This window comes from Bacillus rossius, chromosome 1 (genome assembly GCF_032445375.1).
Source record: "Bacillus rossius redtenbacheri isolate Brsri chromosome 1, Brsri_v3, whole genome shotgun sequence".
Taxonomy (NCBI): Eukaryota; Metazoa; Arthropoda; class Insecta; order Phasmatodea; family Bacillidae; genus Bacillus; species Bacillus rossius.
This window is the reverse complement of record NC_086330.1, coordinates 378498240-378642418: the sequence shown is the minus strand read 5'-3', so window position 1 is coordinate 378642418 and position 144179 is coordinate 378498240. Positions and strand designations below refer to the sequence as shown.

The window sequence follows — 144179 nt, the reverse complement described above, 5'->3', positions numbered from 1 at the left end:
TAATACATGGGAAAGATCACACTCGAACTTGCTGTCCAAAAGTTTCGCTGGCAGCAAAAATCCGAACTTGTCCGATATTTCTTGAATTTGCTGGAATCGAGTCGTCATTTCTTGAATGATCTTGTCGAATGATGCGGTAATCTCTCGACGGATTTCCTGTTCGTGAGACAAAGCTGCATCTTCAGAAGATTCATCGCCATGCATGCGTTTTTTCCTGCGAATTCTTCTCGTTTTCAGTTCGATTCCGAGTTTTTCGCAGAGAGTCTTAGCAAAGTCAATTGCTTCTTGCACGAAACGGTCTCTACTTTCCACTAAGAGGGTTTTCAAAGCGCAGAGTTTTTGAGCACACTTATCCACACTTAGTCCTCGTTGCTGCAGGTAAATCTGTGCGTCATCTACTTCAGGTAGCACTGCAGCCCAAAAGCCAAGAAAAGTTAGGAAGTTAAATGACTGCATGGCTGTCAGGAGAAGACTGGCTCCCGATCTTGTTTCGGAAGTTTGAGATGAATCTGTTAATTGTTCCAGTACCTCAAGAACTACCTCAAACTTATTTTTAAGCATCTTGACAGCTACATGTCTAGCGCTCCAGCGCGTTTCAGTGACTCGTTTTAATGCATGACCTGTGACGGCAACCAAAGCGTTCCATCGAACAGTTGATGCGGAAAAGAAGGCAAACAGCTTCTCCAGAGTTCCAAAAAATGTCACGGAATCCACTGATTCAGAAGCAGCGTGTACCCCAGCCAAGTTTAGTGAGTGGTTTGTGCATGCAACGAATATAGCTTTCGGATTCGGTGCTTTAATCCGGGCTTGAACTCCATTGTGGATCCCTGACATTGTGGCAGCATTGTCATAAGCCTGTCCTCTCAGATTCTGTATGTCCAGTCCGTCTAATGTTATCTTCGCGATTATATCGTTGCTGAGATCTTCTGCATTTTTTCCTTTTGGTTCGAAGAAGTCAATGAAAGATTCTACCACGGCGACTTTTTCTCCTTCGATATGTACGTATCGCAGAACTTGGCTCATTTGGTCATTGTGGGAGATGACTGGTGTGCTGTCGAAGATTACGCAATAATATTTAGCTTCTTGAATACGACGGATGATGGTGGATCGAACTTGCTGTCCCAGTAAGTTTATAAATTCATTCTGTGTTTCTGGAGATAGATACGAAACTGAGACTCTTGCTCCCAGCTTTATCTTTGTCAGGTGTTCCATTAGAAGAGGGTCGTATTTAGCTAGGAGGTGCACTAACTCCAGAAAGTTCCCGCGATTGCCACTATCATCTCCTCGAATGTCTTCTGGATGTCCTCTGAAGGCCAGATTCTGTTTGGCTAAGAACTGGATAATATTCAGCAACCTGTACAGTACATCCCTCCACTTCTTCTCCTCACTTTCGAAAACTTCTTGTTTCTGATCGATGGTTGCTTTACAGTTCAGGCGAACTTCCAACTCCTTCCATTTCAAGAAGCTCTGTTCATGGCCCAGGCTATTTTCATGGTCTCCTATTCTTGGATTTAGCTTCCACCATTTGTTGAATCCTTCTTCAGATGCGAAGTTAGAGCCGGAATTGCCAAACAGCTTGCAAGAAAAACAATACAAGGATTGCTTCAAAGGCGAGTACACCATCCATGTTCGGAGAACCTTTTCGCCGTTAGATAATGGTTTGTAGAACCACTCTTTGGTTAGTTTTCGGGTACCGCCTTTCGTTGAAGTCCCTGAGCGAACAACATCGGCAAATTTGGAATCGATGTGCTGTACTGAGTCAGATCCGCGACATACTAGAAGCGTTCTTACTTCGTCGGTCATAGGAGAAGGCCAGCAACCTACATCGTCGAGATTCACATCTTTGATTTCAATTATGTCTTCTTTGGCAACATTCACTTTTTCTGCAGGCTTATGACTAGATGCTTGAGGTACTTTTAATGAGTCGACTTCGTCTTGACCCTGCTCTGTGGTGGGACCAGAACTACTTCCAACTGCGACGGCAGGTACGTCTTCTTCTTGTACCTGTAAAATAAGTTATGTATTCCCATGAATATTGGCCGGAGGACACGTTCGAATTTCAAATAAGTATTTTATCTATCACAAAACAAAAGTGGTTTTGGTGACGGCGTGGTTTGCCGGGCTTATAGGAAAATTTACAAACAAAATTGATTTTGTATGGCAGCTACCTTTTTTAGAGTTTCCCGGTAAAAACTGACTGAGTAAGCCATGTTATAGATGTTATTAAAAGATAAAATGACGAGAAATTTGAGGAAAATCGTTGGCGCCATTTTTGAGCTAAATGAAAAATTATGTTTTCTTTGTATGACAAGTACCATAAATAATCAAGATATCCAAAAACAAAAAAAAATATTCCTAGACTACTATTAGATTTACAAAACATCCCCTATTGAAGTTTTAAATTCAAGTAGCAGGACAAAATTCAGTCGTAAACTTAAAAAGATGTACCTTAACGCAATGTAATTTATGTTAATATACTCCATACTTTTTAAACAATAATCAATGTTCAAACAGCTATTAGAGCAATTTTAAGTGTATTATAAAATAAGATTTAATGTACGAGTGTGACTCCGTACTCGCAGACAAACCTAGGTGAATAGGTTTTGCGAGACTAATGTAAGAAATATTGTAACTTTTGTAAACAATAAATAAATAATAATAATAATTAATAATAATAATAATAAAAATAATAATAATAATAATATAGGAGTTTTACTGTGTCCCGGTTTGCGGAAGTTGTTTGGTTTGCCCTGGGTTAAGGTCAAACTTTACAGTACAATGCGTAGTACTAAATTCAATGAGTGCGAAAGAGAGCCATCGACACGGGCCGACGCGTGAAACAAAAGATTTTGTATGAGTAATTAACATAATAAGGAGTGCCGCTCAACTCGGCTCGCGCGCGCCGGGCGGCGCGGCGTGATGCGATGTTGCCGTTCGTATGTAAACAAACAAACGTTATAAAGAGCTCTGTCAGTGATTTCGCAGTTTTTCTTTTAAATAAATATTAAAAAATAGTTGGTGCGCAAAATTTTAGATAAAAATGGAACATTATAGTGTGTCTGACACATGTAATGGATGAATCATAGATCAGATCTCAACCCGCTTCACCGGCGACCCACCCCCGCGGGTTGCCGCCCGGGGCGGGCCGCCCCCTCCGCCCCACCCACGCTACGCCACTGCTATTTAACTTCTTCCAATCTGTGTTATTCTGTTAAGGATAGGACGATGATAGGAAAAGTAGGAACCAAATGGGAGTTTTTCAAGTTTAAAGTGCCTCGAAAAAGTCAAATGGTGGTTCCAATCGAGTGGAAGAGAGATAGATGCGGCGCAAGCGTACAATGAGCGTAACGGGACAATGAGTCATCCTTTTTCGTGCGTGCAACCGGCGTTCATCGATTTATTAGACGTTGACACGTCAAAAAAAAACTTTACGATTACCCGCCTGTATATACGAATTTGTACTAAAGGTTTTGACCATGCCAAACGGAACACTTACATAATCCTGAATGCTCAAGTCGAGATTTGAACGCAGGGAGATCGAGTAATCGATACTGGTATAACCGCTTACACGTTCATCGATGTTACCGTGTTTTCAAGGCTGAAGTTCAAATATTTAACACCAGACTTCGCAACAGTCGCGGCAATTATTTGTTTGATAAAGACAGATAAAAAAGACTAGAACGATGTTTATGAATTGTTTTGGGGGTGTTTTGAATTTATTTGCATAAAATGCATTATTTATTTGGGGATAGAAAACTAGGGTGTGTTAAAAGCGATTTGAATTTTGGCTGTTCAGCTGAAAAACAAGAATGTTTGCAAGTGACATTCCAGGAATTCCTTCGGAAGCAGAATGCAAAAATGCTGTACTGGTGCTATTTATCAAAAAAAGCTGTACCAGCGATTTGCTTAGTCGTGTAGTCTATAAATATGTCGGCATTGTTCTTGTTAAACCAGTTGGAGTTTTCAGGACAGACTAGTTGTCAAAAAAGTGCTGAAGATGGTGGCTAGACCTGACACTTCTGTGAAATGACTGTGAACATTATGGCTAATTTTGAATTCCTACCACTATGCGATGTTCTTTTTAATATTATATCCTTAGCGTCTTATTTTTGCGATATAGTTTTTGACCTCGTCATGGGGTATGCGTTGTTCGAAAGAGGGCGTCACGTGTGGTTCGCGGTGTCCTTAACCTTTGTTTCTGCTTCGTTGGTCGTCAGTCAAGTAATTTCGTTCAAGTGGTATTTAAGTTCTTGCGAGCTGAGGCGGCGGTTGAAGGAGAAATCGTGCGCCGACAGCGAAGCAGCCAACCAGGACGCTTCTATCAGGAGGAGGCTCGTCACCCGCTGGTTAGTGGCGGTGTTGCATTTCTTTCAGTGCGGTATTCTCTGGAGGTACTTCAAACTGTTCATTCCCGTGGACTTGCGTTACGTGAAACACGAAGTTCGAGACCTGTGCATGCTGCGACTTTTCCATGCGTTCTGCGAGGCCGCCCCCATGCTGCTCATCCAGTTGTACCTGCTGTGGCAAGAATCCTCCCCCAAGGAGTTCAGCGACCTGAACATCGTGTCCACGGTGCTGTCGCTGTTCAGCGTCTGCTGGGCGCTGGCCTCGTTCAGCAAGAACGTGAGGCTGCAGAACGTCCACCGCCTGGTCCTCACGTGGCTCGGGGTCATATCGCAGTTCGTCTGGCGCCTGGGGACCGTGTCGTCCAGGGTCACCGCCCTCACGGTGTACGCCACGCTCTACGGACACTGGGTGTTCCTCGTCATCGGCCTGCATTGGATCTCCATGTTCCTCTGGCTCATCTCCCCGAAAAATGTCTTCCACGGAGAACGCATTTCGCGGCAGCGCAAAGCTGCCTTCTCCGCGTTGATAGCGATTATTTACATCTTCTCTTACATCAACTTGCAGGTTAGGCCTGGTTTCATGCGACCTGATTTCACCTCAATCAGTGGCGGATCCAGAGGTTCACCTCGAAGGAGGCACTCTAGGATTTCAGAGTAGCCAGAGAAAAAATGTCGTCTTAAAATTACTAAATTTGAATTTAATCTACTCACACTACACATAACATCCAACCACCAGATTTTATGATTCTACAAGAAATTCATTAATTATATTAAAATATTTTATTGGTTTCAGAAACAATCATATTTGTCGGCAATATTAATGTAGCAGACATCTGGTTTTTCAGGGGGGGGGGGGGGGGGGCACTTGCCCCTGGTGTCTCCCTTTGGATCCGCCACTGACCTCAATAAACTTGCGTGTTATCTGTTGCACATCTGTTATTTGATTACAGGAGCTGAATCCTCGACAGAAGATGGCCACGTTCTATGTGGTCATGTTTCTGGAGAACGCACTCCTGGTGGTGGCGTGGTTGGTTGGAGTGTGGGATCAGGCTCCGTGGTACCGCGACACCGTGCCGTTCTTCGTCCTGTTCTCCTTCGCAATAGGAATCTCATTCATGATGCTGTATTATAGATGTTTCCATGTCAGGAGGTACGTTTGTAGTAAATTTACTATTGCGTAGTAATGTGAAAAGTCTTTAACGTGACATTTCTATGGTTCGGCAAGCCATCACCTATTGCGCTGCTTGCATTCAGATTTTTTCGGGTGGTTTCTTGCTAATGGCCTTCACTGCCAGGTCTCGATATTGCATTGCCGGCATTTCCCATTTTGTAGCGCTTTACTTTTCCACACTTGGTATTCACGTTGAAATTATATTAATGTTCTATAATCCGGAAAAAAATTGTTAATATCGTGTCCTGAATGTGCAAGGTTTAAAGGCTTTTCACTGTACGTACGTTTTAGGATAAGATAAATAACATCCATTTCTTTGCTAAGTTAAAATACTGAATAGGTCTTCTTTCTATTAACATATTATATTCCTAAATTATTGAAACGGTTATCAAAATTATGAGTTGGAAATAAGTTACAACATAACTTTTTTATGTTTCACAGTAAAACATTTTCTCCCTAGAAAAAAATTGGAGCTAATTATTGGTTCCTGAATTTACCTGGTTGGTCTCCACTATCGGCAAAGATTTTTTTACAAATTTTTTTTGCCTCCAACCAACACTATCTGGTTTGATTCCGGATGAGTTGGAACCTGAATTTTTTGGATGGGGTGCTCCTGTTTGCCCAACCATTCTTCCAACAGTGGCCCATTATTGCATCGTAAACTTTTGTGGTCTCTGACGACATCGATGTTGACTAGACGTTAAACTCAAATGTACTCATTCCTACATACAAGGTTTATTTTATAACTGTGCCAAGTAGAATTAATGGATAGTAAGTAGCTAGAAATTTCTTTTGATATAATAGTAAATAGGCCTTAAGATAAAGTAAAACATTTGTACCTATCATTAAATTTAGGTGTAAACGTTTGTGATACATACTGCAAATAAATAGTGCTGTAAATTAACTTTAAAAACTGTCATCACAAATATTATTTTTTTAGTTTTGGAATTTAGCGACTATTTTGGAATTTCCTTCACTCCACGATTAGGCCAACTGAGTTTTTTTTGTCATCTAGTAGTTGAAAGATCATAGAAAGATTTTTTTTTATTATTGCGCGAATCCTGCTTTTTGCAACCCATTCAACTTGTTGCATTTTTCATTCGCTCTTTCATGTTGTAATCCGTGTGTATGTGGTCAGGTTCTGTCAGGATGACAGTGTCCCAGAATTTGGGAGCTGACGCAGAAATGGGAAATAATTTTTTCTTGCCGAGACGGACGCATGCGATTGGTTAATGCACTAACATCTATAGGGGGTGTTCTGGGCTCGAATCCCACGTAAGGTATGGATGTGTGTAGCGGTATTAATCGTAAGATGAGGTTTAGCTTTTAAGCTGCCACCTGTTAGCTCAGAGACGTGCAAGCAGGGATATCAAGGTTTAGTCTCTTCAGTGCTGGAGTTTTATGGTCAGTTTGATATATTTATGAAATATCCAAAATTGTATTATTGTAGAATAGTTGTGTGTAAACACAGAAAATGAAATTCTAGTGAGTGGCTGTTTCACAATTAGTTAAGTAAAAAAATTTTAATTGTGACTTATCATTGTTAATAGTCTTTTCCTGACTTTTTAAACTCGTAGCTAGGGAAAAGATGATGGCGATAAAACTAAAATAATACTGAAAAGCATGCTGGCACACCATTTAACCCTGAATTTGCATGTTAATACAACATGAAGCTTCGAAATACTGCAGAAATCATGGAATTAATGAGCATTTTAATCAAATTTAGTTTAAATAACAAAAATATAAACTTTTAATATACTTCAGTGTAATGAATTCATATATTCAGCATGAGTGTATACCAAAATGTACAGAACAAATGAATAAGGAAAAAATTAATTTTACATTGTTTGTTCTTGCATCTCTGGTAACTCATGTTTATCTTACTGACACATGTACATTATCAATAACACAAAATGTTTGTAGATTTGTAATTTTTCCAAGTAATTCTGTCCTAGACATGCATATTACAAAATATTACTTTGATGAAGAAAGTATTAAACGAAAAAATTAGTGTTATATTTATTAAATAATATTATCTTTTAAGAATCAAGTAAATTTATGAAAAGAAACAATAGAAATCTCCAGTTATAAAAACAAAATTGGCCCAAATATAATAGCAGAAAATCTTTCCCGTACCAATAGCATGTGAGAGAACCATACCCGGAAAAAATATGAACATGAAAATAGTAAAAAAAGTACTTCATGTATATGTATTGAAACACCAGTAAAAAAAGTTCAGTGCCTCTACGTGGAGAGTGAGGCAGAGCAGAAATGCAGACTAATAACATTTCTAAATGTTCGCAGGCTTTCACGGCCATTGTCTAAAGTAGCTCGGCTTCTGAGTTGTAGCCGCGTCCTTGGCGGATAATTCGCCAGACGTTCCGGTCGACGTTGCAGTTCGCCATCACGAGGGAGCAGTTACCTACTCGAAGCAAGAACCTTGTAGTCTCTGCATCTTTTCATGAAGACCAGAGAACTAAGAAGTTTTGACTTCTTCTGTCTCATCTCAGCTAGTCAGATCTCTTGGCTAAGGTAGCAGTTTCCTCCCCATAGAGGTTCGTTAATAATGTTCGCAGGCTTTCGCGGCCGTTGTCCGAAGTAGCAGCTCGGCTTCTGGGTTGTAGCCGCGTCCTTGGGCGGATAACACACCGACATGACCAGGGAGCAGACACCTGCTGAGTAATGACGTTCCTGTCTGTCGCAGGCTGCGCTACGAGGCGGGCGGCCGCCCGAGCGCCAGCTGCGACTCGACTCAGCGCCTCGCCGGCTCGGATGTGTTGCTCGGGAAGGACGAGCAGTCCAACGGCAGCTCCAAGGTCGAGCAGGTTCGCACCGACCTCCTCCGTCCCGCCGGCTCGGCCTTGCGCGCGGTTGTGTTTTTAATTGGTTGTTCTGTGTGTGCGTAAGAGTCTTCTCTGCTCCTGACTAACGCGACCGTGCAGCTGAAAAATTTGAGTAATTTTTTTTATCGTCTTTTATCATTTTTGTCTTTCGATGTCTGTACTGAAAATTTTAGTAATTTTTTATAGTCTTTTATAATTTTTTTCTTTTGATGTCTGTACTGAAAATTTTAGTAATTTTTTATCGTCTTTTATAATTTTTCTCTTTCGATGTCTGTACTGAAAATTTGAGTATTTTTTTATCGTCTTTTATCTATTTTTTTCTTTTGATGCCTGTACTGAAAATTTTAGTAATTTTTTATCGTCTTTTATAATTTTTCTATTTCGATGTCTGTACTGAAAAGTTGAGTAATTTTTTATCGTCTTTTATAATTTTTTTTCTTTTGATGTCTGTACTGAAAATTTTAGTAATTTTTTTATCGTCTTTTATAATTTTTCTCTTTCGATGTCTGTACTGAAAAGTTGAGTAATTTTTTATCGTCTTTCATCTATTTTTCTCTTTCGATGTCTGTACTAATGTTGGTATTTCTTTGCTGAAGATACAAAATCTTGAATATGGTAGATTTTCCAAGAGGTTAAATAAACTACACCTTAAAACTAAATCTTAAGAAAGAATATTTTCCGTATTAGTTATCTTAAAAGTTAAAACTATTAGTAGTTGTTGAAATGTGTGTGTACTGCAGCTGGTGTAGGAAATTTCAGCTGGTATTTGCCCGCTAAGAAATTTAAGCATGACTTTTATCTGCACTGGCAATTAAATTTTTAAGTTAACCTCTTTAAGTTCAGTAGCGTTGTAAGAAAAATTCAGCACTTTTTTTTTTGTTTTTAACCATTCTTATAAGAGTACGATAAATTACAATATTGGCCTGTCGAAAATTTTTGCTGGTTTAACGGATTCTTAAAGTTAACTTCGGTCTCTGCTGTTATTAAAAAAAAAAAAAATCAGTCATGCCGTTCCTGTTTGTCTTAGTTTATATTGCTTGTGAATCATGAAAACTGGGAAATGGTGATTTGAAAGTACATATGAAAAAAAAACTTGCATGGTATAGAAGTGTAAAATTTTGGATTTTAGGTTGTTTTAAGTTATCGGTGCGTAAATGTTGTATCGGAATGTAATACAACATTAATTGTTAGGAAACGCAGCAGAACGGGAAAGTGATCTCGAACGGCTGCCAGAAGTACGGCAACGGCTACATGCCGTACCACCACGGCGGGATCCCCGGGGTGTTCAACTGCCGCTTCAGCAACCCCGCGGCGGCCGCCACCACCACGGGGCGCAAGAAGAAGAAGCCGACCACCTTCGTCCCTCCGCCGGTGGTGTCGATGCCCTCCGTGGGTGCCCCTGCGGTGGGGCAGGAGCCGGCCTCCCCCGTCCCCTTCTGGAGCCGGCCCCTGCCGCACAACCACCAGGTGACGCTCCCGCTGGAACATCTCACAATACAACTGCTTGTTAATACCAAGTACAGTGTCAGATAAATAATTGTTCGTCTGTAAAGTCGGTTTACGGACGATAGTTTAACGTGACGACGTCATAACAAAACATTGATGAAATGATTGCATGTTTTTATGAATAAAATTGAATCATTTTTATTGAATTATCACTATTTTGTATGGATACAAAGAAGGAGTGAAATGAAATCTACAATTTAATTGATAAATTTACCTTTATTTGCACTCATTAATCCAAATATGTTTATTACTTTAACGAAGAGATTATTTTAACTATAACTTTTATACGTGTTTGCTACAGTAAGTCCTCTATTTACGTCGTACCGATTTACGTCGTTTCGGATTAACGTCGCTAATGTTTGAGTACTCATGTTTCAATTTAAGTTGTCACCGATTCACAATAACGTCGTTTACAATGACCGTACATCTTTATTTTAACAAAAACACCGTGTATAATTCGTTTATAATTCTTTGTTTCCTTCGTTAATTATGTAATTTATGCTATGTAGCGTAAGCTACACGTTCACCGCCTTATCTTATCATACATCATGAGGGACGCTTCCTGCTCTCCGCTGCTCTCCGCGCGGTGATGCAATACTACCAGCCCGCCCGCTCGGCCACCCACGTATCTCGCACGTAGAAGTGTTATCTACTTCCCGCAACAACACAGCATTTTCTCCTACCCCTTTTCGTCCAACTCCTTGGCACTTCAGTAGAGGTGTAAAAGTAACTAAAAAAAGTGTACCCGTATGTATTCGTTACTATAACAATTAGTACTCGTTACTTTCGTATCGTTACTTCTGATAACGCATAACATGCTATGTTATGTAACAGCAACGAATCGAGTCGTATTTCGTACGCGTACAGTATGACGTCGCGTAAATAATAATAAATTGAATATAAACAATTAAAAGTATTTTATAATTAACAGCTTTTGTTAACCAAGAAACAATAAAATCTCATTAGAGCAGCTTTATTATAATATCTCTTTTAAGATAAGAACAAAAAACGTGAAAATACCTGATAATAAAAAACAAAAACATACCGTACATATTTATAATTTGTAAAAATTACTTTCTTACGTTGTTTCTGTTCCAATCTCAAACTTTGTCTACACACACAATACCTTTAATAAACAGTAAAAAACTTGGACGACGAATTTCCAAATTATACTTTTCTTAATAAACAAACATCGTTCTTTGTAACGAATAAGCGCGCGCTTGCGTAAAACATACGAAAAATGCGAGTAACGAAATGCATTCGTGTGTAACGTTTCGTTACTCGTTACTAGATGCCGCACCCGTTACTCAGTAACGAATACATACGGTTTGCTACAGCTCTACACTTCAGTCGCTATGATATCATTGAGTTGGCCGGAGTTTTAAACGTGCCGTTGTTAACTTTATCGTGATTAAATGCGTTTGTAGTAGGCCTACAGTATCAGCTCACTGCAATTTATGATTTTTTCTTCATAAGATGTCTTCCAAACGACTATATATCTGTTTTTATATTTCAATCAATAAAGGTAATAAAGCAGCTGGTTAAATAACCATTCTATAAAGCTGAGAAGTACTAGTTGAACTTGTTTCCCACGCTGTCGGTTGTAATTTGCTGATAAAATTGCCCGTTGTCACGTCTGTATGCCAGCGCTTCCGGCCGACCTTGGGCCGTGGTCGGCCGGTGGCATGAAACATGGCTCATTTTGCGTCGTTTCTATTTACGTCGCGGTTTTCAGGAACGTAACCCCGACGTAAACCGAGGACTTACTGTATTTAAATTCTTCCAATCTGTGTTATTCTGTTAAGGATAGGATGACTAAAGGAAAAGTAGGAAACGAATGGGAGTGTTTCAAGTTTAATGTGCCTTGAAAATGTCATATTGATGGTTGTTCCAATCGAGTGGAAGAGAGATACATAGATGCGTCTCAATCGCACAATGAGTGTAACGGGACAATGTACGTAACGGGACACTTTTTCGTGCGTGCAGCCGGCCTTCATCGTTTTATTAGACGTCACGTCAAAAAATATTTTCTTTTTTTGTATACAATTCTCATACTGCAAAAACAACATTCATGGATGTCAGTAAAATAATTTTAAGTTGAAGAGGCATAGCGCATAGGTATTAAATGAAATAAAAATTGTTCCATAAAAAAAGTAAACAGATATTACAACCAATTTCAATTACGAAAGCCGGATAGTGAGAATGTTTTTTTTTTGTCTGGGAAACATGGAAAATTTAGTCCTGACATTCTATAACGACTATAACATTGCATTTGAATTACATTAAAGATGGGCTGGAATGCGCCTTATCGAGTTGTAATCTGGTTAGGTGGAGTAATTTCATGCCCCAAAAGTGTGTGTCACGCAGCTGTCAACTGTTTGCTACAGTGGACATGGAGTGAGGTGTCATGATGGCTATTGATCATAAATCATTATTGAAATTTTCCAGTGTTTAATATTGTCAGAAAATTTATTTATTAATAATTGAAAAGAAATTTTTTTTTCCCATTGAGAAATTCTCTGCAGATAAAAAAAGCACACAGTTACTTACTTCTATTTTAAAACTGGAGAAAATTTGGTATTACCATTTAAGGTTGAACTTATTTCACAAAGTTAAAACTGATTTTGCACATGGACACAGTAGTACAAGTAGTCTGCCCCGGTGGACAGTCCGTGGCCAGCCAGACGAACAGGACATGACCACATGAGTACTAGCAACCCGCCCCGGCTTCACACGGGTGCAATGCTGATACTAAATATACTAATTATTATATAAATATAAATATTGACAAAAAACAAAAGATAATCAACAAATATCAACAACAAAAGATACAGTATTTACTCGCACAATGTCCGCAGTAATTTGGCTACATTTTTGACCAAAAAAATGGGGTGCGGACATTATGAGGTGAAGTCCGAAAAACATTTTTTTTCCTCAAAATTTTACATGTTTTGTGCAGAGTAAAAAAATTGTTCTCTCATAATTAGTTTACTAGTACCCTGATTTTACGTATGCTCACGGTTTCGCGAATTGCATTAGTAAAATCGCTGCTTCGTAAATTGGCACCCTTCCCTCGGCCCAGTTGAAAAATATTAACGGCGGCACACTACTTCGCAGAGCGCTGGTGACTGGCGACCCTCCGCAGCGGACGTGAGAAATGTGACAGGTGTCGAGATAATTGGATGCCGGCGATTAGTGGAAGACGCCACTCTTTTTTTTTTCTTCTCTCACTCGCGTGTGCGCTCTTACGTTCAGAAGCCGCAGCCAGACTACACAAAATAAACGCTTTGCGTGAAAATATATTTCTTTAATCTTTCATTGAGATGGCCACTAACGGCACGGGGCAGATGTCTAATGTCTGCATTAGCCAGCGCCAGCGAGCCTCCCTCCCTGTCCCTTGCTCACTATGTGTATAAAAAAAGTTACCGGCAGACGTCTGTGCATGCGAGTTCCCTCCTGCCCTGCTTGACTGAAGCGGGGGAAGGAGTGCAGAGCTTGGAAAAGGCTGAGCAGGAATTTTTATCAAAAACAAAGCAGAGCCTTGTCTTCCTGACATGTAAGACTTTATGTATGTCCATTCTGTTACAGCTGACGTTTTCTTTACGTTGCGTATCATATCTTACATGAAAACAAAATTAAAGCCTCTCAGCAAACGCAATGTTGGATAAACATGTTGCAGCTGCTTTGTCTGCGCGTCTGCGCGTGGGACGTGTACTGGCTTGTGTGGACAGTTTCACCACGCTACAAACCCTCTCAGCGACCACTCCGGAGAAATGAACAACTCAAGGTCAAAGCATGGTTGACAGCGTCGGTAAATTTCCATCCCGTTACTGTGCATTTCAGGGGTGGCCAAGTTTGCTTTGTCTGGTGCGGACTTTATGCAGATTTTAAAAAATTCCATTTCAAGTATTTAAAAAGAAAAGTGCGGACATTATGCGATAAAATGCGGTAGCTATTCTACTAATTTTTTTTTTTGAACTTAAATACCTTACCTTAAACTACGATTTTCGATAATTAAATAAAAAAATATTTCACTTACTATTTGTTCGACTAAATACAAAATATAATCAACAATTATCAACAAAATGATCTATCTCATAGGGTTCAGCCAGCGTTTGCAATGTAAGCTCAAAAAAAAATGTTTTTATTTACGACATCACATTAGAAACCTCTAAAATTATCAGTGTTTCTCTACTGTATTATGCATATAAACCATCCTCTTGAATCACTCTTATCTATTTAAAAAAAAAAAAACGCATCAAAATCCGTTGCGTAGTTTTAAAGATCCAAGCACACATAGGGACAGACAGACAGCGGGAAGCGACTTTGGTTTATACTATGTAGTGATGGTTTCAAGTTCCTACGGGCGGGAGGGGTGATGACGCTGATGAATCCTTGTTTCCTTCAGCTTTCGTCGTGTCGCGAACTCGAGTGGTGTGAAGTGGGTATGAGCGAGTGTTTTTGCGCTGAGGAGGGTGGACTAGGTTTTTGTGGGTCCTGGATGATTGGAGTGTGCGACAGTGGAGCCCTCCAGATTATAGTTTTAAGTTCCTTCGGGCGGGAGCGGTATGTTAATGATGAATTCTCGGTTCCTTCAGATTTCGTGGTGTCGCGAACTCGAATGGCGTGAAGTGGGTATGAGCAAGTGTTTTTGCGCTGAGGAGGGTGGACTAAGTCTCGGTGTGTCCCTGCAGGGCGGCTCCAGCGAGAACGACGCCAGCAGCGCGGGCTCGCGCGTCAACATCCAGCAGAAGCTGCAGGAGAAGAAGCGCCAGCAGCTGGCGGAGCTGCGGGTCATCGAGGAGGAGATCAAGCAGGGCAAGATCCCGCGGCAGGGGGCGGGCGGCGAGGACGGCGGGTCCCTGCCGCGCCAGCCCATCCCTCGTGCCAAGCGCCACGGCCCGGCGGGCTGGCCCCCCTCCCCGCCGCCCTCGCTGCCCCCGCCCTACTCCTACCACCACCTGGTGCCCCCGCCGAGGGCCAAGCACCGGCCGGACGCCCCGGAGATCCTGCTGGCCCCGCGCTACCTGGAGGGGGACGCCCTGTACTACGGCTGGGAGCACGAACTGTCGGACCACTTGGACAGGTAGCCCGTCGATCCTCCCGTGTGCCTGCTGACTGCCATTCTGATACACACGCTCCTCCCATTGGTGCCTGCTGACTGCCATTCTGATACACACACTCCGACCATTGGTGCCTGCTGACTGCCATTCTGATACACACACTCCGACCATTGGTGTCTGCTTACTGCCATTCTGATACACACACTCCGACCATTGGTGCCTGCTGACTGCCATTCTGATACACACACTCCGCCCATTGGTGCCTGCTTACTGCCATTCTGATACACACACTCCGACCATTGGTGCCTGCTGACTGCCATTCTGATACACACACTCCGACCATTGGTGCCTGCTTACTGCCATTCTGATACACACACTCCGACCATTGGTGCCTGCTGACTGCCATTCTGATACACACACTCCGCCCATTGGTGCCTGCTGACTGCCATTCTGATACACACACTCCGACCATTGGTGCCTGCTGACTGCCATTCTGATACACACACTCCGCCCATTGGTGCCTGCTGACTGCCATTCTGATACACACACTCCTCCCATTGGTGCCTGCTGACTGCCATTCTGATACACACACTCCGCCCATTGGTGCCTGCTGACTGCCATTCTGATACACACACTCCGACCATTGGTGCCTGCTTACTGCCATTCTGATACACACGCTCCTCCCATTGGTGCCTGCTGACTGCCATTCTGATACACACACTCCTCCCATTGGTGCCTGCTGACTGCCATTCTGATACACACACTCCGCCCATTGGTGCCTGCTGACTGCCATTCTGATACACACGCTCCGACCATTGGTGCCTGCTGACTGCCATTCTGATACACACGCTCCTCCCATTGGTGCCTGCTTACTGCCATTCTGATACACACACTCCGACCATTGGTGCCTGCTTACTGCCATTCTGATACACACACTCCGCCCATTGGTGCCTGCTGACTGCCATTCTGATACACACACTCCGCCCATTGGTGCCTGCTGACTGCCATTCTGATACACACGCTCCGACCATTGGTGCCTGCTGACTGCCATTCTGATACACACGCTCCTCCCATTGGTGCCTGCTTACTGCCATTCTGATACACACACTCCGACCATTGGTGCCTGCTTACTGCCATTCTGATACACACACTCCGCCCATTGGTGCCTGCTGACTGCCATTCTGATACACACACTCCGCCCATTGGTGCCTGCTGACTGCCATTCTGATACACACACACCGCCCATTGGTGCCTGCTGACTGCCATTCTGATACACACGCTCCGACCATTGGTGCCTGCTTACTGCCATTCCGATACACACGCTCCGACCATTGGTGCCTGCTGACTGCCATTCCGATACACACGCTCCGCCCATTGGTGCCTGCTGACTGCCATTCCGATACACACGCTCCGACCATTGGTGCCTGCTGACTACCATTCTGATACACACGCTCCGCCCATTGGTGCCTGCTGACTGCCATTCCGATACACACGCTCCGACCATTGGTGCCTGCTTACTGCCATTCTGATACACACGCTCCGCCCATTGGTGCCTGCTGACTGCCATTCTGATACACACGCTCCGACCATTGGTGCCTGCTGACTGCCATTCTGATACACACGCTCCGCCCATTGGTGCCTGCTGACTGCCATTCCGATACACACGCTCCGCCCATTGGTGCCTGCTGACTGCCATTCCGATACACACACTCCGCCCATTGGTGCCTGCTGACTGCCATTCTGATACACACGCACACACGCTCCACCCATTGGTGCCTGCTGACTGCCATTCCGATACACACGCTCCGCCCATTGGTGCCTGCTGACTGCCATTCCGATACACACGCTCCGCCCATTGGTGCCTGCTGACTGCCATTCCGATACACACGCTTCGACCATTGGTGCCTGCTTACTGCCATTCTGATACACACACTCCGACCATTGGTGCCTGCTTACTGCCATTCTGATACACACGCTCCTCCCATTGGTGCCTGCTGACTGCCATTCTGATACACACACTCCTCCCATTGGTGCCTGCTGACTGCCATTCTGATACACACACTCCGCCCATTGGTGCCTGCTGACTGCCATTCTGATACACACACTCCGACCATTGGTGCCTGCTTACTGCCATTCTGATACACACGCTCCTCCCATTGGTGCCTGCTGACTGCCATTCTGATACACACGCTCCTCCCATTGGTGCCTGCTGACTGCCATTCTGATACACACGCTCCTCCCATTGGTGCCTGCTGACTGCCATTCTGATATACATACTCCGACCATTGGTGCCTGCTGACTGCCATTCATATACACACACTCCTCCCATTGGTGCCTGCTGACTGCCATTCTGATACACACGCTCCGACCATTGGTGCCTGCTGACTGCCATTCTGATACACACGCTCCTCCCATTGGTGCCTGCTTACTGCCATTCTGATACACACACTCCGACCATTGGTGCCTGCTTACTGCCATTCTGATACACACACTCCGCCCATTGGTGCCTGCTGACTGCCATTCTGATACACACACTCCGCCCATTGGTGCCTGCTGACTGCCATTCTGATACACACGCTCCGACCATTGGTGCCTGCTGACTGCCATTCTGATACACACGCTCCTCCCATTGGTGCCTGCTTACTGCCATTCTGATACACACACTCCGACCATTGGTGCCTGCTTACTGCCATTCTGATACACACACTCCGCCCATTGGTGCCTGCTGACTGCCATTCTGATACACACACTCCGCTCATTGGTGCCTGCTGACTGCCATTCTGATACACACACTCCGCCCATTGGTGCCTGCTGACTGCCATTCTGATACACACGCTCCGACCATTGGTGCCTGCTTACTGCCATTCCGATACACACGCTCCGACCATTGGTGCCTGCTGACTGCCATTCCGATACACACGCTCCGCCCATTGGTGCCTGCTGACTGCCATTCCGATACACACGCTCCGACCATTGGTGCCTGCTGACTACCATTCCGATACACACGCTCCGCCCATTGGTGCCTGCTGACTGCCATTCCGATACACACGCTCCGACCATTGGTGCCTGCTTACTGCCATTCTGATACACACACTCCGCCCATTGGTGCCTGCTGACTGCCATTCTGATACACACGCTCCGCCCATTGGTGCCTGCTGACTGCCATTCTGATACACACGCTCCGACCATTGGTGCCTGCTGACTGCCATTCTGATACACACGCTCCGCCCATTGGTGCCTGCTGACTGCCATTCCGATACACACGCTCCGCCCATTGGTGCCTGCTGACTGCCATTCTGATACACACACTCCGCCCATTGGTGCCTGCTGACTGCCATTCTGATACACACGCACACACGCTCCACCCATTGGTGCCTGCTGACTGCCATTCCGATACACACGCTCCGCCCATTGGTGCCTGCTGACTGCCATTCCGATACACACACTCCGCCCATTGGTGCCTGCTGACTGCCATTCCGATACACACGCTCCGCCCATTGGTGCCTGCTGACTGCCATTCCGATACACACGCTCCGCCCATTGGTGCCTGCTGACTGCCATTCCGATACACACGCTCCGACCATTGGTGCCTGCTGACTGCCATTCTGATACACACGCTCCGACCATTGGTGCCTGCTGACTGCCATTCTGATACACACGCTCCTCCCATTGGTGCCTGCTTACTGCCATTCTGATACACACACTCCGACCATTGGTGCCTGCTTACTGCCATTCTGATACACACACTCCGCCCATTGGTGCCTGCTGACTGCCATTCTGATACACACACTCCGCCCATTGGTGCCTGCTGACTGCCATTCTGATACACACACTCCGCCCATTGGTGCCTGCTGACTGCCATTCCGATACACACTCTCCGCCCATTGGTGCCTGCTGACTGCCATTCTGATACACACGCTCCGACCATTGGTGCCTGCTGACTGCCATTCCGATACACACGCTCCGCCCATTGGTGCCTGCTGACTGCCATTCTGATACACACGCTCCGACCATTGGTGCCTGCTTACTGCCATTCTGATACACCTACTCCGCCCATTGGTGCCTGCTGACTGCCATTCTGATACACACACTCCGCCCATTGGTGCCTGCTGACTGCCATTCTGATACACACGCTCCGACCATTGGTGCCTGCTGACTGCCATTCTGATACACACACTCCGCCCATTGGTGCCTGCTGACTGCCATTTCGATAAACACGCTCCGCCCATTGGTGCCTGCTGACTGCCATTCTGATACACACGCTCCGACCATTGGTGTCTGCTGACTGCCATTCTGATACACACGCTCCGACCATTGAAATTAGTTTACAGTTTAAATATACGTCTAAACACATTTGAAGTACATTTCAATGAATTTGGAATAAAATTATAAAATTAAAAAACCTAAAATTAAATTTTAAAAATTCATGTATGTTCATTGTTTACATTTAAAAAAAAAAAGTTAAACAATCTTCAAAAGGCACCAACGAAGGGGGAATTTGAAGAATTAGGTGGAGTTGTTAGTGTATGATTTTTAGATTTTTACCCACTTAAAACATACCCTCTCTTTTTTAACCCTCGCCATGAGCAGAGGGCGGCCATACTGGGAACCGCTCCCGCATCACTTCAGTCTGGCCCCCTGGTGCGCGCATTTAGCGCTCAGCTGTTGTTGGCTCTTGACAGCTCTTCGCGTTTCTTCGTCTTGATGATTGTTTCGGCCAGGTCAGATATCGCACACCATTGCTGTTTCGGAGTCGAGCATGGATGCGACGATTGTCTCTGGTTCGGGTGGATGGTCGAATGCTTCCCACGCTTCCTGTCTCTCCTCGGCCCGACGCTTGCCCCTAATGAATGTGTTGCATAATAAGAGCTTGCTAAGTAGGTGCTAGGTAATAACATTTCTGAGTAACAAAACAATAATGTTATTAATATAGGAGATAATGTCTCAGTACTAATTAGAATTTTGAAAAAGCGTAAACTTAACATTTTTCTATTATTAGAAAGTTTATTTTACCTGTTTATGCAATTCCCGAATCTGTTGTTTACCAAATGTGTGTGTGTCTGCCATGAATTTGCCTCCAGCACATCCTAATAGGTGCGAGGTAAACTAGCTCTGAGATGCTGCTGACCTGCGGGATGGCATAAAATAAATGTTGGCTGAATACACAGCTGTCATCCGAGATAAATATGCAATGAAGGACGTAAATAGCTATTAAGGGCAAAATATTGTCTGTTGATTCATCACATTATTAATTAAATTATGTAATTGTATTAAATGCTACACAAGTACCATTGGCATTGTGCGTGCACAGAAATAAAAATTCACGTAAAAGAAAACAGTGATACTTCAAATCATGCCGTAATTTATTTTCGTCGTTACTTTGAGGGGCGGGTGTACATTGATGTCAGCAACGTGGCTGCTAAGAGAAAGACACACCTTACAAGTCAAGGAAATGGGAATAAATAGACCATTAATGACTCGAGTCATCATTGTCATCATTTACTTCCAGCCTTGCGGCAAAATCAGCAAAGTAAAATGTCTCCACCTTCCTCTGTCCCTCTATCATTTCTCCTCCTTCACTCTGTTCCATTCTTCTCTTCTCTCCTGCACTCCTTTAACAATCTGCTCTTCCCACCTCCTTTATCTTCCTTGAGTCTGTCATTACATTCACAATTTCATCTATCCTCCCGGTAAGAGTACCAATATTCAGTATCCCTTAACGTTGCCGAGGTCGTTTTCCTGTTTTATCTATATGGCCTTTCACTGTATTTACTCGAGAAATAATTTTTATTTCTGTTGCCGGTTTACTAGACCTGTCGTGTCCTACACCAGGCTACTGGGGCTGCCACCTGAAGGCCTGAAGTGATTTCAGTAAACATTGAAGTAGCTTGGCTTTTGGGTTGTAGCCGCGTCCTTGGCGCATAATTCACTGACGTTTCAGTCGCCATCATCAGGGAGCAGTTACCTACTGTCGACCGAAACATCAGTGAATTATTCGCCAAGGACGCGGCTACAACCCAGAAGCCAAGCCACTTCAGACAATGGCCGTGAAAGCCTGCAAACATTATTCAGTCTTCATTGTCAACCGAATTCAGCACGACTGGATCGGAATTTGAGCCCAGGTGGCACCACCTGACTGCTGTAATGGTTGTAGTTCACGGAGCAGGTCAGCCTTATGCAGCTTCAAGCCGGTTCAGTTCTGTCAAATTTTGATTATCCAAGACTGCGTTGTTTATTGTTTGTGGTTGTGACACTAGGTTTACACTTTAGCACTTCGCACTGTACAAATTAAATTTTGCTCTTTTTGGTTTAGTGTGCCTATCTAGGTCCATTGCTATTTTCCACTCTTAACCTGCAAATTGTTTTCTTCTTTTTGAAACTACATCGGACTTCACTGAGTCATCGGAGGCCACAATTGCAGAAGCATCGTGTTCATGTAGTGAGGGTCACGGAATCAATCCCAGCTCCCAACTTTTCTCAAATCATGAGCCGAGAGTCTTTGCCCAGGGATTCCAAAGCCCACATTAATCTTGTGGGTCTGGTCATCTTATTCAATTGTGCAAAAACTGTGCAATGTAAACTTAAACTTTTTTCCTTGATCATTTGGTTTTGCCCTTTTTCTTCCCTTTTTTACATTTATGCCATGTGACGGACATGGGTAACCAGTTCACCTGCACTGAAGGCAGTAGCGGTATTTTTTTTCAATGATTGCACTTCGTTGAAATAAAAACATTATAGAATTCCTCTTCATTTAGAATCTGGTTTCGATGAAGTACCGTGTTTTAAGGCATAATCGTCGTACATTTTATACTAAAATCAAGTTTGAAAAATAGGGGTGCGATTTCTAATGCGAAAAAAGCAAATTTTCTTTCAAAAATGTTTTCAAATGTTAAAACCTTTATGTGTTTATCTTTGTCGCCGCTGTGTACAGCTTATAAAAATGTATTCAGGCGCATGTTTGGTTACGTTGAAGCCCGTATAGATTACGCGCACGTAGTTTAGTATCAGTATCGATACTGATAGCTCACTGATTGCATGCAACTCGCGCGCGCTCTGTCTTGTGAGTAAACTGCATTTTTATAGCCTGCACTCTTTCGTGGTTACTATCTACTACGACAACGATAATTATGAGTTAGTTCCGGCTCACGGTAGTAGTTTTTCTTTTTAAAGTTGAACAAAATATGTTTTCAGTGCATGATTTATTAATTTAATTTTTTTTTTTGCAATTCGCTACTTTTTAAATAAACGTACTTGCCATAGGTTAGGTTTCGTTTTTATGATTAACTTCACCCCGACAAAAAAAAAAGCCCCGTTATTGCAAAGTGACAATCACGATCCCTTAAAGTTTTGTATTTATTGAAGTTTGACTGTAGTTTTATTGTGTACCAAGAATAATTAATCAATGATATTTTGGAATGAGCTTGTCCATGGCACACTAGCGCTACACGTTGCCCTGTGGTCGGCCCGAAGGAAACGCGGGGGCGGGGACTGTTGCAGGGACGGCAGCAGCGAGCGGGGCTCCAACTACTCGGGCTCGGGCCGCCTGAAGAGCGGGGAGGAGCCCGCCCCGGGACACCCGCAGGGCCCCGGCATGTACAAGTCGTACCGCATCCCGTCCGACATGGACTCGCAGGTCTCCCTGCCGCGCTCCTACACGCTGCCCCGGGAGTTCAAGTACTACCGCCGGCCAAAGTCGCGCAAGGCCCTCCGCTCGGAGCACTTCGTGGCATCCACCAACTCCAGCGACGGTGAGGCAGGGCCACGAGCGTACTGGGGGCTGGTGGGGGACTATAACCTCTTTGTTCTACAGTTTTCTTTCACATTCTTTCCATTTGTTGGTGGGAATGAGACTTTTTTTTTTTTTTTAGGAATTCTGGGGGCAGGGGATATATATTCTCTCCCTGTTCCCCTCTCTTCTCCTGCAAACACCCTTGTGGAAGGAATAATTAATTTTTTCGGGACTCCTTCTTAATATTTAAGGTGCAAATTTTGAAACCTCACTACTAAAATAAATAAATAAATAAATAAATAAAGAAACAAAAAAATTTAAGGTAAATGTGCAAACATTACCGTGGCCATAACTATAAATGTACACATCGCATAATAGGTGGTACAGTCAGATCAGACATTGAAATGATGCATCAAATCAGGTATTTTTGATTTTTTTTTTAATGTTGTTTATGGTGCAAAGGTAATAATGTTCAATTCGGCAAAAATTGTTCTATTTACTTTTAAAGTAGATTAAATTTTCAACAGTTTGAGACCAGATTTATTATTATAAGACAAATGGTTTCGGAGATACAGCTTTTCAAAGTTTGGCCTATTTTTAAAGTTACGTGATTTTTTTTTAGCAAAATGTCATTTTCAGTAGAATTATGTTTCTGAAGGCCTAGTTTATTGTTCTAAAACCCCCTCCCACCCTCTCAATTCACTCAAAGTGACCCCCCCCCCCCCTTTTCCACACTATTTGAGCAATTTGGGGGTCCGTTGAAATAAAAATAGAGGAGTACCCAGGTACTATTTTTTTTAGTACTACCCATATAACTGTACTTATAAATAACTATGTGTGTTATGCATGAGAAGAGGAGGGGCTATCTGGATCCTGGTTAGCCTAGTTGTGTTCACCCGCTGATGCTTGAAATTTGAAATGATTCTGCCCTTACCAAAAAAATTTACATTAAGTTAGGTAATTTTAACTTCCAGGTTACATAAAAGATGCATGTATTTAAAGCCTTCTGCCCAAAAAATGTTATAGTTTTCCTTCATGAAATATGACTAATCTGTTTACATGATCAATGTTGATTCAAATCACAACCAATTCTTATTGTATTAAATCTCTTGTATCTTGAATGGCACATGATGTCATTGAAACGTCGTAATAGTGGAAATTTTGTCGTTTAAGAGTTTTAATGCTCTTATCCTGTCAAATTTTTTTTTTTCGGACATGTTAAGTATTTTCAATATTCATATTTACAGTCTTTGTTTTTAATGGCTTTTAGTGCTTTCATGGAAATTGTGTGTGTCAGAAAAACTAATTATGATAAATAATTTTTAGCCATTTTTAGTAAAATAAAAGAAAAGAACATAGAATATTTTAATATTATGTTTTAATGATTAAAATTGTGTTTTAATGGCATTGCGCCAAAGAAAAATAAAATGAACCAGAAATAAACTTCTCTGAAAAAATTCCTGTGTAGGTAATAAAACGTATTAGCTGAAACAGTTCCAAGTACTTGAATATTGTGAAATGACTTTTGATAAACACTTAATAATTTCATTAAAGAGCTTTCAACATGTCTCAGTAGATTGAATTCAATATATATTTCTTTTGATGGAGCTAAAGGCCTCTATTAAAATAAGTGTCTTAACCTTTAAATGGTAATATTTTTTGGAATTTTTAGTACACTTGCTTTTAAACATAAAATTATCTATAAAAGTTTTTTTTTTTTTTACAGTGAAATGTTTTTATTCTGGCATGTCCGGGACCGTGATCGCTGGATTATTTAAATCGATAAAGTTTCTACAGGAATACCAAGGAAAAATTAATACAACACATAATGGTACATATTTAAAACAAGTTGTAATAACATAAGTTAATAAATAGACAAAAAAAACTGATTCATGTTACATTTAACAAAAGTCTCTGATATGATAGTGCATGTTTTGTTCTTGATATGGATTTCTTTTTCAAAAAATTATTACAGAAATTTAACATTCTAGAAAACCAGAAACGCTTACCTGAAATGAAAACCGCCAGTAATCATAAATTCTATGTGAACCAACAGAATGTGCCAGTTCACGGATCTAAGGCCTTTCACTGTGTGTTGCAAACGTGACGTTGTGTTAGGCGGAAATCATATGCAGCTGGTAAATGAACGATGAACTTTTCGCTTATTATTGAGGGGTCCTAACCACAAATTTATATTCACACGCGGGCTAAACACATCATAATGTAAGGAACATTACTACCCGAGTTTCAAGTCTGTAGGACATACACTTGATAAACGGGGAATTTTGATTTTAAAGTCTCATATATCGCACAATCTCTGTGCATCAAGGCTACGCATCAGCAAAACCAGCTTCCTTTTGTGGGAAGGCAGGTAACCCCTAGGCAAGACGTGATGGATGCATCAAACGATAGCGTGTTACAAATTTAAGGCAATGCCACCTGTTGACAAAGTTCTAAGTAAGCCCCTCTAGTTCTCTAGCAGCCGCGAGCTTCACTAAGTGGATGGGTTTGGCCAAGGAGGAAGGATGGGAAGTTGCTAGACCTTATGTACGATGCGGCAGACGTAGTGAAATTACACAGACTCACTGTTGGTCTGTGACCTACCTCCTGTGATTTTGTATTGTAAACCTGAATTTACCACTTTTTTCACTCCATTGGGGATGGAATTTCATATAATTACATGTAGTCTATATCACTATCCGGCCCATAAACTATCTATGTGCAAAAACTCATGTCGATCTGTTGCTGCGTGAAAAAAAGGACAAACGGACAAAAACACTTTCACATTTATAATATTAATGTTAGTAGGGATTGTTAAATATGTAGTTTTATTTGTGAATAAATCACATTTATGATATTAATGTTACTAGTAGGGATTTTTAAATACTGAATGTAGTTTTATTTGTGAATGAATCACATTTATGATATTAATGTTAGTAGGGATTCTTATATAGTTTCATTTGTGAATGAGATTGTTGTTGTTGCTCTGGACGGGGACGCACCACAACGCCGAAATGCCAAATTGACCACAACGCCGACAGCTAGAAAACTGCTGTGTAGCACAACGCTGAATTACCACCGCACCGAAATACACTAACGCCGAAAAATGTCATTGCAGGACTGCCACAAAGGTTAGGTTAGGTTAGGTTAGGTTAGGTTAGACTAGGTTAGACCAGGATAGGCTAGGTTAAGTTAGGTTATATTACGCTAGGTTAGGTTAGGTTCGGTAAGGTTAGGTTTGATTGTGGTATTTCGGCGTTAAGGTACATTTAAGAAACACACACAAATTCATTCAGTTGTTATTTCGGCGTTGTGGTACACAGCAGTTTTCTAGCTGTCAGCGTTGTGGTCAATTTTGACATTCGGCGTTGTGGCAACGAGCCGCTCTGGACAGGAGGTTGTGTGGCCGACTGTTGGCAGGCGACGTGGACTCGGGCGACGAGACTCCGCACCACAACCACAACCACAACCAGCCCCGCGCGGCGCGCTCGAGGCCGTACCGGGGCTACGTGCGGCGCGACCTGCACGAGACGAAGCTGTGATACCCCGCGCCTCCCGTGGCCAAACAACCTGTGATATCTTCACGTAGCTCTCTGCCTCCTTTTGCGCTCATTTCAGTCTTTTGTAAATAATTTTTTTTACGGCTAGGTCGATGAATACGATAATTTTGCTGGGAAATTACATGGCCGATATTCAATTAATTTTACTTTTTAAGTTGAAGCAGTACTTTAACCCAAGCGAGATTCAATTGGCAAAAGAAGATTAAGTGATTATGATAGTACAGAGTACAGAGTGATTTTTGGTACACGGTAATTCCTATGGACAAGATTTTATGGTTTTATCTTTAGGTAAATTTTGATTATAAAACAGGAGATGACGGTTTTTGTTTTGTTTTTTTATACATTGTCTTTATTCACAAAAACAATGTATTTTTCAACAAATATAAGACTTAATAATTTCTTGGTAATTATTTCAACAAAATAGTCTCATTTTGACTGACACATTATGCAATTAAACAATAAAATCGTTAGTACATAATAAACATGTCCAAAAACCAGAACTACCCAGACAAATAAAAATAATTCAGAAAATTTTTGTGTGTTTTAAAAATGTGCAGATGTTATTAATGTTAAAACTTATTTTTAGAAAGAGATGCAAGATCATAGTTAATTTCAATGTTTTGCAAATTATGTATGTGGATGTAGTCAGACATTTTGGTACAAAATTTATGCTAAACAAATTACATTAAATGAATTTACCTTTATAAAAGATAACATTTTTTTAAAATTTGAGTAAAGTCTTTTAAAATGCTGATTGATTTCATAGATTTAATTACATTTCGGTGCTAAATGGTGTATTAATATTGCATTATGGTGTTATTTATTGTATTGACATGCTTTGCGATGTTTGAGTTTTATCACAATAGACCATATAATCTTGTCCCTAGTAATCAACTATTAAGAATTGTTTCGAGGTACTTACAAAAATTGACTTATTAACCTCGAAAACTTATTATGTATTGATATGTCAATCACTAAAATTTTTAAACTTTTATTAAGTGGGATGTTCCTGTCTTTTTTTTTAATGTCCAGTTTCTTTTGAAGTCTATTGTACACACATGCATGATTGTAATACCTTAAAATGTATTTTCTCTATTTTCTGAGACACACAAAAAGAAAAGATTGAATTTATAGTGAACTGGCTGCATTATGGATTCTTGTTTTTCGTAAGTGCCATTGTTAAGGCCCCCACACGGGCCGAACAGCCCGGCTGACAGTCTGGACCGAACTGAAGTCTTCCCTGCACACGACCGGTCTTGTGGTTGCCGTTGGTTGTGTTGAATCATCGCACAATGTGGAAGAAACTTTGGATGTTGCAATTGCAGTTTTAGCTAGAAAAAAAGAATTAAAAAAAATAGCAGAGCGACCAAAGAGTGCAAACAAAGGTGTCTGCCACGACACTCGCTGATGGACAGACGAGACGCTGTTCCCACACGCGGCAGTTTGTACCGAGAGCTCCCGAGCCCACAGTCCGATTTTATGGGAGGTCGTCAGCTGTCAGTCCATCAGTTCCGACCGTCCTTGCACACACATGACGGTTCCGACTGCTCAGTTCCAACCGGTAAGTCCGAACGGACAGTTTGGACGGACCGTGTGTGAGGGCCTTAAGACAAGTGTACATGGCATCATTCTTCAGTTCTAGGTTCAAACAATGCTCTGTGTCTTGTAATTTTTCAACATGTCGGGTAGTTTGCCAAGAGTGAGACTTCAAAGGCCCGAATTTTTCTCTCTTGTCACAATGTGCTGCAGAAGTCTTTTGCACGTGTCGTGGGTCATCTGATCTGAAGGGATGCCTGTATTTCTTGCCGATGCTTCGTGCTAATACATTTCTCGAAATACTCCACACTGTAGCTTTTTCATACTGTCATGGTTGGTGGTGTTTAACATTTTTCAGGCAAATCACGTATGTTCAGTAGTGCAGTCACAACCTACACATTGGTCTAGACGTGTGAAAAAACACCTCCCACCAACCGAAACCAATACCACAAAATGCAATATTTTAATACAGTATATTGAAGACAACAAAGCATATAATTATTTTGCAAACTACAGGGTCTAGTAATCTTAAATTTTCTTTTAGAAATAGGATAATATATAAAAATTTTATACAACCGTAAACTTCCGAAATATGAAATATGCAACAGACAGAGCCCGTATTGCATAAGCATTAGCAATGTTTGGCGAATTTTGTCCGTACCGAGCTTCAAGCATACACAGTATGTAATTTTTTTTATTTAGTGCCAAAGTAATTGTGCAGTTCTGGCACAGAGTAACTTTGGTATAACATTTATAAAGTGATGCAAGAATTTCTATTTCATACGAGAAAAATTTTACAATAGAGTAATATCCTTTTTTTTAAAAAAAAATAATTATTTGCTGCTTTAGGGCTTTAAGCCTACAATTCTCTGAAGTTATTGGTATCATCTAATAACATTTCTACTTTGATGGGATACGGTTTTAAAGTGAACGATTATCTGTTAAATTCTTTGTTACAAAATAAGATGTTGGCCACAGCAAGTGTACTTTGGTGCCTGTAACACAATAATTGTGTTTTGAAATTTTATTTGTAAGCTTACAGAAAAAGAATTGTTTTATAGAATTTGTAATTATTTTTTACATTGTAAATTTGTAAAGTGGTATTGTACATTTTTATGTGAAATGTTGAATATTAAAATTATATTTATAAATTTATTTAATGTATCATTGTTTCATGCTGTTAGGGTGATAATGTAGTTCTATGTCCTTTATTTTTCCTTACTTTAAAATATTTTAAATTAGTTTTCGCAGAAATGGTAAAAGGATAAGAGCACATAAACAGTAGACATGCATGCAATATAAATTTAGGAGCAGAATATGGGTAATCAAAATGAACAAAATGAGAAAGAAAAGGTAAGAGAGAGGAAAACAAGAGATTTTGGAAGAAGTACTAGTAGACACTTTGTGCTTAGGTGGTAACTGCTTGCATAGAGGCTGGAAGAGCAGATGATTCTTAAAAATTGTCATAACATTAAATTTATTAATGGGAATACCGAGAAGTATTTGGTTAACATCAATGAATCGAGAATACATATGTGACTAAATACATAAAAATAAATGTGAGCAAATCTTTAAGTGCTTGCCACTGACGTGTAAAGATCTAAACTCAGTAATGAGCAAACTCGTGTGCTCTCATGATGTTCATTTTACAAAGAAACTTACTATATGAAACTCGGACACAATTCAACGTAGTATTGTTTAAAACAACCTTAAGCGTTTTAATTAACAGATAAATAAAAGTCTCTTTTCAAGTACCCAAATTTCTTCCTGTAAGTCTCGCGCGTAATTTCTGTGCCGGCTGCTAGAATTTGATTCCTGAACAGTAAACATTGCTTGCCACAATCAAATGCAGATAGCAATTAACAGTACAAAAGAAACAGAACTTTCAAACTATTAGAAACACACTGATAAAACCCTGGCTTTAGACTTGATTTTCATCAAAGAATTTTATTAAAATGTTTTGGTTTGCCGGGGGGGGGGGGGGGGGGGGGGGGGGGGGGGGGGGGGGAATTCAAAACATTTCCCACCAAACCAAAGCGTAAATGAACGAACTAAAATTAATATTATGTAAATCTTAATATCTAAACACTTTACAAATCACTTGAATAAAAATATAATAAATTGAGTGGCAGAAAATCTAAAAATGCAGTAGTTAAATTATATTTTATTAAATAGTTTTGAAAATATGAACCAAAATGGAGATCGTCTTGTAATTTGCTTTGAACACTACATTTACTATTTTGACCTTAGGAAACAAAATTAACAGTATTGGATTAACTAAAAAATTAAATTTCATTATTGGCCAACACACACTGTTTTTATTAGTTCATTGTATATTAAAATTATGGCTTCTCTGACTAGTATAGTCTGGTTGGAGAGTGCTTTCCGCCAGGGGTAAAACGTACTTTTCGGGGTGGGACCAGTCCTTACTGTCAAAAGAGGTACGGCGTCAAATAAAGTTCAGAAAAAAAGAAAAATATTTTAATTTTTTAAAAAAAATTATATAATTATTATTAATATAATTATTTCTGTTCTTAGACACTTTAGTTTGACACATATATTTTTACAAATGTGTGAAATGAGGTGCTTTATCAAATTATTTCGGATGCTTATAACATTTATCATAATCAAAATTAAAGTATTTAATTGAAAATTAGAATACGGATTTATTTATTTTAAAACAATCACATAAATGTATATTGGAAATATGTATTCATAAATATAATATATGTACCAATTATTTGATGGAAACACAAACAACGGTTTAATTTCCTTTAGCACATCTGTCACACTGTCAAATTTTAGCTTCCAACACCTTCCAATATGTTGGATCCAATATCTTTGAGGGTTGTGACGTCACGTTAAACGTTACTATCGCAGCCATGTTTATTTGAGAGATTGAATGTCTAGAGTTTCCTTCAAATATTTTACGTATAGGACTGGTTATAAAATATGTTGGATGTTGGATGGGATCAGCCAATCAGAGTTATTTAAAATAAAGCGGCCGCTTTTGTTTCCGTTTCCGAAGTGTAATAGTTTAAATATCAGCAATGGCGAATGGGAAATAAATGCAGTAATTGAATTAATACTATTTTATTTCCTGCTGGAATAATTGTTATTGTATATTTTCCTCCAATTGAATCTGTAGGCTATGTACGGAAGTGCAGGTTAATATATTTGACTAAAAGAAGTTACTGTAGTTTTGTTATAGTATTATGGTCCTTAAACCAGAAAACATCTTCTATTCAACTTACGATCATTATTTGATTGCTATACCAGTTTTGCTTATGTTCAGGTATTGTTGATATACTAAATTAAAACAGCAAGCATTGCGTACAAAATGTGCCATCAGGAATGAGGTATCAAAACTAGGATATGCATTTCGGAACTTTTACCTACAAATCCAAATTAATAACACCTAAAATAAATTTTAAAATATTTCAATTCAGAGACTTAATGTAACTAAAATTATTTTGGCTTACCCAATCAATCTTTCTTATAAGTCATTGTTCTCCTTATTTCACAATAGCTGCTACTCTGTAAGTATTGTCTGGAATTTTCTGGAATATAGACTCATAATTTCCTGACAATAGATGGTACTTGACTTATGTTAAAGCAGCATCTCTGAGTAAGCAAGTAGCTCTGGTGATTTGCAAGAAAGGCCTAGAAATATTAAAATTCTGCCTACGTGTTCAATTATTATTATTTAAGTTTTGAAAGTAATACCATTTTTCGTGAATGTAAATATTTGTGTAGCAGATCCTTGTCAGTAAGCCTATACTTCCCAGGCTGTACGAAACAAGCATACCTGGTCTAATATCTCGTTAAAAAATTATTTTAAAGAGATAATGTGACTGAGGTGAAGTTAGCTTAAAGGCTCAGGTTGAGGTTTGTAACAGTAAATACACTTAATTCAAAATAAAACAAAATTGCCAATTTCTAAACACAGCAAAAATTAACACATTCACTTTAAAGTATAGGAACAATTTTGATGAAATACAAGTGAAAGTGTCCATACAACAGCAGCTAGTTGGGTGAGAAAACAAGCGGGAATGAGAAGGGATATGCCTACTTGCAGATTTACATTTAATTATATGTTTTATTCTTACTAAACATACCTTTAAATATTGTTTTTGAAGAGCACTATAAATTGCACTACAAATTTCAGGTAAAAATTTTGAGATGGTGTTGTGTGGAATACTTGTAGAGAACAAAAGGGACTTAAATGATTCCCCTGTCGCCAAAAATCTTAATGTAACTGCCAGCCTCTGCTTTGCTGGTATAGACTGGCACAAATGAGTATCCTTCTTTGCAATGCGAGACTCCACAATTGAAAGAAGATCAAAACTTTCAGAATCCATTATTACATAGTTCGGAAATGAATCGGCTTCTTCGTATCGAAGTTCATAACAAAAAGGGGTAAAACACCATTTGTTTGCCGGGAAAGTATCCACTGTCTCGTCCACCATCTGCGTTTCCTTTTCTTAGATTTCTCTTCTAGTTTACTGAGACTTGCTACAATTTCAATTACAGCTACAGCTTTTGAAACACTTTGATGCTCTTAATGCAGGCATTGCAAACACCTGGAAAACGTAAATTTTAAACTGTGTATGATCACAATATACCTAAATTGGAATATAACCTACTTAAAAAAGCCCGCGTTCCTTGACCCAAAATTTGTTTTTGATTCTAAATACTGTCATTTACAGTTCTCTACAGAATGTTTGGTAAAACGAGCTCACTCAAAGAAAATTGATAGTGTGAAATGACTTCAAATATATTTTACATTGCTCGTCAAATAATATTGAATACAATATATTTGAAGACGTATTTCATCCAAAATCACCCTTCCAATTTTGTTGTCCAATTTATTGGATACAATATATTTGACAGTGTGACAGGGCCTTTAGTTAAAAATACGATTAAAATCATTATCACCATCATATTTAAATATTTTATTCGTTCTTAAAAATTTGAGGTTATTTTGGTGTCTTGTTTTCGTCTTCCTAGTACCGGCTGACACTTTTCTGCGTCCATTTTGGTGTGTGCTAAACTAATTTTAAGAAGTTAAACGACTGAAATATGTCGTTAAATTTATGCAATGGTTATCTTTCTTAAAAAAAAAGTAAATATTTTGTGAAGTGCAATTCGTTATTAAATTACGCTTAATTATTGTTAAGTCTTGTTAAAACGCTTAAACGGGGTTGGTGAATTTGGTTTTAAGAAAAACCGAAGTTTAATGTTTTACACATTTGGATAGGGCAATACAAACGCTGTTGATGTATTACAGCAACCTAAAATAAATCAGCATTATTTATATATATTTATTTATACCTTGCTGCAATATATTATTGTGTAAAAATTAAAAAAAAACTGTAAAAGTAACAAATCACAGACACAAAAAAAAAACTACTAACCGACGGCTATACAACAAATATCACGGTTCTGATTCTACCACGTGTTGTTTTGACGGCAACGTACGTGTACGTGGCTTGCAAGTTGTAACGTAGACAGTGTGTTTATTACTTCGTCGGAGATTAACAGAGTAATTGAATAAATTAAAGCCATGCTAAAAGCGGTTATACTGATCGGTGGGCCCTTAAAAGGTAATCGGTGAAAATGTTTTCATATCATATTTACTTGTCGGCAAGGAATCTATCAATTAAGTGGCTACTGTGTTTGTTTCAGGAACCAGATTCCGGCCCCTTTCATTGGACATACCGAAGCCACTTTTTCCTGTAGCGGGTCTGCCCATGATACAGCATCACATTGAAGCATGCGTGGCTGTGCCGAATTTGAGAGAAATTCTAATCCTTGGATACTACCCTGCATCAGAACTTACACAGTTTGTAGCAGAAATGGTACAAGAATATAAAATTAATATTCGGTACGTATAAGGATCCAGCGAGTGAGAGTGGGTAAGGAATGGTCAGAAGAGGGAAATGTGACGTCAGGGGTATTACCACAAGGAAGTGTCATGGGACCCCTGCTCTTCCTGATCATGATGAATGATGTAGGGGAGGGGTTGAAAAGTAGGCTGCGGTTGTTTGCGGACGATTGTGTGCTCTATGAAACTGTGGGGGAAGGGGCGCACCTGGCAGAGGACTTGGAGAAACTGGAGTGCTGGTCGAGGGAAAACGAAATGGGTATAAATGTAGGGAAAACAAAGGTGGTGAGGTTCACGAGGAAGAGAAGGGTGGAGGGAAGAGTGTACTGCTGGAAGGGACAGGTGATCCAGGAAGCTGAGGAGTATAAGTACCTGGGAGTGATCCTGCAGAACGACTTGGGGTGGGGAAAGCAGGTCAAGAAGGTGGTGAAGAAGGGCAGAATGGGGTTAGGGCTGCTTAGCAGGACACTGAAAGGGACAGGTAGGAATGTAAAGGAAAAGGCGTACGCGACATTGGTACGGCCAGTGTTGGAGTATGCCGCGGTGGTGTGGGACCCCTATGTGGAGAAGGAAATTGAGGAGTTGGAGAGGGTGCAGCGCAAGGCAGCGAGATGGGTAACGAATATGTGGAGGAGAAGGGAAGGCGAAGGCAGGATGGGGGAAACTCACAGACCATCGGTGATGATGAAGCAGCTGGGGTGGGACACGCTGCAAGAAAGGAGGAAGGTGGAAAGGCTGGTGAGAATGAATAAGGTAATTCGTGGGGGGGAGGGGGGCTGGGGAAAGCTGGGAACTAGGTTGCACAGAGGGCTGTATCAAGGAAGGAGGGATCATGAGTGGAAAATTCAGAGGGAATGGAGACGGACAGAGAGAGGAAGGCAGGTATTCCTTGTGAGGACGGGGCGAGAGTGGAACGAGCTTGAGGGGAGGACACTGGATCTGGGAGGAGGGAAGGACTTACGAAGGAGGCTCCAGAGGGGGGAGGAGTGAGGGTAGTTGGGGGGTGGGAACTCCTTGCCACCGGGCGGATGCCCAATTGCAAGTGAAATATAATATTATATATATATATATCATTACAAAGTCAACACTGTGGGATCGTTTCATGACTTGTCTTGCTTCGTATGCCACAATGAAAGGCTTCACAACATTTCTCTCACATCTTCGTCGGTATTTGGTTATGCAGCTTGTTAGTTAATTTATTTGAAGCCCTTTTATATTTTTAATCTACCCCCTTCTCTCTCTCTCTCTCTCTCTCTCTCTATATATATATATATATATATGTATATGTGTGTGTGTGTGTATCTACATACACACACATATATACACATACACATAAATGGATTTTGGTATATATGACGTTGATAAACCCCAGCTCTGTTTGACCAATCACCATGCAAGTTGGAGGATCAAAGCATTTTTGTCATAAATAAGGTTTTTATGCTCGCCATTTTTTTTTTACTCGCCACTGTATGGCTCTACAGTGCTACAGTGCATCAACTTCTATATGGTTCAGCTGATTGCTATGGGTAAATTCATTTTTTATAACAGAAAATCATAGGTCATAGACATAAAAACTGTGTGTGTGTGTGTGTGTGTGTGTCATTTCTCTATGTCCGCCACACTGTCATATAGTAAGGTTTGGCAACTTCTTATCCTTCTTCTTGGCGAGACCTGTCTGCTTAGTGAGATGCTTTGTGTGTGTGTACCTACTTCAAACAAATATAAAAGAAAAAAAAATTAATAAGGCATTGCAACCCATGTCAGTCATTAGCTAGATAATGGAATTTTATGAGTATCAGTAATCTTTCATTTTTAAACTTTTTTCTACAGTATTTTATGGATTTTGATTTACATACAGACCATCCAATTTTAGATAACAGAGGTAAATATATATACCTACACTAGCAGAACAACATCTGCTGGGTTCTGCCAGTGATAGCAATTATTTTGCATGCTTGACTTTTAAATGTCTGTATCTGATTTCGAAAAAAAAGTTAGCTTCACCCTTTGTTCAGCCCGGGCAACACCAGGTACTGCAGTTAGTTGCTTATAAATTTGGATATTTATGATAATTTTCTCATAAGCATGTTCAGTTCATAATTAATTGCATTCTCTAGTATTTAAAAAAAAAAACACAATTATTTAATTTAGTAGGAGCATCACCAAACAGTTTCTTATTGGCTAAATCGTGCATCTTGTAGAAATATTTCCATAGAAAATTAGGAATTATCAACAACCAAAACTGTCATGAATTCAGTCAGCGGACTACGTATCATTCTCTAGAAAAATACCAGCAGCCATAGAAGGTTCAAGGAAACGTCTAACATCACAAACTCGTTGTAATGGCTAAGTTCGAACTTAAGGGGTCTAGAATAAAACTTGTGTAGGCTGAGTTTCGTCAGTGTTTATTCACGATCATTATTCTGCCTGTTGCCAATGTAAAACCATGGCTTCAATGAATTTGTAGGTCATGACAGTCATATTATATATATATATATAGACACACAAAATTACATTACCTTTTTTTGTAAAAGTTAACATGGAATTATACTTAAGGCTACCTACATTATTTGTAATTATTTTAGTTGTGATTTAGATGCTGGTGAGCAACAGCTTAATGCTAATTACTAATCAGTGTAATGATTTTAAAGGGGAGAAAATGGGGAAAGTTTTTGCCCAGAAACTGCCCAAAATTGGCCTTGTGTGGGGGTGAAAACTGAAAACTGCATTGGGAGAAAACCACCCTTCAGTGCAGGCAGTCAGAATCTGAATTTGGGCGGGGCTCTCTACTGCTGGGTTTTTGTAAGTAGTTTTTATTCTCATAGTCGGTACACAGTTGGTGATTGGCTAGCTGCAGCCATAACACTTGGATTACATCCAATTCATTCCGTTAGCATTCTACGATTATGCGTACCAATCAACTCCTCCTATTAAGACTAAAGATTGCACCAATGACAAGCATTGTAGACTGTACTCGTACCAACGGTATGTATAAATAATTATGATATTGCAATAGGCTAATACTTTTGTTAAAAAAATTCTAAAAAATACATAATTCTTGTCAGGGCACAGTTTTTGAACATGCTACTAACAAAACCATTGAATTTTGACATTAAAATACGAATAGATGTAGGTAGTGTTTTCTGTCACATCCAAAAGGTTCTAGATGCAAACATGTGTTTGGGACAGTTGTTTTGACAAGGAAGGACAGTCAGTGACGAGACAACACTTGGTGTGCATGTGTGGTGGCCAACTGGCCATGCACTCTGTTCACCATCTTCACTCCAGGGTCATTCGTGCAGTGCGGTCTGCTTGTCAGCTGTCCGAGGTCGTGATCCCGTAAATGTAAATTATTTTATACAAAAGAAAATACACTGGTTATTTTTTAGCCTTATAGTTCAAGTTCATATTCAGATAAAATTGACATAAATTTTATAATAAACTTAATTTTTTTTATAAATGTGTACATATTTTATTTGGGCTTACCCAATTAAGTGTAACCCGCCAAAGGATGTGACCTTGTTGTCGACCAATGAAAACTCTTAAAAACTGCTTGATTATGCATACGTAGTCAAGAGGAGTCCAGCTTGGAGAGTCATGATTCGATACCTACTTGATTGAGGGTCTCTAATTGGCCGACAGTGAAACAATAGCATTGGTTACTTGATGTAAGTTTTTGGACATACGCCATTGCTAAGAACTTTTTCTGTTGAAGAAAAACTAATAAATAAAATAAATAAATAAAAATAAAAATACTCAAAAAAAAAAAAAAACACAAAATTAAGCAAACAATTGCTGTTGTCAACAAGGATATGAACACCACAAAATATTCTGAAACAGGAATATGGTCAGCAAACAAAGAAAAAACAAAGAAAAATGTACTAAGAGAACGAAAAAATCCCCACAAATTATGACAACACAAAAATATTGAAACCCAAAATAATTCAGCACAACAGTTGAAGCGAGACAAAAAAAAAAAAAAAAAAAAAAAAAAAAAAAAAAAAAAAAAAACGAAAAAACAAACAAATACAATAGTTTTACCTTTACTTTTTTTTTTTTTTTTTTTGTCTCGCTTCAACTGTTGTGCTGAATTATTTTGGGTTTCAATATTTTTGTGTTGTCATCATTTGTGGGGATTTTTTCGTTCTCTTAGTACATTTTTCTTTGTTTTTTCTTTGTTTGCTGACCATATTCCTGTTTCGGAATATTTTGTGGTGTTCATATCCTTGTTGACAACAGCAATTGTTTGCTTAATTTTGTGTTTTTTTTTTTGTTTTTTTTTTTTTTTTGAGTATTTTTATTTTTATTTATTTATTTTATTTATTAGTTTTTCTTCAACAGAAAAAGTTCTTAGCAATGGCGTATGTCCAAAAACTTACATCAAGTCATGCACTCCCATTGCACAAATCTTTTAAAGATAACAATAGCATTGGTTCAAGTATAGCTAAATTAGCATGTCTCTAAATGAATCCGTGATTTAATTTTCGGTCCCTAGCAATCCTGAAAAAAAAAAGAAAAAAATATAGCCTTTAAGCTGAAGTGTTTCGGGAGATTCAGCGCGAGAGGAATTCCCTCTGAAGAAGTCAGCTGAAGGCCAGAGCCCCGGGGAAAAGAGAGGATGATTTGTGTTGGTGTCTGGCGTCGCTTCCAGAACTAGAAAATTGGGAAAGAAAACTACGTTAGCCTACGTTTAAGAGCCGTTTTGCCACAGGGAATCAAAATCAAATTGACCGTACTAGGATTCAAACCCAGGTCATCCAGAATTTGAGTCAACGTTCTTCTGTTGCACCACCTGGCAATCATATGGTGTGCACAGCCAGGCCTCAGAATAAACCACACGTATTGAAAACTGCATTTCAGAATAATTTTGAGGCATGAAACATCCGGTACAGAGTCTTGAAAGCACTCAAAGGACTTACCCTTTTATCTTCATTTCTCGGCCATATAATGTTACGGTCACCGCTCATGTGCACTGGGAGAAGACTGCGCGCCAGTCCAGAGGAGACACCGCGCTAGAAGCACCAGCGAGCGTCGCGCTTATCATCCCGCCTCGCCGACACAGATACACCCCTGACTTGGCAGGTGCCTAGTCAATTACAATAATACTCATTTGCTCTATTCGTAAGTTTTGTATGTGACACTAAATGCTACAACATTTGTGCTTAGGCTGGTAGAATTAGGAAACAGGTGAGTTGTTTTAACAAACTGCTAACATGTAGATCTCTTAAAATTTACATTAGTTTTTCCGTGGGTGTACTCAGCTCAGTTTATTTTTAAGTGGGTGTATCCAGCTCAGTTTATGTTTATGTGGGTGTATCCAGCTCAGTTTATTTTTATGTGGGTGTATCCAGCTCAGTTTATGTTTACTTGGGTATACCCATCTCAGTTTATTTTTACATGGGTGTACCCAGCTAGTTTATTTTTCTTATGACTTCTCACATTTGGGGCAGTGCCTCTATTTCTTCTAAAGTGTTGAAAACCATTCAAGATTGTTATTAAATTTTTCAAAAAATATTTATGTGTGTACATCATTTTCTGTTGTATTTCTTTTTTGCCCCTCTGGATGTGCCCTTCAATGTTTGTTTTAAGTTTAATCACCTAGTGAGTAATGTACACGCTGTGTACAGGTTTATATCTTCGTGAATTTTTTTCATCATTACTTCAAGAATAATTTTCAATAATAAATAAGTTGAGGTTGAGATGAATATTATAATTTTGATCAAGATCCCTTTTTTTTACTTTTAGTAATTGTTAGTGTTTCACAGTATGATAATTTACAAGTTATCACCACGAAGATGACTAACGTAGTTGGTATGCGGCTGTTGTCAGATATCTGCAAGAGTTCATGGCCTTAGGAACTGCCGGAGGAATATATCATTTCCGAGACCAGATCAGACTGGGTTCCCCCGAAGAATTCTTCATCCTGAACGGAGACGTGTGCGCCGACTTCCCGTTGGTGGAAATGTTGGAGTTTCATAAACAAAAAGGAAACAAGCCATTGGTATGCCACTTGGATACTCTTGCCATTTTTTCAAGGATGCTGTTTGGCTATGGAGGTACTTTGCATGTTTGATGTGTCTGTCAGGGTTCACACAGGCAGGGAAAACTCAGGGAATTGAAAAAAGTGTTTTCAAACGTTTTATCCTGCAGCAGGGTTGCTATAGGTATAGGAAACAGGAAAAAATCGGGGAAATTAAAATGCTCCGGAAATACCTGGAAAAGTTAGGGAAATCACCAAATATATAGCTGTAAATTTTTCTCGTGACGACAAAATTGAACCGAAAATATACCATTTCTGCCAACGTTCAGGTGCCTACAAAACTGCTCTAAAGTTTATTAACCATGAAATTTTGTTGATTTTCTTTTTCCTGAAACTCTGGTCTTTTTACTGTAAACACAAAGGGGGTAAAATCATTTCTGGATGCTTACATACAAGTTCGATCGCATACATTCAATAGCTTTAGGTGGATCTATAGCATTTGTATACAAACACATGTATCTATCTAAAATGGCATTAATTCTGCTAAGGTGACACATTTTAAAGAAACCAAAGTGGGTCACGTGAGAGTTTGTGTCTGGATTGTCAGGGAAACTTGTAGGTTCAGATCTGGAAACACTGTAAACGCCAGGGAATTTTGGAATTTCAAGCTTTGAAGCAACCCTGTGCAGTATTGCACGTTGAAGCACTGTCCGCTCACAGTGTCTATCCTACATAGGGATTTCATTCTAATCTGAGTTCAGTTTCACCTAGACTTGTGTTCAGATCCAAGTGCTGTCAAGAGAGCTGGTGCGAGAGTTAAAAGCTGGGTTCGAATCCTTGTCATTTCATGCTTGTTTCAGTTTTCCGTTGTTTCCCTAAAGCGTCTCAGGCCACTACTGTGACGGTTCATTGCTGTAAGCCATAGCTGAGTTCTTCCTTAGTACAGGAACCATGATGTTAAGTAGGTATATCCATCTCTTAATGTCCTCTTTAACAGGATGTCAAACCAAAATCAAATTATAATAATATACCAGTTGTTTTTGGTGGCTTTGCTTGTATGTCTAGTTTTAGTTAAATATGTTAGCATTCCTTTCCCTTAAAGACTGTTGGTTATACAACTAGATGTGTTCCAATATAAAAATACCAATTTATATTGTGTACATTCAGAACTTGGAAGTTATCAATCAACAAATAGATATAGAACCTGGAGAAAATGTGTTGCGAAATTAAATCACTAAGAATATAAATTTTCAATAATATTGTTTTGAGAAAAGTTACTGTGTTAAATCAGCACCTCAGTTCTTGTCATTATTAGCACTTAATAAAAACTCATAATTGATTTTTTTTTCTAAATATTTGTTTCTAACCAGTAGATGAATTAGTATCGACTGTAGTTCACACAGTTGTAAGGCGATGGGTGCTCATATTTAACAGTTACCAATTACCGTGAAACGGGGCGAGTGGAAACAGTGGGGTGAATAGACTTATTCTGCTCAAAGAATCTTTAGCCACAAATTCTTCATTGAAATTCATTTTAAAAAAATTGGTTGTCTGTAAAGTCGGTTTACGGACGATAGTTTAACGTGACAATGTCATAACAAAACATTGATGAAATGATTGCATATTTTTATGAATAAAATTGAATCATGTTTATTGAATTATCACTATTTTGTATGGATACAAAGAAGGAGTGAAATGAAATCTACAATTTAATTGATAAATTTACTTTTATTTGCACTCATTAATTCAAATATGTTTATTACTTTAACAAAGAGATTATTTTAACTATAACTTTTATACATGTTTGCTACTTAACTTCTTCCAATCCGTGTTATTCTGTTAAGGATAGGACGATGATAGGAAAAGTAGGAAACAAATGGGAGTGTTTCAAGTTTGATGTGCCTCGAAAAAGTCAAATCGATGGTTGTTCCAATCGAGTGGAAGAGAGATAGATGCGGCGCAAGCTTACAATGAGCGTAACGGGACAATGTGCGCAACGGGACACTTTTTCGTGCGTGCAGCCGGCGTTCATCGATTTATTAGACGTTGTCACGTCAATAAATATTTAAACCAAAGATATACATGATAAATCTTTGGGCGGACTGATTCTGTTCATCCCGTTTCACCAACCAGGCTGTGTGTGCCGACCCGGAGGAGAGTGTCTGGAAGCTGAGGGGTTTGTGTCGCGACGCAGATGACGATGCTGACGACGGAGGCGACGCGCCAGCAGTCCGTCCACTTCGGCTGCATCGTGCAGGACAAGGACTCCCACGAGGTGACGCACTACGTCGAGAAGCCGTCGACGTTCGTGTCGACGCTCATCAACTGCGGCGTGTACCTGTGCTCGCCGGAGCTCTTCCACACCATCGCGTCCGCCTTCAATGCCCGGCAGCAGGAGTTCTACACGTGAGTTCCCAGCTTCCCAGCATTCCGCTCCATACTGGTGCGTGATAGGAGCGCAGATGTTGCGTCTGTTAGGACGTACATGGGTGTCCCGTATTTACCACTTTGTTGGAGCTCTTTATAATGACAAGTTAGCGACCCGCCCCGGCTTCGCACGGGTGCAATGCTGATACTAAATGTACTACAGAATGTCTTTATATACCTGCCCCCCGGCCGGTACCGCCGCAACCACTATGTCCCTGCATTTTAAATATGTAATATCTTCGAAAATATTCATTTAAATTACATGCTGTAAAGGGCCATATTGATCTATATTAAATGCACAATGTATTTAAGGTACTTAATCGGATAAAGATTTATGCTGTATTGCTTAAAATCGCTTCGTAAATAAGCCATTATTTCTCGTAAAAAGTAAAGGATAAAAAATGGCTATTGTTTGTTATCCCTAAGAGATAGACATATACGATCGGGGACTTTTTTGTAGACCTTTTTAAGGTGTACAATACTGTAGTCCATTATTTTCATCTTATCTCGTAGTGTTCAGCCAGCGTTTACAAATGTAAGCGCAAAAAAAAAATGTGTTTATTTACGACATCACATTAGAAACCTCTAAAATTATCAGTGTTTCTCCACTATAATTATGAATGTGTTATTCATATGAACCTTCCTCTTGAATCACTCTATACATAAAAAAAAACTGCATCAAAATCTGTTGCGTGGTTTTAAAACATCTAATCATACACAGGGACAGACAGACAGCGGGAAGCGACTTTGTTTTTGTCCTGTGTAAGGATGCTGTACTGTCCAACTATTATTTTGATGTTAACGATGCGTTTGAGTCGAAGAAGTACATAACCTCTAATGCATACACATTTTTTATTCTCAGATCATAGTGCCATGTGGCTTTCGCTGGTTTGTTTTCAATTCTAATTCAAAATTAATTAAAAACAGTGACAAACGAGTTTATTTCTGTACCCGAGACCTGGTCGGCAGCTGGCAGGGAGGCGACGAGCGTGTGGTGTGTCGCAGCGAGGGGGCGGGCGACGGCAAGGAGGCGATCCAGCTGGAGCGAGACGTGCTGATGCCGCTCGCGGGCACGGGCCGCCTGTTCGCCCTGCAGACGGCCCGGTGGTGGTCGCAGGTCAAGACGGCCGGCGCCGCCATCTACGCCAACCGCCACTACCTGGAGCTGTACCGCAGCCGGCGCGGCGAGCGGCTGGCGCGGCGCGGGCCGGGCTCGTGCCAGGTGCTGGGGGACGTGCACATACACCCGTCCGCCTCGGTGCACCACACGGCCACCGTGAGTCGCCGGCTCTCGCGAGCGTTCCTTTACTGACATCTCCAACCCTTTCAGTCACACTTTGTCAAATCATATGACATACCTAATTTAAATTTTTTTCTTACTATAACTAAACTTTTCATTTGTGCGGTAATAATCTTATACCATAATCACTATTATATTAACGTATAATTATTTTATAATAGTTAGTAAAAGTTTTAAAAAATGTGTGTGTTTACTTCATAGCCTTAAAGTACACGATGTGCACTAGAATGTGGGCTCACCTTAACCCGCAAATTCAAATGTTTCATAAACTCCATGTATCGTTGAGACACAAATATTGTCCACTTCGGAGGACGAATGGACTGAAAGGTTTTAAAAAAAATCTCATGTTTTAATACATTTTAAAAGATACTGCCTTCCTTTTTTAAAAAAAAAAAAAAAAAAAAAATTGTCTGTAAAGTCGGTTTACGGGCGATAATTTTACGTGATAACGTCATAAGGAAAACGTTGATGGAAAATTGCGTACTTTTTTTTAATTTTCAATTATTTATTTACAGTTTTTTTTGCAAATTTAATTCAAATAATTTTTTTTAAATATATAATCACGAACAATTAGTTAAAAAGGCCCACCTTAACCTGTTTGATATTATAGAAGATTTTTCTCGCACAGTGGTTGGCCTGTTCTTGCACGCTCAGTTCAGGCGGAACGTGACAATAAGTCATGATTTTTTTTTTGCGTGCAACCGGCGTTCATCGATTTATAAGACGTTATCAAGTCCAAAATATAGTTCGCCATCTGCAACTTAAGGAGATAGGATTCTAAATTTTACATCATGTTAAGAATCTGATGTTAGATGAAAATGGAAACAGATTTTATTTCTCAAGTAATCACAGTATTTTTCAGTTGGTGTGCACATTTGTGCGTACGTTCTCATTCATATGTATTCATTACTTGTCCTGTATTTATTTTGTGTGATTTTGTTGGTGATTTTTGACAGTATTAGAGTCCACTATTATCTTGGTGACATCTACACATTAGATAAATACTAATATTGACTTAATGTCTATGTTTGCATATAGTATGTGTATGAAATTTCATGAAACGTTTGGTAAAAGTTATTAAAATGATTTAAATTGGTTTCTTTACCCATATTGAATTTACATTTACTGCAGTTACACTGCTAGCCCTTACTAAAATTTGAACTAATATCACGTACAAATTACTTCCCTGATTGCAGATTACATTTAAGGGCCCACCTAGTCAGGAATAATAAGTGTGATACTTGCTGGTGCTTCTAGTACGAATTCACCTCTAAGCACGAGGTTCTGAATTGGTAAGCAGTCTCCTTGTCGTGTATAGGACAACTATATATTTGGAGCAGTAATCGTAACTTTAAATGGCGAAGAAATGAAAATAAAGTTTTAATGCAAGTGCCCTTGAGTGTTTTTAACAATCTGTACGGGATGTTTCATGCCTTAAAATGATTCCAAAAAAATACTTTTTAGCCCTTATCATCCTAAGTATTCAGTTAAAAAATTAAATATGGAAACAGAATTTACTCATCCGCCCTCAGTGTATTTTAAATGCTTTTCGCATGCACGCAGCACTCGGATATCGTGAGCAGTTTTCAAGTCACGTTGTTTCTTCTAGAGCTCTGCACACCGCGTGTCCGGAAGACTTCTGATGAGTCTGTCTCACAATGTGTTGGTGTTTTGTCATTTTCTTGTCATTACTATTAGATTACAATTAGATCTGTAAACTTATAGTGATACCTGTCTTGCATTGCATATGTATGAAATGGGTGTAAAGTGTTTCGTGTTTGTAACTATTATCTTTTTTGTGTGGCGTTTTACAGCTCGCGAGTAATGTTTACTAAATATTCAGAGAGAAAACTAGCTACCGAAAAACTAATTAAACTTACGTGATTAAATTACATAAATAGCCCTTAGAGCAAAGTAATGCAATGAAAATGAAATGATTACCTGTCTGTGTGAGACAGTACCTTAATCTCCCATTTCAGTTCATTATTTTATATTTAAATTTGACACTGGTAAATATGGAGACTTTTTGAATGCTTTAGTTATAAGGAAATTAACATACATCCATAACGTACTTTTTGCATAGTTAGCTGTCAAGAGTTAAATTTTGGTTTTTGGGGAGTACAAGTAAGAATTACAGACTAATACATTTTCTAATTCTTATTTGTACTCCCCAAACTGTACACTGTCTACTAATTTAAAATAAAATGACATAACTGAAATTAGGTAATATGTGGTGCAAAAAAAATTAGTACTTACTGTGTTTTCTCGCATAATCTTCACATATTTTATTCTAAAATCAAGTTTGAAAAGTAGGGGTGCGACGATTATGAGGGGAAAAAAAATTTTGTTAGGTAAAGTTATTCATAAAAAACCTGATCATGGAAAGTATGTTTATTTAAAAAAAAATAGTGGAGTACACAAGAGCACGCAAACAATTTATATTAATAATTAATTAAACAAAATCCTTTCTTCAACTTTAAATAGAAAACCCAAACTGTAACGCGAACGCAGGCCACTTGAATCTGCGACGTGAACTAACGCGTAACTATTGCCGTAGTACACATTTACCATGAAAGAATGTGGGCCATCAAATGTAGTTAACTCGGCACCTGACAGAGCGCTCGCTGCATGCAATCGGCGAGATATCAACATTCAACTACGTGCGCGCGCTCTATACGCGAAGCAACATAACGAAACATGAATGATGCCAACTAGCGCTGGCTACATGTTCATAAGCGGTACACCGCGGCGACGCAGATGATCAGATAAAGGAAATAATGTTTAAAAACGTCTTTAAAAGAAAATTTACACGTCAGACAACTTCGTATTTCCGTTAATTAAATAAGTAAGTGGTAATGTCCGAATAAATATTAGTTTTCTACTTTAAATTACATTGTTTTATACAGAATAGATATCTACACCGGTACACTGTGGCGACGCATACGATCAGATAAAGATAATACATAACATTTAAAAATGTCTTTAAAAGAAAATATACATGTCAGACAACTTCGTATTTCTATTAATTAAATAAGTAAGTGGTGATTTCCGAATAAATATTAGATTTCTACTTTAAAATACATCGTTCTATACTGAAAAGATACCTACACGAAGCGCTCGGCATCTAATAGCGGGACCGAAAACATCATTCGACGTCTAAGCGAGAAGTTTTTTATCCCAATTTTGATGGCCAAAAATATAGGTGCGACGATTACGCGCGTGCGACGATTATGCGATAAAAGAGGGTACTCGAAAATAATAAAAATGCTATAATAATATTTTTTTTACCAGAAAATATAAACCTCCAAACTATGACTATAAATTAGATAATGCTTCAATTTCCAAAACTATCTTAACAGAACTTGACATCATATTAGATTCTAAATTATACTTACATCAACTCGTAGAATATTTAATTTTCAGTCCTGAAGAACCTTTGCCTTAATTAAGTTTATGCTACTAATTCCAATTCTATTCTCTCACTTTATTTGGCGTTAATCAGATGGAATACTGCTCATTCATTTGGCATAGCATTAACATATCTGATAGTGAAAAAATAGAAGACATTCAAAACAAAATTAACAAACTAATAATTCTAAAGAATTTTCTCCAACCTACTTTTTCACTTTCAAATCGCAGAGATTATTTAGACTCACTCTTTGATAAATAACTTTTGCAATTCCAAAATCCATTGAAACTATGTACATATATTATAGATAATACAAGCCTTAGAGTAGTGCCCCAATGCAATAGTTGCTTATCAGCTTATGTACAGTCCACAGTGACAATGATATTATTTATAGGTAAATTTCAAACTCAAGTAAATTTAATCTGAATTTTCAGTAATTAAAATATTTGTACATTCAAGTTATTGTTTATGTGCTCAAGTCTTTTTTTGTGTTATTTTACGTCATCATACTATATGTTACTTATTTTTCAAGTATCTATGTGCTTGTTTTGTTTTGTTTGTTCTTTTATTTTGCTATTTGTGGCGGTGTTCATTGTTTGTATTTGTTGTGCCCACCGCTAAAAGTCCCTAGACTTTTGGTGGGGCCATGTGAAAAAACGAAATAAACGGTAAATAATGTGCAGGAGGTACGCAATGTTTTATGTTTCATTTAGTTCAAGTCAAAAAATAGCTGGGCTTCTGGGTTGTAGCCGTGTCCTTGGCGAATGATTCCACAGACGTTTCGGTCGACATTGCAGTCGCCATCATCAGGGAGCAGTTACCTACTGTAGGCGACTGCAACGTCGACCGAAACGCCGGTGAAATTGTTCGCCAAGCGACGCGGCTACAACCCAGAAGCCGAGCTGCTTCGGACAGTGCCAGAGAAAGCCTGAGAACGTTATTAGTTCAAGAGTGTGTCAGGTGGACGCGTGTGTGACGAGTGACGGGTGGTGCCGCAGCTGGGGCCCAACGTGAGCATCGGCAGCAGCGCGTCGATCGGGCCGGGCGTGCGCGTCAGGGAGTCCATCGTGCTGTCTGGCGCCAGCATCGCCGACCACAGCCTGGTGCTGCACAGCATCGTGGGGCGGCTGTCCCGGGTGGGCCGGTGGGCGCGGGTGGAGGGCACGCCCTGCGACCCCAACCCCAACAAGCCCTTCGCCAAGATGGACAACCGCGCCCTCTTCAACCGCGACGGGCGCCTCAACCCCTCCATCACCATCCTGGGTAGGCGCTCGCTCCACGCTGGGTGGTTCCCGCATCATCCGTCACTATACAAACTTTTCTGTGCGTGAGCAAAGTTTGATAATCTCTCAAAATTTAGTATGCCATCAGAATCACACCATACGTAAATTTGTTTCTACTGAAACATTTTTAACATCTAAGAATCTTGCGCCTTTTTTATTAAATAAAAACTGTACGTTATTCACCTTTTTTTTTAACTACATTACTGTCCAAGCAATAAGTGTCTATTGTAAATTGTTAAGAACAAGTTGAGCATCCTGTGTTAAATAACTACATTATTAGAATGAATGTGATGTGTGTGTGTCGGCCAGCAAGCTTTGCAACTTTTTTTTAATTCGTCGATCAACGGCGCAATTCTTATTTCTCAGGGGCAAAACGTAACTCATCCTTCAAATACAGTAGAACAACTCTTTTATTTTAATTTTTATCTAGTGGAAAATTTAACCACTAGTTCAGACAAAAGTTGTAGTACTATGGGATCTTGTTTCTGTCCTCTGCAGGACAGTGGTGGGATAAAAAAATATCAATGGCTTAAAAATAAATTAAAATTAACTCACTGTTCTATGAAAAATAAACATTTATTATTACTTTAACAAAACTACTTGTTTACAAGAGAGCAGTCTTACACATTTTCAAATTTTAGTAAAATAGCTCTCCAGATAACTTATTTGCTCATGTAGTAAAAATCAACACTTGAATATATTGAGAACTTAGTAGTGTGTCTCACCTGCTTATCAGCTAAAACATGGCGGTTGGACTTATCATTTATCTTAGTAAAATTTTAAATTAAAACTTATTATCAGTTAAATAATCTCCCTAGATCGACATGCAACTGAGACTTACATGTTCTCAAGACTGACTGTGGACAGTGAGTACATCTCGATCCTCAGACACTATACTTTATTTTTCTCCCATCACCGAGAGCTCTTAACAGCTCGTTTTCCAGAGGGTTGAAGCCCCGTCAGTAGTCAGTAAGTCCCAACCCATGGCAAGCACCCCCTTAAGGGGCCCGCCTCGTCAGGGGTGTATGTGTGTTAGTGAGGCGGGATGATAAGCGCGACGCTCGCTGGTGCTTCTAGCGCGGTGTCTCCTCTGGACTGGCGCGCTGTCTTCTCCCAGTGCATATGAGCGGTGACCGTAACATTATACGGCGGAGAAATGAAGATAAAGGTGTAATGCAAGTCCCTTAAGTGCTTTCAAGAATCTGCACTGGTTGTTTTACGCCTAAGAATTACTGTGAAAACTTGCGTCTTAGCCATTTTAACTCTTATAAAAATAAAATACACTTAAAAAACTTAATCCAAAATCAAAAGTATTTTTCGGCCCTCAGTGAACTCTTAAATGCTTTTCGTTAACAGACCCCATGCAGATATCTTGAGTAGTTTTGAAATCGCGATGTTTTTCCTGAAGCTCTGCGCACCGTGTGTGTGCCCGGGTAGGCGGGGGCCTTAAGTCCCTCCCTTACGGCCCACTAGAACAACCCAGAATCCAGATTTCAAAACCACTAACCAGGACAGTTGACTTGATGTAAGTTTTTTGACATACGCCATTGCTAAGCACTTTTTCTGTAGAAGAAAACTAAAAAATAAAAAAATACCCAAAAGACAAAAACAGAAACTAAGCAAAAAATTGCTGTTGTCAACAGGATATAAACACCACAAAATATTCCTGTTACGAATATTTTGTGGTGTTTATATCCTGTTGACAACAGCAATTTTTTGCTTAATTTGTGTTTATTGTCTTTTGGTTTTTTTTTATATCCAAAAACTTACATCAAAACATGCACTCCCATTGCACAAATCTTTCAAAGATAACAGGACAGTCGAGTAGGCATCCCCTTCCACCAGTGTGCGTGGCAAATGCCCAGTGTCCCCAAGTCCTGGCACTTAATTTCAAAGATCCTGTTAAATTTTTGTAGCGCGACAATGTCTTTGCTCCTTCGTGTTTATTCTTTTTTGACGTGATAATGTCTTATAAATTGACGCACGCCGGCTGCATGCACGAAAAATTGTCACGTTCCGCCTGAGGCGAGCGTGCAAGAACCGGCCGACCACCGTGCGAGAGAATCTTCTATGATATCGAACAGGTTAAGGCGGGCTTTTCAACTACGTAATTGTTCGTGATTATATTTAAATTAAATTTGCAAAAACTGTAAATAATATTTGAAAATTAAAAAGTTTGCAGTTTTTCATCAACGTTTTCTTATGACGTTATCGCGTAAAGTTATCGTCCGTAAACCTACCTTATGGACAACCCCCCTGAGAACCAACAGGAAAGGGCACTGTGAAGTGAGATGTGCGGACCTCTCCTGCCGCAGGCTGCAGCGTGACGGTGCCGGCAGAGGTGATCCTGCTCAACTCCATCGTGCTGCCGTACAAGGAGCTGACGAGGAGCTTCAAGAACGAGATCATCCTGTGAAGGTCGCCCTGCGTCTGCCACGAGCGCAGAGCTAACACCGTAAGAAAGCGGTAGCTCCCGTTTCTGATTACCTGTGTGCTTTTTTTTTTTTTAAAGGTGGGGGGTTTACGTCCCGTCATCTTGGTTTTTCCAAAGAGTGCTAAGCCGTATATCATTGTACAGCGTTCGCGTTGCACGTCATGGCTCATCGCGGAACAAGACTTAGCTTTGAGCACTCGTTAGTGTCAATGTTAGCGGACTGTCATGGTTGTAATCACGGATTAAATTTTTTGAGAGGTATGTTTTTTTTTTTTATTAATCAGGCTTTTACAGAGATGTGAAAACATAGGCATGTCTAAGATATTAATATCCAATCATGCCTATAGTCTGGCTGAATGTGCAACTCAAAATGTAAAAAAAGTCCTACATTGTGAGGCCCAAATCTCCGTATCTGAATTAGATGTTTTGCTATGCAGGTATTGAACTGGTTTGAATTTTTACATACTGTCATCACATTTCTCTCTCTTCTGTTCAGAAAGCAGTATGTACTCTATTGGTTATAGTGTTAATTGTTTTGACTGTGTTTAAAGACTTTTAGATTGTAAAATGTCATATAAATGGTGATAAATATCTCTACAAGTACATAAGTACCTAATTATTAGTGGTGCACCGATGCGGATACCGATGAATCGTAATCGGTGATTATGAGTACTTACCGATTAATCGTAATCGGCGATTATCTTAACGATTACTTTGCCGATTATCAACGTCCCGGCGTAATTAAGTAGGTTTTTACCGTGTAATATTTTGTTACACATTTTAGGACGAAATACGGTAATATTTGTATATTTTACAAAATTCATCTAACTCCGTCATATGATGATTACATATATTTCGTTAAATTTAATAAATCTCATTGCCTCGAACAATAAAAAATACGTTTTTCCTACACGTTTATTTACGTTTTGTCTTTTGTTCTGTCTTTTGTTTAGTGGCCTTGTACATCAAACCAGAGACGTAAAATAGATGGCACGCAATCAAAATACCACAAGCAGTTACAGTGGATTCTATGCCAATCGATCTTTTCAAGTCGTAGTAGCGGTTCAAAATTGTGGTCCCGATACCTTCTAGAGTTTATCACTGGGTTTTACAAACTCGTTATGGGTATCTTTGGTAACATTATCCGTTGTTGTGTTATTTGTATGTGACGTGAAAAGTGTAAAAGTATTTATAATTTTATATATTCAGTCAACATAAATAAAATTACATGTGCCAGAATTGGTTTTGAGTCATTTATATATAATTATAGTGAGATGGCGAGTAGGGAGAAAAAAAAGTGAAGTGTGTAAACATTTTTCTATAAACCCAAGTGAACAAAATAAAGCAACATGTTTACATTGTTAAACGGTAATTTCTCGATGCAACCTTATTTGATAGTCGATAATAATGCTAGTTTGCGCAACAAAAACTAGAGGTGGTTGTTACAGCAATTTTCGGTATCTGTTCCAACCTGATACTGATACAGTAATGTACCTAGATACAAGTATCTGATACTTTTGTATCAGAGCAGTAGCGGTCCCAGGAAGCGACAAGGTATCAGCATTCTCGTTAGAGTACACATCCTCCGTGCCGTCATCACCAGCGTAAAAAGGTATCGGTGTCTCTGATACATTATTTATCACGCCCGGTAATTCTCTACCTCTGTTACTCTCATGCCCGCCTGATACAGCCAGTATCAATCATTTCAACATTCACTGCAGTTCGTCCTGGCCGTGTATTAATAACCACCATGTACATTGTTGCGGGCTGTCATGTTTTGTAGTTAGTGTCTTTATAGTGAAATAAGGAATGGATAAGTGCAGGAAAAAGACTTCATTTGTGTGGAATTTTTTTACGGAAAATAATGAGTTTGCTAATTGTAATTTGTGTAAACAAAAACTGAGTTATAAATCATCATCGACTAATCTGAAGAAACATTTGAAACGTAAACATTGATATAGTATGCTCACTAATGTACGTATGTTTTTTTTTTATTTTTAATTTTTGATAAAATTGTAATCTTTTAATGTATGAAAACACTAGTTACTAATTGTTTTCGGAAAAAAAAGTCCATATGTTGATTACATCTGTTATTAGTGTCAACCGAGAATTTATTTGCATTTTCATAGCTGTTAGGTGCACAAATATAAATATTATATCTTGTATTAATGTACTTTTTAATATTAAAATTTCATTAGTTTTATTATTGAACGAGACTGTGCACGCACTGCGCACTGAGCGTACTTTGATGTGGGACAATAACCAAACGACTCGTAACAATTTCGCTTTGCGCCGCTCCTTCAACGCCTTCCCCTGCGCTTCCTCCCCTACATTCTTTCCCTTTATCCCTTATTCGTCGTTCCTGCTCCCTCCCCTTTCACAAGCTCCGCCCAAGCAATGAATATATATACTGTATAGAAGTCGCGAGTTGATAGGATTTACTCTACGTTTTTCAGAAGCGTATGATGAGCAGCTTGGGAACTTCACCGCTGCAGTGCGCTGCCGTAACGCCCTTTATCGTCTTAGTTGTTATTTACTCGTTAGAGCGCAGCTCTGTCGCCCGCTGTCATTCCCCGCACCCCCCACCTATCATTCACTGCAGCTCAACGTCGTTCAACGGGAGGGGGAAGGGGTGTTTGAAGAGTTGGACACTTGTCCGCTAGGGACCACCACAAGTCGATGCCATAGAGATGGTGGCGATTGCGGCGGTGAATTAACCAACTACCTCAAAACCGTATTAGAAATTTTAACCTGACTTCTATACAGTATATATATTCAAAGGCCCAAGTGACCGTCATCTGCGATCGGGTTCTGCGCACATTGGCCGTGGTGTTGTTCCAGGCGAATTCTGAACTGATACTAAAGTACTTGATACTTTTCAAATGTACTCGTTTGCCGTTCCTGATACAGGTGCGTATCAGTGCCAAAGTATCGGGTTGATATTTTTCCACCCACCTCTAACAAAAACTTACCCATTGTAAATTACAATTATTAGACTGTAGTTCAAGTTGTTTACAATAACAAATATAAATAGAAGTTAATTTAATTTACAATTTTCAATGACTTAATAGTGTATTTTATATATTTTTATACTGTTATTATAGCTGTATTCTCAATTTTACCTAATCTTGTTATTAAATTCACATGGGAATAAAAAAATTTGTATGCATTATTACACTTAAAAAAATTTTCTCATTATAATCGGTAACTGAATCGGTATCTGCCGATTATTGCTCTCATAATCGGTAATCGGTAAAGTCATATCGGTGCACCACTACTAATTATATTGTATGTATGACAATCGGAGAAACTATGATTTCTTTCCTAGATCATTTAGTTTATTACGTGCTACTTTAGTACTGATTTCATTGATTATGGAAGTTATAATTGTCAATTGATAATGAACATACTAATTAAGTTGTCAAATTGTTGTTAGATTTTGGGCCTATATGGTGATAATGTAAGCTATAGATTCCTGCATCCATCAATCACATGTTTAGAAACAATTACGTATTAGATTTAGTAAGATAAAATTTGACACATTGATAGAAATGTACTGCATATCACTGGAACCTCATAAAGTAGGTACCTCAAATTCAAAGGATTTCTCACTTGAAAGTACATATTTATTTTCAGTTTCCTACGAGATGTTTAACGTTTAGTTACATTTAACTATGAGGTGCTGTCACTATTACCAATTTTTTTTCAGGTATGTTGTTTTTAATTTTTAACTAGTTCTTAACCATCTCAAGTTAAAATGCAGTGAAAGGTCTCAACTATGGTGTTCCATGTTTCGGCACATGTTGTTCACTAACTTAGCCACTCGTCGTCAGGTTTTTTTTGGTTGAGTTTGGTTGCTGACCCTGGACACTAGGTCACACTGCACAGCCGTCTTTAGTTCGCTCCGAGTTTATTGTTACTGTCAGTTTTTAACTTCACTACAGTGTTTTCCTAATTAAACTATTTTGACGTTCAATAATGTGGAGAAATCGTTAATCCGTTATTATTTTTGTCGAGAAACACTTTTAAATTTTTATTAGTAAAAGTTTTAATATTTTACCCAGACCCTTTTCTTAGCTGCATAAACATATAACACAAAACTGATAATAAATGATGATGCATATTTTTTCGTTATTATTACAGAAAAACTATAGCAGTTTTGATTTGCCACAATTTGGTCAAAAATGTTGGTGTGTATGTTATTTATATTTATATATATATTTTTTTGCCTTTTTCCTTCATATATGTGTGCTATTATCTTAAATAAATATATATATATACATGGATAAGTGTGTGAATCAAAATACAGATTTTTTTTTTTTTTTTTTAAACAATTAGTGAGGTTTTGTGTGTTGTGAAATAATTTGAATATTATTGTAGAAATGTTGACAGTTTTTCCCCCACATAAATAATAACTTATTGCCTTTGAACTGTAGATTGATTTTTCTTATTACTATTTATTATTATTTAAGAAATGACAAAAGCACCCAACTTTTTGAAAATATAACAATAGCAGATTGATTAGGTCATAGTTTTCTTAACAAATCAGGTCTAAAACAGGTATGCTCATAGTTAGGAACAAGATTATATCGTGCATTGTGATGAAACCAAATAACACAGAAAAGCACCAAATGCAACTAAAAACATGAAATTATTCATTAAACCTTAACTTGAATCACATAAACATTAATTTAATCTTGTCTTTACTCATAGCCATGCATTTGGCTCAGTTCATAGAAAACTGTTGGCAAGTTTCATGTTAAAGCGAGTAACCATGAACCCATTGTTGGTATAGTTTCTGACGTTTTGCCTTTTTTCTAGGTCGCACAATGGACAAGTTTAGTTAGGGTCATTTTCATAATAAAGTGATGCGTGATCTAAATATCATTTGACTATTAATATGCTTCCTGTATATTTGTACATACATGAACATGATGTATAATATAAAACCAATAAGAACCCATTTCCATAGCTAGTCTATTCCATGTATAATTACTATGTTGCTGAATTTGTTTGGGAAGTTTTTGCTTCTTTAGTTTTTAATGGACCTGCATTACAACTTTTAGCAATATATTGTAATTGTTGTTAATGAAAAATTGGAGTACTACATGCAAAATTTTGGGATTACATATGACTATTCTTGTATATGTTGTGTTTTATTTACTGTTGTTTAGTCTATTTATTAAATAGTTTTTTCCCCTGAAATATCAAAAGCACCTTCTTATTAAACAGAATTAGAGTTAAGATTTAAAAATTAGAACATTTTTTTTTTTTTTAAAGTTTTTCCCTAAAATAAATACTTTACGTATATTATCACATTTGACATTATTTTGAAGAGTTCTGCTTTCTATTTATTCTCAGCATGAGGGAACATGAATGTACTAGTTACCGAGGTTAGATGTTTACACATCACTGCTGAGTACTGAGAGACTTCCAACTGCTCTATACCCTCTTTTATCGCATAATCGTTGCAGCTCTATTTTTGGCCGTCAAAATTGGGATAAAAAAACTTCTCGCATAAACGTTGCATGTTGTCGGTCCCGCTATTAGATGCCGAGCGCTTTGTGTAGGTATCTTTTCCGTATATATCGATGTATTTTAAAGTAGGAATCTAATATTTTTTCGAAAATTACCAGTTACTTATTTAATTAACGGAAATGCGAAGTTGTCTGACCTGTAAATTTTCTTTTAAAGACTCTTTAAACACCTATTTCCTTTATCTGATCGTCTGCGTCGCCGCGGTGTACCGCTTATGAACATGTAGCCAGCGCTAGTTAGCATCATTCATGTTTGGTTATGTTGCGTCCCGTATAGAGCACACGCACGTAGTCGAATATCGATATCTCGCCGATTGCATGCAACGCGCGCTCTCTGTCGTGGGAAATGTGTACTACGGCAATAGTTACGGGTTGGTTCACGTCACAGAGTCAAGTGGCTTGCGTTCGTGTTACAGTTTGGTTTTTCTATTTAAAGTTGAAGAAAGGTTTTTCTTTAATGAATTATTAATATAAATTGTTTGGCGTGCCCTTGTATACTCCAGCTTTTTTTTAAATAAACATACTTTCCATGAATGGGTTTTGCTTTTATGAATAACTTTACTTAACAAAAAATTTTATTTCCACATAATCGTCACAACCCTACTTTTCAAACTTGGTTTTAGAATAAAATTTGCGACAATTATTACGGTATTTACAAGTTATCTGAGCTTGGAAAAAAATTTTGAATTGCAAAGTTTTGTTAACATTATTTGTATGGAAAAACTACAGTTTGAATTCTAAACATTAAACCTTCTGCACACATTTACGTAGATGATACAAGTTAAATTATGTATGTATAATAGTTATTTATGGATTGTTGCCATTTTTTGCTGTCTTTACAGTGATAAAATGAATTGCATATTATTTTCATAGCAAGATGATACAAGTAGGCATTGTCTATGTTGGGCTAACAAAGGAGTTAACACATATTTTAGTGTTTTCTGAATCACGGAACTTGCACGGCCCTACTTATTACTACAAGAAAATGCTTAAACTAAGTATCAATTTAGTTTTCACAAGTAATTAATATTGTAAATTTGTGTGATAGTTTATTAAACACTGTTTCCCATGCCAAAGTCTTTTTGTTTTCTTGGCACTGAACAAATTACTTAGTGTTTCAGTTGTGATTTGATTTTAAGAATTTTCTTGTAGACATTTTCTTTAGATGAAGATTCAGTGAGATTGTGCTTAGCTGCACTGAATAGTCTGTTAGGTGATGCAGGCTTTAACAGTTGTGTGTACTTAGCAGTGTCTCCTCTTTTGTGCAGACATCTTGCAAATGTAGCTTTTTTTTACAAAAAAAATCTAAGATAAAATTAAAACAAAAAAAGATACACTAAAGCAAGTAGACTATTATAACACAAGTATAATATCTATCATTTGTGTTTTTAATTTAAGAGTATATTAATAGTACATAGTATAAGCTAGTGAAAATAAATGCTTCATGAGATTTTGTTCAGGACATTCACGTACTTTTACATTCACTTCATCATCTTGTTTTTATCACATATATATTCTTAAGAGCATTTGCTATGTATCTTTATGGTACACAATTTTCGAAAAACAGAAAAGTTAATGTCAAATAATACTATGTATATCCTAAAATAGTTAAAATTTGCAGTTTGAATGGCCATGTTAAATTTATTGACAACTTCCAATATTACAGAACAGAAATTTTAAGGTTTATCCAACATGTCTATGTATATAACAGTAAATGCTCCAGCAGCTTAACTCATACCTTGATAAAAAGACTTATGTTTCCATATAAAAACACATATATTGATTCAACATCTGGTTATTTTTTTTTAACAACACTCATGTAGAAGAGCGTGGCTTAAGTTCGTCAAAACAAGAACGCAGAAAAATACAATTTTTTTTCATTGGATTGTAGAATTCGTGACCCTAGAACAAAAAAATAAATAATTATTAATCATCCAATAATACGTAGACACAAGACTGTGATAAAACCAAATATGTATAACCAAAATGCATGTCACTACACCATATAACTAGGAACCCTTTTATTTCGCGAATGATTTATTCATGAATTTTTTATATGAGCATATAGGGTCTACATACCAACAATTTATGATATTTTTATGGTGTTACAAACCGTTTATGCATCGCTAAATTCCTCTCTTTCACGAAATTTCGCACAAAATAGTCCATTTAAAATTACTATTTTTAAGATTTGCGAAAGAATATGTTTACAAGTCAAAGATAAAACTCCACACTACACGAAAAATTTTTACAGAACAACGCCTAGGCAAATCGATTTTTCACTTTATAATTTGATAATATAAATAACTTCATATTTTAATGCCCTCGGGTTCAAAAAACTGGTTTAGTACGTTTATTAACCTCACAATAACACAACTGTTTTGTTTCCATTCGTTGGCCAACGGGTTTCCTAACAGCCATAGCAAGCCATAGCAAGAAAGAACATAAACACTATCATAGCGACGCCATGTTGAATTTTATAATTTTTTAGCTGTGAATCTTTACTTTTTTCTTTCAAAATCCATTTATACGGAAAAAAAAAGTCTTAATTTTCTTGAACATTCACAATATATCTGAAGTCAATACCAAATTACGGTAATTTACAAAAAGAGCATTAATTTTACCAGCATGGCATCCTTCCATACAAAATGACGTCCTTGATGTATTGTGAAAAAAACTTACACACTTTATCTTGTCTTCTCTGAGACGTTCGGAGAAACAGATTTATCATCTTTGGCTCAGAAACTCCAGGCTTGTTTGTTTTGAAGATGCTTGTTGTTGAAAACCCACTTTTTATATAATTTTTTTTTAATTGAAAAGTGGATTTAAGTGTTACTCTTGAATGTATATGCTAATACATTTATCTGAAACAGTAATTTATCTAGTATTTTGCCCCCGAATGAAGCATGTAATTTAAATAACAGTTATACAATTGCAATTCGCCATATCTAAACACGTTACAAGCGTTTAAATCATGCCGAAAATTGTATCAATTCACAACCGTCAGCAAGAATTTGCAACTGACTGATTTTATGTATTTGATGCAAAGAAAAAAATAATGATGTGCAAATTTTGCAACTTCCCTACAGGGAATGTGTAAATGTTCAAGTGTTTAAAATAGCAAGATGTTTTCAATATTATCTCATAATGAAAGCTAAAATTTAACAGTTAAGTTATTTTCACCATTTTTCAGGGTCCCTACATATAACACCTAAATGCAAGTTAATACACCATAAGTCCATAAAGAACTAACTTGAGTCAAATTAATCAGCATTTTTTGGTCAAAACATAACTCACATAAAAAAAATATCTTTTAATATATTTAATTAAATGAATTTAATTTATTCAGCACTAAGTTTAAACCAAAATGAAGGTACTAAAATCAACTGAGAAAATAACTTTTACTTTTTTTGATCTCACAGCTGTTATTAGTAATTTTTTACATTATGACATTGGTACATTTTTCAAATGCTCAAATGACTGCCAATATATTTTTTATTGTTCCAAGTAGTCTGTTCTAGACATACTTATTAAAAATTATTATGTTGTTGAAGTGCTACCTATACTAGTATCAGTCAAAATGACACTTTTGGTGAAATAAGTATCAAAAAACATTTAATAGTCATTTTTGTTTAATAATATACTACCTTTACGAATAAACAGAATTCATGAAAAATATAATACCCAAATATACTGTTTTATAAATTATATCAACTTAAAAATAAAAACCATAAAATCTTGAATCTAGTAATAGGCATTAATTAGTACAGTCTTAAATAACACTTTTAAGAACTCTTTGAACATTACATTGAGTGTCACACCACTTCATTTTCAGCAGAGAACACCAAAAATATTACAAGACAATTGAACCAAAAATACTGTTTTAAAAGGCTAAAACTATCTTCTATTCAGATTGAAAAGAACTAGATTATTATTATTGCATATCTTAATATGTATCAATACAATTAACATAATCTAGAGTTTAGAAATTATCATACAGAAGCTTATTGAAATTAAATAAAAGTATAAACTAATTATGGGGTCACGCTAATTCTTCAAAATCTCACCGCAGGGTGTACCATTTTGAACCAATGTGGAAAACCAAAACATTTTTAATTACAGTAGAACCTCATTTTTACGTACCCGCAATATACGAATTCCCGCGATTAACGTATTTTTTTACATGCACTGTCAATTTCCCTATAATAATAATGCATTCTTTTCCCGCCTTGTGCAAATCATTTCCCACTGTTTACGTAGAATTAGTGCTGTATTTCGTGGCAAACCATCGGAAAATTTAGAGAAAACAATAAATTCTCAAAATTAATTGCGTGAAGTTTAATTATTAAGCGTTACTGCATGAGTGTATGGTCACCACAGCTTCGTTCGCCACTGTAAACAACTTTTTTTTGTGCCACGTGCTATTGTACACCATACGGCCATGAACCAAACGTATGGTGACATAAACATGAAAATTAATAAGAACTTTTCTTAGCGTTCCCCTTTAATCTTAAATGTATTATGCATGAAAATTAAGGTGAAAACTCACATATTAAATACGCAAAAGAGCGGATTACTGTTCCATTATTAAAATACGTTTTAAGCAATGTACGAGTTTCCTATAAATATGGCATCTTCGTGCATATTTGGCGATGTTCATTTTAACACATTAGAAACATTCTGAAAAGTCAAATGGGTGCAATGAATATCCAAACAATGCAATGGCAATTTAACTTCTATTTCTCAACGTAAACAATTATATTGATGGTGGTAGCTATCGTTTTAAGGAATTATTTCTCAAAAAATCTGAAATTAATAAAACTTTAACACGTAATTAAATACAAAAGTTCAAAAATCAATTGTGTTACAAAATTTCAGCACCAAGTGGCTATATCAAGATGCTTCAACATTCTCATCTCTTACACAAGAACAGCAAATTTCATATTTAACTTTCGGCAATAATGAAGAACGGGGATATTGGATATACAGTCAAACCTCGCTCGTACGGCCCCCGGTTCGTACGTACACCTCGGTCGTACGTACAGATTTCAGAAACCGTGAAAAATGAGGCAAAAAATTAAAAAAAAAGTTAAAAAATATGAAAAGTGTAAGAAATACGTTAAAGTTTATTAAAATACAGTCGTAACCTGCAGCGCTTATAACAAATATGGGCTACATAAACATTGCATCACAGTAAAAAATAAAAAAAAGCCGCAAATTGATGGAAATTAACTGTCAATAACGCGGAGAAAGGTCATTGCACTCGGTCAGCTGTTGTTACGGCGAGGCCTAGCCGCCGGCTGGATCTCTTTGTTCCCTGAGCTGCGCATACGCAGTATAACTCACTCAACGCTCCGCCCAGACTCGTGACGTTCCATCAGCAGCCAGCCAATAGATGCGAGCTTAGCGGAAAAAATTATAAGCTCCACCTCCCGTGTACCAGTTTTGTCCAGTTCTAATACCAGTTTATTGGTACACGCACCAGTTTTCTCGCTGCCGTGACATGTTCAAGTTTACGTTCATCTTGATGTCTTGATACCAATGATTAATTATTTACAATGCCCAGAAATAAATGGTTTGTTAAAAAATAGGCATCAACTGTGTAATACTTCTTAAATGATAAAATACGTATAAAACAGTTACAAGATACTGCTCATTTTATTTTGTGAAGATTATAACTCGTACGTACCAGTATTTCGGCTAAGTTATGAAATAAATACAGTATCAAACCTTACAAGCAGCCACGTAATATTCCCGTTACGTTCATACATTCGTGAGTTTACGTTTTCCCCTCGTGCATTTTAAATCATCTCGTGCTATAATTACTCGGACTTATTGCTACTCTTAACTGACTACGATTTGGATTTTGGTTGGATTACTTTGGATTTCTTTTTCTTGACTTGGCAACAAATTTCACTTGGATTTAGATTTTTTGTTCCATTACTTGGATTTATTTTGCTTTGGTTTTTGAAGACCTTCGCTACTTTTTGGACACACATTTCGTACATCATGAGCGGAAGCAAGAGAAAAGCTATTACGCTTATGGAAAAATACGAAATAAAATAAACTTTTCTTTAAAATATATATATTGCGATTTAAAATGCTCATTGCAGCCTATAAACGTTACGTTTTTCGTGATGTTTTTAGGCCTACTAGCTAATCTTATCTACATTTATAAAGAACCCACTATAATTTTTTTATTTGAGGAAATATGTTATGTGTTAATTATTATTATTTTATTGATATAAAATATCAAAAATGTAAAAACACGGCGTACGATACTGCCTACGTAAGCTGTATATTTGGCCTAAACATAGTGTTGTCTTTTTTTTATTTTTATGTTTTATTAGCTCAAGTGTTGTTTCTGTATGAATAGGATATTTTTTCGATCGAAAATACACCAGCATAATAAACATACGTACATGTAAAAAATTTACCACATGTACGTGCCGTGTATAGACACGGCAACGGCAATTCATTTCCCGTGGCAGCGGTGGGAAAAAGGTTGGGGGGGGGGGGGGGGGGGGGGGGGCTAGCCACAAATGGACGTAATTTGGCCTCACTGGTTCGTACGTACAACTCGGTCATACGGACAAATTTTGGAGAACCGTGATTGTACGTAGAATCGAGGTTTGACTGTATTAATAATTTTAATTATGTGAGATAGTGAAGTTCTAGTTAATATATAAAAACTTAACCGTCTCTGACATATTATTTAGTGTGGTATATATTTTATTATTGTTTCCCATATAGTGAGATGATAATACTGGACTTGTCACACATCATACGGAGTGAGGTGGGACAGTCGCGTGCCAGAGGACCGGATCCAACACCCCAGTCTAACAAGCTTCATTTTATTATTTCCAATAGTTCACAAAATCACTCCAGGCAAATGCTGAACAAACCCTCGAAGCTAAGGACTTAAAATTAAAATTCTTTTAACTACATGACTCGCAAATGTCAAAACACACTACATATTCTGTATACACAGCATCCCACACGCTGCCAGAAATAAACATACCAGTAGTATGCTGATCCTGTCACTATTTTCAGGTACCACATTAAAAGACTTAAATGTTGCTCTGTCATAGTTCAACAAGAATTCCGGTTTTCTGTTTAATACAAGCTGTAAATGATTTCACACTTCTGAACTACAGGCAAAAATTAAGAACTAATAATATAGCACCAATGATCAAAATATTTTTGCTCAAGGCTGATTTCTCTTCATGACCTTTCTAGTTTCAATATTCCTCACCGGTGACATGTGTTAAATGTCTCTGATAGCTTTACTGTTGACATGATATAAATTTGTTTATATTTCAGGATTTTTTAAAATCTCAGCAATAATAAATACCTGAAATACGTATCCTTAAAAAATATGTACAGTTAATCTGAATGCATTTAAAACAACATTATCAATGAGTGCCTTTAGTGGTCCACCTAGACATGAGGCAGAATGATACATAAATGTGCAGCTCAATGCTTCCAGCACGGTATCGCCTCTATGTGGACGGACGCACAGTCTTCTTGTGCATGGGGCAACTATTAAGATTTTAGCGGTAACCATAACATTGTATGGTGGAGAAATGAAGATAAAGGTATAATATAGTGATGGCCCGATATTCGATATCCGATATCGGAGATCGGTAATATCGGCACATTGGCACAATGGATTTCGGACATTGGTAAATACTTGCGATATTTTGATAACCGATGTTTGCTCTCGCCAATAATACTTCTCACATAACCTTAACTGTAATTTCAAGCTTATTTTCCACGGGCGTAATTTATCTTTCTTCACGTCATCATATTACCTAGTAATTCCAAGCATATTTTCCACTGAAACAATTTCAAGCCTATTTCTTCTTTCTGATACTGCAATGCATCCCGACGGTACAATTCTTCCATGTGTACACAAATCCCAGTCATTAGTGCATATTTATTCGTTTCAGATATTCGCAAAATGTTTTTGCTTGATGAATTTTCGAAGTTCACTAAGTGTACATAAATTGAAAACATAAACGAAAATAATTACGATATTTAATTTAATAAGTGGTGCAGCCGCAAGTAAACATTGGGAAGAATAAAGTTGCTGCTTGATATGACCGTAGAGTAAGTAAAGGATAAACAGGCATTTTCTTTCTGTGTCGTTTCATGGTCGCCAACTGCTGTTCTATACAAAGACATTACGTAAGTTTTACAAAAGCTAAAATATGAAACGTATTTAAGTAGGGCAAGTTGCAGCAAAGGTATTATGTTGGCTATATTGAGTGCATTGACAATAACATAAATAAAGATGTGTGGTTTTATAAACTCTGCAGTACGTTTCAAAGTTTTATTTAAATTACTTTTCACGTATTTTTAACGTGTTTTCGCACCAATAAATGGAGTGATACACTTGAACAATGATCACAAAATTTGCTAATTGAAGACCTTCCTTTCTAGCGTGTCGTTTACCGTGATGAAATTTTACAAAGGGTACAAAAGTTGGTAAAGTTTGATGTTTTTCAGACGGTATTTTTCGTAGATTACAGTTGAGACACTGGACTAAGTACATGCAGTGACTCGTGAATTTGAATTTAGAGAGCTTATTTGTAGGCCATTATGATAATTTCGTTATTAGCTTTCATTTAATGTGAATTTACAATATTTTACAATTAATAAAAATAATATGCATTCACATAAGTATGTTTTATTAATATTTAACATTTTTCATTATTGTCTCTAACAATACTGCATGTTACGTTGTATGTTTTTTGCCCGGCTAACCACACATAGAAACGTAACAATACAAAACAAACAATGTTCCTGAGGTTCTGCTTTATTTGGAAATAAAAGAGTTTATTAAATTATCTTTGTTTATTTCTTTAAAAAAATGTTTTTTCTCATCGTTACATGGCTTCAATACACAATTTTACAAATGAATTTAATTAGAAAAACTTCGTTACTTGTACAGTTTTTGTCTTTTCTTATACGAATTTTAACGATATCTTTGAATTTTGATAGGATGAGGTCCAAATACATACCACAGCACCATACATATTGCCGTTGATGGTCGAGGAGTCTTGTCACTCGCCAAAGAAGAAAAAAAAAAAAAAAACTTAGTAATGTCCCTTGGTTAATTACCTAACTCAAGGTACCGTTGATCGCGGACCGAAATCACACGAGTCGGGCCGATGCCGACGCCTAGGGCCTAAATTTCTAATACATAGTCCGAAAAAAAAATGAAATTAGGTTAAAAAAACTACGGCGTGGCCCCAGCCCCTAGGCGTTAAATTGTCCCTTAATAATTTTTCATTTGTTTCGTGACTTGCCGACGACGCGACCGAGTTCGGCGACGATCGAACAACAAGTGACTTGGTCGACGAGATTACCTTCCCTTGTAAAGGTGAAAACAAGGGAGGCAACCCCGTGGGCCAACCGACCAATCACAGTACAGCATTCATTAACATGCCCAAATAAGGAATTTCGGCCGAGCGCATCACACCACGCCAGGACTCGCCCTGATTGGCTGGCTAGTGGTAGCCTCCAGAGATCCTTCCAGACGGTCGCTACAGCTGTGCGTACAACGTGACGCGTAAATCCCAAACACGCATTTACAAAGTGGAAAATAGCTTTCTGGCGCCAGAGTGTCGCACCTGTCCGCTCTTCCTTCTGTACCTTCCAGACTATTCTCGAAATATTACACGAACAATATCCAATAGAATTTAAAATTACCCAACAAATTCAAATACAATGTTAAAAATTTAGTAAACAAAGTTGAAATTCATATAAAAACTTTTGTTTAAAAATGATGTCCTGTAAAATTATAATCTATACTGCTTTAATTACTGACATTAATTATCAAATGTTAACATTAATTATTATGAACTAGAGTTAACCCTCAAATTTATAATTAAGTATCTCAAGGAAATAAGTATTTTAAGGCTTTCCATGAAATTTAACTAAAGTAATTAATAACAATTCTTAACAGCTCTGAACTGTTTTCTATATCAACAAAAAAAAAATATCCTTCACATCAAACTTATTCTTAATATTCTTATGGCCCTTTTTGCAATGCTACATGCAGAACCACAGTTTAATAGAATCAGTATTAGAAATGAGATAGGCCTATTATCGGAATATCGGGTATCGGATCGGTAAATTTGGAAATATCGGAATCGGTATCGGTATCGGGTTTTTGGATATCGGGCCATCACTAGTATAATACAAGTTCCTCGAATATGTTGAATCTGTGCCACGTGTTTCATGCCTCAAAATTATTTTGAAAATAAAATATGCATTTTAGCCATTTTCTCTTCTATAAATAGAAAATAACCTCTCTTATTTTACTTGTATTTTTAGCAGTTGTGATTTTTTTGTTGCCGAATATTAGTTGCTTGGTATGTAACGAAATAAACTATGAAATATACTGATTTATGAAATAGAAAGTTTAAAAGAGAATTTGTACATGTTTACAATTCAAAAACTGCAAATCCAATACCAAATTAATGCAAGCAGCTAGTAAAAATTCACAGTACCAAACATTTTATATGGAAATGTGTTTCATGTGTTTGCTTTGCAGGGGGAAATGTAAAAGTAATTTACATTACGTGAAGCCTTATATTAGTACATTTATTTTTAAAACTCAAGTTTAAAATACTGACGTTAATTAATTAAAAAAAGTCAAGTCATGATATTATGAACTTTTTACTTGCAGTTCAAGCAGTTGTTTGATCTAAATAAATCCTAGCTTTTGTTCATCAATAACTTTACCATGATGGTGATATATTTATTTACGACCTATTAAATTTAAGAACAGACACACTTAGTTAAAAAAAATGATGCAAGTTCAAAGTATATAATTCTGTTAAAAGTGGAAGAAGAGTACTCGTGGTTTTTTTAGGTTACGGCAGACACTTTCATTTTTCAGTAATATCGGCTGCAAATCAACAAGTGGATCAAGCAAAATCGACTTGTGCATATTCGTATCGGCGCAGCTCTAGCTTTTCCCCTGAGGCTCTGCACACTGCGAGAGGCCAGATAGGCAGGGCCCTTAAGAAAGTAACTGAGAACACGAGTGGGTGCACAGACAGAGCAGAGACGTGGAGAATCCACAAGCACTACCTTCGACACAGATACATTTTTTTCTTATATACACTATTATTAATTAATATTTATTAAAATTTTTTTACACTATTCTTAATTCAAATTTACTAAAATTCATTTCCTATTTTTTAGTTTGGTTTTCTATATCAAGTGTGTTTTTTTTTTAGTTTTTTAAACTATTATTTATTTTTTACTTTTTAATTTGGTTTATTGATAATTTAAAGTGATACTTCTTTATCGACGTATTCAAGAAATTTTATAACAATGTAAAAAAACTTGATAGTTATTACATCAATTTACTATTAAAGTAGGTTTTGAATAGATATTGGCTGCAGTTAAAATATTCCATTATTCAATTTGCAAAATAAGGTTTTTGTCAATTTATATAATTTCACAAGAAAGAGTTCGTACATGAGCAAAATGGTTTTCTTTAGAATGTGCGAACTCTTTTCTTTCAGTTTGTCTTTGGCGCAATATAAAAAACGCCTACCAAATATTGTGCCATTTAATTAAATGAAAAGTGAGAATGGGTTATGATTATTGTGAACAATATATTTTCTTGAAGAGAATATTACAGTAAAACCTTTTTGTTGCGACCCCATTTATTGCGACCACCTCTCTATTACAACCTGATTTCGAGGAACCGTGGAAAAATTGCCGAAAATCTGAAGAAAATCGGACAGAAAATAAGTTTCTTGTGGTGAGTAGCGTGTTACTGCGTTTCTCTTGCCGAGTGCCGACTTGTTTTAACTGCCACAGCGAAGTTTATTTTGACAGCTCAAGCAATTATCTTTTCCTGTGGGTTGATAGAAAAAGGTTGCTTCATCAAGCATAAAAAAAAAAAAAAAAAAAAAAGGCTACGCCACTTATTCTCCACGCAGGAAACACACTGGCTGCCGTCTGTCTCCCTTGCATTTATCTTTCTTCTAACATTCCACGTCTCACCTCTCGCGCGAGCAATAACGAAGCGACCACGCATTTGGCCGTTTTATGCTTTATTTGGTGACAGCAGCTTGATTTTATTCGGTATATTCCTTTCCATTTCGTTTATACGACCGATTTTTGAGGAACCGTGAAAAATTTGAGCAGAGAAAGTCGAAAATTTGAGTAAAATCAGCAGAAAAACAAGTCTGTTACACTTTGTTGGGTGCTGTGTGTTCACATTTATCTTAGGGAGCGCTGTACTGTAAGCAGGCAGGCATACAAAAGACGGCTAAAAATAGATACCACCCCTCTAGACTGTCCACGCTAGCCAATACCGGTAAACTGCGCGCATCACCTGATAGCATCTGCGCTGGCGTCTATTGCCATCCCTGTCCCGTGCCGAAGTATTAGGTGCTTCAAGTGTGCGTGAGAGATAAGATAAAGAAGGTGAAGAGAGAGCGAGCCCTGTCAGCAAGTGTGTTTGTGGGAGGGGGAGACAGAGATAAAAGAGAGCGAGCCCTGCAGCAAGCGGAAGTAGCGAAGGTCGACATTTACCGTCACTCTATCACTAGCTAACGATGCTGCTGGTCGCCAGCCCCCCCCCCCCCCATTTTTCCCTCTCTCTTTCTCTCTCTCTCACACACGCGCTTACCCTACTTCTCTACTTCTCGCATTCCTGCACGCCAGCCGGACAGACCAGAGCGATAAGCACTGCCAGACCACCCATTGTCACGGGACGCAACCTTTCAAACGCCACACTAATACAGCCCGCAAGAGACATAATAAACCTTTAGTAAAAAGTTATCATTTCAACACTAAATCGTCTGTTTTTTCTATACAAAGATGGTGAAAGTGGACACGCTGCACTGTGTTGAAATTTTTTTTCCTCGGCAACGAGAGCTCCAATATTGCTTTCTAGAGTATCGTTTTTTTCGGGAGACATCGTGCTATTTACCGTATTTACTCGTGTATAGCGCGCACCACGATTTTTGCAACAAATTCCAAAGAAAAAAATTTGTTTTTCCCGTAAATAAATTGTACTAACATTTTGTGGTACCTGTTAAGTAATTACGTATGAAACAAATGATAATTTAAATTGATGTGTGGTGATGCGTCAGGAAAATACTTAAACTCTGCTGTGTAGACGGAAGATAATGAAGCGCTGTATCGTCACAACTGGTACGTGGGCGGGAGGGAGGGAGGCAGGCAGGAATGTGACACGGAGGACTAGATGACTCACCGGTAGCAGCTGCGACAAAGCGAAGGAAGTGGAAGGGGGGGGGGGACTGGTGTCAACATTCTCTCTCTCTCTCTTTTTTATTTTACTAGCTGCGTTAGCTTTCTGTAGAGGGGGAGGTCTAAAAATAAACAAGAGACCTGCGAGCTTGCGCGCGCACGCGTGTGTGTGTGTGTGTGAGAGAGAGACCAGGTTGTGTGTGTGTGTGAAAGAGAGGCCTTGTTGCTTGTGCGTATGTGTGGGGGGCTGGCCAGAAACGTCACACGTCACCGGCAGTTAACGACTTCCACTCCCCCCCCCCCGCCACATCTACTCACTTTTTTTTTCCCCCGTGTATAGCGCGCATCCTTATTTTTTTCCTTTACTTGAGGGGAAAAAAGGGCGCGCTATACACGAGTATATACGGTAAATACTGTAATATGAATTTAAAAAGTTGCCATTTTTACACCATAGACTATTTGAATATGAAATCTATACGAACAAAGGCGATTTTTTTATGTAGGGGGGGGAGGGGGGGGGGGGGGGGGGGGGTAAAAATTGGCCCGAATTCTCTATTGCGACCATTTCGTTTATAAGTCCGTTTTTTCGGAAATCGTGAGGGGTCGCATCAGCAGGATTCTATTGTATATTTAAGTTTGAAAGCTTGTAAATTCCTTGCCAAAGATGACTGAACTCGAACTTGGTGTGAAAAGTGACATATTTTGACCCCTCCCTCACCGCTTAATACACCATTCATAATATGCCAATTTTACGGGAGAAGGGAGGGTGAAATGAGCATTTTCTCAGAGAAGGTTTTTCAAAGGAAGGGAAGTTGGGGTGTTATAAGGGAGGACACTAGATGGTTTGTCTGGGAGGGATGAGCTAACCTTGAAGAATGTTACCGAGAGGAGGGAGGGGTGAGCTTATGCGTCCTGAAGCCGCTGCCGCCAGCCAGCCGGGCGAGCTTCGTGTGCGCCCACTCGCGTTGCAGAACCTACTGCTGCCATATTTTTAAAGGAAATGTCCCATTATTTTTTTGTTATTCTTACATGAACATTATTGGAAGTGTTAAAGCTGACACAAAAATACCCTGTGTGTTAAAATTAACAGATTTTAATGATCTTTCATTTCGTTTTTTTTTTCTTTCTGATTTTCACATTTTGGTCAAAATGTCCAATTTTGTGACGGTTCCCGAGAATGTATTCGTAAAATCACTGCTTCGTTAAATCCGGGGTTCTAGTGTATTTAACTACGGAAAGCAGAAAACATACATGTAAACTAACACATATTTTCTTTAGAGGTGACCTGTAGGGCGACGGACTTGTCATGAAGGTTGAAGTGGGTTTAAAGCAAAGCCGTCTAGCATTGTGAGTGACAGCATCCTGCCATTGTACGGCTGGTTTCTTAGCGAGTAGCGGTTTGGGAAAGGGGGGAGGGGGGTGTGAAATGAACTGAAAATTTCGGAAAACATCCATTACGACACCCCCTCTATTACGACCCTATTCCTGGGAACCGTGAGGGGTCGTTTCAGAGAGGTTTGACTGTATCTATATTTGTAAAAATATGAAAAAAAAAAAAAAAAAAACCTGAAATAAGGACTTTAAATGTTGTTTCTTTCGTTGAATAGAGAAACACAATTACGTCTTTGTTTCATTTTACCAATTAACCAAGAGTGAACAGTACCTTGGACCAGTCGTAGCTGACGGCGTAGGCGAATATCTGGCCGTTGCTGTTGAAGCAGCAGCGCGTGATTGGCTGGTCCATGGGCTCCGAGGGCTTCAGCTTGGTGCGCGCGTCCTTGTCCCAGAAGCTGAATGTGCCGTCCGACCCCACCGTGGCCAGCGTCCCGTGCACCGGGTGGAACGCTATGTCGTTCACCTGCCGGCCGCAACGACTTGGTGTAAGTTTTTGGACACACGCCATTGCTAAGAACTTTTTCTGTTGAAGAAAAACTAAAAAATAAAATAAAGAAACAAATAAATAAAAATACCCAAAAAAAGACAAAAAACACACAAAATTAAGCAAACAATTGCTGTTGTCAACAAGGATATGAACCCCACAAAATATTCCGTAACAGGAATATGGTCAACAAACAAAGAAAAACAATAAAAATGTACTAAGAGAACGAAAAAAAACCCACAAATGATGACAACACAACACAACACTCGGCACATCTGTATGCAGCCATAGAGACTGTGATGAAACATCTCACACAGATCAGGAAGAGATACGCAAACCAAACAAAAAATGCAGTTGCGGTGAATTGAAATGGGTAAATCGCTGAAAATGAACTTTGCATATTATGTGATGCTAAACTAATGTCATAATAAAACCAGATCAAGTATGACATTGTAATAATTTTTTCCTACAGAATGTAAAAAAATTTTCAAATAAAAAAATTTGACTTGATAAAGACACTGCAAATTCACTTGAACGTGTATCTAAAAAAAATTCCAGAAGGTTAATTCTCTCATGACATTTTACATTTAACATAAACTGACATGGAGAAGGTAAGGAACAAAAAAAAATAAATATATATATTTTTTACTTACAGCATATATGTCCTGATAGCCATTAGGAGCTCCATTTGAACGATGGCACTTAAAAGTGAAGTTGTCCTTCGGGTTCTGAGGGTTTACGTATTGGATGGCAACACGACCTTCCACACTCCCAAGAGCGTATCCTGAAAGGAAAACGGATTACATTTTAAAATCACTATCATTGCATTTGTTGATTTCATCATCAACACACTGCAGCCAAAGTTATCATGCTGTGGCAGAACACGAAAAACGTCTCCGCAAGTTGTAAAAGTGCATAATAATTATTATTTTATTTTTATTTTTTATAGCGTGAAAGAATTTCCTAAACTCTTTTGTCATGTATTTTACTACCCTCTTTTATCGCATAATTCTCGCACCCATATTTTTGGGCGTCAAAATTTGGATTTAAAAAAAACCTCTCGCGTAAACGTTGCATGTTTTTGGTTCCGCTATTAGATTCCGAGCGCTTTGTGTGGTTATTTTTTCCCTATAAAACAATGTATTTTAAAATAGAAATCTAATATTTATTCGGACATTACCTCTTACTTATTTAATTAACGGAAATACGTAGTTGTCTGATGTGTAAATTTTCTTTTAAAACCGTTTTTAAACGTTTTCACTAGGGATGGGACGATTCCAAAATTTTCGATTCCGATACCCGATTAGCGATTCCTTAAAAAATCCTTTGATTCTCGATACTCATCTAGTTAACTTAATATTAAATAATTCAAATTATATTTGCAACATTTTTTTTCAGCCTTCAATACATATATGATGTAGCATACATCATAAATTCATATTTATCAAATTTGAGTACACAACTAAGTTATTAACATTAACTCATATAAATGTTTACATCATTAGGAGTTAATGGCTCATATGTCAAAGGGGTCAAACTAATCTAAAATTTGTTTTGTAATATAGAATAAACTATAAAAAATATTTTAGGCTTTCCTTGAGCAGTATAAATTATTTTCGTTCATACAACTTGCCAAACTTAGAGAAGGGTACAAATTAACTAAAAAATTTGTGAAATGTAACAGTAACAAAATTAAGCAACAACTAGAGAACTAGCAAATGAAAGTTGACGTCGACCCAAGTGTCGCCCTAATTTCCGCAGTCCGTTATGTTGTGCCAACACCTTCTCCTGCCCGTGGCAGAGGCGTGTAGTGTAGCGCGAACAAAGTGCAGTGTCAGTGCAAGGTGCAACGCGACGATCGGCCGTGAGCCGGAAGTGCAATAGCCGCCCGCGCGGCTATTCCGTGAGAGTTATGGAATCAGTGTATTTTCCCCTCCTGGGACCAATTAGTTACATGAAACTATTAATTATATTATATTTAAAATACATTTTATAAACCATCCTTCCTGTAATGTTTGATAAGTCATTTTGTTTAATTCTTGTTGACCGCGCGACAAGGCCGCAGTTCGAGCCCAGACCGTCTGCCGCGCTCCGCACGGTTCGCGCGCGAAGTTCCGGCGGGGAGGGCAGTTCTGGCGTCGAGGCTCTCGGGGTTGGACGCGCCGCGCAACACGAGGCCATCATCCCTCAACCATTGAGGATCCGTCATTAACTACCGGTCCATTCGAACTCGTTCGCATTGTCGTTGAAATCCGCCCCAAATTTCGGTGATAACAAGTCTGCCGTGTAACGGAGTAGTGAAAGAGTTCACCGCGTCCGCGTGATCGGTGCGAGGGAGCGAAACTGTAAATATTCAGTGTCTTAGTGTATCTCTATGCGTAATCCGTGTCGACCACTGATTGGTCAGTAATTGTACTGTGTGATTCGTGTTGTGTAGGCTAGTCTGTAAACACCTTTTAGTTCGTGCTCATGTAAACCGGGCGTCCCGCACCAGGAATACTATCGTCGTGTACCGGATCACCGATTGGTCAGGAAATGTACAGTGTGACTCGTGTTGTGTAGGCCAGATTGCAAACATCTGTGCGTTCGGAATCAACCAGAAAACGACCACTAGTGTGTTAGAGCCGTGCCCATGCACTCGCAGACGGAAAGGGCTAGGATTGAGACAGCGCCATGTACTAAGGGGAAGGTGTAATTAAATCACAACAAAGTTAACTCATAAACTCTTCATTTCGTCGCCACTGTCTCCCGCCACATGGCCAGGAACCCGTTCAGAGCTAGTCGGACCTAACAAACCATACAGGAGATAGTTCAGGTGACAACAAAGTGTTGTACTTGATTCTGGTATTTCAGCGTTGTGGTAACAACTCAACAAAATCTATAAAACACTGTTGACCAACTAATCATAATCGTCACACAATTCGAAAATGAATGTTTGTTTACAATTTACCGTTTTTTGGCGCGATTTAAAATGCTTGTGCTGCCCGGTACGGCTGGGTGACGAAGTAAAGAGCAACTATATGCCAGCGCCCCCGGCTGACGTGGTATGGCCATTCACGTAAGGCTGATCCAAAACCTTGCTATCGCACTGGGTTGCTGAATATTAAAGATGTTATGTGGTGGGCGCCACCACGTGGACCCGGCGAGACTCTTCCTCCTGGTCGTGACGTTGCCCGTGTGAGGCGAGACACGCAACCCTAGTTACCTACGGTGGCCCTAACACCCGCTCTCAGCGTCGGGTACGCTATCACCATGTGGTCTCTAGGCGTCCCACACTCCATACACTTCTTAAGGACACACGGGGTTAGAATGAAAAGATGGAGACTTCAATGCGCCTGAGTTTTATTCCCTCCTTCCTCTTACATATTTACTTATTAAGCGGTTAAAAAGCCAACGGAATGAATCAGCTTAGAGGAGGGCCAGGTCACCTCGTGGCCTGGCCGACGATTCGCAACGCAGTCGATTTCAAAAGCCCGGCTGAGCAGAAAAAATATTTACGTTAAAGAGTCTTCCACCCGGAGTAGGCCTCGAAGCGGTTAAAAGCGGTTCAGAGAAATTATTACACGGCCGGATGCTAAAAGATCAGTTCTTACCAAGTATTGAAGGCGACGAGGTACAGCACGCGTCCGACTCCGGGCGGTTCCAAGATTAGACTCCTGGCTAGGGGGTGTCATGGCGCCTCCTTCCGCTCCCATTACCGTTAGCTGTTCAATTTACGTTTTTACTTACAATGAAATCTGAATAAACATTTAGTAAATCAGTATTAATTAAGTTACTGCCTCTGCTCCTTCCACCTAATTAACAAAGCTAAATAAAAGAATTACAATAATGAAAAGTTAATTTGGTAGTTCTCTTAGCGGTCGCTTGTGGCGCTGTAACGTCTGTTTAGAAAAATGGACCTGCAAACATACGACCCTTGGGAATTAAAAGATAAATAAAGGTTGACAATTCTTATTTAATAATTAGGATTTACGGGGAAGCCGCACCGACTCTAATTACTGGCCTCTTGTATGGCCGCAACACACACACTCACCTACACACGCTCGCCGTCGGCGGGACGTTTGAAATAGAGGGTGCTGGTGGGAGGGAGGGGTGCTGCCGTGGACGGGTCACATCGGGCTTAGGAGGGGCGTAGCCCTGGACGACGTCAACCTGTTCGCCCAATCATCTGCTTGCTTTTGTATTTATCCGGTGTCGCTGTTCCAATGTGACGTCAGTGCCCCGAGCAGTGTGCGTAGGCTTTAAAACTTCGCCTGTTTGATCTACCCAAACATTATGCCAGAAAGGAAAATAAACCCCGTAGTTTTGCGTATTTTTACAGTATAATTTTGGGTTTAACATTATAACGTGAGCGTGTGTAAGCTTTTGTTTGCTTTAGTACATTTATGATTAATGTTCAGTGGCGGCCATGTTGCAGTGTTTGTTTACCAGTGACGAGACAAGTCTTTTACCCAGTATTTAAATTACGCGTAAAAACACTGCGATTTCGCATTTTAATACTCAATTTCGTGTAATAACGCTGTGTTGTGGCGATTTCGCGTTTATCGTCGTTCAATTGCGATCGCGAAAAGAACAGGCCACTACTAATACGCAGTGATCATTTTTTTATAAATAATTTTTGTACTTTGACTTGTGTATATCATCGACCCAAGTTTTAGATATTGTTTATTTGGGGAAATATGACTGTTATATATGCGTCTAGTCAGTCATAACCCCACTCAAAGAGTCGTTAAATAATTGTATCTGACAGATTTGCAATGTTGTGAAATTATTTTTTTGCTACATGCGGGAATCGACTTTTATCATCGATTCTCGATTATCAATTATTAAAGTAGAAATGGTAGGTATCAATGAAATTAGGAATCGGTTTTCCCATCCCTAGTTATAACGTTCATCTTTTCGTCTGCCTCATCGCGGTGTACCGCTTACAAGAATGTAGCCAGCGCTCGTTGTAATCATTAATGTTTGGTTATGTTGCTTCCCGTATAGAGCGCGCACACGTAGCCGAATATCGATATCTCGTCGAGTGCATGCAGCACTCTCTCTGTCGAGTGCCGAGTTAACTACATCTGATAGCCCACACTCTTTCGTGGTGTGTATACGGCGATAGTTACGTGTTCGTTCGGCGTGCATTTGGATCACAGATTTTATTTTTCTATTTGAATTTGAAAGGTTTTTATTGCATGACGTATTAATTTAAATTATTGTTTCTTTCACGTTTTAAATAAACGTACTTTCCATGAATTGGTTTTGTTTTTATGAATAACTTTATCTAACCAGTGTGCACATCACACAGAGAAGCGAAAGTCTAACCCACCGGTCGGTTAAAGGCTTCCCCATTATTAATGCAATGATAATACACTTAAAAACTTAACAAAAATGTTATATTCCAGGGTTCTCACAGACAAGGGAAACAACAAAACTTGATTTGAAAGCAGCATTAGTTATATACTATATAAAATATTAATGTTCTTAACCTTGATTATTTTTTATTATAATTTAGTGAGCCATTACCCATTAATAATCTTTATCATTGACATTAATTAAACATAACGGATACAAACAATGTGTATTAATTTGAAGCAAAATCATATCAAAGTTGGCAAAAGAAATACATTTGTTCTATTTTTTTTAGACTGGCAGTGTTTGTAACATAAAAAAATTTTACATAACTGTCCAAACTGTGTATTGAATTTTATCTCTTATCTTGCTAGATAGACTGACGACACAGGAAACACAGGGAATAGTCAGGGAAATTGGCACAAGAAAGTGTGTGGGAACCCTGTATTTAGTATGAAACAAAGTCAGATACAGAATGTTTCATCTCGAAAGACCTTCTGTCCACTTAACTAGTGTCAGTAATAATTACTGCATTTATTGAAGATTTAAGTAATAGAAATTATCCCTCCGACATTAAAAAAAAATTTATGATATTGTAATATAGGAATGTATACATAAGATTTATGACTGCAAATTTTTGAGGTAAATAATAGCATTTTTTTTACAAGGTTTAGAAAGAGAAGGAAAGCTGTACACATAAATAATTATTGGCAAATATGGTTTTCTCTCCTGTTGTGTTGAATCAAGAATTTAGTAGGTTTAGGAAAATGTTTTGTCAGTAATAATGAAGTGAGACTGGACTTTTTCTTTTAGGTGCATCCAAAATACATACGTATGAGACCAAAGAAGCAGGACCACCAATCGTCGGCTCGATAGAAAGGAACCACTACTTGTGGTGCAACTATCTATGTCGTACTGCCATAATTGTGGATAAAACATTACTTACATACTCAGGTTTAGAGCAAAGCTGTTTGCCAATGAATGAGCATGAACAAATTAAAGAGACATTTCTGAATATTTCTGTGTTTATATGCAACAAACTTACGTAAAAAAATCACAAAGCATGAAATGGCATCATGTTTGGGAAAGTTTCTGAGAAGATAAATATTTGTGAGTCTATTAAGAAAATTTTTTTGAAAAGTAAGAATATATATTGAGAGTGAAACCTAACTAGCATTGGAAAGCTATGTATCTATTAAGAAGTGACATAAGTTCATGATGTATGCACCACTTTTGGTATGTAACTGTAGATTATTGCACTGAAGGCCAGCACTCCACAATTCTGGAGAGTGTCGCTGATGCTGAAATACCTGTCGGCTGCTTCTTCTTGTCCCTGAATATGGAGACGCAGCGGTGTTGGTACTTGAGCGGAGACTCGATGCGCTTGTACTCTTGTGGCTTGTTCTCAAGTTGGTAGACGATGAGGCCCCGCCCGGCAGTGCCAACCACCGCCATGGGGAAGTCCTGCGACAAGAGCCCAGCTCGAGAGTTGCTCGCTCAAACACTACCCACATTACCTACGATGATAAAACATTTCGCTAGACAAAATGGTCATCATTCGTTTCTTTAAACCACTCACGTTAAAACCTTCAACGCCACCGTAAAATCCTGCAAATAAAATACTGAAATTGCAAGAAAAATTTTAATGCTTACCAAACGTACAATTTTTTTTTTAAAATGGTTACATTAAAATATAACTGCATTAACTATGTGCTCATGGTCATGCCTTTAAACCACGTCAGAATCTAAACTTGTGACCCCATTTGCCCCAACAAATATTGCATCAGCCTTGTGATACGTACAGGGTGCCGCACTGAGATATTGCCCTTGGCATGTAGGACATTAAAAAAAAAAAAATTTGTATCCTTTTGAAATGTAGCTTAGCTATGCTTGCAAAGTTAGAGGCTGACCTGAAGATGGTGAATGCAATTTCAACCAGAACACTGAAGATCATTTCCTCAATCCCAACACTGCTCAAAACACCTACTTGTCTTGTTCAAATCCGACAATGCATACAGAAAAACCCTGTGTTGTCCACAATACCTGTTTAGTTTCATGGTTGGGTCCACCTGTTCGACATCAGCTAATTCAGGCTTGCTCCTTGTGGGTTTGTTTTTTGCATTCTTGAATTTTTTTTCTAGGGTAAATAGCGCAAAACTACAATGGCGTATGTCCCAAGAATTGTATTAAACCAAAATTCAGCACTGCATGGAATCTCTTAAAGAGCAATCTAGTTTTTTTTGTCTGCCATCTTGCGGCAAAAATATTTGTGCATAGCATAGCACATATCATGCATAACAAACAAACATTCAAGTATAACCTTAAAAAACAGAAAAATTTTAGTAAAGGATGCCTGCCCAATTATAAACTGGTAAATGGAAAAGACGGGTGATACCTGAATGGATGAACTAGTACTTTTTTTTTTTACATATGTACGTGTATGTTTTTTTTAGTATAAGTTGGAAACAATTAAAATAGTAAATCCAGAAAATTGTAGCAACCAATACCGGTACTGAAACGACTAGATTTGTACACCACAAACGGAAGTAGACAGTGAACAACGACATTGTCCCGGGCTGCGCCCTTCCGAGCCCGACGTGCCACCGCCTCCCCCCCTCCCTCCACCCCCACCCGCCAACGTGACGTCAGTGCTCCGCTCCCGAGAGTTGCCGAGCGAGGACGAACGGGCAGTGAGTCGCGAGCGCTGCGAGAGGAAGGAGCTCCATGCACCTGTCAGCGCTACAGGGGGAAACGGGGCCTCGCCACACACGGGCTAACAGAGCAGCCGGGTCCACGTGCCCTAGGCTTCGACGGACACTCCGACCCCCCCGGTTGCGGCGGCCGCAAGAAGGGCACCTCACCACGTCAGCGCAGTACACCCGCTCGGGCAGCGTGATGGTCATCATGGGGGTGGGGGAGCGCGTGTCCCAGAACTTGAGGGTCTTGTCCCAGGAGCCGGTCATGAGGCAGGAGTAGGCGGGGCTCTTGACCCAGTGGCAGGTCTTGACGGGGGCGTCGTGGGCCGCCACCTGCAGCGTCTGGTTGGTGTTCAGGTCCCAGCACTTCACCATCTTGTCGCACGACGCCATGAACACCTTCGTGCCGTCCTGCAACAGAACACTCCCCTTCACTCCAATCCCTTTCCCAATCAAACATCACTCAAATTGTTTTTACTCGTAGATTGAAATTTTTTTTTTGACGCGATAACGTCTCGTAAACCGATGAACGCCGGCTGCACGCACGGAAAAGTAGGCTCGTCGTCACGTTCCGCCTGAGCCCGAGCGTGCAAGAACCTGGCCGACCACAAGTGCGAGAAAATCTTTTGTAATAATAAAGCAGGTTAAGGCGGGCTTTTTCAAAAGCAGCAATTTAAAAAAAAAATTTGATTTATTCGTCCGATTTCGTCATTTAAAATTAACAATTTATTGACATTGATTTGATTTCAGTTTATTTCTATAACTAGTTGTTCGTGATTATATTCAAACAAATTATTTAAATTAAATTTGCAAAAACTGTAAGTAATATTTCAAAATTAAAAAGTATGCAATTTTTCTTCAATGTTTACTTATGTCGTTATCACGTAAAATTATCGTCCGTAAACCGACTTTACAGACAACCCCCTTTTTTAATTCTTAATAGTTGTCCAAGAAACATTTATCAAAAATACAGTAAAATGAAAGAGACAGTAATATATAAGGAACCATAATTTATTGGTGTGAAATGCAAGAAAATAAAAATTGTCAATGCATTTTATTAACCCTTTTAGTGTAGTCATCCACTGAAGTGGACAATTTAAATCTTGAATGTGTGGGTTAAAGTCAGTAGCGGATCCAGAAGGGAGGGCTAAGGGGCCCAAGCCCCCTCCAAAAGCATCTGGGTCCACTATTGTTTTAGTGTTTGCCTTGATAAAGCCTAGCCTCAGTTGGGTCAAGCCCCTCCCAAACCAAAATCCTGGATCCGCCACTGGTTAAAGTTTACGTAGGTTCTAGTGAACATCATACTTTTCAGTTATAAATTAAACCTTATTTTACTTTTATTTATTATTACAAAATAATTAGACATTAATAATGTAATTATTGTGTAAAATTATTGCCAGACACAAAAAAAAAATAGTCTAGTTACAATCAAATAATTAAAAAAGGTATATATTAGGAATTGAAAAAGTGACTGAAAGGGTTAAAAACAAAAAGAGTAAAATTTTAAGTTTGGGATAAGTTTTGTTAATCTAACTGTTATAAACATAAAAATAAGAGTATTTTTTTAAAAGTTTCAATCATAATTACAGATTATTTGGTATATATAAAAAAGTTACAGAAAACAAATAAAAATTTCTCACTAAAAATCTTTTTTCATACATGTTACATTTTTTTTTCCATCAAATTATTTTTGTGAATGAATTCCAATTGTTGTACCTGTTGGTACCTAAATTTTTAATTTTTTTCAAATACATACTTACAGAGCCCTCGAGATATTCATAGCACGAATTTCACCAATGGCTGTCGTCTCAGAGGAGAAACTATTTTCTAATTTGATTGCACCATGGAAACTCACCCCAAAACTACGCCATGTTGAAACCCTGTTTGTAATTTCTTACAAACATGAAAAAAAATATACTGGTAAATCTCAATAATAACATACCTGAAAAAACCAACACTTTTGGTAATAAATACAGAAATAATTCAATAGTACTGAAGTGTAATGGACGCTTAACATATGTATTGTACAGTAAAACCTCATTTATCTGGATCTCTGATAATTCAGATATGATTTGTAGACATTTTATTTAATGTTCAAATAAAAATGACCATTGTAATCTACATCTGTGCAAACAAAGACGGTTAGCACACGTTAATGTACCTAATTGTGCTTCTATTCAAACGCCATACATGTTTGAGACAGAAGAAAGTTGGCGAATTCTTTGTTTAAAAAGGAGGTGAAAAGTAATTTTAATATTTTTCAATGACATGTAAACAATATAGTAGTTTTATTACAAAACATAGCTTTTTATCGGAGTAAACGGTAAGTCTGCTAATTTAAAATAAAAATTTGATTTTGCTTATTACCTGCATTACCTGGATTATCCGGATTTTCGATTTGTCGGGCTTAGCTTCGGTCCCAGTTAGTCCAGATAAACGAAGTTCGAGTGTATTTTTAAACGAGAAATTCTTTACAATAAGGAAACCTTGTCGTGAGGTCCCACAGCATTCAAATCAATTTGTAAATCAGAAGGATCCAAAAAAAACTTCCATGCAGCAACTCGTGACAAATGTGTGCATCAATGGTTCAGTGTCCAAGTGGTTCACGGGCCATCTAAACCTTTACGGCCGAGTCTCGCCACGGACGAACCGTGCCACACGGAACGTCGCCTTTATCCGGACGGCAGTCAACCCTAGTTCTCGAGGAACGGGCGACAGGGCCAACGCGGACTCACGTCACTCCAGCACACGTCCAGGACCGGTCCTTGCATGGTCTGCATGGATTTTGGAATGGTCTTCCCCGTCTGCTCAACCTCCCAGCACCGCACCTGCAAGATGACGCCGCGTCACAGACCACCGCGCGCTCTCTCTCTCTCTCTCTCTCACACACACGGTAGATCCGACCACCATCTCAGACCTTCACCGCTCCACACACGGGACCCGCACGGCAACGGCTGACGTCCAGCCCCAACATCACACGGCGATGTGAGGAGGTTGCTGCAGTAAGGGCCCACGCTCCAAAACAATGTTCTGTGTTATCAAGGTGCATATTATCTTTGAAAGATTTGTGCAATGGGAGTGCATGACTTGATGTAGGCTTTTGGACATGCGCCATTGCTTAGCACATGTATGTCTCTAGAAGAAAACTACAAAAAAAACACAAATTAAACAAAAAATTGCTGTTGTCAGGATTTAATGCCACACAATACTACACAACAGGAATATGGTCAACAAACTTGTGTTTTTTTGTAGTTTTCTTCTACAGACATACATGTGCTAAGCAATGGCGTAAGTCCAAAAGCCTACATAAAGTCATCAAGGTGCATAGTTTTCTTGGTGGTCAACACACTCATGTTTAGCTCCTTTTTCTACTAAATCCAGAATAGTTCTTCGTTCACTTAACATACTTCCACTCATTTTAAACAACTACTTATCAATCCACAAACACATAAAAATAGTACGTAATCTATTTATCTGAAAACTTTCAACAATTAAAATGGTTCTCTTCAAAATGGGGCTCATAACAACATCACATAAAACTTTTCATACCAACACAACAAATTAAAATTTCTGGAAATTATTTGGTGACTACAGAGATTAGGATATGTAGAATTCATTTCTGTACTCTCGACAAAAAAGGGCCCATGGTCTCATAGGCCCTTATTGCAGCAAACTCAACTGCAATAAAACGGAAATAACACCGGATAGCAAGTTAACACACTACAAAGCAATTAAATGCAATTGTATTAAATAAAAATAAATTAAATTAAATAAAAAATTACGAAACTAATCAGATTTTCAATCAAAACTTAAATCTAATGACAAATACCTAATCTTTCAAATATTAAAAAATTCAAGAAAGTAATATATTTAGCATAAGGTTTGAATCACAATATAATAAAAAAAAATATTGGAAAACATTTCCTTTTCTTGTTCTTACAACTGTTGATTACTTTTTTTTTTTTACATTACAACCTTAGAACATTTCTCAAACACAAAACTACTAAACAGATTTATTTTATTTGTTCCTATCATATTGAAAAAAATTCTCCATGCATCAGTCAAAATGACATTTTTTGGAGAAATAAGTATCACAGAACATTTAAGTATCTTATTTGTTGAGTAATAAGATTTGCAGACATTTTATTTAATGTTCAAATAAAAATGACCATTGTATTCTACATCTGTGCAAACAAAGATAGTTAGCACATGATAATGTACCTAATTGTGCTTCTATTCAAACACCATACATGTTTGAGACAGAAGAAAGTTGACGAATTCTTTGTTTAAAAAGGATGTGAAAAGTAATTTTAATATTTTTCAATGACATGTAAACAATATACAGGGTGTCCACACAAATCTGCAATAAAATTTCCCTGACTTTTCCCTGACCAAAATTTCAAATTTCCCTGACCAATTGATTTTTTTGAAACTTGTCTATTTCACCATTTTTGAACGAAATAAAGAAAATCCAGCCGCCACCATCCCTATAGCTGGCCTAGTTCTCTCTCCACTTTATTTCTTTTTTAGTTTAATTTTTATTTATATTTATAAAATTGAAAAATTATCAATACAAAGGCTAGAAAGCAACAACAAAATCAATAAAAATGCAACAAAACACAGAAACAATGAAACTAAATATAGTATATAGTTAGAATGATTTTGCACACTAATTTTAAATGGAATAAGCAATAGTCATTAATTAGTAGTTTTTAGTCTTTAAAACACTGATTTAAGGAACTTGATACATTAATGATAGCTTCTAGTTATTTTTCATATTCTGAAGAAGTTTTTTCTTGCGTTCAATTTCGATGTCTTCTTTCTCTCTCTCCAATTTCATGATTTTCTTCTTTTCTTCTAGCTCCCTAAGCTGTTGCTCAATTTTTCTTTTTCCTTGTCGTTGTTTCTCTTCTTCTGCATTCAACTCATTTTTATTTTCCAAATATGCTTGGTATCTTCGCCTTGAAGCTTGCACAGAACCAAACATACTTCTTGTAATGGTCACCTCTTGTGTTCCACCCATATTCTTCACAGCATCACAAATAATACGTTGAGCCACTAGAGATTCTTCCAATAAATTTTCAACAAGGAGAGACTTGTTTATTGAGAAGCCACTTTCCACGGAAGCATTCCCATGTGACAAGATGAAACAGAGTTTCATGACTTGCCACAAATCCTCAAACCTCTTGTCATTGCCAATAAGTGAATGTGAAAAAATTCATCTAGTCCAAAAGTATCATTGTTGTGAGTGGCAAAATCTGTGAAACTCTTTTTCCATGTCTCCGATTGAGCTTCTGCAGTCAGAGTAACATACTGCTTTTTGGCTCTATCAGCCAGCTTTTCCGAGATCCTTTTGGCACCATGTAACTCTTCAAGAACAGTGTTGACTCTCTTCAAACCCAAACCTGACTGGAAGAAAATAACCTTTGGATCGAAGCAAGTTAATCCTCGTACAAGATGTGATTTCAGAGGGCTTTTCAATTTTAGCTTTTCTACAATGCTGACAAGAAATTTTTGAAACTCATTTTTAAACATAAGTTTCTTCTTGTCAGAACACTTTACTTCTTTAAGCATCTTTTTGGCAGCATATCCAACATCAACTTTCTCTATAGGTATTAGATTTTCATTGTCGGACAAATCTAAATTCATCAGTTTGTATGCTGTACTGGCTTCAGCAATTACTTCTTGCTTGACAAATCTCATTACGAGATTCCTAAGACGTTCTTGAAGTACTGTGTACAGGAAAGGCACCAAAGGTTTCTGACTTTGAAACCGAACCAAGAAAGGTTCACACTCTGATATTAGACTTTTGAAAGCTGTCATCCTGACTTTCAGAAGAGGGTCAGCCATAGCTTCTTTGAGACATTTGTAATTATCATTTCCTGGAAGTGATTCTTTTTCAAGAAATTTCTGAACATTGTCATATATTTTCAGTGCTCGTTCAACACAAGCTCCATTTTCTAGCCATTTCACAGAAGTAAACTTAAAGGGAAAGTCTTTATTCTGTGTAATGTCTATGTACTTTGCTCGCCGTGCTGGACTGTCTTTGAAAAGACCATACATGGCTCTCAGAACGGAATTAACATCCCAACCAGCTGTTTTATAACCAGTCTTCACAGCTCCATTAACTGTATGTGCCACAGGTGCCAATATCAAGGAGAGATTTTCCATCTGGATTGTCATCTTTCAGTTTACTTTAAAGTTTCTTATAAAAACTATGATTTACGTTTGGCCCATCCATCAAAACTTGCAACAAGTTTTCTAAAGGGAGCATAAGGCCTTCAAAGAATCCTGCCAACAGATAAACAGCAGTTGCACGTCCTAAGAAAACACTGTTCCAATAACATGTGCAAACTCTTTGTTGGTTGACATCCCAAAAACGTACAAACATGTCCATTTGACCCCTCTGCACCACCTTATTAAGTGATTCATCAAAACACACTACATAATCACTGCAGTTGTTCAAGTCAGACTTCAAACAATCTTTGAAATAAGGGGCTAATCCATGATTAATTACATACGAGGCTTTAGTTTTCTTCATTGAGAAATTCTGAGCTATTTTGCTATCGTGAAACATTCTTCGGAAAACAGATGCACTTCTGTCACAAGCGTTCAAAGACATCTTCCCTGAAACTACTTCCAGTGCCCACATTATTTCTGCTGATGTAACATCATCATCATTCACTGTGAAAGTCTTCACATTAGTTTGCTGCAAGACTGGAGTTAAAGAACTACTACAGGTTGAGTCTGACGTTGAAGATGGATTTGATGCATGTGAGCTACATGATGGTAATGAAGGCACTTCACACTGCTCAGTTCTAGCGGATTTGGTGAAAAACGAAATTTTGAGTTGCAAACATGTACTTTGAGCATTTTTCACATGCTTTGGTCCCTTAGCATGAGAAAGAACAGACTGTCTCCCCATATTACTAAGCTTGAAAGATTTCATGCACACTTTACAATAAGCTAATGAAGAATCTGCAGGCACTAAGTCTAACCAACTGGCAAATTCTGGATTCAGTTTATAATCTAACCATTGTTTATTAAATGTACACTGCTTAGCCATGGTTCCTTCAACTATAGAAAAATGTTGCAATGACACAAAAATTGACAGAACCAGGTTTACACCACCTGATGGAGCATTTCAGTTTTTATTTTCACTAGTAGATCACACTTTTTCAAAACCTGAAACACGTCACCAAAACAAATCATTGACATTAAAAATATGTACACAATCATATACAAAAAAATATATTTGTTGTCTGTTTGCATTTCAGTTCTTGTAATCTTCAATTCAAAATAAATATAAAAATTTTATCATGCAGAGGTCTGCATTGTATTATTTAACAGTTTCTGGGAAAGACAAGGATACAAATACATGCATATACAGGTTACCACAGTAAAGTTCCTACCCCTGCATGGGCAGACTTTCATAAAATTACAATAATCATACTCAACTGCATTACGAAAAATGCAAATTAAAACAAAACCTTGCATACACCATTACATTGTGTGCGACTGTGTCTCAAACCATGACCTGAAAAAAAAATGCTTTCACAGTCTGGGTGATGGCAGACTGGAGCATGACATTTCCCCCTCAAATTGCTATCATTGGGGAATCTCCATGACTTTTCCATGATCTAAAGTGAATTCCCTGACTTTTCCTGACCAACTTCAACTTCCCTGACTTTTCCCTGACTTTCCCTGATTTTCCAGAATGTGGACACCCTATATTATATTATACTATATTATAGTAGTTTTATTACAAAACATAGTTTTTTATTGGAGTAAACGGTAGGTCTGCTTATTTAAAAATTTGATTTTTCTTTATTACCTGCATTACCTGGATTATCCGGATTTTCGATTGTCGGGCTTAGCTTTTAATAAACAGATTTCATAAAAAATTAAAAACATCAAAATCTGTGTTTCAAAAACAAAATTGGCCTGTAAATAAAACAGGTTTGCTGATTTAAACCACAATAGATTTAAACTACGAGGGTCATTCATAAAGTAACGAGACAAACAAATCAATGTAGCTCAAAAACTGTTTATTTAATAAATGTGAAACTTTTAAAAGTTAAAGTTGGCATCCTTGCAATGACTTATGTTCAGCTGTTTGTTAAGATTTTGTAAACATAACCTGTATATATCAGTCAGTTCAAGATGTGAAGTCTGATTAAGAATTGCACCATGGAAGAACAATGTGCCTTGATTAGATATTTAGGTGCTAATGGTAGTGATATCCACGCAAGGATGCTAAAAGTGTACGGGAACAATTGTTTAAACTGTTCCAACATTTACAAGAGGGTAGAACGATTTTTAAGTGGCAGCAAAAGTATCGGTGATGAGCAGCCAAGTGGCCAACAAGTCGAAGTTGTCACTTCCTCCTTTGAATCTCGCATTGACGCGATAATCCGAGACACCAGAAGAATCACCGTTGAAATTTTAGCCGCTAAAGCGTTCTGCAAGTGTTGGAATTGTCCATAAAATCTTTCAAAATAAACTGCAATACAAGAAAACCTGCACAAGACGGGTGCCGAAACAACTTATGGACACCCACTAAGAAACAAGGCTTCAAATCAGTAGCTCAATGTTCCACTGAGAAAGAAGCTTTTCTGAAAGAATTGTAACGGGCGATGGGACATGGATTCGCTATTACGAGCCTGAGTTGAAGAAACAAAGCGTGGAGCGGAAACACACAAGATCTCCAAGGCACAAAAAAATTCAAGACCCAGCCATCTGCTGGGACTCACAAGGTCCTATTTTATGTGATTTTCTTGAAGACCAACAAACAATCAACAGTTAATGTTACGCTGATATGATAGAAAACAAATTAAAGCCTGCACTTTTCAAAAAGGCGAGAGTTTGCTTCACAACAATGCACGGCCGCATACAGCACAGACAACGCAAGAATGCAATCAAAAACTGGGTTTGGGAGGTTCTTCCACACCCTCACTACAGTGCGGATCTATTTCCCTCAGACTTTCGTGTGTTTGGTCCCCTTAAGGAAGCTCCACGTGGCAAAAAATTAGGCTCCAACGAAGAAGTCAAGATTCAGGTGCAAATGTGGCTCCGAAAGCAGCCAAAAGAATTTTATGCCAGAGCATATGCAACTCAAGGGAACGATGGGACAAGTGTACAGGTGTTGGGGGGGATTACGTTGAAAAACAGTTAAAATTTTATTTTAATTTAATATACTGTTATTGAGCTACATCAATTTGTCTCGTTACTTATTGCATGACTCTCGTAAGTGGTTTCAAAAAAGAATTTTTTTTTTTAAATTTTTAAATAGAATATCATTATTTTTTTTTTAATTAAAGGTCTAATTCACCATTCTAATAACAACAAATGTTTGGTCACGAATGTTTCTTGTGATTTAAAAAACAAAAATTACGTACTAAGCAAGATCTTGTCATTTATATTATCTGAGTAAGTTGTAAATTATACCCAGCTAAATACTCCTCAAAAATTAAACATATAAAATAAATTAAATTCCTATTCTGTGAGCAATCCCAGACTGTAGAGTAAATCCCCATTCTGAGGAAATACCCATCCTGTGGTGAAGTGACAGTCAGATTTGCTGGGCTTGAGTTCTTTAATGTTATAACTTTTCTGGCTCAACTTGAGCGGCACACAGCAGGATGTTGTATGCCTTTAATTTGAACATGATGAAAACCAAATTTTTTTTATATATAAAAAAAACTTGCTTTAAACCTTGGTTCAAACCATGTTTTAAACCACTGTGGCTTGAATCAGCCAACCCAGCACTGAGCACACTCTATATTCACAAGGACGTAGCCTCAACAGAGAAACCAAACAGTAGTTTGTGACTCGGCCCACGATTTAGATTCAAGACTCCTGATTATCATTAGCTAGAGCACTTCTAATGCGCATCAGGTCAAAGACAGTCCAAACACACAAGAAGAGACAGATGTTTGTGTGATGCCGAAATATTCTGCAAAATGTATGCCTCTACATCATATCACACTCTGAAAAAAATCCCTAACCAATTTTAGATTATCCAACTCTCCTGTTACACACAGAGATTAAAAACATACACACCATAGAGAAAACATTAAAAATTAAAACCAATTGGAATATAAATTATGGTCTCTGAAATTCGTAAAACATTAACATAAACACACCATTGTTTTATGTCTTGAAACAGGTTTTTGTTCATTCTTATTGTTATTTTTAGATTAACAAAAGTTAAAAGCATAAATTTGTGAAGTAGTTCTGGGTAAATTAAATTCAAAATACCAAATTATTTCATTGCACTGTTAACATAATGTGGTAGCAGCTGGACTTTGCGACGGTTCCTTACCTCTTGCCGCAAGGGCGCTTGCAAAATCATGACCATGCAACAGGGCTGGTAAGCGTAAGCATCAAAACCATGTTTTACGGAAAACTTTCTGCACGTTTTAAAGCTTTCTACTTATTGTACACATAAAAACATAAATATGGGCAGTATACGACATACAAGCAACCTAATGCAGAGATGACTTGGGTTTGCTAAAAACCCACGAGCAAAACTCTCTGGATGCGTGGACCCCTTGCCAATGCCGCCTCTTGTACATACAGGCATGTAATATGTGAGGTATAAGTAGGGACACCTGTATTTCGCGAATACATTTCGTGTCAAGGTATTTCACAAAACACTGTAGCTTTTCTCCTGTGGTTATTGGCTGAGGACGGGGCCAATGAGAATGTGGTCACCGTACTGCTGCACCCTCACAATTTGCCACGACTCTTAGGAAAAGCTACAGTGTTTTGTGAAATAACTTGACATGAAATGAAATCGTGAAATACAGGTGTCCCTAGATATAAGCCCTCTCCAAACGCAGATTACTTAATGTTGCCCTGAATGTACGACAGGTACAGTCCTATCAGCAGCGACGAAGCCCACACCTGACTAGTCGCGGTGAGCACCGGGGCGATCACGGAACCTCACTCACGTTGTTGTCCCAGCTGCCGGCGATCAGGAAGTTCTGCGGGATCGTGGCCGGGCTGAAGGCCAGCGAGGATATGGAGTCGTCCGGCGGGGAGACCACCTCGAAGTCCTTCATGGGGTTCGAGGAGGACGGGGCCGCCGTCGCCCCGAACGTCGACGTGCTATTCAGTCCGCTCTGGCCGAACATGATGGTCATATTTCACCTGAAACCTTCCGATAGTTACCACCACAGCACAATACAACCAATTTCTTTTTTTTAAAAATAAGTGTATGACACTCAATGGGGAAAAAAAAAAAAAAAAAAAAACATCATCCAGCAAACGCAAAAGTGTTGTGATTCAATAGGTAACTAACAGAAACATGTGATTTTGAGTTAGGGGGTTAAAACCTCAATTTTTTTTTTATTACATGCTGTGCTGGCTCATATAATGTTAATTCTGAGGAAATTGGGAGAGTTTAAAGGGTTGTCTGAATTTTTTTTTTATAGTAAAATTGTGTTTTTCAGGTGCTGTTAATGTTTTTCAACCACCCTGCCTCCCGCAGTGCCTGTGTCGAGTGAGAGGTGTGTCGGAGGACACACCCGGCCACTGGTGTTGTGTGTCCGTTCTGCTTGCGCTCCACGAAGCAGAAAGGCACAGATCTTTGTAATCACCACAAGTAGTAAAAACACATTTTCATTTTCAATTTCTTTTTAAAATTCATTTACCTTCTTAATTAGTTTTCTTTGTGTGGAAGAATATGATTTTAAGGACTTCTACATCTATATCTATATTTCCTACTTTTAAAGCATTTTGAAGCGATAACTTCTTTAGCCGCGTTGAGCAATTTTTGGTTGGGGAAAAACTAATGGGTTCGCGTCACCGACATGCTAGTGACGTGTTGCGCCAGACTGGCGAATCGCAGCGGCCTGTGTACATGTATACGCATGTATACACTAATCTCGACTGTATCATGTGCGTGTTGGACTCTTTTTTGGATGGGTAAAATCTTGTGAGTTCGCATCTGACATGCTGTAGTAGCAGTAAGTGAAGTTAATTTGACCACGTGAACAATGACCTAGGTCTGACATCACTGGTAAGTCATAGCTGGGTAATGGATTTTTACAATAATTTTTACATACCACTGACATCTGTTGTGACTAAAAAATTATGTAAGGATAAATGATATCATGCTGACATTGTACTGATATAATACCAAAATCATTTTCTTACGTACATTTGACGTAGAAATGATGTCATATTACACATTTTAAAAACAAAGTATTAAGTTTTCACTTCTGTTGACAGTCCCCATGACTGGCTATTTTTTTTACTCTACAATTTCTCTGACCTACACAGCCCTTCCCATATCCTATTAGCATTTTTTTTCAATTGTTTTTAAATCCAGGTACAGTTGAAACCTAGGCATTGGAAACAGGTCACTGGAAGAGAGGAGGTTGCCAAGACAGTGGGAGGAGTCTGGCGGGGGAGGGGAAGCTACAGTCTAGTCAGCCTTACATCCAGAGAAGTTGATGGGAGGAATCGGTACGTAAAGAATGTGGCAAGGTAAACTGGCAGGAAGGGGTGAATGGACCAGAGGCAGCATGGTTCTAGGAGGGCAGATTCTTACGAAACACGGACTGCTGGGTTGTTGGAGCATCTCGTGGAAGCAGTGGACGCAAGGCAGCAGGCACATGCTTGCTTTGTACCAATTTCGAAAAAGCATTCCACACGGTGCCTCGTGGCATGATGATGAACGTGAATTTCTCGCAAAAGGAATCAAAAAGTTCAGGGTGCGAAAAAATAAAAAAGTTCTGAAACTGGGGTTGTGAAGTCAGGGAACCCTGGGGGGCAGTGTTTTAGGAACCCTGACGTTCACGATGATTACAAACAAACTGAACAGGAAAATTAAAAAAGGTTAAGGATGTTTGCAGATTACTGCATCACGTGTATGAAGTGCAGGGGGGGACGGAAAGCATTTGCAGACACTTACACAGGGCAGGATAGAGCACAATGCACATGAAAACAGGATGGGATTAAATGTCAGAAAATGAAAATTGTTAAATTTTGTATCTATATATAAAAAAAAAACTGGCTGCAGCAAAGGAAAATGGAGGCGGATTGTTATATTTATTTAAGGTTGCCTCTGAAGAAGTATCAAGAGAAACTAAGGGCTCGGGAGAAAATCATTTTGTTATGCTCTCTCTTTATTATTTAATATACAATCTAGTAAAAAAAAAAAAAACACTATTAAATGTTACCACAACCATACCTGTAAATGTGATCTGAGGTTTCTTACGAATGCTTTAAACAATCCCCATGGAGCTTGGGCCCTGAGGGTTTCCTCTCATCTCTCTGCGTGGGTGGGAAGGCAGGTGCAGTGGTCGGTAGGGCACTGGGACTGCTAGGGAGGGTCCCAAAGGGGACAGGCGGGAAGGTGAAGGCTCCAGAATACACCACACTGGCCGGGCAGATACTGGAGTACCCTGCTGCAGTATGGGCCCCATATCTGGTGGTGATGTGCGAGGTAGATTAAGTCAACGTTATGGCCTGGGTGGTCAAGACTTTTTTTCCACCCTACTTGTGCCTAATTATGGTTTATCAGGGTGGAAAAAAGTCTTGGCCCCAGCCGTAACGCACTGACATTAAACATTCCTGTCTTCCAGAAACAGCCTCAGCTACACTGCATCCCTAAAGATCTCTGGAGAACCACAGGATAAAGTTGCAGCTAGTATCAAGTAAACAGTAGAAGGGCACAACAATCAGGCCAATCTCAAGTGCAACACAGACTCGGCTACACTAAGGAAAAATAGAGCACAACATGGCGAAGGCTGCGTCGCTTCATAGGCTTAATTTAACCTATAAAAAGGTAATTTCTCATAAACCAACAGGAATAGAAACACTATTTTCAGGGGAAATATAGGAGCGTCTGTAATGCTCAAAAATACACTTAGAATTCTATAATTTTTGTTGCAGAAGAGTCCCGACCATTACAATTTACGTGAAATTAAATCTCACCGGTTGTCATTTCTTTTGTTTCTGAAGTACACTGTGAAAACTTCGTTTACGTGATACGTCTCCGATCCGGCGTTATGGTAGAACGGGCTTAAGACAATGATTGAAAAAATTCCACTATACAAAAAAAATTGGATTTACTTTATTTATTTGAACGAAATAAAGGTTTTCCTACAAAATCATGCACCTATGTGCCATTGCATGTGATGTACAAATTACCAAAACAAAGAGCAATACATAAATGCTTTCATCTGCTACTATTTCGTACAGCGATTTTTCTTAAAGGCTGTGATAATTACAATGGAAATTGTTCCTTATTGCGTATCCCGTTCATCTCGACGTTTTATAACTCATATTTTCAAAATAAAAAATATAGGTATTTGTTATGGTACAGTTTCACATCACTAACACATTTAGCCGCTTACTTAATTTTAATATAATTATATAAGTTTAAAGAAAGAATGCCGTTTTACTTGCTACTTACCAACGCATCACATAAAATATAACACAAACCGTAAAACGTTGTTTTACTAACAAACAACTCTTGCGTCTTGCCAAACCAAAGACAATAAACAAACAAAATTTTACGAAAAACAAACACATATAGTCACGGTCATATAGATACGTCTGGCAACTTTTCTTGATTCTCCGGAGGCATAGTGAAGCTCGCGGTTGCCTGTGAACCAATTACGATAAAAATAAACAAGACAATAATTAAAATTGTGTTAAATAGGTTTCTTATAAATATTAAAATATTTCTTAAAACTCTTTTTCTTTTTAACCTTTAGGTAAATTTAGGATTTTTAATTTATTTGGGAGCTTAGTTGTGGTGTAATGCACAGAAAAAAACATTAAACTTTAAACTAAATGTCAGTGGAACATTAGTGTGTTGAGAATGTGGATCCAAAACAAATGGATTATCCAATAATATAGCATGTTTTAGGGCCAATTTCAGCATATTCGTTTAAGATTATAAATTGAAATAAACTACACTTGACAGCGGTCCGGCTACCTCCCCATCAAAGCTATCAAGTTTTTGCGGAATGGGTCTCGAGGTTTGGGTTCGGCCAAGTGGCGGGAGGCAGGGACATGTCCATGTGTCCGTAGACGTGATCCTTGGGCTGTTTAGGCCTAACAAGACGCCTTATACTACAAATGATATACTCCACTATGTGAAGTGTGTTTTTTTCTTACATATCAATCTTTACATAGTGCTATCCATCCCCTGGCCATGCCTGTTCGAGGTTGGTGAGCTCTTTGCGTGCACGGCTGTTCAGTGATGACCCCGCTTATAATGGTGCGAGGGGGAGTTTGATGGAGAACAATACGTGGCGAACATTGCTGCTGTGATGGCGCTAGGCGCGCGACGGGTTTTAAGACCTGCGCGGTGACGCACGGGCGGTGGGCGTCATAACTTACATTCTAGATGAGGCTGCGGAATCGGCACGAAGTTGACCTCTCAAGGTTGCGCGAAGACGAACAGCCTCTCCGAGCTCCCGATGGATACTGCTGACTCCGTGTAGTGCAGCGCTACAGCGCCAAAAGCGCAGCGCACAGGGAACAGTCGCAGCGAAGTTTAAGGCATTATCGCACGTTGAACAATTACATTAATAAGTAAAAACGTTTTAATAATTATATATTACATAGTTTATGTCTGTGGGAGAAAACATGTGCCCTTGAATGATATAATCCGGCTGAAGCACATTGCCACACCCGGCGGAGTGGTTCCGCCGATGTGGCTGGTAGTGGTGCTAAATGCCGGTCGTTCGGTGCACCATGTTGCATGCGTGGGCATGTTCGTGGCACACGGCTTTGAGAAGCGGGGGTGAGGTATCGCGGCCTGTGCGACTAAGGGCCGGTTTCACCAAGCAGGTTTAATTTTGTTACAAAACGAGATTTACAAAACTAGATGAAGAATAATCGTAAGTTTAATTCCGACGTGTTGACGTCCCTCGGCTTGGGGCCCCCGGTTCCCTGCTTGCGTGAATGTCCAGTTATGCCCGTACTGCTCTGCGGAGAGTGGGTCCAGGCCAACGTGGCCGGGACCGGGAACTGCGGGACCTGGAGGGAGGAGTTAGGTGAAGAAGAAGATTTTTGTGAATTGTTTCAATAACGATTCGGGGTTGACGGTTTTCACGAGCCCCCTTTTTATTAACGGTTTATGTCCCTGCTGCAGCCTGGCGTAATCACCGCGGAACTAGCTCCCCTCCCACGGCGACCCAGACTCACGTAACACCGTAAGGTCCGCTATGACGTCCCGGCACAGATGGATGCTGCTTACACGTAATACTAGTCCCGTTAGTTACACCACGAAGCAGCGCTGTGTGCTTGCGCCCTGTTATGTAACGTATGGTCCGGATTTCTCTGGGATTAACGTCTCTCAGAGACTCGTAAACTCAGTAACGCGGCGAATGACTCACGGAGGCAGCTTGGCTGCCGTACTCGACTGGCAACGTCACTTGACGACTCGTAAACTCCGTAAAGCGGCGAAAGATTCGCGGAGGCAGCTTGACTGCCGTACTCGTGAACTGAAAACGAAAAGTGGCCACGAGCTCCGGGTATGCGCCTCGCGAGCAGCGCGGCGTGGCGTACTCGACCGTCCTCGTTCGAGCCCTGAACACGACTGACTCTCCCCGCCCGCCCGCGGGCCGGCGCCCGTGGGTTGCGGGGAGCGGAGGGGAAATCAGCCGGCGTGGGAGAGAGCCCCGTCTCGCGGCGCGCCAGGCTGCAATTACATATTAGCATACATGCGGAAACACAGAATATTCACAGCAAACGAAACAGTAATCACAACAAGTTTACAGAATTAATAAATTATATACAATATTTACACACTCGCACTGGCTCACTGGCATGCAAGGGCGCACGCGGGTGCGTCCCTGGCCGTCGCACTTCACCGGGGAAGGGAGGACGTTGACGAGGCATAACGGCCCTAAGGAGCCGAGGAGACACTTGGGTCGACGTCAGTGTGTTTCACCATCGTTACATAAGTTTGACATCGTACGGCCGAAGGCCACCCCAAAGCCCGACCGGCACCCGCCAGTACTCGGCTCCGCTAACGGAAAGCACCCCTAGCCATGGCCCACCTGAGTCAAGTCAGCGGACCGCAGCCCAACTTAGAGAATAGCGAACCATTTTAATTACACATGTAACGCACTCCCCGTGCCTAAAAAATTCCCCACATAATAATTAATTAATCAGAAAAAAACAAAAGCCCCTAACTAATAGAGTGCGACGTAGGAGTGCCCGGGTCACTCACACATATTAAGTAAACAATATGTGTGTAAGTGCCCCCCTTGCGGCCTTCAGCCTAACTTAAATATACCAACTAATTAACATCAGTGTGCAACCCAGTGCTTACATAATTGATTAGCCCCAGAGCGGTAACAAGAGACAGACAGTCTCTGGTGTGACGTTACCAATTCAAACTTTATTACGTGAAACACGCAGCGCACGTGGAAACAACTGCAACGATTTATTGGCCTAGTCAACTGGTTAAGAAACTACATACCAAATTTTTCCCACATAATTTCACCCCTCACGGATTTGCTGTCCCCTCAGACTCGTTACCGCTGGAACACCTGGGCCCAACAGGCGTTTGAACAGGTAAAGGGCGAGTTCACCAGGTGTCATACGCTAGCACGCATTGACCCCGAACGCCCCTTAATACTCCAGACCGACACCAGCGCACTAGGAGTAGGGGCGGTACTTTTTCAGGTGGATGACCAGGGAAACAAACAGGTCATTGAGTACGCCAGCGCGAAATTTGGGTCCGCCGAGCGAAAATATCATAGCAATGAGCAGGAATGCCTAGCCGTGATATGGGCCGTCAAAAAGTACCGCCCCCACCTCGAAGGGCGGACATTCACCCTCCGTACGGACAACCGCTGCCTCACCTGGCTCCAGACCATGCAAGGGCGTAAGGGTAAACTGATATGTTGGGCTCTCCTACTCCAGTCGTTCGATTTCGTGGTCGAACACGTACCAGGAGAGGAGAACCAACTGCCAGACATGCTATCCAGGCACCCGAGCGACCAGCACGAAGTGACAGATGCCGAGGGGTGGGAAGAGATGCTACCCCCCTCCCCGAGGGACGGCTGGCACCACCCACCAGCCACGTGCACACGCATAATCACTGATGAGGAAGGGGCCGACACACCACCTAACACCGCCGCTGACCTGGACCAAAGGGTACTGGCAGCCCAACAACAGTATCCCGAGGCCAACCGACGTCGGCATCGTTTAGGAGAGGAACTCCACGCCAATTGGAAAGTCGAAGCGAACCGAATCCTAAATCGTGCCCCAGGGGGCACGGGAGACTGGAAGATGTACGTGCCACCCGAAGCGCGCGAGGCGGTAATCCGCTTTTTTCACGACCATGACCTTGCAGGCCACCCAGGCACAGACCAAACACAGAGAGCGGTCTCACAGTAACACCACTGGCCCGGGATGGCAAGGTACGTCAGGGAATACATTCGGGAATGCGAGGTGTGTTAAGTACATAAAGCGCGCCGGCGGGACGGCGAGCAACAACAACAACCCCGCCAACCAACACAAGCATTCCAGACCATCGCGCTGCACGTGATGGGGCCCTACCCCCGGTCAGCCAGGGGCAAACGATTTTTGCTCGTGGTAACTGACATGTTTACGCGATGGACGGAAGCGTACGCCTGTAGCAACGCGAGGGCCACCACCATCATCCACATCATGACTCGCGAGTTCCTGCCTCGTTGGGGCTACCCGCAGTCAGCGCTGACAGATAACGGCAGCCAATTTCTGGGCAAACAGTGGCAAGATTGGTGCAACCGGATGAGCATCCAGCACCACACCACCCCAGCCTACCACCCCAGGGCCAACCCCACTGAGCGCAGGAACCAGGACTTGAAGGTCCAACTCCGCCTCAGGCTTGGCGACGACCACACCCAGTGGGACCAGCACGTCGCCGACGCATTGTTTTGCTCCCGCTGCCACGTAAACGTCGCGACCAGATGAACCCTGGCGGAAATGGTGCAGGGGAACAACCTGCCACTGCCAGGCGAGTGGGCTACCCACGGCGTCCCACATGTGGGAGAAGGAGAGAGGGAGCGTGCACGGCGCCTGACCGCAATGCACGAGACCACCAGGCAGCTCCAGGCGAATTATACGCAAGAAATCACCCCCAAGACCGCGCAGGAGCCCCCCGCGGTACGAGCAGGTGATCGCGTGTACGCCCGCGTCCACCCACTGTCCGCAACACCGCGCAATTACTGCGCCGGGCTAGCACCCGCTGGGTGGGGGGGGGGGGCTACACCGTGCAGAGACCTCTAGGGAGGACGTCATACCTGGTTAGACTCGGAGGCAGACGAGTGCGAAAAATCCACCGCGAAAACTTACGCCTCGCCTCTAGCCCCGGGAAACCTCCACCAGAAAACCAAGACCATGACGAACCCCCGGAACACGACAACCCGGAGGAGGGTCCCAGTTCAACACCCACAAGTGACAACCACGATGATGCACCACCAACACTAGAGACGAGCGCACAAAACTCAAGAGACCGACTACCACCCGCGCCAGAAAACCCGCACGAGGCAATGACGCCTCACCAACAAGGGCGAACAACAGAGTACGAGCATGCAACGATCACAGAAATGGCGACAGGGGACTTGACATCCCAACCAGACGACGTGACGGCAATCATGGAGGAACCAGAGGACTTAGACGCTACCCACTGGGTAAGCCCGACACGCGGAGCATGGGGACACTCGGCCTCTCTCGCGCACGCCACATTCAGTATGTTCATAGAAGGACCCGATGAGTGAACAGTAGCCACGCCAACTGTTCGACCCCAACGACACGGAGACCAGCGAAGCTCCAGGTATCCCGGAGCGCAGGAGACAACCCTACACAAGCGGACCGCAAGCGGCCGACGCCATGGTCCAACGACTGAGGCACAACAAACCAAACAGGCCGGCAGTCTCAAGGACCCACTCACCGCACGGAACACCGCCCACACCACCACCACCACGGACGGGGAGGCCCCAGAGGGACCGGCGACGCCCAGAATACCTAGCCGAATACGACCTCGGAAGGCCCCCATAGAGAAACAACACCAACCACAACTCCGAGTCGCCAACCCGAGACGACCCATCCGCGAGGGACATAATCTACCAGCTGCGGCCACGACGGCCCCGGCCAGCTTGAACGTGCTGCCACCCCTAATGCGGCAACACTCACATCTCCATCGCCGACGCCGCCCCCTAGTCAGCCTGCTACTGCCGCAGCCAGGGATGCACGCACTCTCGCCGCCACAGGCGCCACGACGCCGCCCCTCGGCCCACCTGCCACAGCAACAGCCGAGGAGGCGCACAAACCGGAACCACCAGCCGCAGCCACCAGATCCAGAGCGCAGGTCCTACCAGCTGCGGCCACCACGGACACCGCTGAAGCGGTGATGCTGCCGAAGCTAGGGGCGCCTTCACGTGGCGGAGCCACTCGCGGTGCAAGTGTGGCTTCTCGAGGGGGGGGGGGGGGGGGGCATTTGACATCGTACGGCCGAAGGCCACCCCAAAGCCCGACCTGCACCCGCCAGTACTCGGCTCCGCTAACGGAAAGCACCCCTAGCCATGGCCCACGTGAGTCAAGTGAGTGGACCGCAGCCCAAGGTAGAGAATAGCGAACCATTTTAATTATACATGCAACGCACTCCCCGTGCCTAAAAAATTCCCCACACAATAATTAATTAATCAGAAACAAACAAAAGCCCCTAACTAATAGAGTGCGACGTAGGAGTGCCCCCCTTGTGGCCTTCAGCCTAACTTAAATACAGCAACTAATTAACATCAGTGTGCAACCCAGTGCTTACATAATTGATTAGCCCCAGAGCGGTTAACAAGAGACAGACAGTCTCTGGTGTGACGTTACAAATTCAAACTTTATTACGTGAAACACTAAATTGCAATTATTTAAGAGAGTATTTTGTCAGAACTTGTCATTAGTAATAATATTAGGAATTTTAAGCGGCCTTCAGCCTTTTGTAAACATAGTAATTTCCGAATAACGGAACTTGGGAAACTTTGGCGCGAGAGAACGGCCGAGCCCTTCCCTCGCGCCAGGGTCACACGCCAGTTGAGAGCAGCTCGCGGGCCGGGGCGGACGTGTGTTCCATGGGGAGTCATCACCCTTTGTTCACCGACTGAGCACTTCTGGTAAATATAGTCATTTAAAACATCAACCTTTTCTCTTACAATTAAACTCCCCGTGTGTCCCCGGTCCTTTTCGGTGTAGGGACTAACCCAGGCGCTAATTAATAAAACTCCCCGCACCAGTGGTTAAGCGGGGCAGTTCAACGTACGGCACGGGCCGACTCTCGCCACCGCAGAACTTTAACTAAAAGCCGTGTGCACCGGCACCGGCCACAACGACACTTCGCTTGTGAACCTAATTTAGCCTACGGAACGCGGCCCACGCAAGTGGCCCGGCCCGCAACGTAGAGACGATTTACGGGATTGGCCGACAAACAATCAAGCATCCCCCCCCCCCCTCCCTCGACTGGCGTGAGGGCTTAATAAGTAAACACACGTAGAGGCACGCAGGTGTCCCTCTTAGATAACGTGTGGAGTGTAATCGTGTACGTAAGAGCACCACAGTGTGCAGTTTTTTCTAGTGTAATCGTGTAATAGTGTAACCAAAACTTCTACGTGTTCCGACGCCTCACTGGCAGTCATGTACCGCCGAGTAGATCTCGCGCCCAATGTAATGGACCAGTGTAAATCGTGAACAACAAAACGTTCACCCCGCACCTCCCGTGCGCGACGTTCGACCCGTAAAACAATAAGAACAGTGTATGTATATTATCATAAACAACCCAACCTAATCAGGAACCAAATTCCATCACCGCCGACGGTTCTAGCGGGCCACGCTGGGGCAAAGAACCCACGACCATCACACGGTTAGACACCGAGCTAACCTGGCGCCCCCCCCCCCCCCCCGGAACAGAAATCTCTAAAAAAGCCAGCCACCCCGCTAGGACTTGCGCCCGACATCGAACACGAGACCGCGGCTGACGGCAAGTTTAAATTAATCGAGATTTCCAAAACTCGATTTATAAATGCCTTCCACATAAAAACACCCATCACCTAGCGAATATACCCTAATATCTGTCGGAGATACCCGAATATGTATTTTCCCCCCCACTGGTAGATGCAGCTTTTGGTCGAGCGTAATTTATGATGGCCGCATCAACCTAAAAAAAACTTGTTTTTATATTTTTGAAAAATTAGTAATACCGTGGAAATTGTCATATCGCATATAAACATAATTGGAAATGGTGCAGTTTCAGCTACAATAATTAAAGAAAAGCGACAAAGAAGTCGACATCTTTCGCTACATGAGAAGACAGTTTTATTGGATCAGGTAACGGAAACACTTCTCTGTGATTGAAAATCGTCGTACAGATGCTGTCACACAAAGCAGAAGGCGAAAGAATGGGAGATTATTGCGGCCGAATTCAATTCGATTTGCAATCAATAACACCGAATGCCAGACCAGCTGAAATCGTCGTGGGAGAAACTGTCGAGAAAGATTAGAGGTGTAAAAGTAACGAAAAAATGTGTACCCGTATGTATTCGTTACTATAACAATTAGTACTCGTTACTTTCGTATCGTTACTCGTTACTTCTGATACCGCATAACATGGCACATGGTAACAGCAAAGAATCGAGTCGTATTTCGTACGCGTACAGTATGACATCGCGTAAATAAAAATAAATCGAATATAAACAATTAAAAATATTTGATAATTAACAGCTTTTGTTAACCAAGAAACAATTAACTCTCATTAGAGCGGCTTTATTATAATATATCTTTTAAGATAAGAACATAAAACGTAAAAATACGCGATTATAAAAAACAAAAACATACATATTTATAATTTGTAAAAAATACTTTCTTATGTTGTTTCTGTTCGAATCTAAAACTTTGTCTACACACACAATACCTTTAATAAACAGTAAAAAACTTGGACGACGAATTTCCAAATTATACTTTTATTAATAAACAAACATCGTTCTTTGTAACGAATACGCGCGCGCATGCGTAAAACATACGAAAGATGCGAGTAACGAAATGCATTCGTGTGTAACGTTTCGTTACTCGTTACTAGATGCCGCACCCGTTACTCAGTAACGAATACATACGGTTTGCTACAGCTCTAAGAAAGATACATGCCTACAACCGAATTGAAACGTTATGCACATGTAAGGTATTTTATGGCATTCATGCTGATTGTTTTGGTTGCAGTGGCCTTTTTTTTCCATACGAATCTTCTTCATCAAATATAACATTGTAGGCTGCTCGAGCCATTTGTTTACAGACGTTAAGCAAGATTAGCTGCGCAAACTGGAAGAACTTGGCCAGTTAATATAAAATCTCGCTTTACTCTGGAAAATAGAGATTACGCATGTGGTGAAACGCACAATCGACTAAACGAGTTTATATTGAAACTAATCGAGATTAATTTGCTTAAACTACGTTGGTGAAACCGGCCCTAAGAGGTGCACTTTCGGCTAGCGTCACACTTAAAAAATTTTTAATAACAAATTGCATTTTACCAAATATTTATTTAGTATTTTAACTTCTTATCAGTTTTTTAACACACACCAAAATAACCGCACAATAGTGCCAACTGATACTTGAAAGCGAAAACAAAACACAAAAATAACTTCAAATTTTATCAAGAAAAATTAGTTAAATATGATGGTAATTATATTAAATAAAATGTGTGTTTTAACTAAATAAAGAATGTGCTTAAGTAAAGTGAAATTCTGCTTGTGTTGCCATCACCCGACCTCTGATTAAGGCCCGGGAGGTACCTTCTGGGCGCTACGGGCGTCGTGGTGCTGCTGATGTCCGGGGGGTGCCAGGCTAGTGCGATACTAGGCCGTTGACGGTGAGTCGTGGGTACTCTGCTCCCGCGTGCCCCACCAGGTACGGGCCTTGAAACCTATCCTGAGTTGCGGCGCTCGGCCATGTGGAGGACGGAAGGGTGCAGACTGACGGTAGACGACACAGTTTGTATTAATTGGTGTTGTCGACGTTAGGGCCGTTTCCATGGTTTGGAGTCGCTGCCCAGCTGCTCTGGTAGAGAGGGTATGTGCCACGTGGCAAGTGAATTACCCTTACTCGGGTGAAATAAAACAGTTTATGACGTTAAGCTGTGTTTAATGCACACGTCACACACTGTACATGGGCTGTCATGGCTCCCATCTTTGACAGTCCATCAGGGCGAGGCCCAGCACCACGCACTTTGAGCGCGACACGAGACTACCAGTGACCTGACTGGCGGTGACACGACAGTGACACGACTGACAGTGGCGTGAATGATGGTGATGTGACTGGCAGTGACGCGAATGACGATGACACGAAAGTCGGTGACGTAACTGCCGACGCGAACGACAGTGACGTGACTGACGGTGATGTGACTGACAATGCAAATGATGGTGACGTGACAACGATGACATGACTGACATTGTCCGTTCGACTCTCACTCACAACTTCGCGACCGCACTCTCTCATCCCACTCAGGCGACTGCCAGGACCCACGCTCCACGAAGTCTCAGCGGCCTCCCTCCCCTGCCGCGCGCACATGAATCCCCCCTCTTCCCTTACTGTGCGAGTGCGTTGAGCCCACATGGTCACAGGCGGGGAGACGCGACTCAGTCGCCCGGGAAACACATCTACAGGTACACAACACAAAAATAGATATTTACACACTCACATAATTACATAAATAAAACCCTTATTAAAGGCACATTACTGTTATGGTGGTGCCTCTGCAGGGCGTTCCCCTCTATGCCAATGCCATTTGTTACACTTTTGCGCACGGGCACCTCCGCACACGCAAGCCTGAAGCAGCAACGGACAATAATGGCCTCAGCGAGCCGGAGGAGCACTTGGGACGTAGTCAGTGTTTAATTCACGTACTTTGCGGTGGTACGCTTGGGTACCTTGTACGCCCTACACGTACACTACGCGGTACAAAGTCGCTACACAAACCACGCTAATGTGCTGTGCTGCATCTACGCCGTATTACATTTACACTTTAAAACAAAACACGACACTACAACAACCCGGCAGTCTCGCAGGAATGTGATTAATGTATGCTGGAGACGGCCAGTGGCGAGAGTTAACGAGTCTGGAAGGGCTCGGCGAGCATGACCCTAAATTAGCTGTAACATTTAAGTGATGTTGGAGCCGGCAGGCGTATGCGCCGCGAATTAACTAAAACACTGTGGCTGGAGTCGGTCAGTACCGTAAGTGGCGTGATCCGCAACGCGGTGCGGAATCACTAAAAAGACGGTCGGGATAGGCTCGGCTCCACGGAAAACACACCGAGTCGACGTGAGCAGCAGCGAATTAGAAGGTTATGTAATTACATTACTTACAGAAGGAGTGGTTGGTGAGCACAAAGGTGAAGGCTGCTCACGGACGAACACGTCTTGACCCGGTGCGGAGTGGTTGGAGACTGCCAAACATGGCGACCTCGCAAGGGGGGGGAAACTTTCCCTTCCCTTGTAAGATGGTGCCAAAAACTTATATTATATTAATAGGTTGAATTATAACAAAAAAACACATTCCAGGAGCTTAAATAAAATCTAGCACCTGGTAATTGGGTGCTTAAGGCTTAACAGCTGATTTGTATTATTTAATGATTTGAAATGTCGCACCAAGTTGGCGACTGTCAATATAGTGACAAATTGTCTCCTTGTAAATTGTTTAGGTTGGATTTCTCCTAACCTGACTTGAACAGGTTCAAGTGCACTGTAATTAAGGCCATTGGCCACTGCGACTGGTAATTATGTTCGTTGCCCACTCCGTGCATGCGGTGCTCGCACGGATTACCTACGACGAACTTTCTTAATGCTTATGAATAATTACTATTGTTCTAGTGTCTCATTTGTTGACTGTTTTATGAAATCGAGTCCCCGGGGTTTCGTGTCCTGAAGTTTATTCGAGTTTATTGAGGTCACGCCCGGGGCACTCATTTGACTCATTCCGGTTGGGCAAGGGGTGCGCTCCGAAAACGGGATCTGGTACTGGTGGTGCGGAACATGGGCTTTGAGGCCATGGTCGGTACGACGTCAGTGTTTATGTTAAACAAATGTCGCTCTGTGGAGCCTTCACTGGTTTTTCACTGTTCAAGTATCAGCAATAGCATAGTTTTATTAATATCTTTCCATCGGCTCCACAGCTAGCCATCTATGGTCGACCTGAGCTCACTAACCACTTTACTTAACTGTTTACGCCCTCATATAGGTTGTTTCAGTGTAATACGGAAATATTAAAATTTTAACCTAGGCACGGACGTACCCTGGGTCTCACGACATAAATGTGATTTGCTAAGGTACCATAAAGTTTCACCCGCACATGGCTACCAGTTAGGTGTGACACCGTCCCCACTGCCTGATTACTGAATTACTGTTTTAAGCTGTGGAAATTTAGAATTTTAACTCGAGGGCAGGGTTATTTACCGCATGGCTGCAGGCAGGAACGTGTCGACAAAGGACCCCTGGGCTGTTTGGCCACCCAGGACGCCGTGATGAATAAGGGAGAACACTTGGATGTAACTGAATTAATTAGCGCGGCGACCCTGGCAGCGAAGACGACAGCACAAAACCGACTGTGACGAGCGGGTGACAGTGCGGGGAGCCTGTCAGTGCCGGTCCTGGTCAACGGGCAGCCCGTCCACGCCCTGGTGGACACCACGGCGAGCCACTCCTACATTGCCGGACACCTGGTACCTGAGATGGAACTGGAGTCGGGGGAGGAGGACGTTCTTCTGGCCACTCATGGGACCCTTGCGCTCACGTCTGGGCGCACCCAGGTAACAATCACCATTAGAGACATGGTTAGTCAGACCACTGCCCTGATGCTGCGGGAGTTGCGGGACGACCTCATCCTGGGGCTCCCGTGGCTCGTCCAGGAGGACGAGTCCATTAATGTCAAAGACGGTAAGGTGCATTTGGGACATGCGAGTCGCAGGATGATATACAGCATCGGCAGGGACAGGCCACTCGTATCCACACCGGCCTTCACTGTAGGTGAATTACGCAATGAGCTCCCTGCAGAACACGTGGACAGATTTAACGAGGTTCTAGCACAGCATCCCCAGGTGTTCGCGGCTGCGGACATGTTACGTCGCACAACGGTGACACAACACACGATTCCTACTCGCCCTCATACACCTAAATTTGTAAAACGTTTTGGATTTTGACCCCAAGAACGCGAGGCCATCCAGGTAAAAAAATCAGAAATGTTTCGTGATGGGGTGATTGAGCCGAGCAAGTCGCCCTACAACTGCCTAGTGGTGATGGCAAAAAAAAAAGGATGGCTCGCTCAGGTTTAGTGTCAACTTTAAACCTATCAACTCCGTCACCATTCTGGCCCCACCACCTCTCATTAATATCACAGATGCTCTGGCAGGACTAGGGGACGCCCGCATCTTCACATCAGTAGACCTTAAGTCATGGTATAGGCAGGTTCTAGTATGCCCTGAGGACAGACACAAGACCGCATTCACCGCCCCCGATGGCCGCAGGTTTCAGTTCTGTGTCATGCCGTTCGGGCTGATGGATACCCCCGCGACCTTCCAGACCATGATGGTCCGCGTCCTGGATGGGTTCGTGGGCAAGTTTGCCGCGGCCTACCTGGACGACGTGATCGTCTGGTCGCGGACATGGGAGGAGCATGCGCAGCACCTTGCCATGGTCCACGAGTGGCTGGCCAGGCATGGGCTGACCTGCGCGCCCCACAAATGTCACGTCGGTGCCACGGAGCTAGAGTACCTGGGTCACATGGTGAGTGCGGACGGATGTCGACCCCTGCCAGCGCAACTTGATCTGATAGAATCTAAGACCGTACCGCGTACCCGCAAACAATTACAGCAGCTCATAGGCCTACTCAATTGGCTGAGGGGCTTCATTCCCCACTTCGCCACAGTCACGGCACCGATGACAGCCCTTCTCTCCCCCAAAACCAGGTTCAAGTGGACAGATGAGGCGGACCGCTTGTTCCGGGAGTGCCACACGCAATCCCGCCTCCGCCCCGAGGAGCACGTGTTCTTGCAGACTGACGCCAGTCAGGAGGGGATGGGGGCGGTGTTGTACCAAGTAGGTCCAGAGGGGGAACGGTGCGTAGTGGAATACGCGAGCGCCAAGTTCAGCCCAACAGCATGCCGCTATCATGTCAATGAACAGGAGTGCCTCGCAGTCGTGTTGGCGGTAGGGCGCTACAGAAACCACCTGGAGGGCAGGCCCTTTACCCTCCATACCGATAGTCAGTGTCTCAAGTGGCTCGTCTCTGTACAGGGCCACAAGTCGAAATTCACGCAGTGGGCCCTGACACTCCAAAGATTCGACTTCCACGTCGAGCACGTTCCAGGACGCGAGAACCAGCTGGCTGACGAACTATCACGACACCCCAACCCTTACACCGAGTACCACGACGAGGGCAGCTGGGAGGAACTGCTACCGCCAGTGGGACACACTGCGTACACTCCAGGGGCAGGCGAACCCACTGTTCTATACGCCACAGTTTCCAACGCGAGTCCAGATATGTTCTCCCCGACACGCTCACGAACCTATATCGTGTTGTGCTGGGGATTCAACAAGATGATGAGTCGGTGAGGGAGTGGGTGGCCAAATGCGGGGAACATGTGCAGCCTTACCACAGATGTGTTGATGGGGAGCTGCAGACACAGGTACCGGGGGACATGGAAACCTGGAGGATGTACATACCCGCAGCTGCCCGTTCAGCTGTCCTGAGTTTTTACCACGACCACGACCTGGCCGGCCACCCGGGCGCGGAACAGACTCAAGGGGCACTGCGTCTGAAGTTTTATTGGCCCGGCGTTGCCAGGGACGTCCGCGACTACATGCGGAGGTGTTAGCTGTGTCAGCAGCGCAATTCGCGGCGGGCCGACGGAGTAGAGCAACAGCAGCCCCGCAGACCAAGCGAACCTTTTCACACACTAGCCTTAGACATCATGGGGCCGTACCCCCGCACGTCACGCGGGAAAAGGTTTTTAGTCGTAATAACCGAAATTTTTACCCGCTGGGTCGAAGCTTTCCCAGTCTCCAACATCAGGTCGGGCACCATCCTGTCCCTACTAGAAACTGAGGTCTACCCACGATTCGGCTTCCCGAAGATACTGCTAACAGACAATGGATGCCAGTTCACCAGGGGGCGCTGGCGGGCCTGATGCCGCCGGTGGGGAATTTCCCATCACACCACACCCACATACCATCCCCAGGCGAATCCCACTTTGAATGGTCCTCCCCCGTCTCGAGGAGGACCATTCAAAGTGGGACATACACCTGCCCAAATTATTGTACTGTCTGCGCCGACTCACCAATCTAGTCACGGGTCACTCTCCGGCCGAACTGCTCCTGGGACAAACCTGGCCCTCCCTAGGGAATGTCGGGTAGCCGTGGCGGCTACCGAGGACCTATGGGGGGAGGAAATCGCAGCCATAAGGGAGCAGGCACGTGCTCAACAAGGACAATTCCTGGCCCAAAAAACACCACAGTCTACCCGTCCTCCGGTACAGCTTGAACCCGGCCAGTGGGTGTATGTGCGGCAGCACCACTTATCTTCTGGAAAACATAACTTCTGCGTGGGGCTGGCCCCCAAGTGGTCTGAACCACGCCAAATTCTATGGCGAACCGGTCCATCCATGTACACTGTTCGCACCCCCAGCGGCCGGCCGGCTAAGGTACACCGAGATGACTTGCGCCTCGCAGTCAATGACCTGACCCCAACAGGGGCGGGACCCCCGGGTGATAGGCCACCAGGCACGCCTCCGAGCCCGACTCCGGGCTCGCCCGAACAGGACGTGGCTGGCCCGCACGGACACCACGATGGCCATGCAACTGCCACATCACTTACACAAATGTCAGATACTGTTTGTTCCGTACCAGGGACTCCACCAGAGTCCACAAATATCATGGACTCCCCAGTTCTCGACTGCCCCTCACCCAACATCCTTCCTCTAGCAGCGGACACTAGCTTGCCGATGACCAACCTAGCACCGACCTCTCAGGCTGAGGAGGAGATGGCTCACCTTGTCTGGCAGCCGGACGATGGGGACTCGAACAGTGTAGCGGACGATGTCGACGAGCCCTGGTGGCCGCTGGACGTTAGCTTCAGCAAGTCCACTTTCACCATGTCCGTTGAGGAGCCTATGTCAGAGGGGGAGGGGGAGGTAGCGCAGAGGCGGTATCCGCAGAGACGGCGGCGGCTGATGACCCGCACGTGCTGCTCGCAGCAACAGCTGCATGCTAACGGCTCGACAGGCCCTGGGGAAGGGTGTGCGGCTGTTAACACCAGGGACAGTGGTGAGGGGGAGAACCAAGCCAGTCTAGATACCAATGATAGTGCTAACACCATCCCTTCCAGGCGGGCACGGCACCCTCCGGACCATCTGCAGGATTACGTCACCGGAAACATACAGAATCAGGGGAATGCGAGCGTCCAGGGGGTGACCAGTGCACACCAGGGAGGGTGACATGAGCAGGCAGCACCAATCCTGTATCCTGTTAGAGTATCACACCGCGTTCCACAGGTACCAACACATTTAAGGGACTACTTTCTGGGTCAGATCACGACGGCGGAGTCCCGAGGGATGACGGGGCTGTCTGCAACTCCAGCAAGGGAGGACCCACACCCATTTTTCGATCCATTAATAGGCTCGCAGTCGAGTACAAATAAAATTCCTCAAAACTCACTATTTGCGCCCTCCAGATGGGTCATGCCAGAACCACCATTAATTGAATTATAAAAACATATTTACTAGGTATGCCATGCCCAGGGGCCCCACCTCGCTCTAACCTCCTTAGTGCGACAAACCAGTGCACCACTTCCATGCGTGTGAGGGATAGTGTTGTTGAGCATAATGGCCTCGTTGGGTGGGGGGGGGGGGGGGAGGATTTGACGCCAACCGCTGGTGCTCCCTCTGGTCCGCAAAGGCCGTTATGTCATAACAACACCTACTCTTTAGTGCATCAAACACGCCCGAGCGTGATGTCCGCCGAGTGAGTGTAAGTGCACCGCGACGAACACCAAGTCGATTACAGCGCCCGGCCGGGTGTGGCAATGCGCTAAACTAAATCAGTAAATACTCTTTTAACTCAAAAACAACCAAATTAATAACAATTAAAAGATAAAACAATTCAAGGGAAATTATGTCCAATTGTTCAATTATCATATATTGTGAAATATGTCATTTAAGTCCAAAACTGGTCGGAGCTGTTTTCCCGCACTTCACGTGTCTCGGAGCGAGGTCGCAGAGCGGTCTCGCGCCAGTTGCCGTCGGGAGCTCGCAGGGGTCGGTCGCTCCGCGCACGCAGAGCCTTCAGATTTCGCGCCATGTCCAAGTCTCAGCAATAGTGTAAGTACTTCAAATCCTTTTACCAGCTCTGCGCCGACCCCACCCAGTCGCACGTCTTTTCGTGCGACTCGTTACCTAATCATTTTATCCCAACAGGGAGTTTTGCATTTAATACGTAATTTTCATGTCCAGAGTTTGACAGCGAAAATGAGTTACGCAGTTTTCCGGCTTCGAAGCCAAGTAATCGTTATCGTCGAAGGCTCCTAGTTAGCCACGTGTGTCGAGTTCTTACTCGTTGATTTATGTATCTAATTGTCATCTTACTTAAATGTGTAACTTCCAACGTGTAATCTAACCACGTAATAACAGCTTAATAAGTGACTGTAACTTGTATGTTTTTTTCTAACCGGGCCTATGTACTTTTCGGGACTTTAATGTTTTGCAACAGGTTAGATTGCAAATAACTTTGGAACATTCATTTGTATGTGCCGTTTTACATAATAACGCCAATCTCTGCATAAGCTGTTGTAGCATAGCAACTCCGCGACTATCTGCCGCATCTCTCACGTCGATAACGACCACAGCATAAGTTCGCATATACCGTTTTGCCACCTATCCTGGTCGCGCGCATCGTCTACGCATAGAGACTCGCGTGCCGCGACGGTCAGACAACAGACGCGGCCAGTACTTGGGCCAGTTTATGTAACGGTTCTTAATAAAGTGCAGTGTCGTGTCAAACAGTTTACCATTTATTCATAAGGCGTCCTGGGTGGCCTGAACAGCCCGGGTAGATTTCAAACCGCGACACGCTCCTGCCTGCAGCCACGAGGCCGAACCCCCATTATTGCCCCTGAGATCACTTTTCAAATTAATAATTACTTAAAAAACTTAGACAGGCAGCGGGAGTGGCATCACGCGTCCACGGCACATCCCAGGAAATGAGTCGATAGTAAACCCCACTGAACGCATTTAGCTATTAAGCAGCCCCGCTTGGGCAAAGTCCAAATTCCTGGCGGAGGTATAACAGCGTGAAGCGCGGGCACATCGGCGTGATACCCTTAACAAAAGTACTTATGTATTACACTAAAAATGTTCATGCCTGAGCCACATTTAATTAATAAAGTAACGCGCGAACTTCGCACGGTAGGTTCAGGGCTGGCCGTGGAGCTGATCAAAACGGATTAAGAAGATTGAACTATGGAAGACTACATGCTGCTTTTGGCGCGAAGAGTGAAGGCTCCATGTGCGCGGAGCTGCCGGTCCAGATGAGTGCTCGGTGGCGACTGACTCCGCTCCTTGGCAACCCGGCCAGGGAGGGGTCGATTTCCTGCGGATAGTTACAGAGTGCGGGAAGAAGGTGATGGCCAGTTTTGTAACACAAAAGCACCTGGATCAACATGAATTAATTATTTCTAGATTTTAAAGACATAAACAGTTTTAGTTTCCTCTGAATTACAATTACATGTTCACTATGTTTCGATGGTGCTTTGCCACACCCGGCCCAGCGCGTCGCACAACACAGCCAGCCGTGACTAGCATCACGCCGTTCGGTGCACTGCCCTAACTCACTCTCCCTGGCCCGCACGGGCGCGTTCGTTAACTCGTCCTAATCAGGTGTTGAGGACACATAACGGCCTGTGCGACCAGAGGGAGCACTGACATGCGGCGTCAAGAGTTACGAACTCTCCCCCTTTTTTTTTTGCTTAAAACAGCCCGAGAACTATCGGGCCTTCTACCATTGTAGCCCACGTGGCATCCATTCTAAGTTAAGGTCGAGTGCCACCAGGTTAATTACTATTCATAATTAAATATTATCAACATATCAAGTGGTTCTTTAGTGTTTGTAGGGATTTGTGTTTATGTGTCGTGTATTGTTGGGAAATCAGTCACAGTGTATTAGTATAATTGTAAGGTAATGTACAACCAGTCGAAGCTAGTACACATCATTACTCCATTACCGTGTGTGTAAGGCCATTGACCATTCAATGCAACATGTCATAAGCACCGCTGCAACCAAAATTGTTCCAAGGCCAGCGAGTCCTCAAAACATATATTTTCGTTTCAACAGCTAATAACTGTTATGTGAGCATGTTTCGCTCTCGTACCTCAAAAACGTTTTAGTTAAACTATTTCATATTTATGACATAGATATCGACAAGGAATTTTATTAATATACTGCTCATCTTGTTAAAATTCAATAAACAGTTATTACCTTTGGCTTTGTGAAATTTAATTCGCGCCATCTGCCACAGATTCCAGCAACATGGTTACTTATTTCCGTATGCTGTATACCGAGAGCAAAGATGTTACACATTAAAAATAAATTTGTGCGTGGAGTCCACACACGACAGAAGTAAAACCTCTTGCTTATTCTATTATTAGGCATGGGAAACATAATTCTCTTTGGCTGAAGTTGTAGTTTAAAAAATGCAAATATTCAAGTATTCAAGTGTGAATGTTTGCAAGTATGCAAGTGCGAAATTTTGCAAGTATACAAGTAAGGAATTGTGAAATTTTGCAAGTATGCGAGTATGAAAGTATGCAATGGTGCAAGTGTACAAGGGTGCAAGTGTGCAAGTATGCTGCATTACTGCTACCTATCCCCTGCCATTCCCTTCTCTGCCAGTTCCCCAACACGTACCTAACTATTCCCCTTATACAATAGGAATTGTCATAACGCTCGAAAAATTGCAGTCCCCTCAAAAAAAGAAGTTACTCTTCAAAAACCAAAGCGCACTACTTGCTAGCACTCCCGACGCGCGCGTGGCACCGCCCCTGTGCGGCACTGGCGATGCCACGTGACCCCTCGTCTGGGGGATAAGATGGCATGTAACCCCACAGCTGGGGATAAGGTGCTACATGACCCTGATGGATAAGGTTCCATGTGACCTCACAGCTGGGGGATAAAGTGCTACGTGACCCTGGTGGATAAGGTTCAATGTGACCTCACAGTTGGTGGATAAAGTGCCATGTGACCTCACAGCTGGTGGATAAGGTGCCACGTGACCCCACAGCTGAGGGATAAGGTGCTATGTGACACTGGTGGATAAGGTTCTACGTGACCTCACAACTGGGGGATAAGGTGCTATGTGACCCTGATGGATAATATTCCATGTGACCTCACAGCTGGTGGATAAGGTGCTACGTGACCCTGGTGGAAAAGGTTCCATGTGACCTCACAGCTGGGGGATAAGGTGCTACGTGACCCTGGTGGATAAAGTTCCATGTGACCTCACAGCTGGGGGATAAGGTGCTACGTGACCCTGGTGGATAAGGTTCCATGTAACCTTACAGCTGGTGGATAAGGTGCTACGTGACCCTGGTGGATAAGGTTTCATGTGACCTCACAGCTGGGGGAAAAGGTGCTATGTGACCCTAATGGATAATGTTTCATGTGACCTCACAGTTGGTGAATAAAGTGCCATGTGACCTCACAGCTGGTGGATAAGGTGCCACATGACCCCACAGCTGAGGGATAAGGTGCTACGTGACCCTGGTGGATAAGGTTCCATGTGACATCACAGCTGGGGGATAAGGTGCTATGTGACCCTGGTGGATAAGGTTCCATGTGACCTCACAGCTGGGGGATAAGGTGCTACGTGACCCTGGTGGATAAGGTTCCATGTGACCTCACAGCTGGGGGATAAGGTGCTACGTGACCCTGGTGGATAAGGTTTCATGTGACCTCACAGCTGGGGTATAAGGTGCTACGTGACCCTGGTGGATAAGGTTCCATGTGACCTCACAGCTGGGGGATAAGGTGCTACGTGACCCTGGTGGATAAGATCCATGTGACGTCACAGCTGGGGGATAATGTGCTATGTGACCCTGGTGGATAAGGTTCCATGTGACCTCACAGCTGGGAGATAAGGTGCTATGTGACCCTGGTGGATAAGGTTTCATGTGACCTGACAGCTGGGGTATAAGGTGCTATGTGACCCTGGTGGATAAGGTTCCATGTGACATAACAGCTGGGGGATAAGGTGCTACGTGACCCTGGTGGATAAGGTTTCATGTGACCTCACAGCTGGGGGAAAAGGTGCTAAGTGACCCTAATGGATAATGTTTCATGTGACCTCACAATTGGTGAATAAAGTGCCATGTGACCTCACAGCTGGTGGATAAGGTGCCACATGACCCCACAGCTGAGGGATAAGGTGCTACGTGACCCTGGTGGATAAGGTTCCATGTGACGTCACAGCTGGGGGATAAGGTGCTATGTGACCCTGGTGGATAAGGTTCCATGTGACCTCACAGCTGGGGGATAAGGTGCTACGTGACCCTGGTGGATAAGGTTCCATGTGACCTCACAGCTGGGGGATAAGGTGCTACGTGACCCTGGTGGATAAGGTTTCATGTGACCTCACAGCTGGGGTATAAGGTGCTACGTGACCCTGGTGGATAAGGTTCCATGTGACCTCACAGCTGGGGGATAAGGTGCTACGTGACCCTGGTGGATAAGATTCATGTGACGTCACAGCTGGGGGATAATGTGCTATGTGACCCTGGTGGATAAGGTTCCATGTGACCTCACAGCTGGGAGATAAGGTGCTACGTGACCCTGGTGGATAAGGTTTCATGTGACCTCACAGCTGGGGTATAAGGTGCTATGTGACCCTGGTGGATAAGGTTCCATGTGACATAACAGCTGGGGGATAAGGTGCTACGTGACCCTGGTGGATAAGGTTTCATGTGACCTCACAGCTGGGGGAAAAGGTGCTAAGTGACCCTAATGGATAATGTTTCATGTGACCTCACAATTGGTGAATAAAGTGCCATGTGACCTCACAGCTGGTGGATAAGGTGCCACATGACCCCACAGCTGAGGGATAAGGTGCTACGTGACCCTGGTGGATAAGGTTCCATGTGACGTCACAGCTGGGGGATAAGGTGCTATGTGACCCTGGTGGATAAGGTTCCATGTGACCTCACAGCTGGGGGATAAGGTGCTATGTGACCCGGGTGGATAAGGTTCCATGTGACCTCACAGCTGGGGGATAAGGTGCTACGTGACCCTGGTGGATAAGGTTTCATGTGACCTCACAGCTGGGGTATAAGGTGCTACGTGACCCTGGTGGATAAGGTTCCATGTGACCTCACAGCTGGGGGATAAGGTGCTATGTGACCCTGGTGGATAAGGTTCCATGTGACCTCACAGTTGGTGGATAAGGTGCCATGTGATCCCACGGCTGGTGGATAAGGTGTCAAGTGACCCCACGGATGGTAGAATAGTTACGTCGTGACCCCAAGGCTGGTGGTGAAGATGCTTGCTACTCTGGAGTTTGTGTCGTACATCTTATTCGTCACGTTTGTCTGCACTTGGACAACTTCCGGCCTCCTCATGCGCCCAGTGCTCACCCACATTTTGCACTCAGTTCAGCATCACGTATTCCATCGAGAACAGAAGAAAGTAAACTTCCAAACATTCTGCATATTCGTTGTTAGTATTTTACTGTCCTGAAAAGAGTGGAGGAAAATTTTTACATCAATCCACACTAGGAAGCTACAGAGAGAGAAAAAATAAAGTACATACTATTGATTTGTTTACTTTTATTTTCTTATTACAATAATTGACACTAATGACACATTATTACATTGAACACATAATACTGTTAGGGGCACACATGTGCGTCGTCGGATATCAGCTATATATCCATGAATTTTTAACTGTTCAGCTGTTTCAAAATGTTTTCCTAGAAGCTTGGAACTAAGCTGTATCAACGAGTAGTCATAAATATTTTCATATAATTTTCAAGAATAACGTTTAACAATTCTTAAATAGTACACTCTTTATTACTTTCTTTGCTTGTTTTTAAAGTCACGAGATGTATTAAAGCAAACATTTATGCACACTGACATTTATAATAAATTTGTTATTTGATTAAATTCAAACGACGGACATCTAAAAAAAAATTCCTTCTGAAACCAGCTCAAAAGGTTTTTATTACTTATTATATAACACCTATGTATTTTATATAAGCTTATTTCAAGCACATTCATATTTGCAAGCAATAAATATTTTTTTGCACATTAATTTTTTTATGATTGCCATATTAAAAGTCTGATAATTATTTAGGCATAGAATACTTTTTTCGCTTGCGATAGTGTACATAAGTAAATAAAATACATTTACAATTACTATTTTTAAGTTAAAAAAATGGTAACGATATAGGTATACCTAATTGAGCAAACTATGACTTTTAAATGTAATTTTTAAGTAGTCGGAACTTAAGTGGCTCAAAAATGAAAACGAGACAGGATTTCCCAAGCACGGACTGTGCAAGAGTTACGTTAAAAAAATTAGATAGCATATTTGTTAGTCTACAAAATGTTTATAATAAAGTCTCCATACTTATGGACACCACTTTTACGTGCCATAGATATATGTTTCTAGGAGTTATGTGTGTCAGATACGTACAAAAACCTATCCATTTCCTTGAAACAATGATTTTGGTTTTCTAAACATTACTTTATCTTTCTATACGTTGCACAATAAGTCCAAAACACATGTGAAATGTGAACAGGCATTTCGAAATCCTAGATCGAATTTCCAGAATGGAAGTACAAGAATAGTTCTATACTTATACGAAAATGTAAAATAAACATTTTTTGTCTCTAATAAATTATATTATATTCGTTTATTCGTCCCCATTTACAGTACTATCATTGGATTTGTGGTTATGAGGCGCAGATTTCTGTCTGAATAAGCACAATTATTTCGACATTACACAAGTCAACACATTGAAATTTTCTTAACATGTTATTAAAAATATACAAAACTAAAATAATTATACTATTTAAAACTAAAATAACTTAATAGTTTGATTTTTACAAAACACATATAAAATATATTGTTTACACAGTTTTAAAAAAGAATCAAAAATCAACTTCAGTGTTGAACGAACGTGAGATAATTATCCCTAAACGTGTATTGAATCTGAAATATTGATTCTAATGTGACCAAAATTTTAAATTCAACATTATTCGTGAATATGAACACTGCTCTCTAACAGGAACTCGATAGTCTTAGAAAATTAAACGCACATTACTTTCTCGACATCGGCTACATACTGTGAGTCATTCATTACGGGGTGGATTTCACTGGAAAATCTTTTGCAGGAAGCCTTAAATATGTGGATGAATAAAATACAATCGAAAATAATCTATTCTTCTTTCTTAAAACAGCATTTTATTCCTCCCACAATAAAAAAAAAACTCTTCTTACTCTTGAGTTTGTAAGTAAATGCTATGCAGACACCACCAAGCTGACTGTTCTCACGGAGGGCAGCAGAACAACGCCTTGCAAGTGTGGTTCACACGTACAGCCAGTGTCTACAGCGAAAACGAGACACCACTCGCGTCTGCCGCACACTCTCTTGCTCTTCCTCGGGAGTGATATTGATGGCTATCCTCTACAAACAAACAAAACATTATCACTACTGAAAAACTACGCCATGTTTCGTAACAATAAATGCACAATTTTCTAATTTAAACATTGAAATGTTTCTGCAGAATTCCATGAACCTGTCCGAAATCTCACTTTGAACTCCTAGTACAAAAACTGAGGAAAGATGTTTAAAAGAAAATGAGGTGAAAGGACAGAAATATTTGTGAGCTAAAATTATTATGTGTCCATAATTTAGATGTGTAACTCTGGTAAATATTATTGTATATAAAAATCACCATTATGCTTATATGGGCAGTATAGACACTGTATATACATATATCTTAGGAAAACTCATAATTTTTTTATCCTACTGTCTCAATGTTTTAACACTCTGATGTTTCTTTGTAATGCCACAGTATTTCTGCATCTTAAAAGGGATAACTGTGAAATGCCAAACAAATATACTTTTAAGTTTTAAGATAGCCAAAAGGTTGAATGAGGTTATATGTTATAATCTTTGAAAAAAATTACAGTTAAACAATAAACTATTAAAAATTAAAAAAAATTCAGTCAACTCTCAGTTCCCAAAGAACATAGTGTCATTTACCAACCCATTTCAAATATCCGCATGAAAAAGTCACTGATGTGCATACAGTCTCTGAAGTTTGGAAATCCAAGAAAAAACTCCTAAACCTTATATAAATTATATAAATAAATACATACACACATACATACAAAGGGTTTCACAATGGCGTATGTACACAATTTTTGCCGGAGATACCTACTACAATCATCGCAACAAAAACAATAATCACATTGGATATTTAATAGCCTAATTAGGTACCAAAATAAATGCCACTAACATTGTCATGACTGACAAGTCGTTCCAATACTGTGTGTACAATCAGGCTCACTCTTAGATTGCACTACACTACCCCCCCCCCCCCCCCCCCTCTTTTTCTTTGACAGATTGGTAGGTACTACCCGGCTTGTTAACATTAAAATTATTATTTTGTGTACGGCAGATACTCGTAAGTTTAATTATATTTTCCAATTTTACTTTTTGTTGATTTCTCTGAGAATATAAAATAGCATGCTTTGACAGTATTATTACAGTTGTATGTGTGAAAGAAAAAATCAACGAATTCTTAAACAATTATTATTTCACAGGAGAAAATATTTGTAGAATTCGGTCGGTTTCAATAGCAAGGTATTCCATAAAAGTATGTATGTACTATGCTCAAAAGACCCAAACTTATTAATATTAAGTTATATAAAAATATGTTAACAATAACAGATGACACCAAGATGGCGTCTTTCAATTATGTATTCTTAGAAATAAAAAAATTATAATTTTATTAGATGATACACCTAATGAAATATAGTAACACGAAAATTTGGGTTTCAAAATATCATTCCAAATTTTACTTTACTAAGTACAGTGTTTTAAATAAATAAAAAAAAAGATGTGAGAAGTTAATTACTCGCGTTATAAGGTATACTTCTTTTTTATTTATGACACTGAACTATTTTGAAATTTATTGTAACAAAAATTAATAAAAAAAATACTCAGTTCTCAATATTAATATAAAAAGTGTGTAATATTAATTATTTAATTTAGTAAAATAATCAAAATAACTTTTAATTAATAATGATAATCTATAAAAATGCTGGCTATTTATTCTTATTCATAATATTTAATTATTAGTTAAAATGCATAATGAAACGTCTTTTAATTAAAACGAAAAAAAAAAGACGAATTAAAAACTATATCTCGGCTTGAACCTAAATTTTAACAAGGAAATTTATTAAAATACTGCCCACCTTGTTAAGATTTCTAAAAAGTTAATAATAAAATCTTTTCATATACATTTACTTAAAGCAAAATTTGTAAAATCCTGTAATCTTTCAGTCAAATTTCTTTTTATTATAAAGTATACTGCGCTACGAAGAAAGCTAACGGAAGGACAAATGGAGAATATGTATTATAATTTTAATTACCAGTATTCTTAGGTTTTTATAACTTGAAATTACTCTTTACTGTGACCATTTTAGTTTTAACATATATATTCCAGGGTTATTTCACTATCATGAAGTTTCATTTTGCACAACAATACGTTTAATATGTCACCTAATTGTTGTGAAAGTGGCTTTATATGGGTTTCTATGTTGATGTGAAAATTTCGTTGCACGCGCGTCGTAAAAATCCACTCTCATTTTTTTCCATGACGCGCTTAAAGAAGTATAACTAAAAAATTGGGGAAGCTTACGATTCACTCGTCCTTCTGGACATACCCGAATACTCACGTTGGCATGTCTTCTTTTCACAGACGAGAGAGCCAAACCCGAATTTCCCCGAAGTTAATGCTCACCTTTTTTTTTTCCCCGTACCACAACAGGTGTATTTATTTGGGGGAAACCGTTTACATGATTTCACAATATCTTTAATGTAACTATCCTAACCAAATCAACCGTCCACAATGTTTTAAAGTATTTATAATGTAGCTAACCTAACCTAATTGACCATTAGTTATCATGAGTTGTATATGTATTTACAATGAACAAAAAAAAAAAAAAAAAAAACAACCGAAGATGCACGATCGGACATTCGGCTCTCTCGTCTGTTGAAAGAAGGCTTGCCAACGTGTGTATTCGGGTATGTCCAGAAGGACGAGTGAATCGTAGGCTTCCCAAAAAAATTGTTTTTACGTTTCAAGACTGTTGTGCTGTTGTGCGGGACTCTGCCGAAGCGAGGACAGGTTGCAAGAAGCGGAGCGCGGCCGGAACTCACCTCCCTGAAGGTGCCCGGGGTCTTCAGCAGCTGGATCGCGGCCACCAGCGGGATCATGGAGATGGAGGAGAGAGCCAGCCCCCACCCCACCCACTCCGCCCAGCCGGGGTAGCTGTAGTCGTTGTACTGCAGCGGCTGGTGGTACAGCAGGCCGAACATGACCACGCCCTGCGGAACAGGCCGCGACCAGCTGCACGGAGGTGCTCAGAGCTGTCTGCTCGGTCAGCCAACACCGCGACACAGTGTATTGTCATCACAGCCACTGCGGGCCTCGTGGTCCGTGTGCCAGAGCCGAGCATCGAACCAAGGACCCTGCGAGGAGTCCCAGGCCGCTGCCTCTTGTGTTTGTGTGTGGGTGTCTGTGAAGAGGATGATACTGGGTTACTTCTAAGGCTGTGTTAAAATTTATTTCTCTGGCGGGGTCACGGGAGGGACTCGAACCCATGTGCTGCTGAGCAGTAGCGGATCCAGAGGGGGGGGGGGGGGAAGGCTAAGGGGCTCAAGCCCTCTCCAAAAGCATTTGGGTCCACTATTGTTTTAGTGTTTGCCTTGATAAAGCCTAGCCTCAGCTGGGTCAAGCCCCTCCCAAACCAAAATCCTGGATCCGCCTCTGCCGCTGAGGTCAATGCGATGAATAAAGATGGAAGTCACTTCTTTTCCTAGAGCCATGTGCAACCGATGTGGGTGGTTGCTTGTGGACGTGAGTGAGATGACACACTGCGCCGCTCAGCAACGGGGAGGTCGCCGCTTGCGTAAACGGAGACGGACCCGCACGTATCAGCTCGGCGATGCTGCGCTCTTACGCTTACGTCGCTCCGTGCGGCGGCAGGTATGTTTGTTTGTGTTATAAATACGTACGTTAGCAAGAATATCTAGTGGTATATTATTACTTTGACGTTTGTTTGATATTATTTATGTGCCATGATTTCGAAGCATAATGTGATTTTAACCTTCAAATTGCTTGTAACCTCGAAATGCAATTTCATTGGTTGCCGTTTGTCTACGTTTCCGTGCATTGTTGGAAGCAGCATTCGCGTTGGTGACGTCTTCTCCGTTTACGTGCAATTGTGAACGGTCATTATATCTGGTGTCGGAGAGAAGGAATATGACGCGATATTCCAGACTTTAATGTTATTATTAAAGTTTTGTCAAAATAAGGATTTTTCCTGGCTACAATTTGATTTTTTTTTTAATTTTCTCATTACTAGTGAAACATATTATAGCTTTACCATAGTGTTTCTTAAAATATATATAGCATATTTACTTCAATATTCAATTAATATGTACCTATTTTTTCTGTTTTCTTGTTTTCTTGTAACAAACATATTTTTTTGCAGCATACATTAATTAATTATATTAGCTGCTATCAAGTCTTCATGTGTAACATGTTTTGAAACTACTCGCAATTATATAGTTACGTCTTTAGCACTTGTCGTATACTCGTTTACTACTTTCACCATTAGAGCAACAGGAAATGCTTGGACTTTGCTCAGATGACAGTTACAAATCACAGATATTCAAAAGGAGCAATCACAGTTTAAACTGTGATCGAAGAATATCGGTTGTATCTATCATCTGTAATACTTTTAGAGAGAAATGTGGGGTCAGACAAAGGAAGCATCCCTACTTTGGGCGTGTACTTATGTACGTGCGTTAGAAGTTATACCTACTTGGCGTGATAAAAACCAACTTAAATTTTGTATGCAAATAATAATTAGAAATAAAATTATTAAAAGACTGGAGTGATGCTGTACACGGTTCGTAAAGTATAAATTCAATCAAATTAAAAAAATTAAATAAATATCCATTATTCAATATTAATATAAACACACGTATAAAATTAATTATTTAATTTAGTAAAATAATCTAGATAATTGTTAATTAATGATAAAAATCAATAGCTTTTGCTGACTGTATATCCTAATTTATTTATTTTAATTATTTATTTAATATTAATGTAATAATTTCTAATCCAAATAAATTATACATACGTGAACATGATCTCACTCATTTAAATACACTTGAAAAAGTTTATAAATACAATTTATATCACTAATATTCACAATAAATAATGTTTTTAATAATATGGCCCAGCATTCATTATCAAACAGTAAAAAACTATAGGTTTTAAAGCACATATAATTTTTATTTGTATGTAGCCTTCCAGCCTGTGAAAATTTGTTGCGTGGTGCGCGCGCATCTTAAAAATTCACTCTCATCATTTTTCCATAACGCGCCTTAAGAAGAATGACTAAAGCAAAAAAAAAGGGGGTTGTCTGTAAAGTTGGTTTACGGACGATAATTTTACGTTATAACGTCATAAGAAAACATTGATGAAAAAGTACTTATTGATACATTGTTAATTAAAATTTGATAACTTGTGATTTTTTTTAAAAAATTGGCGTTGAGCTAGATGAAAATATAATTAAATACGAATAAATACACTTAATCAAATTCATCCATGATTTGATTTTTTCAATTTTTTGCAAGTTTAATGTGAATTATTTGTTTAAAAATAATTATGAGCAATTGTTTTTAAAAATAAACTTTAATCAAATTAATGTTAATGAAGTGTTAATTTAAAACGAATAAAATTTAAATCATAAATCAAATTCATGAAACTGACGCTTTTGAAAAGCCCGCCAAAATCTGCGAAACGTGACAATGAGTCATGCTTTTTCGTGCGTGCAGCCGGTGTTCCATCGATTTATAATACGTTATCACGTCGAAAGCAAAGAGCAAAATGGCGCAGCAGATCCACAGATGCAGGCGCAGGTTGTTCACTCACTATGATGAAGGACGGGCTGACGAACTTCCAGCACACTCTCCAGTAGAGTCCCGGCTTCGAGCCCAGCATGTCCTTCACGTCCTGCGAAAACCTTTCCAGACCTGCGCAAGAACAAACAAGACAAACGAATGTACATCACTGAATGCAACACTGCGCGTGCACAAGTTTATCTTTCACGGTAACTATACAGAGATGTTTTTTGTAACCTCACACTCAGGTCGTGTTTGATGTGTAAATTTTATGTGCTGTCAGCTCGGTTGGTAAGGCTGAGAGTGTAGTGTTATCTATGGTTCGTTGGTCAGCAGCTGGCATCATGGCGGACAGCTCGTCATATAACCTGTGTAACCAATGTATCGCGTAATGCACACACGGCGCGTGCAACGGGGGTATATATTAGTAAGCATCTAAGCTCTCGGTATACGGCATTTGCTAGGAGTAATTCCGTGAAAATGGAACGGAAGGTGATGGAACGGAAATGTGTAACCAAGATGGCGGACCCACGTGTAGGCAACATAACCTCGTATATAGCCACTTCCGTAAACATCAGGGGACATACCAAACTATTTGACAGTGAAACTACCATGCAATATATTTGGTGAACTAATATAGTCATAGTACCACAAGTTTATAAAAAAAAACACAGAAAAACTTGCATTACAAATGATTATAATACATATTCTCCTTCTAAATTCCCAGAGCCCTACTAGCGCGCTTGGTAACCTGAAGGGGTGAGGATCAAATATATCATCACTTGAGAAATATTTTTAAAAACTTTTTTGAATATCATTATAATATAATAATAATGTTGAATCAGCTCAGTTATACTGATTTAATTCGTTTAAGCAAAAACAAATATACAAACATTTAGGCCTACTTGGTTTCAGGTTAATATTTTAGTAATTCCATAGAAATATAACTTATAACGGGTACGGAAAATTTATAGTATAACTGTTAAGTGAATTTTTAAAAATATGGGCGGTATTTTAACAAAATTTCTTGTTGAAAATCAGGTCCAAAGCTGGGATTTCATCGCAGCCGTTTCTATTAGTTTTAAAATTCTGGTTATTTCGAACTGTTAATTAATATCTGCGTTTGATGGACAGCAAGCAACGTTTACGATTCACGGCGGGCGTAGAAGATTAGTGTGTGACTCGCATCCAAAAAGTTTGGTATATGAAACGCGACTATTCTATTTATCAGTTTATTTGTCCCACTCGGCATTATTTCAAAAATTGATAATTGATAATATTTATTGTCATTAGACACAGGGTGCAATAGACATTGTCATTGAAAATACATAAAAATAATATATAAATACACATTTTTAAGTTTAAAGAAAAACATCTTAACAATAATATAACTTTACACAAACTTAAGGTCATTAAAATTTAAATTGTTCCATTCGTCTAGTGAGTATAAAGGATTGGATATGAACCATTGTTCTAAGATTTGTTTATACTTATCAAAAGATACTGTCCTTGCACACAAGGGTAATCTATTAAAAAAACTTACACTTACATTTTCAAAACTCATATATGATTTACATAGGCGTGCCTGAGTATCGTATTATAAGTTTATTTGAAACATGAACAACACGAAAACACCCGAGTTTACTCGTAGCCGAGGTTAGATGTTTGCTTATCACAGGCATGTACTCTGTACTGAAAGACTTGCTCACAGTTTATTTTTTTTACATGTTTTCAAATAACCTACAGTTACATTTTTATTCACCTGTGTATAATCTGAAGCAGTTACTGCCTGGGTGATTATTGAACAAATTATTGGGATGACAATATTAAATGCGATTGAAAGCTTTGTTGTTTGAAATTTATAAGATGTACATCGTTACGGTAAACTTATAAGGATGAAAGATAGTATTCCAGCGAATGTCTAAATATAAAACTAGTCGTCATTACATTACAATTCCATCACGCCTGTCCTATAAGCAGTCTCAAACGAGCGAGGGTAATGCTAGCGTCGTAAGAAGGCATCCTCGCAGTAAATCTTACTTACCTGCTAAAATAGTTCCTCTTAACACAATTTGATATTGCTAGGAATCTAGTGCAATGGACCAAAAATATCGGGTGCAATGTGGTTATTTTATAAATACATTATTTTTTCCACATTGGGTAATATTAATGATGTATCTTAAAATGCTATTGGAAATATGCCTACAGTGACTGCAATGTGATAACAGAGCAACAGAATAACACATTGACCAATCATCTAGCACACCTGTAACATCAAGCAACTGTGACCATTACTGCTGGCTACAGCATAAATGTAGTAATATTTGTAAACAAACATACTTGGCATTGTTACGTTAGCTGATTTTGACAATGTGATGGGTGAACCTACTGCTAATATTAGTAGCGTGCGCACAAGACAGACAGGTCGCTGGAGACGCAACATGTCTGGCGGAGTAGTCGTATCCCATCGTGGTGAGTGCCTTTGTCCTGGGAGGCGAGCTCCCATTGGTCTATTTATGCAATAGTAAATACCGGTAATTCTGCTTGACTCAACGCAGCTTATACACTTCAGTAAATTACAATTTTGGGCTTGTTTTGGTTAAAACATTGTTCTGTTGATAAGAGTTCGTTAAAGTTAAATAATCCCAATCACATAATATTACAAATAATGGCAGTAACATTTTCGCCATCAGGGATAGTTTACAATATTCACAGGGATGACCAAATGATATAAAACATCTCTTATAGATGGCTTTCCAGCGAAACCAACGAACATAATTCCTTGCATTCTCCAGCGATTTAATCATTTTTCACTGAGCAAAACCTGTAATGTTTCTATAAGAAACACAGAACAGCAATTACAAACATCAATATTTGCGCTAATTCCTAGCACTGCCATAGTCACTTACGGATTAAATGTCGTGAAAAAAGGTTTACACAGAAACGAAATCATAGAAATTACGGAATCCAGCCAAAATAAAATACAAATCTGCTTAAATATTCTTGGCAAACCAGCATTGCAGCAAAGACTAAACCCTTCTTCTAGCTATTTCATTTGAATTAATTGAGCTAACGTATATTTCCCATGCTATTTCCCGATTTTTTTTCTTTCATAAATTCCAACTTCCCTGACAATTTCAGGTCATTCCTGTTTACCATGGTGCTAGACACAGGACACCTGTATATAATTAACTACAAATAGTTTCAGGCAGACGTGATTTGAACTAAGCTCGACGAACCAAAGCTACAACACAGGCCGCTCACCGTAAAACCACGACACAGCGATGGCTTCGAACAGGGCGGAACACAGCAGTGAGATCCCAGCAGAATACGTGTCGAACAAGTGGAACATGTAGATGCCTCCCTGGAAGCGAAAAGAACAGTAGTTTAGAGCAGCGACGAGCAAGCACATGAAATGGCATATGTGCTCTACGATGTAACCTCAGTTTAACTGGTGGAAACGTCAGATGCAAACGCACAGGGAAAACATTTTTCGAAACATTCTATCCAAGTTAAAACTTTACAATAAAAAATAACGTACATCATTTGCATTTGATGCACTTCTAGGCCTGCCTAAGATGCATTAATAAGTGCTTGGAGAACGTTGTACAAAAATATAAAAAATGTCATGTGTATCGCAAATATTGTTTTGGAGCCCCTCAACATAGCTAAAAAGCAGTACTTTCTAACTGTCATGTCTGGAAAAATATGTGCTAGATAGTCACAAAACCAACTGAGAAACCAGTATTAAACCTTGTTGTGGTCTTAAGGAGAAATTTTTAATAAGTTTAATATTGTAAAAATTAAACATAATACAAATATATTAAATTACGTTATTACAGAGAGTATAATTGGAGATATAAAAGTCGCTAATGACCATGTTAAAAAGTTCTCATATGCGTAAGTATAGAAAGTCACTATCTTCCATTTCTGTGTTTAGTGATAGCCGTATTCTCTTTTTGTATATTCAAAATTGGTTGAAAATATGGGAGTTTTGAGAAAAAGCAGATTCCAACATACTGCAACTTATTGCAACATATTTTAAGAACTCGGTGGTGAGAGCCGCTAGTTAACTATGCACGTATCAGCCAATAGTTTTTTATTTAATGGGAAGCATTGTTAAATTTGAGGTTTTAAAACAACACAAACTTCAAGTTTTAAAAAATAATCCATTATGTATTTTTTAAAAACCTTTTCGGTGTCTACCAATAAGTAGAATTTTAGTTTTCCACGCCCTAAAAATGAAACTGTAATAGCTACTGAAAATCAGAGTTATGTCAATGGAATATTATTCAATCTATCAGATCCCCATACAGGTGTTTAATGGACTCGCAGCAGTTTTTACGATTTCAAATTGAGAGAGCAGAGTTCAAGGCCGTGTCCCGAATTCGCATGAAGTATATACTTATACGCAACAAGCATACAATAATTTTTTACGTATTGAAGTATATACTTATACGTACTTGTCTCCGAAAGTGACCTCACAAGTGCTGTCTGAACTACAAGTGAAGTATCTAGGTATGCGTGTAAACGAATCTAGAATACTTGTAGGTAGGGACCGGGAAAATTCGCGGGTTCAATGACCTCCAGGATGAACTCCATAGTTCTACGTACACTCGGTCAAATGTCACCCACTCATTGGCTGCTGTCATGTGAGACGTCCCAACGTAGCAGCCTGTGATTCGATTAAGCTTTGGTCTGGTGTTTCTCATTGGCCCAGAGTCATCCAGGTGAGTTGTGAGCCAATAGCAGAGGCAGCACTGAGGTATAACTATTTGTATTTTAGCCTACCGCGAAATGAATTCGCGAATTTTTCTGGTCTCTACTTGTAGGTACAGAAACGTCAACATTTTATAAAGCCTTTTTAGGCTATATTTGTTAGAACATTCAAGTTATTCAAAGACTCGTAATTTTCGTCTATGGTGTACTAATATTAACAAAGTAAAAGAAAAAAATTATAAGCTGAACATGTTTATAAGAAAGTTAAAAGAAAATCATTATTCCAAGCGTCCGTTTTTTTGTTTTGCAAATGGAACATAAATTATTATGCAAAATTACAGATGTTTGTAAATGGGTACATTTACATGAAAACAACTTTATCACTACAAAATAGTGTTTGAGTAACTCTGGTTTAGGATTCTTATCCGAGAATTTATATTTTTTGTTGTTCCAGTTCCTCCAATAGTTAAACGTTATTTGTAAACCATTCCCTGAATAGCTTTCCAATACATATTGACTGCGCACATTAATAAGCACGATACAGCAATAATAAAGTCAAACGGTTGAATATTCGATTATATTTTCCATGATTAAAAAAATGATTGAATGAAACATAAATTAAAATATAAAATTATGTATAGCTTTTTTGTTAGAAATACTCAGTATCATCTGGGAAAACGTATTTCATGTATTAAAATGTAATCACAGCCATCTGTCGTACAAGGTTACACTATCTCTCCTCTCTTGTAGTACCACAAACTATTTCTTGGTAACTGGTTTGTAGAAGCACATGGATGTTGTTTGTTTTTCCGAGCGTGCAGGTGTGAGGCTAGAGCTGTAGCAAAACGCAAGTACGAAACTTTAACACACGAATGCATTTCGTTACTCGCATTTTTTTGTAGTATGAGATTCATCGTTAGAATGTTGATTAAATGTTATTGCCAATAAATAATTTTCGACACCTATTTGTTGCTTTTTCATTATAATCGACGCATAATGGATTGCGATGTTATTGTGACATAACATGAGATCACCTTTAAAATTTTCAAAAAATAATAATTCCATTGCAAATTTAGTAGATTCCGTCAACAGTTCACTTGTAGTTCTACACATTACTTATTAAATCAAATTAAATTTAGAATGACTAAAAACACAAGTCTGGTTCAAAATACGGAAAAAGTGAAGAAAAAAAAATGCACCTTACGCAGTTTGGTATGTAATGTATAGGCCTAAGTATGTTTTTTTTTTTTTTTTTTTACAAATTACGAATGTTACGACGCCGCGACGTCATACTGTACGCGTACGAAATACGACTCGATTCGTTGCTCTAACATAGTATATCATGTTATGAGGTATCAGAAGAGTAACGTAACGATACTATAGTAACGAGTACTGATTGTTATAGTAACGAATACATACGGGTATGCCTTTTATTTGACGTGATAACGTCTTATAATACGATGAACGCCGGCTGCACGCACGAAAAAAGCATGGCTCATTGATCACGTTCCGCCTGAGCCAGAGCGTGCGAGAACCGGCCAACCACCGTGCGAGAAAATCTTCTATAATAACAAACAGGTTAAGGCGGGCATTTTTCTAACTAATCGTTCGTTGATTATATTAAAACAAATTATTTAAATTTAAATTTGCAAAAAAAACTGTAAATAATATATTTGAAAATTAAAAAAAAATTATGCAATTTTTTTCATCAATGTTTTTCTTGTGACGTTATCACTAAAATTATCGTCCGTAAACCGACTTTACAGACAACCCCCTACTTGCACACCTCTGTGCGGGACCGGGCAACGCGGGCAAGGGGAAGGGGAAGTGGAACGCACCACAACGCCGAACGTACAATAACGCCGAATACCATAACGCCGAATGCCAAATTGACTACAACGCCGACAGCTAGAAAACTGCCGTGTACCTACCACAACGCCGAAATTTTATTAACGCCGAAAAATGTCATTGCAGGACTGCCACAAAGTTTAGGTTAGGTCAGGTAAGGTTAGCACACAAATTCATTCAGTTGTTTTTCATTTTGCTCCTGTGGCCCCCCTCCCCTCCTCACTGCAGTAATATATTTCGGCGTTACTGTATTCCGGCGTTGTGGTACAAAGCAGTTTTTCTAGCTGTCGGCGTTGCGGTCAATTTGGCATTCGGCGTTGTGGATTTCGGCGTTATTGTACGTTCGGCGTTGTGGTAATTCGGCGTTGTGGTACACAGCAGTTTTCTAGCTGTCGGCGTTGCGGTCAATTTGGCATTCGGAGTTATGGTATTCCGGCGTTGTGGTATTTGGGCGTTGTGGCTTTGAATATAAATACTGTATAGAAGTCGCCAGCCCAGGTTAAAATTTCTAATACGGTTTTGAGGTAGTTGGTTAATTCACCGCCGCAATCGCCACCATCTCTAGGGCATCGACTTGTGGTGGTCCCTAGCGGACAAGTGTCGAACTCTTCAAACACCCCTTCCCCCTCCCGTTGAACGACCTTGAGCTGCAGTGAATTATAGGTAGGGGGTGCGGGGAATGACAGCGGGCGACAGTGCTGCGCTCTAACGTGTAAATAACAACTAAGACGATACAGGGCGTCACGGCAGCGCACTGCAGCGGTGAAGTTCCCAAGCTGCTCATCTTACGCTTCTGAAAAACGTAGAGTAAATCCTATCCACTCGCGACTTCTATACAGTATATATATATATTGAAAGGTTGTGGCGACGCGGGGAAAGGGAAGGGTAAGGGGAAGTCACGTGACCGGAAGCAGCTGACCGGGGTGACGTTGACGAGCGCCACGGAGAAGGACACGGCGGCGGCGCCCAGCGTGAACAGCTCGCGCGCGAACCGCTGGCCCTTGAAGAAGGCCTGGAACTCGTCCATGAGCCCCGTGATCACGCACTCCATGCCGCCCATCTGCAACACAGCGCAGCCCCTCACCCCTCGCCACCCCGCTCCAGCCTTGCGACTCAGCGTCCGCCCGGAGATCAGCACAAGCCCTGAGCACTGTGGCCAGTTTGTCCGCGCAACAAGATGGCGGCCTTTGGTTTATATCAGGAGCGCAACAACAGGGGGGGCAAGGGTATTTTGCCCCCCCCCCCCTTCTGAAACCTTGAAGTGGGGGCAAACGGGGGCAAAGAAAGTGCTGTGTAATCAATTTTTAGATGATAAAACTGCTTAAATAGCACCATTTTCCACCTTGAAATACAAATTTTTCCCGGGGGAGGACCCCCCGGACCCCCTCGCTTATAAAAATGTATATTGCCCCCCCCCCCCCATTTTTTGGAAATTTAGTTGTTGCGCCCCTGGTTTATATAGTATATATAAATGTAGTTTACTACATACTCTTGTACACAATCATTTTTCATCGAGTCAACAGTCTTTTATTTGTTTAGTATTCATGCACTTTTCCACCACCATGCATACACCACTTATGAAAAAATGCGATTTTCTTCATGCCACAATATGGCGGCGACCTGCTTCCCCCTTACGTCCCCTGGCTTCAGCAGATATACCTACGAACTGTGTTTATGCTCCGTCTGTAACTTTCTCTAATCTCTACGTCCGCCAGGATCTTGTGGACGAGAGTGGCCACTGTGTCATAGAATATATGAGTGGTTAAAACAAAATGGACTGTCACACTTAAACTTAGGGCTTTTAGATCTCCAAAGTTTATACACAGAAATTTAAGTAATGACTAGGGACCGGATAAATTCGCGGGTTCAATGACCTCCAGGATGAACTCCATAGTTCTACGTACACTCGGTCAAATGCCACCCACTCATTGGCTGCTGTCTTGTGAGACGTCCCAACGTAGCAGCCTGTGATTCGTATAAAGCTTTGGTCGGGTGTTTCTCATTGGCCCAGAGTCATCCAGGTGAGTTGTGAGCCAATAGCAGAGGCAGCACTGATGTATAACTATTTGTATTTTAGCCCATCGCGAAATGAATTCGCGAATTTTTCCTGTCGCCAGTAATGAAGATTTTGTCCGAGAAAAAGAAAATCGTTCTTATTTAATTGGTTTTTAATAATTTGTTCTTAAGATAATTGTTTGATGATTTCGTTAAAAATTACAATAAAAAATAAAAAAATAAAAATTGTAAGAAAGAAGTGTGCAAACAGATATTAAAAACAGACCATTTTAAAACACTATTCAAGGATTGCAATATAGTTACCCCGCAAAAATCTCTTCGAGACTTTGATTAGATAAGTTTACTGTCATTTTATTTTCCGATCTTCACTTTGTTTTTTGTTGTTGTTTTTTTTTTTTGTTTTTTTAAATCCTGGGAAGGAGGAATCCGAACAACATGGCCAGCCGTCACTGATGGAGCGGGGCTGACACAGCAGCCGGCTGCCCTACCCGAAGGTTCAGACCTGGTTTACCGGCCGGCCGGGAGAGTGCGTGAGGCGAGGTGAGATGGAGTGTGGAGCATCAATGGAATTAATTGGTGGGAGAAATGGAAATACACGAGAAAACCCACAGGCCACGGCGACGTCCGCCGTGTTTTCCACTTGCAATAAATACTCGTTCGACCCCGCCGGTAAACGAACCACGGTCTTCCGGGCGGGAGGCGAGTGTTCTGGCTGTTCGATCACCGCGCCTCCAGGTCTTCTGCACGTAACAAGATACCTTGACCTCTTTATAAACACCTATCGTACATATGGGGGTCTCCGGAGCGTAGTGTTGTAAGTAGAGACCGGAAAAATTCGCGGATTCGTTTCACGATATGCTAGAATCCAAACAACTTTACCGTTATATTGCTTCTGCGATTGGCTTACAGTTTATCTGAAGGGCTTTGAGCCAATGGAAAACCTTCAACCAAAAGAGTACCGAATCGCAAGCGTCCCAGTTGACAGGTGTCACGAGTCAATAGCCAATGAGCAGGTGGCATTTGTCTGAACGTGTAGAGGGTTGTGGAGTTTATCCTAGAAGTCATAGAAAGCGCGAATTTTTCCGGTCTCTAGTTGTAAGTCAACAAATTGTCCAGGTTTGAGTTAGCTACTCTGTAAAAAAATATTTCTCGGATGATTACATATACAAAATTGGGGCCAACTTTGTAGCATTCCTGGTTGGCCTGGATTTATTCCAGGCTCACGTCTACTGTGAGCACACCAATCACAGCCATCCAGCGCGGAAGCAAACATGTCCTGATTGGCCCGGCCGAAAAAGGCAATGGCTTCTCTTGCAGACGGTCGTTAGTTGGAGTAAATCTAGTTCTAACATCAACGAACTTTAAACAAATAAGTTTATTTTTTTTCAATTTATAATGTCTAAAGATGACCTGCTAGGTAAAACTATTAGTTTTCAGATTAATTATTTGGTTTTAAAATATAAGGTAAAGAGAAATATTATAAAAATTACACTGTTTCATTTAATTAGGTATAGGTACCTACTATAAAATAATATTTATTAATTATTTCCCAGTAATAACTTATGGAATATTTTATTTACATTAGGTTATAAAATATATATTTCTCTTACTTGTGTATTTATAATGTGCAGGATAGTCATTTAGCTAGGACGGTAAAGTAACAATAAAACGATCATGAGTTTGGTACTCTTCTAACACACTCAGGTTTTAAGAAGTGTTTGCTTGAACAATTGCAGATGGTAAACTTTAAAAAATAATCTCTCGAAAGTACACTCTGTTCATTAACAGCAATTAGTAAAATTTAACGTTGCTAATGTAAATTTACTCCACGAAGCAGTGAAAATTAAACGACAGTTGTGGTGAAAGTATACACTATATATAACAGAGTAAAAATATACCAACAGATTTGCCACATATTTACCAAACTATAGCAATTGTTCTTTCACACACGTGGTAGTAATTTTTTACTTGAACCAACACACGTTGTCGGCGGGGACTCTGGCTGCCATATACATCACAAGATTGTGCATGTAACATTTAGATGACTTGTATGGCGTGACAACTGAAATGTGTATCCCACACCAATAACATTATTATGTTTCAGCATCAGGAATGTTACGCCCAAGCCTTACTATTGAAACAATGCAGTCCGTGAACATTTTTACACTGTAATTTGGGCATGTGTCGTTTTGCCTAAAGTCGTTTTGCCTAATTTTTAGGCAAAACGCCGTTTAGCAAAATGCCGTTAGGCCAAACGCCGTTAGGAAAATCGCCGTTAGGCAAAACGCCTTTGGCCAAATAGGAGTAAGGTAATCGCCGTTAGGCAAAACGCCGTTAGGGAAAACGCCGTTAGGCTAATCGCCATTAGGCAATTCGCCGTTAGGCAAAACGCTTTTTCCTCTTTTAGGCAAAACGCCATTAGGCAATTCGGCGTTAGGCAAAACGCCGTTAGGCATATCGCGGTTGGGCAAATCGTCGTTAGGTTAGGCAAAACGCCGTTAGGAAAATCGCCATTAGGCAAAACGCTGTTAGGCAAAACACCGTTAGGCAAAACACCGTTAGGCAAAACGAGGTTTTGTCATCATAGTAACATTTTAGGCAAAACGCCGTTAGGCAAAACGCCGTTTGGCAAATCGGAGTTAGGCAAAACGCCGTTAGGCAAATCGCCGTCAGGCAGAATTCCGTTAGGGAAAACGCCGTTAGGCAAAACACCTTTAGGCGAAATTACTTTAGGCAAATCGCCGTAACGAATTCATGTTTAGGCAAACCGCCTTTAGGCAAATCGCCTGTTACTCCTGTAATTTAATCAAATGTTGTAATAGGACAATATCAGAAACTCTGGCCAATCATCACTGGCGAAGTGGGAGAAGCTTTACTAGATTGCTTCCAAACCATACAACACTTGTGGGTACTCACCGCGCTGTCCAGACCCAGCATGATGAGCATGAAGAAGAAGAGCATGGACCAGAAGTGCGAGCCGGGGAGTGTGGCCACGGCCTCGGGGTACACCTGGAAGACTAGGCCGGGACCTGCGGACAAACACGGTGCTGCCATCTGCCCGGACGTCCCTGAACCTTCCGGCTCTCCCAATTCTTTCATTGCACTTCGGAAGACTGATTCATAGGGACCGGAAAAATTCGTGGTTTCAATAGCCTTTAGGATAGACTGCACATTCCACTGTACACTCGGGCAAATAACGCATGTTCATTGGCTGCTGACTTGTGAGTCGTCTCAGCTGGTTTGTCTGTGATTCGATCCTTCTTTGGTTGAGGGTTTATAATTGGTTGAGATTCGTCCAGATGAACAGTAAGCCAATAGCAAAATCATCTAAAATATATATGTATTTGACTTCTAGCCTATCGCCGAATGAATCCGCGAATTTTTCCGGTCTCTACTGATTCAGAACATTATTTTGGACGTACACCATTACTCGTTTGCGCTACACACTATGGATATTATTTTTTTTTATAAAAGCAACAGACATATTCATGTAAAACTACAGATATTTGTAGAGACCGGAAAAATTCGCGTATTCATTTCACGATATGCTAGAATCCAAACAACTGTACCTTTATATTGCTTCTGCGATTGGCTTACAGTTTATCTGAAGGACTTTGAGCCAATGGAAAACCTTCAACCAAAGGGAGTATCGAATCGCTAGCGTCCCAGTTGACAGGTGTCACTAGTCAGTAGCCAATGAGCAGGTGACATTTGCCTGAGTGTGTAGAGGGTTGTGGAGTCTATCCTAGAGGTCATCGAAAGCGCGAATTTTTCCTGTCTCTAGATATTTGTAAATTTATACATTCACATGAAAACAACTGTGTACAATACAAAATAGCGTTCGCAGTTACACTGGGTTCGGATTCTTACCTCCAACAGTTAAAGTCACTGTAACAGAGCTGGTCTCATTCAGTCAAACTGATCTAACACATAGGCCTATGCCAAAGGCATCGAAACCTGTTTTGAAACGAAGGAACTGCTGGTGGGGAGTCGGATGTCACAGTTAGAAACACACAACTTTCTATGGTCATAACTTATAGATACAGAACTTTGAACTGTCGTAAGTTAGTAAGATCCCAACTTAGAAAGACGTAACTTAGAATCGTCATGACTTAGAAACACCCAAAGTAGTCTTACCAAAACTTATAAACACGTATTTTATAACTGTCGTAACTTATAAATACATAACTTAGAAACCCACAATGCCGAACCACATAACATATAAACATCATGACTTAGAAACACGTAACTTAAAACTGTCAAACTTAGAACTGTCATAACTTAGAAACACACAACGCCGAACCACGTAACTTTGAATCGTCATAGCTTAGAAACACACAAATTAAAAATGCCATAGCTTAGAAACACACATCTTAAAACTGTCGTAACTTAGAAACACACAACGCCGAACCACGTAACTTCGAATCATCATAACCTAGAAACACACAACTTAGAACTGTTGTAACTTAGAAACACACATCTTAGAACTGCCATAGATTATAAACACACATCTTAGAACTGTCGTAACTTAGAAACACACAACGCTGAACCACGTAACCTGGATTCGTCATAACTAGCGACCGGAAAAATTCGCGGGTTCAATGACTTCTGGGATGAACTCCATAGTTCTACGTACACTCTGTCAAATGTCACCCACTCATTGGCTGCTGTCTTGTGAGGCGTCCCAACGTAGCAGCCTGTGATTTGTATGAAGCTTCGGTCGGGTGTTTCTCACTGGCCCAGAGTCATCCAGGTGAGTTGTGAGCCGATAGCAGAGGCAGCACTGAGGTGTAACTATTTGTATTTTGGCCTGTCGCGAAATGAATTCGCGAATTTTTCCGGTCTCTAGTCAAAACGTATAGAACTCTGTCTCGTGTGCTTGCAAGCTGCGACAGCCGCCGGACAGCTCACCCTCGGTGGCCACCAGGCTGATGGGGATGCCCTGCTTGTGCGACATGAAGCCCAGGTACGTGAAGATCACGAAGCCCGAGAAGAAGCTGGTGAAGCAGTTCACGGCAGTCGTCACCAGGCAGTCCCTGCGGACAACATGCGTGATAAGTAGCGACAGCAGTGACGTCCCCTTGACGGCTGTCCGACACTGTCCGACACTGTCCAACACTGTCCAACACTGTCCAATACTGTCCGACACTGTTCAACACTGTCCGACACTGTCCGACACTGTTCAACACTGTCCGACACTATCCGACACTGTCCGACACTGTCCGACACTGTCCGACACCGTCCGACACTGTCCGACACCGTCCGACACCGTCCGACACCGTCCGACACCGTCCGACACCGTCCGACACTGTCCGACACCGTCCGACGATAACTTACTATCCGTTCGTCGGGATTCTCGCACAGAATTTGCTAAGAAGCTAACGGCATGGCCGACTGGATTTTAAGTTCGTGCATGAGCAGATGCGGCCTAGATTTTTTTAAAAATATATCCAATACTAGCTGACCCGGCAAACGTTGTTTTGCCATATAAATAATTTCCTAGTAATTTCTAGTGTAGACATAAAATAGCTTACTTATTGTAATGTATGTTAGAATGTGTATATTGTATGTATGTACGAATGTGGTATATGCGTGAAATAAGCATGGAGCGCTGTGAACGATGAGGAAATATAAAAATAACAAAAGGCAAACATTATTTTTAAGTTATTATAATTTATTCCTTAAAATTATATATCATTAATTAAACAATTACGACAGTAACACTATTAAACAATATCAATCTCTTAATGCTATAGCGTGAACAATATTTTTTGTTAGTCCATCTTTAGCTAACACAAACAAACTGGATGGTTTACCCACTCGAGAGCATGCCACGTATAATTGTCCGTGTGAAAAACATGGTGTTCTCAAATCTAATCCACAAACAGACATCGTTTGACCTTGGGATTTGTTGATAGTCATTGCAAATGCCAATCTAATCGGAAACTGAATACGTTTGAATTGAATTGGCACATCTGTAGGTATAATAGGAATCCGTGGTATGAGTATATTTTCACCTCTGAACTTGCCATTTAAAATCCTGGCTTCGATCACGTTTTTCATTAATTTTTGAATGACTAATCGCGTACCGTTGCACAGCCGGGGCGGGTTCAAATTACGAAGCAAGATAATTGGAGATCCAACCTTTAATTGTAAATTATGCGGTGGCATGCCTGGCAAATCCAGTGAGTTCAAAAACTCTGTGGGAAAATTTACTGCCTCGCTGTCGTCGCAAACTGTATCAATAGATTTATATGATACCAAGTTCCCTGGCAACAACATTTGTATCTTCAGATTTAAATTGTCGACGTCTACATTTTTTGCCGCTAAAATCGCTCTTTCTGCAAGCCACTCATGATTTATGTACTGTGTGTGTACATCGGGAAATATTTGTTCAATGAGAGTATCTTGCGAATCAGCGATTGTGCAGAAATCGGTCGGTAATTTTACGTATCCAGTTTCATCTATAGCAACTTTTCCATCACCGATATCTTAGAGTTGTTTTGAAAATGTTTCAGCGGATGGATCTTGAAGCATTTGAACGCGCATATTTATTTTTAGCTGTAATTTTTCAACATTACGCCACAATGGAGATGATTTTAAGCAAGCGTTGATCTCATCAGCGTATTTTGAACGTGGAATGACTGGAAGTGTTTGTCTGAAATCACCTGAAAGGACCAACAGAGTTCCGCCAAATAGTTTGTCATTGTTTTTAATATCTTTCAATGTCCTGTTCAACGCCTCAAGTGAATGTTTGTGTGCCATAGTACATTCATCTCAAATAATAATTTTACACCGTTTCAGCACAGTGGCCATGGACGATTGTTTCTTAATGTTGCATACTGCGTCAGGGTTATTCTGAATATTTAGTGGCAGCTTAAATACTGAATGAGCTGTTCTACCTCCATCCAATAAAGTTGCTGCAATGCCCGATGATGCAACGGCCAATGCGATGCCATTATTTGATCGTATTTCAGCAAGAATTAGCGAAATAACGAATGTTTTGCCAGTTCCACCCGGTGCATCCAAAAAGAAGAACCCACCTTGTCCAGCTGAAACTGCGAGCATAATGCGATCATAAATGGTTCTTTGTTCCTCATTCATTAGTGGGACATTGCGGGCAACAATCGCTGCCATTTCTACAGTACTGTACTGCAGTTCACGATTCATTTCAGTATTCATTAAATCAGATGCAGTTCGATTTGGCGAATTCATACCGAAATTACTAAGTGGTAAGTTGGCAATGACAATGCAAAGATCCTCAATAGCAATCAATGCTTCATTGTACATTTCGTCGCTGAATGTTATGGTTAGATCGTGGCACCGTATACGATGTTGATGCAATATATCATCAGTCATTGAATCTTTGTGATTTTCCCATAATATCTGTGCTCGGGCTGGGAAACATGTAGTCAACACTATAGCGAATAGTAGACGAATTTGTATTGCTGTACAGTTCAATGCAGCTTCAGAAAGCATGCATTCCCACTGGTTGTCGTCTTCCAGCAAGCCGAGTGCAAGGCATGCATCTTTATACGTTGGATATTGTTGCCCATTCACTTTACGTATATCTTGAAATGATAATGGGCCAGTAACATTAACCAACAACAGTCGAAGATAAAAGCACTCCGTGTGTCTTGGATTGACTGTAAATAATCGCCCCAAGGCGTTTGATTTAAATAAATTGAGACATGCAGCAACTGGTGAGCCTTGCTTGCGGGGCATCCATGTTTTTGTTTGAGTCCATGTGAAATAGCGTGGTACTTGTGAATAGAGTAATGTTCGTGCAAAGGCACCAAAATCATCCGCACGATTACACAATTCAAAAAATGCAGTGAGTGTAGTTTTAGGTGGATTTATTACACGATCAATCGCTGTCTCGTTCGTGAAAAATACACGCTGACCGTTTTCAAGATGGATGGCTAACTGAACAACTGCTGGATCCCGTTCATGAATTGGAAAACCAAAGATACGCCAAGCAGCTTCATTGGAGCTGATGTACCGACCAATTTGGTAGAGCGTTATTTCATCGTTTTTATTCACTGGAGAAGCATTCACATTAGTATTTTCCACTCTAAACACAGCCATATCACTGCCTTTATGGACATACTTGCAAATGTATTTGATGCTCTTCACAGAACTGCAGAACTCAACATTAATATGAGCATTATATGTCTTGCTCAGCAGAGGCGAATATGGCACCACCCAACGATTGTCAATATCAATGTCTGTGTTGATGATATTTTTAATAAATGACTGTCCGCCATTTTCAGGATTTCTTCGACGATATTTTGGGTATCCGTCGACATTTGTGACCGTATCATTGGTAAAATCTTTAGGGAAATTTTTAGTACATTTTCCATCAGTCATGCAAGGCGATGAACTATTAAGAGTACCACATGGACCATGAATCATGTTTGTTGTAACAATATCAAACAGCAGTTGGTCAGTGGATGGATCTGGAATTTCCGCAGAAATGATACTATCGATTTCTTCAGGACGGATTTTGTCGATGAACCAAACCAAAATGTGTGCATGAGGTAATCCTCGCTTTTGCCACTCAACCGAATACATCCAGCAACGTGTGGGACCAAATACATGTGATTTAGTAATGAAACTTATTAAAGACTTCAACTTTTGTCTGAACGCACGTGCTGTAATGTCATGGCGATGTATTGCATTTTGGCCAGGCAGTAGCAAAGATGTAATCTCTGGCCATTTTGGATTACATGTGAACGTGATAAATAAACATGGTCGTCCATATTCGCGCACGAAAGTCAGAGCATCCTGTATATATTCTTGCATATGACGTGGACTGCCTACGTACGATGATGGTAAAATGACATGGTTACCAATTTCGGCGACATCGGCGTTGTTGTTGATAGCGTCTCGCAAATGAATGTACTCTTCCGCGCGCAGCTTTTGTTGATTATATCGTAAGTATCGTAGTCGTTCGCTCTCAATCTTCGCGTACATGTCGACCATGAATTGTTGACAAAGCTCACGACATCGTAAAATGACGTTGTCCAGGCCACGTCTAATCATTAATCGGTACGCATAATAATCCTTTGAGCTAACGTTCTTGTTTGTTTCAGCTCCTGTAATATTTGTTCATGAAAATTAATTTAAATTTATTACGTTCAATAATTTAATTGTGAGCTAAGATGTTTACACATAAAAAAAGGGTTCGTGTACTTATGTAAGCACTTTAGAAGTTATACTTACTTGGCATAATAAAACACTAACTTTAATTTTGCATGCAACTAATTAATATAAATAAATTAATAAAAGTGCTGTAAAAATGTTATTAATACCGTTGGCAAATCATTAATTTAATAAAATATTTGTTTTTAAATAAAAACAATATTAAATATTAATATGAACACGTGTATAAAATTAATTATTTAATTTAGTAAAATAATCGAGATAAATATTAGATAATTTTTAAAGCTATTTTATGCTGAGTGTTTATTCTTATAAATTAATAATCAATGAAGTACCTGATACGGGATCTCGTTGTTTTATGTTTATGCAATATCCGTCTTGTCCCTTCCAGAATATTAGCGGATATTGGAGAGCGTCATATGAACGATGTGTGTCAGCAATGAACTGAAGATTATTATTTCTTCTACGAATCACAATTTCTCGTGCAGCTGTACAATCGCCAACCATGATTCCAGCAACATCATCAACAACGGGTGCATTGAATCTACGAATATGCTCTCCAGCTGGTGTTTTATCAGGATTAATGACGATAGCGTGATTATCGCTTTGTAATTGGTGCATATGTGATTTGAATATTTTCAACAACTCGTTGTGCTCGTTCAAAAGAGCATCTAGCTCGCTGACGATGCGCCTGGCATAAAGTGAATCAAGGTTATTATAATCACAACGTGCATTCACGCGATTGGCAAGTGCGCTTCCGGAATCCTCGCCGCCCATAAAGTAGATTTGTAAGAATTTATGTGGTTCGTTTGGCATTGGCAGCAGTGAGCCCATTTTATGATAAACTTGGCCTCTGATTTTGAATGTAGAATTGAATTGTTGACCAGTTGCATTAGTATTTCGAACTATTTCTGTTGCTCCGAACGATGTCATTTGAAAGCATGAATTGAATCTTCGAATTGACTTCAGGAACACGTTAGAATCTGGATCCGTGCCGATAAGTAAGCCGTTCAATGGTTCAGGTGGTGTTTCCATTTCAGGTAGTTGCACTTTTCCTGACGCGCAACACATCCCAGCTGGCTCATTTTTGAATTTCAGAGCATGACAATGCGGACATTCCTTGTCCATAGCACCAAATACCACTTTTGAATGAGCATAATATTCAATATCGGGCTCATACTGGAATGCTAGACGCAGGAATGAATCAGATATAAATGCTCGATGTACCTGTTGTCGTTGTTGGTCATTTGTTCTTCGTCTATTGACTGTGAAACGGCGTGATTGTCGTTGTTCTAATCTTCTGACTTCATTGCGTTCAGCTCGTGTATCTTCCGGCTCTTCTTGATGCAATTGCGCCATTCTGACACGTGCATCAGTATTTTGTTGCTGGATTTGTTCTTCTGTTCTTTCGGATCTGCTATTTCGCAAGTTTCGAGCTTTACTTGTACTGCGGCTCAAATCAGCCCCTTTGCGTTTTCTTGGCATTGCTCGCTGTACAAAACATACATAAATAGAATTAATGAAATTATTTAATGATGAAAAATGTTAAAAGTATAATTAGGGCCAGGATTTTTTCCGCAGTTTTGAAATGATTTATAACAAAAATATAAGTTTTATGGAAAAAATTTTCAAACAAATATAAAAAATTAAATTTTATGAAAACATTCCCATCCCTACTCCGTGCTGTTTACTGGGTCAGAAGTGACACCTGTAGACATCTGGCGGGGATAACTAATTAAATGAAGATTGATCAGTTTTCGACCGGAGATAATTTTTTCATACAACCAATATTTCCATTGACATTTCAAAATAAAGATTCATAATGATTGATTTGTTGGAAACTATGAAAATCTTAATTGTTCAATTACATTGTTTTAATAAAATTAAATTAAAATTACATTTTTATAAGATCAACAACATTTTCGATATAAATAAAAAAAAGTATACTTACAACACAAAATCCGTTGTTATTGGAAGCTCGTGTCACGTGTTGAGTACTTTTGAGGTTATAAAATCACTTGATTAACTAATCGTGCAAAATACACTCAAAATTGATAATTTAATTATTATTGATAAAATAGGAATGATTAAAAGTTAATATGAGAGTTACACTGAAATAGCAAAATAATAGTTGTCAACGTTACTACTACACTTGATGCATAAACAATAATGATGGCCGACAACTGTGTAGGGAGTGAGAAAGAAAGGAGACCGGCTTCGTTCTCATCCCTACTCCGTGCTGTTTACTGGGTCAGAAGTGACACCTGTAGACATCTGGCGGGGATAACTAATTAAATGACGATTGATCAGTTTTCGACCGGAGAGGAAAAATGATTAAATTACTAAAATGGCTATTAAAAAATAAGGGTTGATCGTAGAAGGGTGAAAATTGAGGATTGTATGTATTTTTGTATGTTGTATCATAAAAAAATAGAAATTAAAAATTTTGTCTAAAAAATAAAATAAAAAATTTAGGGGTGGACTACCCCTAACATTTAGGGGGATGAAACATAGATGTTGGCCGATTCTCATAGATACCGGATAAGCACAAAAAATTTCATCAAAATCGGTCAAGCCGTTTCGGAGGAGTATGGCAATTTTTGATATTTAAAGTACTTGCAAAATTTCAACGGTGATGAGGACTGCACTAACAATGAAATAGCCGTTGCCATAGAGACGAATGAAGCATCAACAAAGCAACAGCCGTTGCCATGGTGATTTCCTACCAAAAACTGGAAATAAAAAAAAATTTAGGGGTGGACTACCCCTAACATTTAGGGGGATGAAAAATAGATGTTGGCCGATTCTCATAGATACCGGATAAGCACAAAAAATTTCATCAAAATCGGTCAAGCCGTTTCGGAGGAGTATGGCAACGAAAACTGTGACACGAGAATTTTATATATAAGATATACACAAATAGCTTTCAAAATCAAACGTATTAATTTTATTTCTGACTTGGAACCCAAAAAAGGCTAGTGTCCGACGGCGGTTAGAAGAAAAAACACGACTTGTG

General features: G+C 40.3%; 4 protein-coding genes across 7 annotated transcripts in view; 2 read left to right on the top strand and 2 right to left on the bottom strand.

Moving 5' to 3' along the window:
* The first annotated feature begins 3645 nt into the window (after window positions 1-3645).
* Window positions 3646-28851, top strand: LOC134528566 (uncharacterized). Its single transcript, XM_063362302.1, has 7 exons — window positions 3646-4911; window positions 5297-5496; window positions 8222-8342; window positions 9552-9827; window positions 14561-14952; window positions 22427-22677; window positions 26079-28851. The coding sequence occupies exons 1-7, from the start codon at window positions 4027-4029 to the stop codon at window positions 26198-26200; spliced, it is 2247 nt and encodes a 748-aa protein (XP_063218372.1). The 5' UTR covers window positions 3646-4026; the 3' UTR covers window positions 26201-28851.
* A 4347-nt stretch (window positions 28852-33198) lies between these two features.
* On the top strand, window positions 33199-90772 carry LOC134528564 (mannose-1-phosphate guanyltransferase alpha-A). 2 transcript variants are annotated; one of them, XM_063362297.1, is made up of 8 exons: window positions 33199-33360; window positions 33443-33641; window positions 39471-39642; window positions 41816-42027; window positions 43054-43324; window positions 47756-48020; window positions 50356-50495; window positions 90631-90772. In XM_063362297.1, exons 1-7 carry the CDS (start codon window positions 33321-33323, stop codon window positions 50454-50456), a joined length of 1260 nt encoding a protein of 419 aa, XP_063218367.1. In that variant the 5' UTR covers window positions 33199-33320; the 3' UTR covers window positions 50457-50495; window positions 90631-90772. The 2 variants fall into 2 exon arrangements, with proteins under 2 accessions (XP_063218367.1, XP_063218368.1); XM_063362298.1 differs by lacking the exon at window positions 90631-90772 and adding an exon at window positions 77292-77495.
* On the bottom strand, window positions 57633-93748 carry LOC134528565 (protein Rae1). 2 transcript variants are annotated; one of them, XM_063362300.1, is made up of 8 exons: window positions 93603-93748; window positions 90130-90328; window positions 81910-82002; window positions 79340-79585; window positions 77789-77942; window positions 71792-71922; window positions 70923-71117; window positions 57633-57913 (listed from the first exon to the last, which is right to left on the bottom strand). In XM_063362300.1, the coding sequence occupies exons 2-8, from the start codon at window positions 90319-90321 to the stop codon at window positions 57827-57829; spliced, it is 1098 nt and encodes a 365-aa protein (XP_063218370.1). In that variant the 5' UTR covers window positions 90322-90328; window positions 93603-93748; the 3' UTR covers window positions 57633-57826. The 2 variants fall into 2 exon arrangements, with proteins under 2 accessions (XP_063218370.1, XP_063218371.1); XM_063362301.1 differs by lacking the exon at window positions 57633-57913 and having other exon boundaries at window positions 70780-71117; window positions 93603-93696.
* Window positions 93749-116017: 22269 nt separating this feature from the next.
* The window catches only part of LOC134528561 (sodium-dependent noradrenaline transporter-like), a 173892-nt gene continuing 145730 nt past the window's right edge, over window positions 116018-144179 (bottom strand). For both annotated transcript variants that reach the window (XM_063362295.1, XM_063362296.1), the window contains exons 8-14: window positions 136910-137034; window positions 134915-135027; window positions 130902-131042; window positions 126680-126779; window positions 123447-123547; window positions 120659-120826; window positions 116018-117892 (exon numbers count right to left, since the gene is read on the bottom strand). In XM_063362295.1, coding sequence (XP_063218365.1) covers window positions 117794-117892; window positions 120659-120826; window positions 123447-123547; window positions 126680-126779; window positions 130902-131042; window positions 134915-135027; window positions 136910-137034 — 847 coding nt within the window. In that variant the 3' untranslated portion in view covers window positions 116018-117793. The remainder of the gene's footprint in view (window positions 117893-120658; window positions 120827-123446; window positions 123548-126679; window positions 126780-130901; window positions 131043-134914; window positions 135028-136909; window positions 137035-144179) is intronic.

Excerpts from the sequence above, each read along its gene's own strand:
- LOC134528566 (XM_063362302.1), top strand. The coding sequence starts at position 4,027 with ATGACTGTGAACATTATGGCTAATTTTGAATTCCTACCACTATGCGAT. Across the intron at positions 4,912-5,296 it reads TCTCTTACATCAACTTGCAG|GAGCTGAATCCTCGACAGAA; the intron begins GTTAGGCCTGGT and ends ATTTGATTACAG. Across the intron at positions 8,343-9,551 it reads GCAGCTCCAAGGTCGAGCAG|GAAACGCAGCAGAACGGGAA; the intron begins GTTCGCACCGAC and ends ATTAATTGTTAG.
- LOC134528564 (XM_063362297.1), top strand. The coding sequence starts at position 33,321 with ATGCTAAAAGCGGTTATACTGATCGGTGGGCCCTTAAAAG. Across the intron at positions 39,643-41,815 it reads AAAAAGGAAACAAGCCATTG|ATGACGATGCTGACGACGGA; the intron begins GTATGCCACTTG and ends GTCGCGACGCAG. Across the intron at positions 42,028-43,053 it reads CGGCAGCAGGAGTTCTACAC|CGAGGGGGCGGGCGACGGCA; the intron begins GTGAGTTCCCAG and ends GGTGTGTCGCAG.
- LOC134528565 (XM_063362300.1), bottom strand. The coding sequence starts at position 90,321 with ATGACCATCATGTTCGGCCAGAGCGGACTGAATAGCACGTCGACGTTC. Across the intron at positions 82,003-90,129 it reads CCGGCAGCTGGGACAACAAC|GTGCGGTGCTGGGAGGTTGA; the intron begins GTGAGTGAGGTT and ends GTCATCTTGCAG. Across the intron at positions 71,118-71,791 it reads GCTATCAGGACATATATGCT|GTGAACGACATAGCGTTCCA; the intron begins GTAAGTAAAAAA and ends TGCGGCCGGCAG.